At 39.8% G+C, this 144,179-nt stretch overlaps 1 long non-coding RNA gene across 2 annotated transcripts; it reads left to right on the top strand.

The window, feature by feature from the left end:
- The first annotated feature begins 41,610 nt into the window (after positions 1-41,610).
- On the top strand, positions 41,611-135,483 carry LOC139075723 (uncharacterized). 2 transcript variants are annotated; one of them, XR_011526428.1, is made up of 5 exons: positions 41,625-41,737; positions 116,438-116,611; positions 122,065-122,176; positions 134,236-134,404; positions 134,906-135,483. It is a non-coding gene; the product is annotated as an uncharacterized lncRNA (long non-coding RNA). The 2 variants fall into 2 exon arrangements; XR_011526429.1 differs by lacking the exon at positions 116,438-116,611 and having other exon boundaries at positions 41,611-41,737.
- Positions 135,484-144,179: the final 8,696 nt, after the last annotated feature.

Raw genomic sequence — 144,179 nt, 5'->3', positions numbered from 1 at the left:
CTAAATAGGAAAAAAGATTTGCTGGCAACAGACATAATTTAATATTTATTGCTGGTTATTTTTTGGTGGTGGTGACAATATAAGATTTTGCTCTTTATTTCATTTGTTCATTGTTACATTTTTCAAGATTTTTTTCTTCGTCTGTATTCTTCTCGTGATTAGAAAAAAATATAGTAAATGCTATTTAGAAAAGAAGAATTAAATGTAAAAACCAAAACCACAAAAGAACTAGAAGGACACATGGGTGAATATTTATCTCATTTCTATTTAGCAGAAAAGCTTTCAATGAGTAAAAGCAAAGGAGGAATCCGCAATTTTCAGAATTTGAGAATTTGCCGTTATAAAAAATTTTATACAGTAGAAACAATTATTAACTAAATTTAAATTAAAGGGAAAAAACTGGAAAAATATTTGCAAGTGTATCAGTAGGAAAGGACTACGTTATTCTGAAGTAACAAACAGCCCCCAAACATCAGGAACTTAACACAACAGTTTACTTTTTGTTCAGCTAATATGGCCAGTTTGGAGCAATAGGAGGGTCCTATTAGTTGAAGCCACTCAGAGACCCAGGCTGATGGAAGTTCCTATGTGATTAGTAAAATTAAAAAATATATGTTAATATCTAGCATTGGGAAAGAGCGTGGTTCTGCTATTTGAACACCTCATTGGGAGTACAGTATAAATTGCAAATTTTCTAGGGGGAAAACTCTACCAGCATATAACAATTTAACACATAATAATGCCAATTTATTAAATATAAATGGTGTATACAAATGCCATAATAGTAAACAATCACTAAAAATAATATTTTGGAAGATTATTTAGAAATATGGGAATATAGTCCCAATGTCTTATCCAGAGTAATAAGTTGCTTACATGCATCATATACAGCGTGTATGATTCTCAGTAATCAATTTGCATAGAAATATAATCTGTATAGAAAATCATGACAGTGAAACACAACAAAGTATTTTTAATAATAAATATTTCTGGATTGGTGATGCCTAGTAATTTCTATTTTCATCTTGGTTTTTCTATATTTTCAAAGATGTCTCTAATGAGTAGCACTGGGGAGGGAAAGAGTTAGCACAGCCCTGCAGTCATTCTCCACGTGGAGGGAGGACTGGGGAAAGCCTAGTCAGGTCCCTTTGTGAATGTGCTAATGACAGACCTTCTGGAACACAGATTAGTGGTATTTAATAGGGGAGGATCGCTTATCTATGACACACTTTTAGCAAGAGGTGCCTGGTCTGTCTAGAATTGCTTATCATAAACCAACCTGGAATCTATGGGTTTCTGGACCATGAATAACTGGAAGATGTCACATAAGCTATGTATTTATCAGTGTATAAAATAGAGATGTTTCCTGACTAAATTAGCTCCTTTTTGTATAAATGCTACCTGTACCCACCACATAAAGACCTTGTCTGTTTAATCTGGGCCACAGCATGTCCTAATGTAGCAAGAAGGAACCTGGGCCATGTTGTTGGCACTTTAGACTTTTCCGTGCTGTCTGTGCCTTGTGATTACTTGAATTCTCTAAGTTATCATTAAGAGTCACAACTGACAGGAAACAACAAATGCTGGAGAGGGTGTGGAGAGAAGGGAACCCTTGTACACTACTGGTGGGAGTGCAAACTGGTGCAACCACTATGGAAAGCAGTATGGAGTATCCTCAGAAAATTAAGGATAGATCTACTATATGACCCAGCTATCCCACTGCTGGGTATTTATCCAAAGAACTTAAAAAGACAAAGGCATAAAGATACCTGCACCCCTATGTGCATTGCAGCATTATACACAATAGCTAAGACTCGGAAGCAACCTAGGTGCCCATCGAGGGACAAATGGAAAAAGATGTGGTATTTATACATGACAGACTGGTACTCAGCCATAAGAAATGATGAAATCCTGCCATTTGTGACAACATGGATGGACCTTGAGGGTATTATGCTGAGTGAAATAAGTCAGAGGGAGAAAGTCAAATACAATATGATCTCACTCATAAGTAGAAGATAAATACAACGACAAACAAACACATAGCATTGGAGATTGGATTGGGGGAGAGGAGGAGGGCAAAAGGGGTGATTAGGCTCACATGTGAGGGGATGGACTATAATTAGTTTTCGGGTGGTGAACATGATGTAATCTACATAGAATTTGAAATATATTATGATGTACATCCGAAAATAAACAAATAAATAAAAAAAAAAGAGTCACAACTGAATAAGATCTCTGGTTCTTGTGAATCTGATTTGATGATATGATCCTCTGTGTTAGCTCATATTATATTCACTACCAGAAGAAAAAATGTTTAAAAGAACACGAAACAGGTAACAAACTCACAGGAACATGAAGTGTGTGCCAGGTTTGAGAAAATATAATCCCTGTGATGATTTACTTACTTGGCTTCCAAATCTATAAATGGTTTGGAGGGGCAAGATTGAATGCAATACTCATACTAATTCTATGGTATACATTACTACGATTACTAGCAACACCATTGAAATCTGTAAGACTGTCAATCCATTCGAAAACGTACTATTATATCTCAAATACATGGCTTCAGTCAGTTGGCTGGCTGCATGGAACGTTGGTCTCAGTGAGAATAGTTCTTTCCTGCCTTCAGCTGGAATGGCTCACTCTACATCCCAGATGAATAAGTTAACTGAGCCAGGAGTTGGGAGATAAAAATGGTATACTGAGCTCTGAGGTTAAGGTGCCTGGGACAGAAACCTGGGTACAAAATTTACCAGCTATTTGACTTTGAAAATTCAATGGACTTTTTCAAGCCTGAGCTTATTCATTTGCAGATTAGAGATAATTGTGTCCCTTTCCTCCTACAGAGGTTGTAAGAAGTAAAAGTATATGGAGGCTGGTGCTATGCCAAGGCCAGAGGAGGTGTAGCTATTAATTATTTTAATGAATTCAATATTTCCTAAAAGCTTAGCTAATTACTTTCTTGGTCTCACTGAGATAGGGTTATAATCTGTATAGAAACCTTCATAAAACCTTCTAAGTCCCTCCACGTTCCTCCATCCCTTTTGGCACATGGTCTTCCTCAAGACCGGTTGAAAGCCTGTGGGTAAAGCACAAATGAAAAACAAGATAAAACAAACAAACTCCCTTGTGGAGTTTTGAAGAGTAAAGCCAATAGAAGGACAGTCATTTGTGTCAACTGAATTTGGATTCCAAGGATGTGACCCCAGAGAAGTTTGGACCCACAATGAGATAGCAGTTATGGATTTTGAATATTTATTTATTTTCACCTAATCATCATGTCATCATCTTTTCTTGTGTTCAGAAAGCTCTGCAATGTCAAGAAACTTACTGAACTCCCAAGGATCTATTCAAATAGTGTAACGAGGCAAGTACCCACCGTTGCCAAGGAAAATTACTCTATTTCCTTCTTAGCTCCATGACTTTATTTAATACGTGCTTGTCAAAGCTGATGGGATTCCACGGCTGATTCCTGTCTGCTAGTCTAAGACTGACATTTTCCATTTCTACAAATCCTTTCGTAGTAATAGAAATAAGAACTCTTTGTGATTTCCACCTAAATAACTTTCTCCCCACCCTGTGGAGACGCTCATCTTTAGCTAGTTGACAGAATAAGACAAACCTAGTTCTCGTGGGTGCCCAGGACACAGAACTGTGAAGCTGGACTGCTGACTGGGTCCAGCTTTGCTTGACACATGCAGAATAACCCTTTTTCCCACCAGAGCCCTGTGCTTGACTGCAGCCTGGAGCCCATCTTGCATTCTGTGTGGATGTCACGGAACTTTGAGCATTCAACAGTAATGACTCTGAAGTCACATTTCTTTTCAATGGATTCATCTCCTGAAATTCATCTTTCTAATTTCTGCTGTTCCAAATCCCAGTAGAGTTATGATGAGTTTAAGTGTTCATCAATTAATGTCAAAACTCAGTGTAACACCTTCAGAACTGCCTTTGACAACCACTAGAATACAAAATGAATTTGCTAATGATCAGTTCCTGAGCAGGAAGAGTCTTAGGAATTTGTGACGATGGGACATTTAGGCTCAGTTCATAAAATATGCATGGGTTTTAAAAATGGAGATTGAAAAAAATCTGAGCACAGAGTAAAACGAGGGCACAAAGAACAGTCACATGACACAAGGACCCTGGAACTTTCTTTTTTCAAATTTAGAACTTTTCTCTTCTTTTGGTTAGCTATGGTTTATCCTGCTACTTCTTAGAGACAAAAATTCAGAGGCCTCTCTGAAATCTCAACTCTCCCTAAAGTCATATTTTCTTAGTATTTATTTTATTGTCATGATAGAAAACATGGGCATTTCTATTACTATTAAGTGCTTTGAATCAATTCTTTATGATTTTCAATGGAATGGGCTTATTTTCTTCTGGGGACAAAACAGTAATGCACGTGTATTCCCATGCAAATTCTCATGTGCTCCATTCTTGCTTTGTTACACCCACGTCGTGAACTGGTAGGGCCTTAAAACTACCAGTTTGGGACCAACCCGCTCAAGGGAGGTTTCTAGTGCTCCCATAGTGAGTGTTTGGGGCTCAGTTCCAAGCAGGACTGCATGACTCTTTGTCTCCTCTACACAGGGAAGTGCATCATCTTTTATTTTGGTATAAAATTTTTTTTAAGGTATACTTTATTTTTTTGGTGAGGAAGATTGGCCCTGGCTAACATCTGTTACCAATCCTCCCCCCTTTTTTTTCTCCCCAAAGCCCCAGCACATAGCTGCATATCCTCATTGTGCATCATTCCAGTTCTTCCATGTGAGATGCTGCCACAGCATGGCCTGATGAGTGGTGTGTAGGTCTGCACCTGGGATCCTAACTGGTGAACCCCAGGCCACCAAAGCAGAATGCGTGAACCTAACCACTCAGCCACCGGGCAGCCCCTGTATGAAAAATATTTACTTTTTATTTTGATAGCTAGATACATGCATTACTGTCGTGTTATGGAGCATGCATATCTACAAACTTAGTAGATACTGCCAACAGTATTTTACATTGTTTTTCCAACAAATTCTCCACACGGCAGTATATGTACATCCTCACCAACATTATCTTCAGAACCCTTGTCAATTTTTTCACTACGTCTAGCTGGTTCATTGGGACCCCTAAGTGAGTGTGCAATCCCTAGCTTGCTGCAGGAAGCCCATTGGCATCTGACCTCTTCCTGTCTTTACAGTCTCCTCCCATCATGATCTCTAACCTAGATGCTAAGCATGACTTGATGAGCTGTGTGTAGGTACGCACTGGGATCCGAACCCGTGGCCAATGAAGAGGAGAGCACACAAACTTAACCGCTACTCCACCAAGCTGGCCCCTGCACTTCTAATCTTTTTCACACAGTGCTCTTCCTTTCTGGAATGCACTCTATCTCCATGTCATCCTGAAAGACTCCTTCTCAGTGTTAGGCAAAGTCAAGTTCTTTCTCCTCTGTGCGTAACACTTAGCACTTCAGACTCTCTTACAGCCTTTATCATATTTGTTGAAGTTGTTTCCACACCTGGCTCTTGCATCACTTTATCCTCAGCTTCTAGGAACAAAACTAGTGCATAGTGAGAGCTCAGTGCTTGTTTGTGAAGTGAGTGAATGAGCTGATGAATGACTGCGTGACTGAGAACTGCTGTTATACAATCCTTGCCTCCCACCTCCCCCCATTTTATTCCCAGCCTCACCAGGGCAAACTGGTTCTTATGGAGCTAATTCAAATCGACAGTGGGCTATGGCAGGAAGAGAGCTTAGAGTTTCACAGAGTATTTCATGTCTCCAAATCCCAGCAGAGTCTATTTACTCTGCCAGATAGAGCCCGTCATATGTGCTAGAGGAGGTAGGTAGGTGGAATACAATTTGATTTTGGATTAAGTTGAAGATCCTTCTACTCTATCTCCCCTCCCCAATAACAAATGCTAAAATGTCTCCACCTACAGGCAAGCTTAACATACAGAGATATTCACTAATTTCCCAAAGTGTGTTGCATGGAATGTGTCCCATAAGATGCTTCCTGAGAAAGGGACTCCACGGGCTAACTAACTCTGTGGGCTATTCCTGATGGTACCAGCTCAAGTCAGTTCAGGTTTTCCAGGAAGCAGAGGACAAATTGGGAGGAGACACACAAGAGGTTTACTGGAGAAACACCTGAAGGATAAAGGGGAAGAAGCAGGCACAGGCAGAAAAGGAGGGGGAGGAGAAGGAGGATTAGGAAGGAGGCATCTCAGATTGCAGTGCCGTGCTAAGACAGTTTCAACCAGCATGGGAACTCTAGAGGTGAAGTCACCTGTTAGACAAGTCCCATGTTCCACAGGAATGGGCTTGCACTGGTACCCACCCTGTGCACTGCCAGAGCGAAAAATGTGGCCTTAGTACAAATGCAGTGGTGGATCCAGAGGGCTGGCAGCTGGGACTGTCAGCCAACTTTGCTCCCTGCAGTAGGAGCTCTGAGAGCACATTTTCAGGGCTGTCACACAGGCTCTATTCTAAAGGTAATTTGTATGTATCATTTCTGGTAACCTTTACGACATGCCTATGAAAGTGGCAAGTTCTATTGTTATCTCCATTTTACAAGGCATAGGGAGGCCTAAGTAACTTGCCTAAGTCTGTAGTGACAGATCTGGGATTGGAACCTAGTCAGCCTGGCCCCAGAAACTGTGAGCTTAACTACTGCAATATATTGTCTTACAATATCCCCTTTCAGAGAATCATAATGCGTCTTGCCCAAACCTCCCTCCATCCTATTGCCATATCCACTTTTTATTTCACAATGGGCATAACCATAATCAAGGCTCTGAGAAATCCTGCAGTAAGTCTTTAAACATATATTTAAATTTGTCTAGTCCTGTGCTTTCCAAATTTATTTGCCTATGGAACCCATAGTTTATAGTACTAGTGTTCTCTAGAACACGTTTGGGAAAATACTCTCAGTTTTAAATGATTGGCAACAAATTTGTCCCAAAGAGCAAGGATCTATGGGAGCTGAGGGAGACATTGTGAAGGCTGAGCACCTAGGTGGGCAGAGATATGTTCTCATAAAGGCAAAGGGGGCAGAAGATTGAGATTCAGAATGGCAGAGTTCAGGCCTCAGTTTCATTACTTTCTGATGAGGTGGCTTGGTATGTTAACTACTCAGTTAGCCTCAGTGGTTTAGCTGTCAATCATGGATCATAGTGCCGAATTCCCAGAGTTGATTATTCAAATTAAGTATGAACTTATACAAAGGTGCTTATCCCTGTACTTGGCACGTCACAGCTGCCATTAAATATTAATTTCCTTCCTTGGTTTTCCCTCATAGAAGGACTAACTGCACTTAATTTACTCTGTAGCTGAGGGCTGGTCTTCTCAGTGACAACTGTGCCTACTTGACAATGTGCAATCGCTCTTTGCTTTAGGACATTCACTGGGAAAATTAATTGGAAACAATGTTTTCTGTTGAGAAGGGAATTAGGGGAAAATGTTGTTGTGGATTTGAGGGAATATCTATAAAATCTAAAAGCATCTGTCTTTCAACATATTCTTGGAGGACAAGAGAGCTTGAAAGATTAGTTGTATCCCCCCAGCCCCTTGCTTTCCTCTTATTGTAAAGATAAAAGTTGGACACCTAGGAATGAAAGGCGGGAAAAGGTGGAGGCACTTTTGGCTGTGAGGGCAGATGGGCAGAGCCAGGCTGCTGTCTTCCCCTTATTCCCTGGGAAGGAAGTCTTGGGAAGAAGCAGACCCTAGGCTGATTGCTGCTGCTGCTCCTTCCCCTCCTCCCCTGCTCTGGGACTCACCGGGCAGTGCTGACCAATGGGCTCTCACTTCTGTGCTATGGGTGGGGATGGGCAGTTAACAGGCTCTAAGTGTCAGGACTTTCTACACAGGAGAGGATAGCACCAGAGACATGATCACTTACCACTCTCCCACTTTTTCTGTAATCCCAATGGTATAAAATAGTCTCATGCCCTTTTATTTTCCCCATGGATGCTTTGCTCCCTTCTCCCTCTTGGGCTCACAATGGGCTCTCTGTTAAGGGGAAGGCTCCTCCTTCTCTGGCCCTTTCCTTCCTCATTCAACCTTCTACATTTTGCATCTCCTTTTTGTCCCTGGGTTGGCTCCATTCTTCCTTCTGACCCCTCCTCTATGTCCCTTCTCCACTGTCTGCACCAGTTATTCCTATGACAGTCCCACCTTCTTCCTCCTTCTAGGATTTGGCTCTCTCCCAGGTTTCCTCCTGCTACACGTGTGCTGCTGTTTGAGCATCTTCGGTCTTTAAGGGCTGGCCGGGGGCAGAGATACTCTCTGTCAGCAGGCCAGGGCTGATTGACTCTGAACACGCATCAGTCTCTAACTGGCTCTGGTCTTTATGTCTTTTCTGGTACAAAGAGACAGATACAGTGAAGACCAAGAGGTGGGCTGCTAGGGGAATTGAATGACCAATCCCTTCCCTCCAACCCAAAGAGATGAGATTTTATTTTTGAGCCCTGCAGACTGTCTCCATTGATTAAAAATCATTTGTTTTTTCAGAAGTAGAGGTTTATCTTAGTCCTTCTTTTTTATTTTTGAAATCCTACTGATCCTTCTGATGAGGATCAAGCCTGCCCCAGGGAGAGAAGCCCAAGGTGACCTGCCCTACATACTGATCTATATCATCCTCCAGGAAGCATAGGATGTCTTGACTTAATCCGATCTGATTTCTTATCTAAAGTTATAGGACCACCCAATAACCAGACCCCACCTGCACTGATACCATTTTAATGATTTTTTTCATGATCTTTCCTTTGTCTTGTAAAGAAATAACTCACATACATATGCCTTATAAATTTAGCTCTAACCCTCAACACATTGCAACTCTTCACTGCCCATGGGTCCCGTCCCCATGCCTGCAGCTCTTACTGTCCATGGGTCCTGTCCCCGTGCCTGCAGTCCTACTGCCCATGGGTCCCGTCCCCATGCCTGCAGCTCTTACTGTCCATGGGTCCTGTCCCCATGCCTGCAGTCCTACTGCCCATGGGTCCTGTCCCCATGCCTGCAGCTCCTATTGCCCATGGGTCCTGTCCCCATGCCTGCAGCTCCTACTGCCCATAGGTCCTGTCCCCATGCTACTCCATGCTTTTCTCTGAATAAAATAGCACTACTGCCAGACCTTGAGAGTCCAAGAAATCTTTCTTTCAACTCCTTGACTCACTGAGCCCGCATCACTTCAATGTTCAATACAGATGCTGTACCACCTGGGAGCTTTCCAAGATCTCCCTGTCAGAGGGAATTACCCCTCCTCTCTGTTCTCAGGGCACCTTGTTTTGAACTCCCTAATGCCTCTCTGCCTCAGTACAGTTTGCATGGCAGGTTGCTGTCATGCCATTCTCCTCTGCTAAGCTGTCAGCTCCTTAAGGGCACCTTCTTCGAATCTGCAGCATCTGGCTAAGCCAGGTATTTTGGAAAGAGCAATGATGTTCAAGCTTTAGTGGCTGAGAGACAGAATATACAAACTGATAATGGCCAGACCATATGTGACAATAGAACCTGACCCTCAACCTCTGCAGCAACCAACCTGGGAAGCCGGACCACAGCCCAGAATAGCTAGGACTGGGTCAATAACTGCCCATGTTACTGCACAAAATTGGGGTTCACTTCCCTGATGCGCATAAACAAGTCAATTAATTATGGCATCAGCCTTTGGGGAAAGAGATCAGCTTTATTCTGCAAGATCGATCTGCAGAGGACAGGAGTTGTGTGCTCTCAGATCTGTCTCCTCGATTCAGGATTTGGTGCAAAATTTAAGAGGTTAGGGAGAATAGGCTGGCCTGTGGAAATGCTGGTGGGACAAGGTTTGATTGGTGGGCTTCAAGTATTTATGGTAAGGTTTTAACATGACAGGATTCTAAACATTTATAATAGGGTTCTAAATATTTTTGATGAGGTAGGGAAAGAACTTTAATACTGGACCTTCCTGAATGAGGGACCCCTGACTTCTGATAAGAGTCCCATTTTCAATTTCCTGTCGGGTCCTGGTTCTTGGGTTCTGTGGGAAGGAGGATCTTTGGTTCCTTGGTCATTTCAGGTCAAGATTTCTTCTTTTGCACATGCTCTGGCTATGTGACTGTGCAGGTTTTCTGAAAGGCAATTCTTAATCACTCTGTTGATAAGAGATGGAGTCAGTTGAACTCATCCTGGAGGGCCCGCGGTTACATGAGCTTCACTAATTTTTGCTCTCACTTCCAAGTCAGGGCCAACCAGAGGAATGAAATATGTTCCCAAACCAATCACATAGGACACCTCACTTCTAGTTACTCTCCTCCAGCTTCCCACCCCCTGTCAATAACCTCCAATCAGGGCACATCTGAGCCTTCCCCTTTCCCACTCCCCTGCCTGCCTTTGAGTCTCTGTCAAATGTAAGTGATGGTGGCCGATTCCCTTGCCATAGCAAGCTCTGAATAAATAGCCTCCTCTTGTTCACATTTGGATGGTCTTCATTTATTTTTACATGGCATAAGAATCACCCAGAGATCTTGTCAAAATATAGATTGCTGAGTCCCACTGCCAAGATTCTATTTCAGAAAGTATGGGGTGGGGACTGAGATTCTGCGTTTTTAATAAGCCATCAGATAACTTTGAGTAGCACTGAGAAGAGTGGTTGGATGAAGGGACACTATTACAAAATATTAATCTATGTTCTCCTCCCCCCAAATTGCCTTTCTCTTTGCCTTGCCCTGTTCACACAGGGAGGCCGTCCTGAGTTCAGCATCTCAGGGGAGAAATGAGGCAAGCAGGAAGGAAATACTCAGGGACTTTCTTCCTGGTTTTAGTTTCACAAAAATCTAAGCTTTTAGGGCAGTAGTTCCTAAGCTGGGGCTATTTTTCTCCTCTCGGGAACCATTTTACATTTCTGGTTGCCACAACTAGGGGGTATCTAGTGGGTGTGTGTAGGATGCTGGACAGGCTCCCTCAATCTCCAGGACAAGCTTTCCACTTCAAAGAATTATCTGGTCCAGAATGTTAATGGTGCCAAGGTTGAGAAACCCTAGAATAGAAGAGTAGAGAGGCGCAGACAGAAAGTTTGAAAGCAGCAAGGCCTTTCCCCATCTCCTAAGGTTCTCTGGGTCTTGGGAGTTCAAGTAAAGACAGAGGGAAACGTGAGAGCAGAGACACGTGACGGGTATTTCCCTACATAGAAGGGCCTTGTACCGTGTTTCCTGGATAGACCTGTAGGGAGACAGAAGGACTTAGAGAGGGAGAGCTGCAAGTTGAGTCTGGATCAAGAGGGACAGTTGGACAGCCTCAGGGATGACCACACCCAATCCAAAGCTACAGTTATCTCTTAGCCCAAAGCATGGAAGTGAGAGAGAGTTACTGCAGTGTGAACACCTCGTGTGAACTTCTCACATCTTTACCATAAGAGGTAGTTTTGCAACTGGGAGCAAGGCACCCACCAAAGTTAGGCTCCTAACCTCCCGCAGAAATAGGAGTGCTGTCTCCCTTGATGTTTGCATTTCAAAAAGAAGGCTCCCAGGTCCTTGAAAAAGACATTTCTGGGTCATAAGGGTGACAAGAGGCCTATCTTGCTTTCAGAAAGATTCACATAGATTTCAAAGAAAGCAGAAAGTACTTACAATTCTAAGTTTTCTAAAGTCAATTCTCTAAGAAAAAAGAGGAGAGGGGAATCTCTTCCCTCAATTTCAACAGGGGGAATTAAGCTTCTTACTTTAAAGGTTTCTTTATCCTTACATTATGCAGGGATCCAAATGAAATGATCAGTTCTGCCATGATGGTTGTTTGATCTGTGTGGGGAAAATTTGTGCTTCAACAGAAAGCCACGCACTTTCTAGAGCACACCTTCAGGGTCATCTAATTGTAGACTTCCATTGTCTCTGCGCTATGTTGCCACTCTATAGGTTGCAGATAACGGAGAGCAATGCCAAATAATTCCTGTATATAGACATGCAAGTCTGACCTATTCAGTAGAAGTTGACCTGACCCCCTCCTCTACCTGCTGTGGAACAGGCCAGTTTTGCCTCCACTGGCACATTCATTTTAAAATTCCTGATCTACAGATGTGTCTCATCTTTGGCTTCTCATTTGAACCAGTTTTCCCATCTTATTAGTTCCCTCCTTGAGTAATGAGTTGAATAAAATCTTTCATGAGCCTTTGTTTTATATCTGTATGAGAGTCAAGATTTTACCTTTAAACCTGGCACAGATCCAGCCTTATCAGCATGCCCATGTTCCATTCTCTGCTCTAAACTTGGCTGTGTGACTTTGGAGAGACTCTTGTGTTTACTTACTAACATTTTAGGTGCTAATTAGGAAAAAATAGAAATGGACACTGATCAGGAGTGGAACCTGGTCAGATGCCTCTAACAGCTCCACCGATGACTGCTGTGTAAACTAGTTGATCCAGTCAGGAAAGAGGGATTAATCTTATTCGCCTGTTTTTCATCGGTAGTTCTCTGCATCCTTTGCATTTGATGGTCAGCCTTTTATTTATTGAATGCACTTTATTCTGATATTCAGGGGGAAGGTGATATTTGTTCATCTTCTTGCTCTATAATGTTATGGGTTGTTTGCTTTTTACTGTTCTCAAAATGGCATCAGGATTTACGGTACGATTCTGCTGGTTCAGTGAACCTCGTAGCTCCTGTCTTTGGCAGTGTTCCAACCCCTGGAGCTTCTGAGGGAGCCAAATGATAATCATGACAATCATGATTTTCTAGGCATTGTAAGATGCTGTACATGACGTGGGGAGTTTTTTTCGGATACCCTCAGAGGAGAGGCATTTGATCTGAAGCATGACGTGAGGAACTCACCAGTGTGATAATTGAGAATCAATTTTTCCCTTTTTTCCGTGGTCTCCATTATTGGTGCTCTGGTATGACACTTGTATTCGACTCGTAGCTTGTTACTTACTAGCTGCATTGCCTTAGACAAAGTTGGTTAATGTAAGCATCAGTTTACCCCTTTGTCAAATGGGGATACGGATAGTATTTACCCACCAAAGCCTTTGTCCCTGCTCTTATCTGCAATGCTCCTCCTCCCACTAGCTGCCAAATGGAAATCTTTCAGGTTTCAGCTCAAATGACATTTTCTCAGGGAGGGTTTCCCTTCTCTTTCTTCCAGCTATACTCTCCCAGAGCATCTTAATTTTTGTTTGAATCACACTGTTTAAAGTTTGTAATCATATGTGGATGAGAGTATTTATTCCATTTCTGCCTCCCTTCTAGGTTGTATGGTCCACAAGGGGGTAGGAGGAGTAGCATTTCACCACCTCTGCCTAGTACTTCATACTGTGCCAGGCAAGTAGTCAGTGCTTAATAAACTATTTCTTGAGTGAATACATGAAATACTTAAAACAGTACCCCAAACAGAGAAGCACTTAATACATGTTAGCTGCCACTGTTGCTGCAATCAGAGGAAGAAATTCAGGATATTTAAAAAGTGGTAGATTGAAAATGGCCTATTTTGGATGTTCAGATAAACCAGACACCTCTTTTGCCAGAACTTTATTCTACATGATGTGTATTCTCTTTTCCCCACTATCTATTTAAAAATTATATTCCACCCCAGAGAGGTCTGAAATGCTATTAATGTTTTGCCTTAGCTTCTCAGATCACATTCTATATACTGAGCATCTTGTGAGCTGATGGTATCTGGTTGATCATCAAATTAATTTTTATCAAAAACTGCAAAGCCAATTGAAATAGTTTCTTGACTGAGATTTGCAAAGCTCTGTGCCAGAGTGCTATTAATTCTGTAAATGATACTTATTGAAAACAAACAAAAACGATCATTTAAATGGTTCTGCATTCTCTTCTGTTGCATTGCATCCCAGATCATTATAGTGTGATGAGAGAAGCCATACAATGCAAATAGAAACACTGGGAGACCATGGGAGATTTCTTTTGTTCTTTGAGACCATCATTTTGAAAGAGTTAATTCACTAAAAGCAAGGTTTCTAATTCTATTTTCCCCCATAAGGTGCAGTGCAAGTGTTCTCAGGGAGGTAATAAAATTGGGATGTTTTATTCCTTCTAAAGTCAAATTCAGTCTGCTCAAAAGCCAAGCTTTAAATTACAGCCATAGTTTTGCTTTTGTTTCCACACTGGGAGTTTCTGAAGCATAGCCACGGCGCCCAGCATTGACGTGTGCACACAGGTTCCATTAACGTTGGTTGGGGCTCCAAGTGTGTGACAAGCTTAGATCTGCAGGTGGAAGCTCAGCATTGCAATACTGAGGCTTGGCACATGGCTCTCCCATCCAGAGGGACGCAGGCAAAGCCTCCAAATATGCCAGTGTCTTCAATGACCTTCCCAAGTGGTGCTTTCTGTTGTCTTTGCCCACTCAACGCGAAGCTTTCAATCCATTACCGTGTCAGAAAGGCTCAGTGTTAGAACGGAAGAGAGTCAATTTAGAGGTCATTTATTCCAGTTATTCCCTCATTTTGTAGAAATGGAAGGTGTGGCTTGGAGGGATTAAACACCCTGCCAGAGTCATCTTGCTGTGAAGTGACAGTGCTGGCCAGACAATCTAGATGGTCTAGTTGCTGGGCAAAAGTTCTAGTACGCAAAAGTGCCTTTGCAAGTGAAGGCAAAGAGGTTGTCTTTTCCTTTTATTTTTTAAAATATCTTTTCTTTATGCTTGGAGTTTGGAACCTGCAGAGAGGAATGTCTGTGTTTTACAACCCTCTGCAGTTGTTAATTGTACTTGGCAAGTCCGTCTGTTTCCAAAACAGCTCAACAAAGTTTCTTGCAAAACGACTGAGGTCCTTGTAGCCAAGAAGCTGGGGAAAAACTGATTAGACATTCTTTTTAATCAGAATCTGCCCATGTCCACATGCTGGTGGCTTTGATCCTCTTCAAAAGCTTTAACAAAAATTGCCAAAGCATTCCTTCAAGTATTCATATCATTAATACAATTTAAGCGAGGAAGTCTAGTAGAATCATCCAGAATTTCTGCAAAAAGGCTTATCAAGCCTCACGTTTCAGTGAACTGGGTTTTTCAGGAATTATGATTATTTTCCTTTCCTTATTACTGTAATTTCATGTTGTGCTCCTTTTTCTGTCATTATACCTAGTGCTGTGAATGGAATAGCTTCTCCCTCAGACAATAGGATGCCTGCCTTGGGTAAAGCCCTACAATCTCCTTATTCCTATTCATACCATTTATACTAACCCTGTCTCAAGGAAGCAAACCTTTTCGACAAATCATCTGTATCTTAGCCCTTTAAGGCAGAAACGAATCTTCTGTGTTCTTGCAAAACACCCCGCACACAGCGTGTAGAATCCTGGGTTATTTACAACACACCAGAAATATATCGGAGCACTAACAAACCCCTTATCCATGGGTTTCTGAAATAGGCTAGAGGGTTGATTTCTTTGCTCAGAAAATTCATCAGAAGCAGCTAAGCTTGTAGGTAATCCTCCAGGTGAGTTGGGAGACCAACACGTTGAATCCTGTGAAGTGAGCATCTTCCACTGATCCCTTAAATATGGAATTATGTTCACCTTCTTTTCTCGTATCCTTTGATGCTCAGATTTGTCTCATGTGGTATTTTGATGTGTGAAAGGAACCCTAACATTTTCACTTTGCAAAACCAAAGTCTTAGATCAAATAAAAGCCACATATCCCTTAACATTTTAAATTCTTATTCACAGTGGTATTCTGAAAGTCTGGATGAAAGGATGGCGTTCTACTGCCTATGCCTGAAAAATACCAAATAAACATGGCTGCTCTGGAAACATAGATTATTATTATTTTTTGCTTCTGTTCATATCAATGGTCAGGAAAAGAGTTGAACATCTATTTCCTCATCTAGTTTGTCAATATTTATGTGCTAAACTCACTGTCATCTAGAATTTCTTCCTAAATGTGAGCGCCAGGATCCTGGTATCTCTTCCACTCTTTATGTGTCTTTTCTTGCATCACTTTAGGGCCTCTCTTTCTAGCTACCTGAATCCCAAGACTTCTAAGCGTATATGATTATTGCCAAAATGCAAGGTCTGGCAGCTCCCCATGTGCCATATCCCTCCCATCAGACGAGCAAGACGTGCTTATTTGCTCAAAGCAAATGACTCATTGCTTCCTGGGGTTGTTAGATTCCGTTCTTTCCATTTTCGTGGTCACTGCCCTCACTCAATCCACAACAGCCTGTGTCTTAGACAATAAAAGAGTCTCATTTCTGGTCTCTCAACCTCATCTCTTGCCCTTTGCCAATTTATTCATGACTTCTAGATAAATATTTTTCAAAAATAGCTCAGATCAGACTATTATGCTGGTAAAGGCATTTTGATATCTTAACAATAAAAACTCCTCAGTGTGGCCTATAAGAGCCCACAGATCTGTCCCCTTCCTACCTCAACATCGGTAAATTCCTCTTTGTCCCTGCCCACTTCTCTTCAGTCTCTTCTTTCCGAACTTTAAACACAGAAGCCTCCTTCTGTCTGTAGGTTGGCTTTCCCATATCCAGTTCCTTCTGGCTAGACCGGCCCTCCCACAACTCTTCACAGGTCTGACTTCTTGTTATCCTTCAACTCTCTTTTTCAGTGTCTTTTCCTCAGAGAGAAAGGATGGTAGAGATGGCCAACTTTTGTTTTCCCTTTTCGTAGCGTGTAGTTGTCTCCAGGAAGTGGCCGACCAATCAGGAGCTACATCTCCTAGATCCCCTTGCATCTGGACGGGATCTCGTGACCTGTTTTCACCAATGGAATGTGTGCAGAAGTGATGTAACCAATTCTGTGCTGAGGGGCTTAAAAAGTGGCCTGGCTTTTCCATCCTCTCTGTTTCTGTCCATTGGCTGAAAACAAAGGACTCTGAGGTTCTAGGAGATGACAGAGACAGAGGAGATGAAAGGAGTCTGGGTCTCTGAATCACTATGTGGAAGGCTGCCTACTGAAAAGTGATTGGATTGGATGTGAGCAAGAAATAAAAATCTATCATGTTAAACCAGTGACATTTTGTAGTTTATCTATTATATTATAGCAGCTTCTAGCACTGCCTTGAACTAGACTTGAGGCTTTCCCTAAACGCTAAGTAGGCATATCCACTCCCTCCACCCCATTATTCTCTATCACTATACCTTATGCATTTCTTCACAGGACATGTGACAAGTTATACTTATACATTTGTTTACATTAATTCTCCTCTTCTATCTCCCCCCACTAGGCTATATACGCTATGTGTGCAGGAAAAGTATCTATATCCAGGGTCTAACGCAGTGCTTGGAACATTAATAGGTACTCAACAAATATCAGTAGCGTGAATTAATAAATGAGCATATAGAAGAAAAGGTAGAAGTGATGGTAAAGCTAAAACAGGTACAAAGAGAACAGATATCACTCACCAGGCTCAAGAGTGGGAGCTTGAGGCGTTAAGTGGAAGCTGTGGAGGTGTTAATGACCTACCCCTTAGCGTGTATACCACTACAAATTATGTTAACAGCCAGAGGACTAAATCTTATGACAGTGTAAGTGGTTACACAGGATGTAGAAACGACTAAAAATAATCCTGATGCTCTTTGCTTGTATAGTTCTTTACTGTTTAAAAAAGAACTTACATGAACACTAGTCCCTTGAAAATGGACTGTTTGTTCAATTAGATGTTACAATGGTAAATAAAAATATTCTCATAGATTTAATTGTGTCTTTTTTAGGATATATGAAAACTGATGTAATATCTGTATCTATGTGGTGAGCCTAGACACCTTAGTTTGTTAGGGTTGCTATAATAAAATATCACAGATTGGGGGCTTAAAGAACAGAAATTTATTTTCTCACAGTTCTGAAGGTTGGAAGTCCAAGACCAAGGTCTTGGTAGATTTGGTTTCTCCTCAATCCTCTCTCTTTGGCTTGCCTTCTTGTTGTCTCCTCATATGGCCTTTTCTCTCTGTGTGCACATTCCTGTTGTCTCTTCCTCTTCTTACAAGGACACCGGTCATATTGAATTAGGGCCCTCCGCTTATGCCCTCACTTAACCTTTATTACCCCTTTAAAGGCCTTATCTCCAAATATAGTCATATTGCAGGTTTGGGCTCTAACATACTGATTTGGGGGTGGGGGGGGACTTAATTCAGTCCATAACAACAGAGAAACCTCCCAAATGAAAAAGGTTAACTCCAAAGATTTTAAGGTTAGTGCTATCTCCAGAAAATCTAGGGCAAGATTTACCTTGAACTTTTGAGCCTCATCTTTAAAAAAGAACATCAACATATTTTGGTGAGGCCTCCAGATTTTTTATTAAGGCCATGCGAGCTGTGGAAAAAGGGCCCATGGATGGTACCCAATGCCTAGAGATTTATCTAGGCTCCACCTCCAACAACCCTGTGGGTACTTTCTTGTTCTTGTTTGGTATCCTCCTTGCCTTGTTCCTGGATCCCCGTTCTCTGGCCAGGCTTTTTGTATTGATCCTTCAGATAGACTCTGTGGTTGACGTTTAAATTTGCCCTGAATAGAGCCCTTAGTTTCTCGCCCTGCAACCTCAGGCCACTGAAGTTCGCTCATGTCAGCCCAATCTTGTGACCTCAGCTTTGGCTTCTCTGGAAGAGATTGCGCTTTGCTTTGTTTGTCATGGAGAGTAAAATGCAGCTATTTTGTACTTACTATAGGAGAAACCAATTTGAATTAGATTAGTGAAAGACTATAATTATAGATCATTCATAGAAAAACACCATCTTATTAATGTAAGGCTTGCATAATGAATGGCAAAATCAGGGCACAGTCTATCCATTTCTCCGCAGAGTGCTGTCAAGAACTCAAAATGTCGGATTTGTGCTGTCTAGTAACAGCACCAGAGGCCTATTCATACCCAAAGGGTAGTTACATAAATATTTTCTGCTCCTTGAAAATGAAATTGAGTTTTAGCAAATTATGAAATACAAGGACAACCTTGAGGAAATGAAGAAAAGAATTATAAATTTCATGCCATAAACAGTACAGTTTGTCAATTTCATGCTCGTATCACCTATTCCATTGCTTATATATGGCTGAATAAATGGAAGCCTTACCTGTTTCTCATGGAAAGGACATGCAGACATTGCTTCCAGCTATAGGGTACAGAAAACTTGCTAATGTTTGAAATACCCATTGAAGTTTTGTAGAAGCAGATGGTTATGAGTGTGCTATATTTGAACTTTAAAATTGCTTTGAAGAAACATACTTGTCTCAAGTGTCCAGAGACCAGAGATTTGTCCTAAGAAAATTGGTAGGAATGTGACAATTTGAAGTTCAAGAAGTTCTGGACAGATGAGGAATTAACCACAATCTAGTTGCTATTTAACACACCAGCTAAACCACTGTGGCCATCTCTTTAGACAAGCTTCGTAAATTTCCGGTGCTATTAAACTCTGAGATCCTAAATGCCCAAGGCAAAGAAAGTAAAAGAACTAATATAGTTACAAGGTCTTACAGGAAGCTAAGTAGATTATTAACATTCATAAGAAAATTTCCAAATTAATGACCTAGAGAGAATAATATTTGGGTTTAATGATTCTAACAAAAGACATGTCTCTAATAATGAGTAAATAATGTCCATTTGATTTTTACCTTCTGGTCGGGCTGGGCTATGGTGAAGATTTGTAAAATAGTTAACACCTTTTATAACCTTGGAAAAGCACTGTGTGAAGTAGCCTCATTATATCTGGCTTCAATTTCTTAAACTTTATGGAATAAAATTCCAAAAGGCAGCCATGCTGGAATAAATGTATCACTGTGACCTGTGAATCATAAATCAGAATTTTGATAGAACTGAAAAGTGAAAAATTCATTTAACTTACTATGTATTTTTGGAATACAAGAACCAACTGGCTTTATTTTTCTCTCTACACTTCACCAATTAAATAAACCAAAATCATCTTTTTTTTTTCTTTTGGTCCTGTTGGTAACACTATTTGGATGGGATTATTTCTGCTCCTTAGGCATTGTGTGTGACAGGAGCAAGTTGAAAAAAACTACAGATTCTATTTACTTTAATTTCAGACAGTTTGTTTCCAAATGGAAGTTCATCCTCATTTCCTTTACAGGTGATCCTGGTGATTCCTTGTCTTTGAACTGAATTATCCTGTAAAAGCTGAACTTACAACAGATAAAGCCACAGAGACTAAAACATTTCAAGTAATTCATCAGTCCAGACATTAGTATAACTGGCTTATTGAACAGTCTGATCTTGGTGACACATGAGCGTGAAAATATTTTTTCTCCATCCATTGCTTTTAATCCTGCTCCGCTGCATCTTCCATTCCTGCCTCTTAACTACCTCTTGGGCTCTTGTAGATATTAAAATTCAGTCCAGTGCAACTCTAATCTCATCTTCTACATAATTCCCAACAGATGGCTGACCCATGGCTGGACAGATTTGCAGTGGGAAGGTGGTGTGGAGGCTCCTTCCCTTCTCCCAGCTACTCTGGGTTGGGGCAGTGGGGAAGGAATGGGATAAAAGGGCAGACGGCCTTGTACTTACTGGCTTGCCACTGTAATCCTTTCTTGCACACTGCAGCTTCCCCAGTCAACAATGATGGATGGGTGATTCCCTCTCTGTGCCAGCAAGGAGGTGCTGTACTTTCTTGGGACCTATGGATAGGTTCTTCTGAGCCCCTGAAGGAAGGGCTCCAAGCTGCATAGTTGCCTCTATAGGAGATGTGACTGGCTTCTCCTTTTCTACGCCTCTTCCCCAGCTGTCTCCCCACAGTCTCTTGTTTCTGGATTCTACTTGAACTATAATAAGGTAGCTTGGGCCCAGCTACCATGCATAAAGTACATATAGGCCCACGTGACCCAAAGGAACTGACATATCATTGCCACGACTAAGGATGAGACTGCAGTTTTCCTCCTGTCGCTCCATTTTGTCCAGCTTGGGAAGGGTGAATCTTCCTCTCTCCATTCTAAGGGACGAAGAGGAAAAGCTGAAGCTCTCCTCTTTAGATTGACTGATCCCGACTCTGGTGATTTTTTTGCATCCCAACCTAGTCATTTGCTGATAGACACAGGAAATGAGGGTGGCAACTGCAGCACAGATGGAGTCAAAGTGGCTGCCTCTTCGTCTGCCCAAGGATGTGTCCAGCCCCCACTTAACCACTTGTTATGTTAGGAAATGACCAGAATTATGTGGAATAATCCCAGATAAGTATGGGCCATAAATTGGAACGTGTGCAGAACCAGATCAGAAGATTAATGCCAGAAAAATAGGGCTGGGGCTATAGTCCTGTAGACATCACTCTCCCAGCCACTCCTGGCTCAGCGGTCAGTAGAATATCTTCAATGAAGGGCTGTCAGCAAACACCAGAACTCACCGTAATGACGCCTCTGGATGTTTGCTTCTACTGATTTATGACTCATGATTTGATAATCATAAATTGTCCTCTTTGTCTCCCGCCATATGAAATTGACACTTTTTTCTCAATCAAATGTGGTCAAACATGGCAATTTCATAGTGCTAAACCTAATTATAATGTGGATTTAGTCATTCTCAACCAATCTTGTTATTTTGTTTGAGTTAGGAGTTGAAAACCCCCCTGACAGTTTTAGAGAGGAAAAAAGTTGAGAATTTTCAGCCAAAGTCCTTGGCTACTGCTCTAGTTTGATAACCAGACAAAACTGATGGGCTTCCCATGCTTGTCGAAGGGAACTTAAACGGGATCAAAGGGCAAATTTTAGCAAGGAGAGGTTTTTTTTTGCCTTTAAATTTAGAGTAGAATTTATCAATTTAGGTAATGGTCTGGTACATATTTAAAACAGTTCTGGTTTTTTTTTTTTTATTAAAAAGAACAAAAGAATGCCACCTGTTATCTAGAAAATAATAATGCTATAAGAAGTCAGGGAAACCTGATTGTAGTTTTAAAATTTGTCAAAGGTAAAATAGTCTATTCAGTGAATTCAGATGGGTTGTCCCAGGATTACATTGTCTGTTTCCCCCATTATTATTGTTACCAGGCAGCCATGTTAAGGATACTCTGGGTTATGGGACATAGGTATTCTCATGAGATTTTCAGGGAAATAAATTAGTCCCATGAACAAAAGACCCTGTTGTACGAATATGGAAGAGAGAGAGAGAAAATGTAATTTTAATGTTAGGTCATTATCAGACTTACTTGCATATAAGGTAGCACTACACGCAAAAGGTGATTACAAAGTCTGGACAGAATTTTACACAAATTGATACAGAAGAGTAGCAGACGGAACAAGTAAAACTTCTCTTGTCTCTTTGCGAGACCAGGGAACACACTTGTGCTGTATCTGTGAGACGCCCTGAGCTAATTCTGGAGGTGTTTACAGTTTCAAGGTCAGAAGATCAGCAAACATGCACTCTGAAATTAAAAGATTGGGCCTTTTAATAAGGCCTGCTATGCTCAAGGAGACATCCTGACAGGGGAGGGAGGAGTGGGCCATCAGTGGCCTCCTTCCTCAAAGAAAATGTCATCTTTGTACTCTTACAAGGTTCCTGTGAGAGTGTTAATTAACGGTTACATTTCCAGCGATCAGCTTGTTGTTGTGTATCACAAATTTAAACACATTTGTATCCTTTGACCAATTTCCAATAATTATTCACATTTATCTTATTTGTATACAAGGAAATTCATCTCAGAAGTACTTAAATATAACAGCAAAAATTTAGGAACAATCTAACATTTATCGATAAGTATTGAAATATTGGTTAAATTAAACGTGGTACCTTCATGTGATGAGATATTTTGATGTTGTGAATATATTTAATAACGTGGGAAAATGCTCATAATATATTATTAGGTGAGAAAAAAAACCCTTCCTGATAAAACCTTGCATATATATAATCTCAATCTTTATACCCAGATACATACAGGAAATAACCCAAAGGATTTTAATAGGGCTTATGTCCGTAGGATGTATGAGGCATAACTTATATTTGACTTTATGCTTTTGTCTATATTTTCTACAGATAACATTTATATAGATGAGAAAAAACAGATGTTACCAAAAGCAAAGTGAAGTAAATTGTAGTGAGCTAGCATTTAATAGTAGTTGCTGTTCGAGGACGTCTAATCATTTTTAATAAAAATTCCTTTTGAACTCTCCATTTGTGCTGTAGAAGGACATCTGTTCTCACATCTCTCTGGCTGTATTTCATTTGAACATATTTTCGCTGAGTACTGGGGTCTACCTTTACAAGTGCATTTCTGTCACAACTCCTTTTGATCTTGAAGAAGGAGCATCAGACCAGAAGCTGGAAATCTAAGTCATAACTGCAACTCTGTTACGACCTGGCGATAAATCTGTAGACACATTTCTTCACTTCCGCCCACCCTGGCTGGTCTGCCATGGTGCAGAAAATGGACAGAGGAGCCCACGTCCTGTAACACTGAGCCAGACCCACCGAAGGGCAGGTGGTGGGTCAGGAAGGTCCAGGCCTAGGCAGGAGCAGACATGGAAGGCTGACGTGGGTGGAGGAAGAGAGGGGGCTCCATCTTTCCAGGCTCCCCCTCTCCAAGGAAGAGGAGGCAAGCAAAGACTTTTCCGTCTCTCTGTAGAATGAAGTCTCGAGCTGCTGCTCTGCTCTGTAGAGGAAGAAGTGGGTAGAGTTCCCAAAGCAAGAAAACATCAATGAAAGGTAGTCAGAAGGGCTAAGCTACGTTTATGCTTTAAAAATCTGTGTTTCAAATTAAAAATTTATACAGAATGCTCCAATTTGTCTCTAATATACAACGGAAAACCTAATGATAAGGATCTTTTAAATGCTTTTTGTTTGAAAACTTATGAGAGTTTTTAAAAAAGACGCTCAAACTGGTAGGCAGGATTACTTGGAAAAAAGAATTTATAAATTTTGAATGTTGGTAATTCACAGATGGCAGATGTGGTGATTCTCAGGTAAAGAGATTATCCCATCACCTGTAGACCTAAATTAAATTAAACTGTTAAATGAAACTTCATTGCATTATTTTTAACATCGGAAGATTTACCACTAGATGGCACTTAAAATCCACGAGACTCAGAGCGATGCTTCCATGGGGAGGCAAAAGACACAGGAATACAACCTGAGTTCTCAGAACAGTATTATCTCCTTTGCAGGAAAGAAAGAAAAGCAGCCCCAAGACTATTTCGAGACAATTGAAGGGTAGGATTCTTGAAGTGAACCTATAAATGATAGAATGTTCCTCTTTAAATATAATTTCCCTTCACTTAGATTGCTATTGATGAGCAGGGTTTTAGTATTAAGACAACAGGCTGTTGGACTAATGAGGGTTTGGTGTAAATAGCGAAGGGCTGTGTTCTCTCTGAAGAGGTTTGAAGTGCACGGGGAATCTAAATGCGGGCTTTTCATCCCAGCTCGGTGCCTGCTCTGTTTGGCACCGGGCTAGCTGCTCTTTTTGCCTGTGCTTAATTTGGTTTGTGCTTCTCTCATACATCAGGGGAGCAAAACCCAGAAGAAGGACATTGTGATGCACAAAATGGAGCAGCGGAGTGTAACAATTGATTTCAGAGACGTGGCAACAGCCGATCCATCTCACTGGATGTGGCAGTCGGATATGGATGGCGTGGCAGGTGGACTTGGAGTAGCAGTTGGGGTTCAGGTGTAGCCAAGGCATTATGCAACGCCACGAGGGGAAAGCAGAGACAAGTAAACAACAGCAGACCTGCAGTGGAGGCACCAGGCAGTGTGCGCAGCCAGCACGCAGAGAGGGGAAAGATGGCTGGAGCAGGAGTCGGGGTGAGGGATTTGAGGCCGACTTTCGAGCCGATCACCAGTGTGACCTTGGGCAAGTTAAGGTGTATTTGGGCCTCTGTTTCTTCACTTAAACATTGGAGAGTTTAGTTCCATGTTTTCTGAAGTCCTTGTAAAGTTTCCAGTTCATGTCAGGACACAATTTTTTTTTGGAGGAAGATTAGCCATGAGCTAACATCGGCCGCCAATCCTCCTCTTTTTGCTGAGGAAGCCTGGCCCTGAGCTAACATCCGTGCCCATCTTCCTCTGCTTTATATGTGGGATGCCTACCACAGCATGGAGTGCCAAGCGGTGCCATGTCCACATGCGGGATCTGAACCGGTGAACCCCGGGCTGCCAAAGCGGAATATGTGAACTTAACCACTGCCCCACCGGCCGGCCCCAGGACATAATTTTTTTTATTTAGTCATTGAAACAATTTTTTCACATGGGCGTAGCAGAGATTTTATAATCCTCCCTGTTTTCTACAACAGGACCCAGAGGCTGAGAGAGCTGGTAAACATCCTGGCTCCAAGTCTAGACATTGTTTACTCTTGCTGCCCAAAGGGTGACATGGACCTATGGGAAATGCAGCCTCCCAGGCCTCCTGGACCTAGTGAATCAGAATCTGCATTTTTACAAGATCCCCAGCTGATTCGTATGCACATTAATTTGGAAGAACCCTGCCGTCCCCACTGCCTGGAAAAGTCTCAGGCTGCTGACCACAGGAGAGCTAATTTTATAGCAATGACTTCTCCTTCTCTTCCTTTCCTATGTGAGGACATCCTCGAACTGAGGGGTGGGATTTATTCATTCCTTCAACAAATATTTATTAAGTACCAATTACAGCCTCAGTCGCTGTTACTCTCTAAGGTAACAGAGCGGGACAAAAATGAGAAGATCTCGGTCTTCATGCATAAGTAAAGGAATTACCCGTCGAAGTCCTTCTTTCTCTTCCTCTTTTTCAATCTTCTATCCCAGAGGAGAATTTTAGGTGGTAAGATGAGGCTTGCAGTCTCCAGCAGCTTTTAGTGGAGGGTCTTTTGTGAGCTTCTGAAAATCTAAGATAGGGTTCCTCAACAGCACAATCGACATTTGGGGTTGGATAACTCTTTGTGGTTTTGTGTACCACAGACAGCTAGCAGCATCCCTGGCCTGTATCCATGAGATGCCAGTAGCAACCCCCTAGCTGTGACCACCAATAATGTCTCCAGACATTGCTAAATGTCCCTAGAGGCTTTATCGCCACCCGTTGAGAACTACTGATCTAAGAGGAGCTAGGATATAGCCAAGGGGAGAGGCAGCCAGAAGCCAATTAATGAGTCTGATTGGGTACAAGGTTTTCAGAAAAAGAGAGGTGAATGGAAACTTGAGCTTTCTTTCTCTCTGTCAATCCTCTTCTCCATGGTAAGGAAGTAGATACAGGTTTCAGAGCAGAAGATCTATTCAGAATTAAGTAGTGTCCATGTACTTGAAATTTGTTTAGAATTGTCTCTTAGGGACATGAAGAAAAGTAGAAGGGGAGAAATCTCTCTTACAATTTCTACACTCAAAGCACTCTCTAAAATTAATTAGAATTGTTTCTCTGGACAGTCAATAGTCAAGATTACTCGCTCCTTTTTCTTTTTTAGGTGACAAGACAAGTAGAGCGGTGTTGCCTATACACACTGAGCCAACCAGAGAATCTGTAGAAAGGTTTGCTCTTCACTGTAGCTCCCCAAACAACGAGATGCCGTTTCCTCCTTTGGAGCCAGTAGAATTTAAATAATATGCCTGGAAGTCTCCTTAGCCACTAGCTTTGTCAAGTTCCTGGCTAAATTTACAGGTGTGAGAGGATATACTTCTGAAGTGATTTTAGTGCAAATAAATATCACCAGAATGAAATGAGAGCATTTCTCTTGGACAAAAGACAAAGCAGAACAGAGTTGTACAAACCCTCTGCGTTGCTGTATCGCGAGCGGAGGGAAACATAACCTTTCCACAGTTCTGTGTAAATTCCAGAAGGCTAGTCTGTCTGGACTGGATTGTAGCTTGACCTCTGTCCTGTAGGGACTAGAATTGATTTCCTGAAATCCCTCTTCAAACTTAAAATCTGTTCTCTTGACTCATTTGTTTAACCCCTGTGACATATGCTAAAGCTGCAGACTTTAAAATGCTGAAGGAATGCGAAGGTGGGCTTGGGCAGCGGGGGGTTGCGGGGGAAGGTCTCCATCCCACACGCAGCCTTTCTCCCGGCTGGCAATGGGAAGTGTATTATTGAAAAAGGCTGGCAGCTTGAGGCATTGTTTGGCTTTCTTCCTTGGCAGTGGCAAGCAGCAAACTGTAGGGAAGTTTTCCCCTAATCTGCTGGCACCTTCTATCCTGTTGAAATGCAATATGTAGTCTGCAGCACACTGATCACTAAGAAGTGAATAATTCACTTGAAGTAATTTCTCTGCTACCATGTTTTCTGGCGTTTTTGCCTACTGCGGAGAATATCCATTCGATTTTGATAACCATTTGCTCTGGGGGTAATTAAGATAAGGTATTTGGGGGTACCCAGGTGAAGGTGCTAAATTTAAGTACAGTCCTCAGGCAGGCTGCAGTGGCTACTTCCTTGCTGCTCAATGAGTGGACTGAGAACCACGTTGCATCACCTAGGAGCTTGTTAGAAATGTAGAATCTTGGGCCCACCCAAGACCCACTGGATCAGAATTTGCATTTTAACAAGATCCCCAGGTGATTCATATATGTATCTATGTAAGTTTGAAAAACAACATTACCCTAGATCAGCAGTCGTCAACCTTGACTGCACATTGGAATCTCCTGGAAGTCTGGAAACCTCTTGATGCCCAGGCTAAATCTTAGACTGGTGGTTCTCAACTGAGGGTGACTTTGCCCCCAAGTGGACATTTTGGAACATCTGGAGACATTTTTGGTTGTCAAAACTGTAAGGGTGCAGCACCGGCCTGGTGGCATATTGGTTAAGTTCGGGGCTCCACTTCAGCTGCCTGGGGTTAACAAGTTTGGATTCTGGGCACAGACCTGCACACTGCTCATCAAGTCATGCTGTGGCAGCGTCCCACATACAAAATAGAAGAAGATTGGCACAGATGTTAGCTCAGGGACAGTCTTCCTCAAGCAAAAAGAGGAAGATTGGCAACAGATGTTAGTTTAGGGCCAATCTTACACACAAAAAACTGTAAGGGTGCTACTGACATGTAGTGGGTAGAGGCTAGGATACTGCCAAGCGTCCTACAATATAGTGGACTGACCCTTCTGACAAAGAATTATCTGGTCTAAAGTGTCAATAATGCCAGTATAGAGAAACCATGTTCTAGACCAGTTAGATGTGATCTCTGGGGATGGAAACTAGAAACCATATATATTTTTAATACTTCCCAAGTCATTCCAATATGCAGTTAAGAGTGAGAACCATTGGTAGAAGATTTATTGATAGGGAGTCATCAAGACAAGGAGCTGAGGGGCTGGCCCCGTGGCCGAGCGGTTAAGTTCGCGCGCTCCGCTGCAGGCGGCCCAGTGTTTCGTTGGTTCGGATCCTGGGCGCGGACATGACACTGCTCATCAAACCACGCTGAGGCGGCGTCCCACATGCCACAACTAGAAGGACCCACAACAAAGAATATACAACTATGTACCGGGGGCCTTTGGGGAGAAAAAGGAAAAAATAAAATCTTTAAAAAAAAAAAAAAAAAAGACAAGGAGCTGAGATTTAAGAGGTCCAGAAAGATGATTTTGGGTTTAGAATATAGGGTAGGTGGAGCTGTGGTGTGTGTCCAGTGATTTCAGCTGTGGGGGAAGGAGGACCACGGGACAGGGAGGCAGATGGGGGCTAGTTAGAAATCAGAATATTGTCTGGACCATAAATAATCAGATGCAGAGACTTACTCTAGATCCAGCAGCAGGGAACAAAGGGTATACATCAGGACCAAACGTCTGGTCATAGGGACTTTTCCAGCGATCTATTTCTGCACAACAAACCCTTCCAAAACTTAGTGGCTTAAGACAACAATTTCTTGTTATCTATTACAGTTCTGTGGCCTGCCTAGGTTCAACTGGACAGTGTTGTTTAGGGTCTCTCAGGCAGGAGCTGTCAGATACTGTCTGAGGCTGCAGTCTTCTGAAGCTTGTCTGTGCTGGACATCTGAGATGGCTCACTTTCATGGCTGCCAGTGGATGCTGGCTGTTGCTGAGAGTTCAGCTGAAAGCTCATCTAAGGCTACAGATTTGAGCATCTCCCTATGTGCTTTGGGCTTCTGTCATACACCAGCTAGGTTCCCAGAGAGAGCGTCCCAAGAGCGAGTGTTCCAAGAGGCTAAAGCAGGTGTGGACCGTCGTGAATGAAAGTCATGGGGTCTGAAGGTGCTAAAGACTGTTGATGTTTTCTTAGAAATTTTACTTTTCTGAAACTTTTGTGTAATTAAATTTGTATATTGTTAAATCTTGTTGACTTAAGCTCCAGCAATAAGACTCAGAGGTAATTCTATAGGTGTTTGAATAAAATTAATACTGAAATATTTGTGAAATAAAGGACTGCTGAAAAAATATGAAATCTCAATATGTTTTCTGTTTCTGTGGTGATACTAGGGGTAGTGGTCAGGGAGTTTGTTTACTAGGAAAATAAACTTTTAAAAAATTTAAACAAAATTATTGTTAATGCCCAGGAGCACTGCTTATTATAAATCACTCATTCATTCACTAAACCGACCATGCAGAAAGAGATGGTTGGTAGTTCCAATTTGTCTGTAATGTGTTTGAAATAATATAATAGTTAAAACTATTTTGTATTTAGATTTATTGGTAATTCAGAGCCATTTTCCCTAAATGAAATTTTTTATTTTGTAGCTGTAAATCACAGACATCTCTCCGAGATAGTCCACATCCCTTTTGGACAGTAGAAAAGGTTATAAACTTGATGGGAATGCAAATGCGTTGTTTGCATTTTGTGAAAAGAGCCAAAAAAGAAAAAAAAAGCTCATTCAATAAAGTTAAAATCCACCACAGATCTTGGACTATTATTTTTTCTTCTGTTGGTTCTCATAAGATTTTGTGAATACATCAAGTATTTATTTCCATCAAAGCGGCTGACTCTCTGGGTTCTTGCTCTTTCCTATTAACAATGCAAGTTCCAAAATTTTAATTAAATAAATATGTTCATGATCAAGAAGTTGTATTACTCTTTGACTAGAACGAATGAGTAACTCTTTTACAGCAATCCATTGCCTCTGAACTCAGTTTACAGAAAACATTTCACCAGTTCCTTAAGACTGTGTTTCAGTGTTCCCATCATACAAGTGGGAACAATGATAGTTATGAGAATGGATAATTCTGACCCACTTCAGGGCTTTTTTAAGAAAAAAATTTTTTATGTGCTCTTCACAATTATACCACCCTCAAAGAGGTGTCACTCAAAGAAACCTGGCCTATGCAATGACGGGCTACCTTTGACAGAAAGGAAAGCACAAAAGCTTAACATGTGGACCAAAGAGTGTGGGTGAAAAAGGGAAGGAGATTGTGAAAAAAGCAATTGACAAGGATTTAAAAGCTTGAGATTTAGTTCCAACTCTGTCACCGCTTTGTTACAAAGACTGGGACAAGCATTTGACTTCATAGACCACCCCCAATACCTCCTGAACTTGGTGTTGGTCAGGGAGAGGGAAGAATTAGCCCTGATTTGCCCTATCCCAGGTGAGACACTATGCACAGCACTTAGAAGGGGAATGAGTGCTGTGCAACGCAAGTGTCGCATCCCCATTCCCTCTGCTGTGGCGTTTAAACATCCCTCGCTGGAGTTGGCAGGAGCAGCTCTCCCCTTGAAATGGAGTCCTTTGTTTGTGCTGTTCTACCAATAAAGGGCTGCCAAATGAATAAGAGCCCTGAGATGGTCTGCTCCCCAACAGAAACAGAAAGACGCAGAACATCCTCTGAGCTTGGAGAAAGCTAATTAATAATAAGACTTTACTCCAGGCAAAGTTTCTTCTTCTCCTAGACTTCAGGCCATGCATGTGGAAGTTAATGGTCCCATGAGAGAAGTAGACAGTGGTTAGGCATCAGCTAAAAGAAGAAATGACTCTGGGCCCAAATGAATGGTTTCATTTCTGCTCTGTGCTGCAGATGCATCACCCGCATTTGCCATCCACAGGTTTATTCTAATACCGAAAACACAAAGTATTTTCAAGGTGTTTTTGGTGGTTTATGTCAGGAATAATTTACAGTATCCCATTCTCCCTATTCGGCCCAGAACATCTGAAGTTCTGACAATGCTTTCTCATTCTGCATTTACATTGTGGGACAAGAAAGAATGGTAAAGGTATGCTTTACCAGTGAAGTATTAATCATAAAAGAGAGCTAATAAGACACAATCACTAAGTGGTGATAGCTGGCATTTAGCGAGAGCCCTATAAATAAATTAATTTTGTTAATGATTTATTAAATAAATTAATGAAGTAGAACCATGCGAGCTGTTGGAAATAAAGAAGAGGATCAGTTATACCTGGCTGGAGATCTTGTGAATTTCATGGTTTTTGTTTTCCATCTTTAAACACAGAGTCTTGTTGATTGTGTTATGCGTCCATCCTCTCGCTAAATCATGCCACCTTTGAATTAAGATTCAGGGAAAAATTCAGAAACCTGTTAAATGCTAAACACTTTCACCTATGTTGTCTGACTTGATCTTCCCAATAGCCCTGCAAGATCAAAGTTAGCATATTGCTACCTATTCTTATTTTATAGATGAGAAAAATGAAGCTCAATGAGGTTAATTAATTTCCCCAAGGTCATATAACAATAAGCATCAGGGCCAGGACTGAACCCAGAGCTAACTTCAAGACTTTGATTATTTTTGCAATCCCCAATCTATCTTTTCACTATTATCCCACATAGGTTGCATGGCTAGTCCTTCCAAGATCTGTATGAGGAAGAACATGTCAGCATCTTTGCCAAAAAACTTTTGCTCATGCAGTCAGCACATTTACGTCAGTCTCCATCTAAAAGTACATCTGGTCTAACCTTATCACTACTAACAACATCAATGATTTAATTTGTCAATGAGCCTTGTTAAATTATAGCCCTAGAGCCATATAACATGGCAGACCTATAAGATACCTCAAGTTTTGTCTTCCAGTTGGAGGTTGTTTTTGGAAGAATTGCAGTGTAAAGTAAGTAGTTCATAGTCATTCATCCATTCATTTAAAAAATGTGCATTGTGCTTCTAATGTGGAAGGCGCAGGTGTGGGTGCTGGAAATGCAGCAGTGGACCAAAAGACAGAGTTCTTTCTCTCATGGAACTCATGTTTCAGTGGCAGGCAAGTAGTAGGAGACAGCTAATAAACAAATAAATTAGTAAATGTATAATATGTCAGGAGGTAGTAAGGGCTGTGAAGAAAATGGAGCCGGGAAAGGGGACAGAAAATTGGAAGGATTGGAGGGGTGGATGGTGTGGTGCTGTTTTATATTGGTTGGTCAGACAAGACTTCTCTGATGAGGTGACAACTGAAAGAGGTAAAGGAGGGAATCACGTGGATCCCTGAGCATTCCAGGAAGTGGGACCAGTGAGTGTGAAGGCTTTGAAGTGGGAGCATTCACGGTGTGTCATATTGCTGCAGGGAGGCCAGAGTGGTGAGGCTAGGGCAAGTGAAAGGGAGACAGGAAGGAGATGAGGCTGAGGGTAGTAGGGTTGGAGGGCAGATCGTATGCAACAGTAAGGGCTTTGTCCCCTGCCCCATCCAGCATGCCTTCACATTTCTTATTTTCAGAATATTGTCCGCTCTTTGTTGTCTCCAGACATCCAGAGAGACTCCTTACTCATGTGTCACACTCTGGAGACCCTGCAGTGCAACGTGGACATTTACATTCTGTAATTAGGCTATGTGGGCTCAAGTCTTAACTCTTGCATGTGGCTTTGGGCAAGTTACTCAACCTGTCCAAGACTTACTTTAGTCATCTGAAAAATGGAGGTAGTGATGATGATGATGATGATGATGACGACAATGATGATATCATCTACATCCCAGGGCTGTGTCATCTAAATCCCAGGCTGATTTTAAGGATCACATGAACTGGTATATGGAAGGCAGTCAAAATAGTACCTGGCACACAGGAAGCACCACTCAAGAGTGGTCCAGTCTTCTTAACAGAGAGGATCAAGATCTACTAAAGTACATCACAGTGTCCATGATGTCATTCTTCCCAAGGATCTTTTCCTTCTAAGAGGCAAAGTTTCCTGAGAATTTTGTGTGTGTGTGTGAGGAAGATTGGCCCTGAGCTAACATCTATTTGTTGCCAAACTTCATCTTTTTGCTGGAGGAAGATTGTCACTGAGATAACATCCATGCCAATCTTCCTCTACTTTATGTGGGGTGCCGCCACAGCGTGGCTTGACAAGCGGTGCTAGGTACCTGCCTTGGATCCGAACCTGTGAACCACAGGCAGCCAAAGCAGAGTGTGGGAACTTAACTACTACACCACCAGGCCAGCCCCCTGACAATTTTTAATAGTGGAGTCCCAGGCACGAATGTCTCCTATCTAGGGGAGAGATTTTTGATTAGGAAAGACTTCCCAGCATTCTTCCTACCTCATACCTTCATAATTTACTCCTATTTACTGATAGACCAACACTTCCCTCCACCAGAATTCTAAAGGTTGTCCCTATTCCTTAGATTTTTGTCAACCCAATATACTTACGACTTTCAGAATCAAAACCTTCAGTTTTATTTTATGTTATGTTGTAAATGTTATGCATGTAAGGTTCCATGCTTGCATTAAAAAGTAGGTCCATCACTCCACTTTGCACTTGGAAAGGAGAAATTGCTCCAAGCTGCAGGAGAGATGGTTCATCTTGCACATCTGAGAGTCAGAGGCAGTGGAGGATTGAGCTGTAAGGGGAGGGCCATTGTAGCATATGCTCATGAATAATGAATCTGACATTATAGCTATGCAAATGGAACACAGCAAGCTCGAAGCTAAAACTTGGTTTTATCATTTATTCACGGCCTCTTGTGTTCAGCACCTGGATAGTGCTCGGGATGGCGAGGGAACAAAGCAATCTGCTTGCTGTATTTGGAGTGGAGAAGGCCTGCATGAGGAAGCCAGATATCTGAGAAGGTGCGTTTTTCATCACAAGCTCTGAAGGTAAATGGAGGTGAACAAAATCCTAGAGGCAGTGCATCCTCGGTCATCTAAAGAGTGGACAACTGTGAGAGTTTATTAAGGCACAGAGTGTCAATAATTGCTGATGCTCAGGGTAATGGACAAGTTAGAGGCTGAAGGTAATCCAACGCATTTTGTGATCTTTACATTTTCATATTTAAATTTGCATGGAAGAGATATTACAATCAATTTTATCCCTCTGGAGGAAATTCTACATTTTCTGGCAGTCTTGAATTTACCTTTAGAGCAAACAATGTATTTTTTGAATTCAAACATCAATAAAATATTGCAATTATGGAGAGAGGAGAAATTTGGATTACAAAGGCGTCTGGATTTGTTCACCTATGGTACATAGGGATGACTTCTCATTTCTGCCCCTTCACTGAGAAAAGATTGCCCACGGAGAATTTCTAATAATGGAGGGACTCTTGCTTCCACGATTGGTTATGACTGCAGTGTAAATCCACAGCATGAGGGAGGACCTGGCCTAGTAACTGTCCACCTAAACAGCTGCAGAAAATGAGATGACTCTGGCTTGTTTTCACAAGCTCTGCAGAGGAAGATTTCATAGTTCCTTATGATAAACAGTGATTTCCAAACAGTGACGGTCAAAAGATTCTTCCTTATATTGCAGACAAATCTGAATTATCTCAATATAATAACATGAAGAGAACACGTCAGCACTGAAAAATAGGAAACATTGTCATCCACATGCCAAAGGCTATGAGGGATTTCGGCAAGATGAGACTGAAGTGAGACAAAATTGGAATAGCCTGTGAGTTGCCCTGCATGTTAGAATTGCCTGGAGAGTAATGAGAAGCCCAGATGTCTGAGCCTCGCTCTCCAGGTGTTTGGTTGCGATGGGTCCGGGGTGAGGCCCAGGCATTGGTGTGCTTCTGATGTGCAGCCAGGACAGGGATCCAGGGTCCTAATCAAAGCTTGTTGGTGCATTCTAGCTTGGAGCACATGGGGCTGAGCCTGGAGGGAGGGGCAGATTGAGGGACAGACTGTGGCAGGCATTTGCGGGTCAAGGGGTGCACCAAGGGCTCAAGTCACCCTGAGCGGGGACTCTCCAGTGGTGCCCAATCTCAGCAGCTTACACTCGGTATGGACAGCAGCACCTCCCCTCCAACTTTCAGGAACAGAATTAGAGGAAGCTGTTCCTGAAGTGGAAGGCTTGCAGGCACAACTTCTCAAATCAGCAGATTCTTTGGATTCAGGGTAGTGGGGGATTGGAGCTGGTGGGTAGTGTGTCAGCCCTTCTAAGTCAGTGGCAGGGAGCTGGGAGGGTGTCCTGAGGCAGCAGAGACGTTTCTCATCAGGCATGGCACCTGGAGCTGCAGTTGCAACAAATGGAGTGGCATTACCTGAGACCCTGTCCCTCCTGCTCTCTTCGTGATGCTGGATCATGAAAAAGGCGACTGGTGCTCAATCTAAAGATCCAGCAAGAGATCTCTACTCAACAAACAAGCAGAATTTGAAGAAATACATGAGATAGCCACACACCATGTGCATTTAAACAAGCAGAACTTGATGGGATCCAATTATAAAGCAACTCTATGAAAGCCCACCATATTGGTTCCTCCTCTCGGCCTTTGGTGAGCCATCTGGCTGGTCCAGCTACTCTCAGATAAAAACTGCTCTGACGACATAGAGTCACAAGAGCAGTCTCGTTTTAGTACCGGGTAATAGTCAAAACCTCAAAATAAAGCTTTTCTTCTGTCTTCTCTCTGTTCTGCTTGCTCCTAGACCCCATGCCCAGACCAGGAGGCAGAGGCAGGAAAGGGCGTTCACGATCTGGTGTGCTCCAGGCTTGGCAGACATTCAAAACTGATACTCTCTTTCACAGGGACTCTTGTCCACAAAGATTTCTCCCTGGGAACAATCTACTGCATTTCTTTGGATGAGAGTGAGGCTGCTTCCTCACTGCCTGCTTACAACTCCCTCCTATGTAAAGCTCTTCAAGGAATCTCCCTGAAGATACACTCCTTAAGGAGGGCAGTTCTCGCCACACTGATACTTCACTCTAGAGAAATCCTCCAAATTTCAACTCACTCCTCAGCCGCTTCAATTGAACCCTTTAAACCTTTTAGGCTGATGAGGGGCTGTGGTTTTAAAATCCAATTTACAGATGCCTCCTTATAGTCCTTCTTGGTGGTCCAGCACCCTGCTTTGGATGATGAGGGTCGTTCCCTCCCAGGGCTGGCTTCATAGGTGTATGATCTTTGCAGTTACACAGGGATCCTCACTCAGAAGGGCTCTGTGCTTGGATTAACATGGTGCTGTGACCATCTTTAACTTCTTAATAATTTTGGAACAAAGGGTCCTACATTTTCACCTTGAACCAGATCCAGCAAATTACGTAGCTGGTTGTGGATGCCCCGATCAAAGTGGGGGCTTTCTCTGAAACTGAGAAAACATTTAGTTTTTAGCGTCTTTTTACACCTTTTTCTGGAGGAGATTTCAGGCCTGTGTAGAATTCTCATTTTTGAGTATGGGTAAACTGGAGGAAAAATCCACACACGTCAGTTTGAAGCCTATGAAAAGACTTTAAAGCATAAAAGAAGAACAGAGCTCACAGGAGGCAAAGCAAGGACATACTTGAAAAAAGATTTACCGTAGGAAACAAAAGTAATTTAAGGCAGCATCTGCTTGTACTTTCAATAAAATTCAATTAAGCCTGGATTCTATGAAACACGAGATTAAAGATGAGATAAGACAATAAATATCAAAAGGAAGCTTGCTTACAGGAAGGCAAAAATCAAAAAAGAAGCCAGACAGAAACAAGAATGATGGCTTTGAAATAAAAAATGAGTTGGCAGAATCTTGTAATGCATTAGGAGTGGGGGAGTAGACCCCGTGGATAATTGCATCAGTCATACGGAGAACTAGCTTGAGAGTCTCCAAACGCCGGAAAAGGCAATGAGATGGAAATGACTACAGAGAAGAGGAGAGACATCAAAGCGAGGCAATGGAGAGGAAGCACACAGGTCAGTGGAGTTCCTCCAGGAGATAAAGGAACAAATGGGACAGAAGCAATGCTCACAGACAGCCGAAGATTGCCTCGTTACCTCCTCAGGGGATAGGCACATGGTGGACGGAGTGGGGGACCCCCAGGTTTTGTATTAAATCAACCTTTCTCACAAATAAAAATACTCACGGTAATAAAGAGAGATATTAATGGCAAAGTTCACTGAGTTTGAGAGTGTTTTGCTGAAAGCCCTGTGAATTGCCTGTCTCGTTCTTTGACCAAGGACCAGTCACACAGGCAGTTATAAAACATCCTCATCTTTCCCTGTTTAGGGGCTCTATGCTAGGGAAGACAGTAAAAATAATAATAATACTGTTTATGAACATAGTGATCGAGACTTTACAAAATGCATTCATTCATATTTCATTTGAGTCTCCCAACAGTGCTATAGGCAGATAGTACTATCAGAAGATACAGGCCACCAGAGAGAAGTGTCACATGTTAACGGCAGGGTCTGAATCCACTTGAAGGTGTAAATAGAGCTATATTTATGACAGCCAATTACAAGAGAAATATCCTTGAGAGTTTGGGGGTGGTTGAGAGAGGGGGAATCTTTCATTATTGTGCTTCAGAGACCTTGTTGTCATACGGTTCTGTGATTGCAACTGTAGGGCAATGGACCCAGATGGAAGGGACAGGGCATCGGATCCCTCACTTGGGTATTAGAAATGCTGTAAACATGCTCTTTGAATCTAGCAAGGAAGGAATAGTAAATCTGGCCTGAAAATAAGTTCTGTCACAGTCCAAAATATTCTAGACTCTATTTGGAACCTCATATAGTTAGTAAACAATGCAGTGCCAAATATGTAAAGGCAGTTTTTACAATCAATGGTCTATTTCCCTAAATGATATGGCTATTATAGAAGCCTATTAGAAAGATAAACAGAAAAGAATAGGCCTAGTTTCTGAATAGAAGCATGGAGGTGGTGATGTCAGATCCTTTGATGTCCTTAGTAAAAAAAGAATGGGATTTGGATGAAATAAGGGGCAAAAATGGCTACAGAGCATTTTACTAGGCCAAAGTCATAATGTATGACAGGATGATAATGCATTTAATGAATCATGGAATGTTCTAGTTCAGGAATTTAGAAATGGTAAACACTTAGCACTACTATTTTCCTGCTCATGGCAGAAATTGCTTGTCTGTTATAACAGTCTTGCTTGCTAAGCTTAGACACAGCCTCAGAAACCTTTTCAACACAGCGTGCTGAGCAGCCTCTATCAATCCATCAGAGCTGGTATTTAAGATGTCATTCATAATCCAGTTCAGCTCTCTAATTTTTCAGGTAAGGTTACTGAATCTCAGAAGGACAAAGTGATTCAAAGGTCACACGACCATTTGGAACGAGATCCAGGACTATAGCTGGGGTCTTTGATTCTCTAATCAAGTCATCTTGCTGCTATATCCTATTAGAATTCAAAACTGGGATAAATGGAAGCACTTTAAGATGATAGTCCAAAACCGCTTTTGATGTGGGTGTGTTATCGCTATGTGACATAAACTTTGGTGTGCATTACGTGTGTATATCACTATATGACAACTTTGGTTTATGTGTGTGTGTGTGTATGTGTGTGTGCATGTTATCGCTATGTGGTCTGATTGGTGTGTGAATGTTTGTGTTATCACTATTAATCAAAAGTGCTCTCCTAGATGCCAGACCCTAGCCCCAGAATTTACAAATTCTGTCAAACTCAAATTTCTTTCATTTTGAAGTAGAAAATTTTCTCCCCTTTTAAAACAAACAACCAAAAATAAGGAGAAAAAAAGCCTTCAAACCCTCTCATGAACCATGTCTTCCTTGAACCACTATCCTACCTCACCCGTCTTTCTCACCATGCTTCTTTGAAGTGAAAAAATTTACATTCTCTACTTTCTTCATTTTGTGTTATTCTTCAATCTCCTGTAATTTGGTTTTTGACCCCAATACTCTAGTGAAACAGCTACTGAACAGGTCACCAACAACCTCATAGCCAAATCGAATGGACTTTTGCTGTTCTTACTTTACAGACCCCGTATTTGATGATATTGGCGACCACCGGTCTTGAAACCCTTTTTCATTCCTTGCCAATAGATTCTCTTGATTGTGCTTCACTTCATCCCAGGTACCCTCCCTTCTCCTCCTCAGCCTTTGCCTTTGGCTCATAGCTTTCCTCTTCCTATACACTATCCTTGGGCAATAGTCTCTATCCTCATGATTTTAATGTCTACTTGTTTGTGATGGCTCTCACAGCTGTCTCCAGCCATGACTTCTCTCCAGAGTTTCAGATTCATACTTCCAGGAGGTTGCCGCACCTGTACACTTGGTGATTCTTCTCTGGGCACTTGAAAATCATCATGTCCCAAAGTGAACTACTCATCTTTCTCTCCAAGTCCAAGACCAAGAACACTGACTTTGAGGAGTGTGTGTTTACAGTCTCTTTTCATAGCATCATTGCCTATCTTTTAATCTGAGATAAAAACCAGAGAATCAGCCTACATTCCTCTCTCCACGCCTCCCCACTTTCAATCTCCAAGTTGTGTTGATTTCGTTTCTTAAAGGTTTCTTGAAGTCCTTCTAATTCAGATCTACATCCCTTGCTGCCTGAACGATGTAGGAACCTGCTAACTGGTCCTGTGTCACGTCCTGCTTCTCTTAAATCCTCCTCTCACTCTGCATCCAGAGTGGTCCCCCTCAAGTCAATTCTTGCCTTGTTACTTTGTGACTCAAAACTTTACATCAGCTCCCCTTTGCCTTGCTTAGTAAAGTCCATGCTCCTTAATGTGACTTCAACACTTTGGTATTATCTTTTCTTTACTGTTCCCCACATTACTCTCTGCTTTCACCTTACGTGCTTACTGTACCACCAGTGGCCCCCCATCTCACGTACTCCCACTCTCACATCAATCTTCTTCCTGTAGCCTTTCTTTCAAATATGTTTCTGTCTTGTTGTGATGCACTGAGTCCCAACTATGTTATCTGTGGTAATATGAATGTAAGTGCCTGCCTGAGACCATGAACACTCTCCATGGGGACAAGCCCACATAAAACCCTACACTGCCTGGGGTTCTTTCACTACAAGCTTCAGAATCCCCTTACTGATGGGAAAGCAGGAGGTGAGTTGCAAGATCATCTTAGATTGAGCATTGGCTAACCAGACCCTAAATGCCACATTTATTTCCCCCTCAGGGAACTCCAGAGTCCAGAATTGGAGTCTGGAGGAAAGGGGGCAGGGCGTACAAGTGGAGACCGAGACTTTGGACTGAGGTTCTGGCAGTCCAAGTCTCAGACTCAACCTGAGTAATTCCCTGCTTGGCGATGTCTTAGCAAATCATACATCATATGAATTCTCAAGTCAACTTTCTCTGATTTGTTTCCTCCAGGCATCCACGGTAGAAGCAGCAGCCTTGGGCGGTGGGGAATTTTTAAAATGCAGTGTTAGCAGCCAGGAAACCAGATCTGCCCACAATTGGTGGGGAGATGCTGGAACAGCTTTGTGTACGGCTTCCAATGGTCCCAATCCCTAATCCTTCCCGTCCTTCTTTACCTGGCCAACTCTAAACAGACCTTTGAAACTTCTGTACTCAAAGTGTGGTCCACAAAGGCTCAACATTGGCACCACGTGGGATCTTGTAAGAAACATAGAATCCCAGGCTCCACATCAGACCCGTTGTCAGAATCTGCAGGTCAACAATATCCCCGGTGGTTTGGTGCACACTCAATTGAGATGCATTGCTCTAAAACGCTCCTGATACATCAGTTCTTCCCGCAGACTTTGAGCATCCAGATTGTACACACTGGCCCGCATTCGACCTCCCCATATCACCTTGTTGATAATTTAAAAAAAAATTCTTTCTCAACCATACTATTTGGAAATAATCCATTTATTATCTGTCGCTCCCTTTGGACCATCTCTGCCAAATAGAAATATAATTCAAGCTGAAAATACAAAGGAAATGCATAATTAAAAGTTTTCTAGTAGCCACATTTAAGAACGTGAAAAGAAACAGAAGAGATTAATTTTAATTATATATTTTATTTAACTCAATATATCCAAAATATTATCATGCCAAAATATAGTCAGTTTAACAAATTATTGAGGCAATTTACATTATTTTTCATACTAAGTCTTCAAAATCACTTGCATATTTTGTCCTTACTGCACATTTCAGTTAAGATAGTCACCTTTCCGGTTGCTCAATAGCCACCTGTGAGAGTGTAGGCATTTGTAGACATAGATTCTAAGGTCCTTTATCGGTTGAATTCTGTTGTTGAACACAGTTATCTGGTGTGTAACAAGCACTCAGTGAATTCACTCATCAACCATTTAGTCATTAAACAAATGCTGAGTGTCTTCCATATGCCAGGCTCAGTTCTAAACGCTGGGGATACAGCTGTGAATAAAACAAAGTCCTCATCCTCAAGGAACTTACAGTCCAGGGTAAGAAAGGCTATAAACACATACACAAAAGAATGCATCCTGTGTTGGGTGTGGGCTACTTCGAGGAGCAGACACTTGAGCTTAGATTTGAATGCAATAAGGAGTGAGTCTTGGAGATACGTGGGGAGGGGAAGGGAAGCATTCCTGGCAGAAGGGACAACAGAAGCAAAGGTCCTGGAGAGGGCATGTGCTTGGCAAATTTGAGGAAGATAATAGAGGGTAGTGAGCTGGAGTAAAGTGAGTGAGGGGAGGAGGGGCGGGAGAGGAGGTCAACTAAGGACCCAGGGGCTAGATGAGGTTGGGATTTGCTGGTCATGGTAAGAACTTTGGACTTTGTACAAGGTGTGAGGAAAGCCCTTGGAGGGTTTTTGAACAGGGTTGTCACATGAACTGGTATTGGTTGTGAAAGGTTCACTCTGGCCCTTGGTGGAGAACAGACCGTGCGGGAAGCAGGAACACTAGTCGCACTGAACCTGAGTCAGAATGTATGAAGCCGTTCTCTTCACACAGGTACAACTGAAGCTCGTCTCTGGTTTCCCAGGGGAGTCTGCTTCGGGCGAGGTGTACGCCACTTCCAGAGCTGCCTTTTGTCTTCGTCTTCGCTGTGCTGTGTCTCAGCTGCGTACGAGGCAGCCCTCGACAGGTGTTTACCTATTCCTCCATCTTCTTACGTCTCATTGTTGTGCTTGCTGACTGACATGCCACTCTCTGTAATTTATGCCTGACTGAGTCCTACTGCCATGCATTTTTCATCATTTTAAAATTAAACACAAGTATATATACATCTACCCTATGTTATTTTACGATGCTTTCCTGCTCAGCAAAGTGTCAGTTTGACAGCCGCGGTGCTTCTCCCAGTACCAGAAGCCTGGGTGGTGTTGGGAAGACCCCCTCGGGGGCTGATTAAAATCTCTGCCTGGTGTCACCTGCCTGAAACAGAAGCCTAGTGCCTTCTGCCACCAGGCAAAACACTTCCAACGCTCAACATGAGGCATAGAGTTTCATCCTTTGGAATGAAATTTGAAACTGCATCTGCTGTAAGGTGTTTGGAATTTAGCCTAGTTGTCAAATTGAATCTAACTTCAGTTGTGGCAAAATTGTGAAGTCAGGAAAGTTTGCTTTTGGTGCCCCCAGATTACTTCCACTACTGCAGCTACACACATCTACAATAAAAGTTACTGTCGCTGCACCATGACCACAATAACAATACTTAATTTTTATTTATATCAGGTGCTGTCTACTCACGATCTCATTTAATCCTCCCAACAACTTTATGAGACTGGTACTCTTATTATCCCCATTTTACAGAGGGGAAAATAGAAACAGAAATAGTGTGCCCAGGTAGCTGGAATACTTGAGATCTAAACTTAGGTCAGCTTCCCTGAGTCCACTTTCTCAAATGCTATGCTCTACTGCATCCAAGACTGTTCGTTTTTCTTTTCTCCATTTATTCACTCACTCATTCCACTACATCCTTGTTCCTTGTAGTCTTTGTGTTCACAGTCTACAGGAAGTTATTGAAGGATAAGAATGGTCTGTCAGGGGCCAGCCCCGTGACCGAGTGGTTAAGTTGGTGCACTCCACTTTGCTGGCCCAGGGTTTTGCTGGTTTGGATCCTGGGTGTGGACCTAGCACTGTTCATCAGGCCATGCTGAGGCGGCATCCCACATAGCACAACTAGAAGGACCTGCAACTAGAATATACAATTATGTACTAGGGGTCTTTGGGGAGAAGAAAAAAGAAAGGAGATTGACAACAGATGTTGGCTCAGGTGCCAATCTTAAAAAAAAAAAGAATGTTCTGTCAGGGGTTGGCCCAGTGGTGTAGTGATTAAATTCACACACTCTGCTTCGGTGGCCCAGGGTTCAAAGGTTCAGATCCTGGGTGTGGACCTACACACTGCTCATCAAGCTGTGCTGTGGTGGTGTCTCATATACAAAGTAGAGGAAGACTGGCATGGATGTTAGCTCAGGGACCATGTTCCTCAAGCAAACAGGGGAAGATTGGCAACAGATGTTGGCTCAGGGCCAATCTTTCCCACAGCATGTTCTGTCAGGTCATGGTTCTAGACTTCAGAGAGGAATCTCTATTTATCAAGGGACTGCTCTATTGTGATCATAGAGCTTTATCCTTGTTATGCTTATAATTGTCATCTGGTAGATAAGGAAACTGAGGCTCCCTTAGGTTGGGTTCCCCAGAAGCAGACTCTGTGATGAGGATTCCTGTGGAAGGGATATTAGGAAATGTTCGCTAGCTGGGGTGGGGAAATTGGCATGGAGAAGGTTAGGAGGCCAAGCAAAGGTGTTCAGTTTTGACCTTAAATCACAGGAAGCTCTATAGTCACTGTGGGTCTTCAAGAATGTTCTCATAGGGGCAAGGTGACTAGGGTATTTATATTTAAACCTCTGTACCCATCAGTTGCTGGCCAAGGGTTGCCATCTTCAGTACTTGGGGCTCTCTGTCAGCCTGAGGATGTCTCTGACAAAGAAAGGTGGTGCAGGCCTTTAAGAAGGAAAAACATCATAAGTTAGTCTGCACAAAAATGAAAATGGATCAGAGGGGAAATGGGCAGAGTCCTGACAGCATCTTCCAGAGGCCTAATGAGAGGATGTGAGTTTCTCCAAAGTGGCAGAGCTACAGTTAAAACCAGGGTCTAAATTCACTTCAAAGCCTGGGTCATTGTCTTTCTTGCTACAAGTAATGCTGAGTTGCCCTGGGCAGTATTGGCAGGTGACATGGAAACTTTTTCAGAACCCCTGAAGTCATAATCCCATGAAGTTACTTCTACCTATGGGTAAAACCAGTTATGTCAACAAGACAGCAAAAATTCTGCTGTGGTTTCTGGGGAAGTCTGTACTTTTTCTTCCTTTCATTTTTTTTAGTTTATAAATCTTGTTTTTAACAGCTTTATTGAAATATAGTTCACATACCGTGTAATTCAGCCATTTAAAGTGTACAGTTCAATGACTTTTAATATATTCACAGTTGTGCAGTCATCAACAATATTTAATTTTAGAGCATGTTCTTCACCCCTAAAGAACCTTCCTACCTGTTAGCAGTCACTTCATATTCTCTTCTCTTAGACTCTGCAAATAATTATTTATTTTCTGTCTATGCTTGTTCTGGATATTTCATATAAATAGGATATGTAATATGTAGCTTTGGGTCCGGCTTTTTTTCAGTTAGCATAGTATTTTCAAGGTTCATCCATATGTAGCATGTATTAGAATATATAGTTTTTGTGACTGAATGATATTATATTGTAAAGATATACCACATTTTGTTTATACATTTCTTGGTTGATGGACATTTGGGTTGTTTACAGTTTGATTTTGTTTTGTTTTTTGGTGAGGAAGATTGTCCCTGAGCTAACTTCTGTGCCAACCTTCCTCTACGTCGTATGCGGGATGCTGCCACAGCATGGCTTGATGAGTAGTGTGTAGGTCTGTGCCCAGGATCCAAACTCGTGGACCCTGGGCCACCAAAGTGGAGCACGTGAACTCTACCACTATGCCACTGGACTGGCCCCTGTTTACACTTTTTGCTATTATGCTATGAACTTGTGTGCAAGGTTTTCTGTGAACGTTTGTTTTTAATTCTCTTGGGTATATAGCTAGGTGGAATTGCTGGGGCATATGCACACTTTAGGTACAAATTTTTGAGGAGCTGCCAAACAATTTTCCAAAGCAACTGCACCATTTTACATTCCACCCAGAAATGTAGGAGGGTTCTGATTTCTCTGCATCTTTGCCAACCCTTGTTATTGTGTGTCTTTTTTATTGTAGGCACCCTAGTGGGTGTGAAGGGGTATCTCGTTGTGGTTTTGATTTACATTTCCCATTAGGAATGGGATATTGAGTCGTTTCATGTGCTTATTGGCCATTTTTATACCTTCTTTGCATAAATGTCTATTTAGATCCTTTGCCAATTGTTTTAATTGGATTACTTGTTTTTATATCGTTGAGTTGTAATAGTTATATATTCTGGATAATAGAGACTTAGGTAAATGATTTGCAAATGTTTTCTTCCCTTCTGTGTATTGTCTTTTCACTATCTTTATTTTTTCCTTTGAAGCACAAAAGTTTTTAATTTTCATGAAGTCCAATTTGTCTATTTTTTTTGCTTGGGCTTTAGGTGTCATAGCTGGTAAACAATTTCTAATCCAAGGTAACAAAAATTTTTACTTAATGTTTTCGTCTGAGAATTTTATAATTTTAGCCCTTACACTTACGTCTTTGATCCATTTTGAGTTAGTTATTGCATATGGTGTGAGGTAAGGGACCAACTTCATTCTTTTGCATGTGGATATTAAGTTGATAGTTGTACTTTCTGGTTCTAGGCACCATCCCCTCCCTTTTCTCCTTCTTCCTACCTGGATTTCAGAGGAGATGATTGGGGATGCTCATGACTATGAGGGAAAAGCCAGCAGAATTTTGGAAATTCTGGCATTGAATGGTTAACCGGACTTCTTATGAAGTAATCCCCACCCCAGTCCCCCAAAACAAACAATAACCTCCTACCCCCAACCCCCAAACCATAATTATTTAGAGGTTTTCTGTTATCTTGTAGCCCAAAGCACTATTCTTCAATTCATCACTTCTCCGTTCTCTCCTGAAGTAGATGTTTCATGTACCAGTTCATGTTCCACCTCACAGTGACTCCACCTCGACTGAAAATTTTCTCCAAACAGAATAGGATGCCATATTAATCATGGATGGTCTATAAGACCTCCTGTTGGTCAAATGTGAATGACCCCAGGCTGGACTCACATAAGCTGGGCCAGTCAGGTCCTTTTCCTTAGAAATATAGAAATATGGAAGGTTGAACTGAGACAGCTTTTGAGAGAAGGTTCATTGTTTTCTCTAGCTGAGGTCTTTGAAGCCACAGTGACTTCTGTCTTTCTTAGGGCTTCTTGTTTCTTTCTTTCTTTCTGTGCAACAACCCCTCTCCCCTATCCCCCCCCCCACTCCTACCCTACCCCATCCTTCAAAATTTTATTTTTGGCTAATTTGTTTCTTGCTTAAGTGAGACAGAATTGATTTGTTACATGGGACCAAAAGAACCATAGCCACATATTTTTTGCCTGTCATGGTCCCACTCTTTCTCTATTCAGATGGCCATCCATACGGTCACCTGGGTATTTTCTCCACATGGAATTGCTATGTGAGGTACTACATCCAAAACTGCACTCAAGTAGCCCAGGACTTACGATTTTCTTTTTCACAAATATAAAACAAATAATTGTTTTAGAAAGGCTCTGATAATCTTCCCTATTAGATCATAGACAATTTGAGAGCAGTAAAGGTAAAATCCAGGGAAGGTTAGAATAGTCATATGTTTAAACACTCACTATTTACTTTTCTTAGAAAGAGTTTGTAGTGCACCATATTTGTCCTCTGGTAGACCAATATCAGGCAGAACCGCAGAATATCGGGCATCCCTTCACTGAGGAAGACGAATGGATAACTCAGGTCTCAGGTTTGTGGGTTTTGGCTACTGCAGGTTTGTAAACGCCCAGGCATTTTTTCTCAAAGATCTATGGGATGCTGAGAAGAACCCTGGAAACTCTGGTTCCAATGAAGGCAGAACGTCTTTAAGTTCCATTCTGGCCTGGGCTGTCTTGGTTTCGATTGTGACTCTAGTTTTACTTTGATTGGGCTGAACCAAACCTTCGGAGGTCATGATGGGGGTTTTCTGTTACAAAGTTTTGGCATCATGCTGTCATCTTTAAAAAATAGTTTCTTTGTTAAATCACTTAGTGTCCAATGAGTACCAGACATTGTGCTAAGTGCTAGAGATATAAATATGAATAAGATAAGCACTCTGTCTGCAAAGCTTTTGCTACTTCTCTCTATTATATGGCAGAAGGTACTCTTCCACACATTCTGCAGAAACAGTGTCATCTTTTCCAGTTATTCTTTCATCGGTCACGATAGCTTATCTATGTATCTATCTATGCATCTATGTATATATGTATCCATCCAGATAGCTTATCTATGTATCTATCTATGCATCTATGTATATATGTATCCATCCATCTATCAATCCATCCCCATCCATCCATCCATCCACAATAGTATAGGCAAGGTTATGCTGTGGTAACCAATAACCTTAATATCTCAGTGACTTTAAGCAACAGAAATTTATTTTCTGGTCAAAATAAACTTTGGATACTTTCATAGGGGAGGGCTCTGTTCCATGTTGCTCTCACTCAGAGATCTATTCAGGTTGTTGGAGCCTCAACCGCCTGGTCACTGCAGTAGTTGGAAGGGCGCACTTTGGGTTATTGCACTGGCAATTACATGCTCCCATGTAGAAGGGCCACATGTCCCTTTTGCTCACAACCAAATAGGCACATCTAAATTGAAGGGGCAGGGAAGTGCTCTTCTGTGCCCTGAAGAGGGTGAATTGGAAATACTGGTGAGCAGCACAAGTGTCTATCATTCCAGCTCTCACTCTCTCTCTCACTCCCCTCCTCTTTTTTCTCCCCTCCCCCTTTCTCCTTGTCTTCCTCCTTTTTCTTTTTTTCCTTATCTATCTTTACTTATCTTCCTAAACTTAATTTGTCATATAATTTAAAAAAGCACCATAGTTTAAAAAAAACCTTCTTATTGTAAAATCTGTGACAAGGAGGCGAGAGATTTCTCCCTATTATCATATAGCCAAATGTCCATGAACTCAAGGTCTTTTGTATTAACACTCTTAAAGGTAAAGATAAAAAGAGACAAGCAAGACCATGTATCCCACTAGCAGTACAAACCCAGAAAATTTGATAACCAGTTGTATTAGTTTCCTGCGGCTGTTGCAACAAATCACCTGACAGCTGGTGGCTTATACCAACACCCGTTTATTCTCTTTCAGTTCTGGAGGTCGGAGGGAAATTAGCATCCAAGATGTCAGAGGGGCCTGGCTCCCTTGGGACGTTCTAGGGACGAATCCATTTTTTGCCTTTCCTAGTTTCTGGAGCTGCATTCCTTGCCTCATGGTCATTTTCTCCATCTTTAAAGCCAGCAGTATAGCATCTTCAGGTCTCTCTCTGCTTTTTTTGATATTTCACTTTCTCCTCTTCTGTCTCTTAAATCAAGTTTGCCTCTGCCTCTCTCATATAAGGACACTTATGGTTATATTTAGGGCCCACCTGGATGATCGGGATAGTCTCCACATCTCAAAATCCTTAACCTAATCACACTTGTAAAGTCACTTTTGCCATATAGGGTAACATTCACAGGTACTGAGAATTAGTACCTGGATATCTTAAGGGGCTCTTCATCACCTTACCACACCAGTTATATAAAAAAGAGTGAAACTGCATCTCTAATGTTGGAGACAAAGATTAAGGATACTGTTTATTGATCCATCTCTGTACCTATTTTCACAGCGGTTGCCAGAGCACAACTTGCTACAAAAGAAATGGGATCCAAAATCGTACAATAATTACTAATTGTAGGTCATTTTCGATAGCTGCTCTTGAAGATTTTTTTAATGCTGATTTGGAATTTGTTGCACCCAGAGATTACATTTCATATTCAGAATCCAAACGCATTTTGTTTTATAAGTATAGTGACTGGATCTGCTGCATTTAGCAGAAAATTCATTGCTTATACCTCCAAAATGAAACTCGTTGGAAACATTTTGTACATATGGGGCTATGAATTATGATTTTCCCTTTACAAGGGATTTGCAAGTCAGAAAAGCAAAATCATTGCTTTCTCCCTCCCCCGATTCCTTTGGGAACAAGCAGTGAATCTCATCTTCTGGCAAGTCAGAAACTCTCTCTCATACTCAAGCAAGCTTGTGCAGACACCCCAAATGAAAGACCGAAGCTCACAAATGTCACGCACACCGAAAGAAGAGGAGACCTAAATTGAATATTAATGAGTAATGAAAGTTGAAAACAAAATTACCTGTTGGAAATGTGCTCATGAGTTATGAGGACAACTTCCGAGTCTTTTCTTCCCACTGCATTTTGAAAATAGCTGTCCAGGAGGTGTTAAGTGAGCCCTGAGATCCTGATATATTTTTCCAGGATGACTGCAGACTCTTGAGCAAATAATTTGTTCCATATTGCTGAATTCTTAAGAAATAAAATTGCTCACCCTAATAAAAGCCTTTTTAGGACTCAGGGTAATTTCTGCCTGGTGTGTTCAGTGCCTTTTACCCCCATCTTTTGGCCATTAGACTCTTACCGAGCTAATGCAATAATTCCTTGGCACTTTTCTCTTGTAGCTGCTGACAGGGTGAACTTTTCCTTGGGCCTGTGGCGCCCAGCTGTCAGGAGGACTGTAACTACTTTCACATTTTTATTCATTAAAGGAACTAAAGTGGGAATACTTCAGTGTCTCCTGTGGCTTCCGTTGAATCTTTGAGGTTATACGAACCTGATCTCATCAAAATTAATGGCTTATGGTCATTCACGCTATCACTGTTAATGGGATTGAGCAGGCATTATTCCCTGCAGAAACGGTGCTTATTTGGGACTTATAATACAGCACAGTTTGGGAGTAGGGTCGACCGAGACTTTGAACACCCTGTACAGTAGGAATTTGGAGCATTTAGCAAAGATAGTTTGCAAAATGAATATTGCTAGCACTGGCTGCAAATTGCTGCTGTTGCTCAAGCAATCTGTGGTAAAAGAGAGCAATGATGTTTGAGGACAGGTTTAAAAAATGTACCGGTGTTAACAAAACAAAGGCTATACTTTAGACTCTGTAATAATGTAAGAGAAATTATTTTTCTTTTAGTATAGGACCTGGCAAGACTGGCCATTTGGCTGTTTCAACCTGTGACTTCCCCCCACCACACCCCCTTCTAGAAGAGCAGAGGATCAAATACTCTAGACTTACCTTTGTTTAGTTTCATCTCCTTCCATTTGTCCGTTCTTCTCAGATAGCCAGTGAGGTCACAAAGCTTTGTCAAGGCTGGTATGGTTCAGCCTCATTCTGAGACAGGACAAGGCTGGATCCTGGGGCAAGCATAGACAAAGGTCACTATCTAAAGCGAGAAGCAAAAGTGGAACTGGAAGGAAATTAGGGTCACATTCGATATTGACATTGCAGGAAATATCGGTTAAAGTAGGGTCAAGAACAAAGACAATAACAAAAGGACAAAGCATGGGAATTGGTTCAGGTGTAGAGTGGTCCTCATGAATTCAGAAGACTGCTTTATATTGCCTTAGGGATTACTTTAATGGCTCAAGGTGGCATCTCTATAACCAATTGGCACCTAACATCAGGCACTAGTTGGAGTTTATATAACTATTCATCCATCCATTCATTTACAAACATGTTCCAAGTAATGTAGAATTGGCCTTTACTGGGGACTCAAGGCCTCGTGCATCCCTCTCCTCCCAGTCAGCCCTATGCCAAAGTAATAGGGAAAGATGAATGTTAAGGACACTTATTTGGCCTAAGTGTTGGGGAGCCTTGATTTCTCACCAGTCCAGTCCAGTAAAAGGGACTGGAAGCTCTTTACACTTGCACAGAGTCACACACTCGTGGAAAGCCTGGGATCTGACATGGATGCTCCCTTTCTCCTTCTGTTCTGTGTTTTGCTTTTTCTTACTACAAAGCACTGAGAGTTAAGGTTGAGTTAAGGCTACAGGCCTTAGGGGAAAGAGAAAGGCAATCTCATAGGCTGCTCTTCAGCTCAGACAGATGGAATTAGCCATACAATCCTACCCAGCTTACCAGGGGTCTCCCCTTGGTGTGTGGAGTAAACCTCAGAGTAATAACGGGTGTTCATTTGCCTGGCCTTGAGCTCTGTGCATCTGTTTTTCAGAAACTTCTTCACATGTGGCTATGGAAGGGTAGGGTTTTGCTATTCAGTTCCAGGTTTCTAGCTGTAGCTCTGTCAGTTTCTACCTACTACAGAAGTGACAGGCTTGAAAGGAAGGCAGGAGGTGAGGTCCGGGGCTGGAGAATGGTAAGAAGTTTCTGCAGATAGAGGTTGGGTGCTATAGCGAGAATGACAGGGAAGGCTTGTTTGAAGGGACAGAGGGATGAGGAGGCAGCAGGTCACCAGGCCTGGCTCACGGAGAGGGGTACGAAGGGAAGAACTTCTGGCGAAGCAAGGCCCAGCAAGCCAGCAGGTTAGGCATCTGGGACACCTGGTAAAACAAAGAAAGTGCGCTTTGTTTTTTCAAAAGAAACAGGCATATTCGTGAGAAAGGAGCCATAGGGGAAGTGCAATGAGATACAGAGAGGTGTGACATTAACTTGAACTGGACACTGACTTGCGTTATTACTCAAAGGAGAGGTTTTTTTTTTTTAACTTTTTATTAAGATTATGATAGGTTACAACCTCGTGAAATTTCAGTTGTACATTATTGTTAGTCATGTTGTAGGTGCACCACTTCACCCTTTGTGCCCTTCCCCCACCCCCCTTTTTCCTGGTAACCACCAATCTGTTCTCTTTGTCTCTATGTTTAACTTCCACCTATGAGTGGAGTCATACAGAGTTCGTCTTTCTCTGTCTGGCTTATTTAACTTAACATAATACCTTCAAGGTCCATCCATGTTGTTGTGAATGGGACGCCTTTGTCCTTTTTTATGGCTGAGTACTATTCCATTGTATATGTATACCATATCTTCTTCATCCAATCATCAGTTGATGGGCATTTAGGTCGTCAAAGGAGAGTTTTAACCACTTTATTTGCAAACAGTGCATGTTAATAGAATGAAGCAGGAACACCTTTCCTTCCCAGGCATAAATTCAGAATCCAGGACTTTTCCTGACCGGGATGATGAAATTAACATTGTATAGTAGTTTGTCGTAGTTTTTAATGGTCAAAAGAGTACCTTCATGGTAGTTATTGGTGAGACATATGGTAACTGAAATTTAAGATCCTGAAAATTCAGACTCAGTAATCTCACAATGCATGGCTGCCATCTTAAAATATGTCCAGTAGCCTTCTTATCCAGTTATAAAAGGATACATACTCATCATGATTTTTTTTAAAATACAGAGAGGTACAAAAGGTAAAATTAAAATCACCTGCCTACAGATAATCACTATTCATAATTTAGAGTATATTCTTTCAATCTTTAACTGTGCATTAATACACACACACAAATTTTAGGAAAACACGATTATACTATGTTTATTCTTTCTGTAATCTTCTCTTTTCACTAATACATAGAAAATTTTTCCAAAGCCATTAAGCATTTTTTCAATATCATTAATACTCCATTTATCTAAGTAATTGATTTAATTAATCCCCTATTGTTAAGGGATTAACCCCCTCTCCCAAATTCTTCACTATTATTAACAGTGCTGTAATGCGTGTCATTTGATCAATCTCCAAATGTTGACTGAGTACTTAGTATATGTCAAGACTTGTACATGGCTGAATATAAATATACAAAACAGCCTTAGTTCCTACCCTCATGCAGGTTAGTCTAGTAAGAGATACAGATAATAAACAAATAAACCAACAGGCATAAATGTTTTGTGGTTGCCCCACGGAGGACGGATCAACTCACACCTAAAATTGGTTTGGATATCAAAACTGATGATGCCTCAAGCACGAAGAGGGTATGAGAAGGTTTATTACTCACATAATGGGACATTCTAGAAAGAGCAGGGCAGCGGCAAGCTGACCCAGAAGGCATGAGCCAAGTAGGAACAGTGGACTGGGCCTTTCTAGTGGCCAGGAGGTGGGGACTGGTGCGGTCTGAACTTCCTGCTGCCACAGAACGGGAAGGATTTGAGGTTCTGTCATGCAGGCAGGGGAGAGAGGCGGGGATCTAAAAGTTGTCCAAGGTCAAACCTCAAAAACGGTGTCTTTCACAATAGGTAAAAAAGCAGGTTCTTTCACAATAGGTAACTGCAAATTGAGGAAACGACGTGAAGACAAACAATAATTTGGAGCAGGATTATTGAGTCATTAGAATGAGGTGGTCGGGGAGGGCTGTTCTGAGGGGTGACTTATAAATTGAGAAGTGAAGAGTCAGAAGAAATGAGTCAGGTGAAAAACTGGGAGTGGAGGGGTGGGAGCCTGTGGAGGGAACAGCATATGCAAAGTGCAAAAGAGATTTTTACGTCCAAGGAAGGTCATGAGTAAGAGGGAGGGGGCACTAAGATGAGACTGTTGAAGTAGGAAAGGGCTAGCTCCTGCAGGGCCTAGTATTAAGAAGTTTGTATTGTATTCTGAGTGCAAGAGGAAGCCATCGATGTATTTAAAGCAGAGGATTGATGTTATCTGACTACTTCGGCTGTCATGTAAAGACTGTATCGTGGGGGCCAAACATGGCAGGAGGGAGAATATTTAGAAAGTTATTGCGGTAGTCCAGCGGAGATATGATGGTGGTTTGGCAGTGAAGACAGAGCAAAGTGAATAATTTAAAAAGATATTCAGGAGGTAAATAATCAGGACATTGTGGCCAAATGGAGGAAATGAGTCGATCTTTCCCAAATAATCTCAAACCTCCTGGCTTGAACAATTAGGTAGATATTGGTGCCATTTATTGTGATGCAGTCAGTAGTGGAGGCAAGAGATTTACCGGGGGAGTGGGTGGCAGGGTTTGGGCGTGGGATGGATTCAGGAGTTCTGTTTTTGACAAGTTAGCTTTGATAGGTTTGTGAGATATCCAGGTAGAGATGCTGCATTAGTTAGAGTTCTCCAGAGAAACAGGACCTGTAGAATGTATACAGATATGTAAGAGGAGATTTATTATAGGAATTGGCTCATGTGGTTATGGAGGCTGAGAAGTCCCATGACCCGCCATCTGCAAGCTGGAGACGCAGGAAAGCCAGTGGTACAATTCAGTCTGGCTCCGAAGGCCTGAGGATGGAGGTGGGGGCCGTTGGTATAAGTCTCAATCAGAGTCCGAAAGCCCAGGAACTAGGACTTCTTATGTCCAAGGGCAGGAGAAGATGGATGTCTCAGTTTAAGAAGAAAGAGTGAGGGGCCACCCGGTGGCGCAGTGATTAAGTCTGCATGTTCCGCTTCGGCGGCCCAGGGTTCACCGGTTCTGATCCCGGGTGCGGACATGGCACCGCATGGCGAGCCATGCTGTGGCAGGCGTCCCACGTATAAAGTAGAGGAAGATGGGTATGGATGTTACCTCAGGGCCAGTCTTCTTCAGCAAAAAGAGGAAGATTGGCAGCAGATGTTAGCTCAGGGCTGTTCATCCTCAAAAAAAAAGAGAGAGTGAATTCACTCTCCTCTACCTTTTTGTGCTATTGCAGCCCTCAAAGGACTGGGGGATGCCCACCACATTGGGGAAGGCCGTCTATTTTACTCAGTTCACCAATTCAAACGCTAATCTCTTCCAGAAATACCCTCACAGACATACCCAGAAATAATGTTTTACCAGCTATCTGGGCATCTCTCAGTCCAATCAAACTTACATAAAGTTAATCACAGATGCCAAACATTTAGTTGGACAAGTGAGTCTGGAGCTCAGATGAGAGTTTTGAGATGGAGAATAAATTTGGGAGTGGTTAGCACATAGACGACACTTAAAGCAAGAGACTGGTTAAAATCATCAAAGGAGACAAAGGTGGGGTAAAGGAGAAGGTGCTAGTAAGCAACATGATAAGGAAGTTGCTGGAATAGTAGGAAGAAAATGAGGCGGACATAGTGTCATGAAAGCTGAAGAGAAAGTACAGCAAGGAGGATGGAGAGGTCAACTTTGTTGAATGTCACGGAGACGTCAAATAAGGTAAAATGTCAAAGTGTCTGGTGGATTTTGCAGTGGGGGTCACTGGTGAGTTTGAAGAACACCTTTTCAGTAAATTAGTGGGTGTGACAGATGTCGGATTGGAGTGGGCTGAGCAAAAGATGGGAAGTGAAGAAGAGGACACAGTACATGTCGACAGCTTTTTCGAGAAGCTGTCCTGTGAGGGAGCAGAGAAATGTGGTATTCGCTGAAGGGGAATATTGGGAAGAAGGCATTATAAAGATAGTTTGAGCGCTGACGGGCTGATTCTGTGGGACAACTTTTGAGAATATTTATTTCGCGTTCCATAGATCACATGAGAGGCTGTAGAGCACAGAGTTTAGAAGCTTGGGCTGTGGAGCAGGTGCCTGGGTTTGAATCCTGGCTCTACCCCTTAGCGACTGTGTGACAACCTTGAGTGAGTTACTTTACCTCACTGTGCCTTACTTACCTCATTCGTAAAGTGGGGATATGGTACCGGTACCTACCTCATCAGGCTGTTGTGAGGATTAAATGGGTCAATATTTGCAAAGTCCTTAGGACAGAGCCTGGCATGTAGAACATATTACATAAGTGTTTGCTAAATAAATAAATATAAAATTCTACATGTAGAACATATTACATAAGTGTTTGCTAAATAAATAATTATAAAATTCTACAAATGATCATGAGTAGAATTAGTAAGACCTGGAGTAGCACATTTTGAAGCCTTTGCCAAAACCAAATTGCTTTTCCCAGAATATCATCAGCTTGTACGTTCCTGGTGGTGAATAAGCAGGTTAGTTTCTGGATGTCTTTACCAACATATTTTAAAATTATTGCATTTTGCAAGGCAAAAAAAAAAAAAGATAGCTCATTGTTATTTGACTAATTGCATTAGTTTGATTAATAGTTAGACTGAACATTTTCAAAACTTGTTGGCATTTAAATTTTTTCTTAAGTAAATTGTCTGTTTGTTTCCATTATTTGTTTTTTCCATTGGAGGGTTTTGCTTTTCCATATTGTCTTTAAAGAACCTTGGGGCTGGCCCCGTGGCTGAGTGGTTAAGTTTGCGCGCTCCGCTGCAGGCGGCCCAGTGTTTCCTCGGTTCGAATCCTGGGCGCGGACATGGCACTGCTCGTCAGACCACGCTGAGGCAGCGTCCCACATGCCACAACTAGAGGAACCCACAACGAAGAATACACAACTATGTACCGGGGGGCTTTGGGGAGAAAAAGGAAAAAATAAAATCTTTAAAAAAAAAAAAAAAAAAAGACTTTAAGGCATCTCTCATGAAACTTGCAATTTTTTCTCCTTTTGTTTTTTGCCTGTTAAGTGGTGTTTTTGGGCCAAAAATGTCTTTATTTGTGGTCAAACATATGTACTTTTCTGTATGTTTTCTCTTCTTCACTCAGAAATGAGATATTTACCTATTTTCCTTCTTATATTTTTACAGTTTTATTTTCTGAATTATATTTATCACCCAGCTGGAATTTATTTTAGTGTGTAGTATGAAGTAGCTACATAATTTTATTTTTACACAAATATTTAAGCAGTTTTACCAACATCGTTTATTGAATAATCCATTCTTCTCTAACCAACTAGACAAAAACCCTTTATCATATGTAACCATCTATAAATATTTGGATCTATTTCCACTTTTTCTAGTCTTTCCATAGTTTTTTCCCTTTGTTCCAATAATTTGTTCTATTTCTTGCTTTTTTTTTTGAGGAAGATTAGCCCTGAGCTAACATCTGCTGCCAATCCTCCTCTTTTTTGCCGAGGAAGACTGGCCCTGAGCTAACATCCATGCCCATCTTCCTCTGCTTTACTTGTGGGACGCCTACCACAGCATGGCTTGCCAAGTGGGATCTGAACCAGCAAACTCTGGGCTACCGAAGTGGAACGTGCAAACTTAACCGCTGCACCACCAGGCTGGCCCCTGTTCTATTTATTTCTGTTTCAGTGCAGCATGCTCAGTTATAATGACTTTCAAATGCAAAATTTAAATAAAATATATAAATACAACCATAATATAATTTTACATCTGCTTCTGCAAGATCCATTATATTTTTTCTTTTTCTTTCTTTTTATTTTTTTTGGTGAGGAAGATTGCCTCTGAGATAACATCTGTTGCCAATCTTCCCTTTTTTTTTCCCCTTTTTGCTCCCCAAAGCCCCAGTACATAGTTGAATACCCTAATTGTAAGTCTTTCTAGTTCTTCTATGTGGGATGTCTCCATAGCAAGGCTTGATGGGCGGTATGCAGGTCCACACTCAGGATCTGAACCAGTGAACCCTGGGCCACCGAAGCAGAACGCATGAACTTCACCACTATGCCATCAGGCCAGCCCCCAGTTTTTCCTTTTTCAAAGTTGATTGGTTTTGCTTGCTTTTTTTTTTTTAATTTGAAAATTAGTGTGTTTTAAAGTTCCCCCTGAACCTTCTGGTAAGATTTTGATAAAATTTGCATCATCTTTATGAAATAATTTAGGGTTATTCAGGTTCCCACTGTTTGGTTTCTCTGTTAGGCAGGGCCTTGCATCTGAGCAGGACCTGTGAATATTATGGGCTATCACTCTCATGATTAGGTCACTAATCAGTTGACTTTTGGGTTAATCAAAGGGGAGATTATCCAGATGGGCTGGGCCTAACCAGGTGGGCCCTTAAAAGGGACTATACCTTTCCTGAAAGAGAGACTTAAAGTTCAAAGGGGGTTCCAGATGAGGGACATTCTCCGTTGCTGCTTTGAAGATGGAGGGGGACCATGTGGCACGGACCAGGGAGTGGCCTCTTGGAGCTGAGAGCACCCCTGATGGACAGCCAGCAAAGAACTGGATTCTGGGATCATCCTAAATGAGCCTTGAAGAGGACTCCAAGACGCAGATGAGAATACATCCTTTAACACCTTGATTCTGGCCTTGTGAGATCCTGAGCTGGGAACCCAGTCATGTCATGTCTGGACTTCAGACCTATAGAACTGTGAGCTACCAAATGGGTACCATTTTTAGCTGCTAAGTTTGTGGTAAGTTGTTACACAGCAAAAGAAATCTAATGCAGTTTTCATTTATTAGTCTCCATTTTTGTAAAACTCAGAAGAGTATTATAGTATGGATCCTATATATTTCTTGGTAAATATATTCCTGAGTGTTTTGGTCAGGGTTCTTATTTACAGAAAATATAATCCTCAGAAAGAGGGTTGTTTACTGAAAAGAAAGACTGAGTAGTGTATAGAACCTCTGAGAAAGTTGGACAACCAGGCTTAGGTGACAGACATCCAGGAACAAAACAGCCGGGTGGACAGTGCCTGACCACACCATGGGGCCATTCTAGAAGAAACATGCTCCTGACGTGTCACTGCCGTCAGGACCTCTGGCACATTCTGGATGCCCAAAACCCTGCCACAGATGCTCTGAGGAATAAAGTTCCTCAGCTCAGCCACCAAACTCGCCAGAAGATCTGATTTCCCCCACTGCGGCTGCTGCCTCGTGTTGCTTACTTTCTCCCCTGAGTTTCATGCAAGTCCTTCTGCTCAGTGGAAACCAAACCACATATCCAACCTTACTTGCAAGAGAGATTGGAACTTATAGTTTTAAGGATTACAGCCTCTGTAGTATGGGAAAGCAAGCTAGAAGGGAGTAGAAATGGGTGCTGAATGAACCGGTTTCCAGTATCTGTCATTCTACGCATTTCATATTTTTTTGCTATTGTGAAAATGATCATTAACTCTTACATTTTAAAAGTGATTGTTACAATATAGACTACTATTAATTTTTGTAAAATTCTTTTGTGATCTTGCACCTTGCTAAACTTTCTAATAGTTCTTGTACATTTTCAGTGCATACTCTTCTGATTTTGAATCCTAATATTGGGAAATAGTCAGACTTAAAAAAAAAATCCCAATATACGGGCAGATCTTGCTTTGCATGGATTTGATATCCAGGAGTTTCAGTTACCATGGTTTAGTTAAATAACACCAGTCCCCAAACAACACATTCAAATTGCAGTTACCGTGAGATATTAACTGTGAGAAATTGCTTCCAGTACAAATTTTCCGCCAGCTCTTCAGTCCAAATCACTACCTGATAACAAATGCACATCATGATCAGTGACCAATCACGTCACTTCTTTCAGTCTGTTGGTGATTTGTCCCTGTACGTCTGTTATTCAGTCCATGCACAGACAGCAAAGTGTATAGTTGTGCTGTCTCCTTGTCTCCCAGTGATAAACCCACATGACATTTGACAAGAGTGAATAATTGAAAGAGAGAATTACCCAATAAAGATGAAGGTGAAGCAAAGAAACAAAAAGTGATAACACTGGAAGTAAAATTTGAATGGAACAAAAGTGGAATTATAGAAAAAATAACCGACCATGGGGATATAGAAACTGCTGCCCTTCCAGCAATTCTAGATGTGCAACCAGAGCAAGTTAGTGAAGGCCAACCTGCTGACATAAATGAGGAAAGTAGTTGTCATGAAAAGGATGAAGATGTCATAGAGAAAGTGACACCAAGAAAAAAACTTCACTTTAAAAGAGCACTCAGAGATTTCTCATGACATTAAAAGTGCAAAGGATAAAATGTTGGAAGGTGATCCAGATTTAGAAAGGACCCTAACTTACCAAAGGGTAGAGAAGATGCGTGCTCCATATAGTAAGTTATCCCATGAGAAGAAGGCGAGCACTGTTGAAACTATTCCTGATGAACTTTTTACAAAGAAGTAAAACACTTAATTCTCAATGCTTCTGATGTTTTAAATTACAGTGCATCAAATAAATATTAGTTTATCGTCTTTATTCCAATATATGTTTATAGCTGACAGTAAGTGGGTTTTTAATGTCTTGACAAAAATTTTTGAAGGTCATGAAACAAAGACTACTTTGCACGGTTTCAGCTTGTATGGTCATTTTTATGGTTCTGCCCTACTGTGCAAAACGAAGACTGCCTAGACCCCTTACATTCTCATATCAACTGAAACTTTCAGAACAGAGAGAAATGACATTGGTGAGAGGATGCATCCCTTAAAGGATGGCTAGGCTAGACAAAGAATCTTGGGACAATAATGTTTTCTAAAAAATTTGCACCGTTATATTCTGGAGTTTAGTGTTGGGGAGGATGTGTTCAAGGCTTATTTTATGTTCTTTCCTTTTACAGGTTTTTTAAAAATTTTGTATTTACATATGTTTTGTAGGAGTGTGTGTGAGCTTCAAGAAGATTGCTGCTGGTTTATCCCACAGCCTGTCCTTACCCTCAAGTTTGATTGTTAAAATTAAGAAGGTTCGTGGTAGTGTGCTGCTGGGATCTTTTCTGTCTTCCTGTGAAACATGGATGCTGGATCAGGAAGGACTCTTGTAGGTTGCTCTCACCTTAGATTGAATCCTCTCTTGTATAACAACACTCATTTAAGGATACTCCAATTAAAAATATATATATATTTGTGTACATATAACATTTCAGTAGGCTTCTTAAAAGGAATTAGAGTCAAGATACTGCATTTAAACTACCGTTTTCCCCAGCAATTCAAAACACCTTTTTAAAATTCTTTTTCTTGCTATACTGAAGTGTTTAATCTTTACAGCAAACGTAAGAGGAATTTCTTGTTCATGATATTTTTTATTCAACATTTTAGTGAGTGATTTGACCATAAGGAGAAAGAGTTCAAATTAGACAGTTCAGCATCTGATAGATTTACGGGCTGAGTTATCTGTATAATGTCCTCAGTTGTTGACTTTACTTGATCTAGGCTGTTTTCACATATTGAAGAAAACAGACAGGAGGAAAAAGGGAAGCAAAAATATGAGAAATTATATTTCATCTTGGTTGACAGTTTTATGCAGCCCAGTGGTTAAACTGTTATCATAAGTTGTAGGAATCCCATATCCAGAGCATCTAGACGTGATAAGAAATGGTTCATTAGAGCAATAATGGCTGCTGAAAAATTAATAGTGTTGGCTTTGAAGGAAAATAATCCTTTCCCAGCATAGATCACTGGATTCTTGCATTATTAAAACTGGCTAAACTAGCATACAGGTCCTTAAAGTGTCTGATAAAGAGTGGGAATATGAATTGATTTGGACTTCTAACCTAGAGGAATACTTTACATAATTTAGATCCTGTCAGAGGCTACACAGAGTTTTATCAAATATTGACTTTTGGCAAAGATCAAAGTGAAAACCCACACTTCTTTACTTTCGTCTCCTTCAGACCTGCTTTCCTCCACTGCTCAGTGCAATTTTTCATTTTTATCTTTCCTCTGCCATGGTTTTGTTTATTTTAATATCGTTTTCTCCCCAAAATGATTTGGATAAATTGTCTTCATGAAAATACAATGAAGCTCACCCTGTGATTGTTTCTTGAGAAAATGATTTTAATTTGTGATTTGAAAGTATGGCACAGCAAATCCATCTCAGATACTGTCCATGGTTGCTGCCGTAATTATATTCGTCTTGATAACAGACCGGGACTCCTTTGTCTCTTTCTTCATGTAGTCGTGCCACTCAATATAGATTTATAGACATTTCAGTTCTGTGGAGATGGTGCTTCAACGTATAAATTGTTAAATATGTAGTGCTCCAAGGTTTGAAATAATTTATGGCAGTCTGTTTTGTTTTAAAAGCACAGATTTTCCCTAGGAAACAGTCTTACAGGTAAACTAAAGCTATATTGGAAGAGAAAGAATCTCACCACATGCTAATTATGAATGTTATGGCTCACTATGATGCCTATTTTTATTTTTTAATTACATAAGTAATGTAAACTAACTTTAGAAAAATAAGAGCATACAAAACAAAACAAACAAAAGCCTCCCATTCCTATACTCCTGAGATAACTATTTTTACCCTTTTGGAATGTACCAGAAGAAGATTTCCTCCTTTCCTCACAAAAGGGGGATGATACAAAATTTTCTATTTGGAAACTGTATTTTTCCCTTCATAACATGTCAGACATCTACCCACAATAGTATAGCCACTTTACTCCATTTTAATGATTCCATAGCAATCTCATAAATAGATGTATTATATCGTTTACATATTAAATCTATTTTTGTTAGACGTATATGTGGTTTCTTAATTTTATATTGTAACAAATCTGTGGTAAATATCATTATACCTAAAAATTTTTACAGATTCATAGTTATTCCTTTAGTATAAATACTTAAAAGTAGCTTTTCATGGTTAAAGATTATAGAAAATCGCCAAAGTATACTCCAGAAGAGCTGTACCAATTTGTATTCCCACCGGTAGAAATGAGAGCATCAGTGCCTCCAGATATTTGCCACAGAATTGTGTCATTTTATTTTCATATTTGGTAACTTGGTAGGCAAAAGAATAGTATGCTGTTTTAATTTACTTTTTTTTTGCTAACCTGCACATGTGAACATTTTCTCATTTGGTTTATGAACATTCTTTTGTATTTTTTTTCCTGAAAATGGTCTGTTTGTGACGTTCTTGCATTTATCCACCAGACAAAAGCAGACTGAAAAAGCAGTGTCTTAGTAAAAAGAGACATAAAAAATCAAGTGGATTAGATATATTAAATACTACTCAAAATAGTGGAAACGATGGAGTTACATCCACAGAGTATGGCAGGCATGGGGAAGATTGTAAACTAAAAAATTATTGCTGAATCAGGTGACCTTCATGTGGAAAAGCTATAAGAAAGTGATTTCCAGACATCAAAATGCTTAGGAAATGGAATATCCATCAACATGTAAAAAAATTAGTCAAAATTTTAATCCCTCTGAAAGATGGAGGAAGATGTGTGTCTAATGCATAGCGCCTGGTATGTTTGAGCCATTAAGTGCTTCACACTGATTAACTCTTTAACAGTCACAACCTTCTGGAAGGAATAATAATTAACAAAGAGGTACTTACCCTAAGAAAATTATCACTTTCTGTAGGCAGAAATGTAGCAGTAAGGGTCATCATAATAGTGTTTTATTTAATAAAAAAAGATGTAAACAAACTAAATATCCAACAGTAGATGTCTTGGTTTACAGTGGGGTGGGGTACTTACTATACAGGTATTGTAAATAACGTTGAAAAATATTTAATGATACCTGCCAGGCACTATGATAATTGTTTTACATTCGTTATTTTTTGTAGTTACAACAACTTTGTGAGGTAGGGACGTTTATTGACCCTATTGTACAGATAGTGTAACTGAGGCTTCGAGAAGTTAATCTACTCAAGGCCATATAGCCAAGGGTCAAACTGACATCTGTGTGACTCCAGCGTCCTCATTTATATCCACTGTGACCTGCTCCAGACACAAACCTAAATAGATGGCTCCTAGGTGTGTCATTATAGAAATCTTTATGGCTATTAATATTGAGGGTTTTTTTCCCCTTTTTGTCATTCCTACAATTAATACTTATCACTTTTGAATTTAGGAATAAAAGATTAGTGAAAAATGAAGTACATTCAAGGAAATGGGAAAATAGAAGTTTTTGAAATAAAAAAGAATTGAAAGTTCAGAAGGAGGAATTCTGGGCACAGTTGAAATAGACAATATTACTTTCTCACAGGGAAAGAGCTGGGGGATAAATAGCCTAATCTTCTTTGGCATTTTCCACAAGTCTAGAACCTCAAAACCCAAGATCAGGTCACCTGTAAAAAGTGCCATATATAACTTTTAATGTTTAAAGAGTCACCCAAGAGGGCTGGCCAGTTGCCAGCAGCCACAGCAGCGTATCAGTCAGAGTTTAATCAGGAAAACAGAAGCCTCTCTAGGTATTTCAAAGAGAGGGAATTTAATAGAGAGAATTTATACATATGGGTTAGAGTAACTGGAAGAGCAAAACAAAGGAAAAAAGGAACTGGAGCAGAAAACACAAATCAAGATGATACCCAGAGATTAGAAGCAGCTAGTGTTACTGGCTGGAATGCACGTCTCTACACGTACCGCCTTAAGTCACTCTATAGCCGTTAGTTCCAAATTTGCTGAAGGTTTATAGAAACCCTGATTTTCTCAACAAGGGTTGGAACCTTCATGCTGTCATCACTGCTGTGCTGTAGATGCTCCTCTTGCTGCAAAGATGTTGCTAATAAGTGGAAACAGATCCACTTCTCCCCTCTTTCTCCTTCCATTATCTCGTGATGCCTCCCATTGGGAGAATCCAACTGGAGGCCAGTTGACAAATGAGACAAGAAAATGTAGTTTTTAGCTTCCAAGCTTTCCTAGCAGAGCAAAGAAGGGTGGGAATAGGGGCTGAGAGCAAAGACACAAATGACTGACACTGTCTACCCTTTTGGCTAGGCAGCATCCATTCTCATTCTTTACCCAAGTTTAATTTCCATACAACATTCTGCTTCTATCTGATATAATGCACACTTCTCTTTTATAAACAATAATGCTATTTCCTCTCCTGATTCATTGAATAATTCCTCCTGAATATTCCGTATTTTACAAGCTAAATTATAAAGTTACCTCTCACCCTCTTTGAATAAAAAAACAGGGGAGAAGTAAAGTTGGTCAATATATACAAATATATTGTCCTAAAAAAGGCAGAAAAATATTTATAGTTGTTATAGTCCTCATTTCTGTAACTTGTCACAGGGCTGTGTGTATATTTATAAATTTCTGTTTTCACTAACGTCTCTTTTTTTCTTTGCTCTCAGCCAGCCTCTCTTCTGGTCAAAGTTCTAAACTTCCATTCCTGAAGTGTCTGAACTACTAATAATTTTCTTTCTTGGGTTGCTATTGTCTTCTTTTAGCCTTTATTATTGGAATGAAAGTAATAAGATAAGCATTAGGAACTCCCAAGTGTTCCAAACAGTCTTTGTTATTCTTGCTGTGTGACTGCAGTATAATCTCTTTTTGATAATTAACCACATTTTTTTCCATTTGATTTTGTGGCGTGAGAGGCCCGAAATATCTGGGTGGCACTCTCAACTTTCAGTTCAATTGAACCATTGTTGTATCCCTTATCAGAACCATGCCTTTCCTGGGAACGAGTCTGTAAGATAGCGGAGCCCAATATTACCGGGGCATGGCAAAAATTCCGTGAGTGGGTTATTAGGTGTAATAGAGGAGCCACTACCGATTCCACCACTTGGCTTCATAATCCACCTTTTCCAGTCATGACAGAAATAGCATCATATATTGGTTATCAGTTCAAAGCACATATCACACCTGGTGGGACAGCACTCCCCCTTGCAGGTCATATAACTGAGTCATCGTTAGGTCACTCTGGTATTATTTCGCATCAACTGTTTCTGGGTGCAGGGACACTGTGGTAAGGATAGTGGATTCTCTGGATATATGTCCATTGTTGCACTTTTTTATGTAAAATGAGCCCTTTGGTAAGAAGTAATGTTGTATGGGATGCCATGATAGTGAATAAAGTACTGTATTAATTTCCTATGGCTACTGCAACAAAACCACACATGGGGTGGCCTAAAATGACAGAAATTTATTTTCTCACAGCTCTGGAGGCTAGAAGTCTGAAATCAAGGTGTCATCAGGACCATGCATCTTCCAAAGGCTCTAGAGAAGGATCTTTCCTGGTTTCTTGCAGCTTTTGGTGGCCCCAGGCATTCCTTTGTCTGTGGCAGTATAATTCCAATCTTCAAGCTCCAATAGCTGTATCTTTACATTTGCATCTTCTCCATGTATCTCTCTCCTATAAGGAGACCAGTCATTTAATTTAGGCCCTGCTCTAAATCCAGGATAATTTCATCTAGAGATGCTTAACTAATTATATCTGCAAAGACCCTATTTCCAAATAAGGTCACATTATGAGATTCTGGGTAGATGTGAATTTTGGGGGGACACTGTTCAATCCATTACAGGTACCACTGTGAATGAGCCATGATGAAAAGTATCCATTGCCATCAATCTGCCACTAGTATCTGGCTGAGCCCATTTTGAAGGATCCACATTGTTCTCTGCTATTATTAGGTGAGCATTCAGCAATATTGGCAACTTGAACAGCCTTGGTGACAGGAAGTCCATATTGTTGGGCCCTCCTTCCTTGTTACTGTGGTCACTTTATTAAACAAGCACTGTGGTGGCTGGGAAAAGGGCTAGTTGACATCTACAGAATGTGAAATCTTGTCCTTCTGATTATCGAGAGCCTTCTCTTTAGTGGACCTCCTTTAGTGAGTATTAACATGAGACTCAAATTTCCTTCTAATCTGTTTCCATTCTAAGCCATAAATCCACATGCCTCTTCCTAAGACCTCCTTGTCACCAATCAGGCTATCTTGAACCTTCCAAATCTCTGACCGTCTTGTTAAACCAAGACATTCACTGCCTATGAGTAAAATGAAGATCCAAACATCAGACTTCTTCCATGTCCCTGTGTATCGGACAACCAGATAGACTTTAAGTTCTACCCATCAGGATGATGTGCCTTCCCCATTGCCTTTCAGGACTGTAATGCTATAGCAGTCCTCTTACAGCATGTGGCAGCATGTCATGTCACTCCATCTATAAACCTGACCCAAGATTTTTCTTCCTTAGCCAACGCGTAATATAGAACACTCTATAATGCAGTATTTGTGGGTTGAGAGAGAAGAAAGAAAAAGGGGCTGAGAGAATTTTTTTTGTGCTTGAGGACTTGCTCAACTTCAGTCTCATTTCCATTTGATGATGGGATATTGCTGTGCGTGTCTGACTTCGTGATTTTGTGGGAAAGATAGCACTCAATTCATTATGTGTGGGTTAGATCCCTGATCATGTAGTTTCCTCTGGTCAGACACTCAGTGTGTAACACGGCTCACTAGCAAGCCAGGAGGTGTTCTTTCAAAGGGTAGTTATATGCATAAGAGAACATGACTTTACTCGAAAATCTTAGGAATCTCTGCTCTGATTCTTTCATTGGGGCCTTCCAGAGTCTTCATAAAACATTCCTAATTTGCCACAGAATCTCAAGCGTTGTTGAATCTCCTGGGTCATAAGGTCCGGTGGCAGGCAGAATAATTGCCTCCCAAAGATGTTCACATCCTCATCCCCAGAACGTGCGAATACGTTACCATCCATCGCAAAAAGGAGTTAAGATAGCAGATGGAATAAAGGTTGCTAATCAGCTGACCTTAAAATAAAGGATTATCCTGGATCATCTGGGTAGATCCAATGTAATCGCAAGGGTTCTTAAATGCAGAAGAGGGAGGGAGGAGAGTCAGCATCAGGGTCGTGTGAAACGTGAAAGACTCAGTCGAGCATTGCTCATTTGTGTGGTGTTCTGTGGGATGTCAAAACGATTGAGGTCCCTGAATCCTAGATTATGATAAAAAGCTGCAAAGTTAACACAACCAAGAGGCAAGCCAGGGAAGGTGTGCTGTTGTTTCTGCCATGCAAACCAAACTACTGCCAGTGGACTTTGCTAACTGGCATAGGTAACAAAGCATTGCTGTGTTGAGGTTTTTTTTTTTTCCAGAAAATAGATGCATATCTTTAGTAGCTAAAATTGGAATCACCACTTCATTACATTATGTCATTCTTCAAAGTTCATCGACCTTCTGCACTGGTCAAATAGGGGAGTTAAATAAGGAGGTAGTAACAACCACAAAACTCAGTCTTTCAAATCTTTGATGGTGGCGCTTCTCCCTGTGATTCACCCACGGATGCAGAATTGCTTTTCGTTTACTGTTCTGATAGGTATGGCCAGATGCAGGGCTCACCATTGGCTCTTCTTATGACAGTAGCCATCATTCCATTGATCAGGAAGCCAGTGGAAGATTTTTGTCATTTTTTGATTGTTACTGTTGCAGTTACACAATCAAGAACTACGAAAATAAACAAGGGTGATCTACAAATCCATTGGGCCCACTGTGAGACAGGCTAGGACCACACCTCCTTATTACTTGACCTTCATAAGCACCCATTAGGTCGGGTCGACAATAGAAATGCTTTGGGTTGCTGATCCAGAGATCAGCCTCAACTCAGAGCCTGTGTCTAGTTCCAGATGATCAGGTTATTTCCACTTCTCCAGGGCATAGCCACCATGGTAAATTGCTACAAACCCCTTTGGTGGAATATTTAGAGGAAAAGTCACAGAATATACTTTGTAACAGTGTAGCAAGGCCATTTCTCACTAGTGCCTGTCTTCCACTTTAATTAGGGGGCTCTGGGTCTTTGAATTCGTGTAAGACTGAGAAAGACTAAGAGGCCACAACATCTCAGGGTTTCTACTCATCAGACCTAGAGTTATACATTTATATAAATATATATATATATATAAAAAAATAAAATCTTCAGGTAGACTTCTCATCTATCTAATTCCTAGAAACATAATGATCATTAGCCATCCCCCAAAATCCCTGTGTGACAAAGCATTCTTATTGCTATTCTGTCCTTGCTGCCCATTAGGGTAATTGTACCTACCTTATCTATGCCAGTTAAGCACTCCCACCTAGCTCCACTGAAACTAGGGAGGTCCAGTACAATGGCAGCATCATCCACTGTCATTCTTGACGTAGCAAAGAGAGTTGTCACAGACCTTTTCAAGGTTACCAGAGCTCCCCTGACCAACGCAAAACTCTAGGTTACTAATACGTTAGTCAATACCCTAGAGAAGGGAGTATCCTATGGACCCAGTTGGGTAATATGAGTATGGAATCTTTTCTGTAAATTATGTCAAGGAAGATATAGCATCTCAACAGTATTGACTCTGGGCCATCATTGAGTTCAGATTTGGGTCAATTGTCCAAAAAAATTATTAGGACTGTTCTTGATATTTCAAACAAGATATTGGATGCACAGATGTTGGAAAGACTGGAAGAACAAAAGGGAAGAGAATGAGGATAGGAAGAGGGAAAAAAGAAGGAGAAACACTCAGAAATCAGAAGCAGCTCTTGTCTCTGGGTGGAAGCCCGTGCTCCTGTGCCTGCTGCTGCACTGCTGGAGACTGGCAGCTGGTTCTGGACCCATCTAGGAAGCATCTCATTGATCATAGATGAAGCATGCCGCTGATAGAATCACTGCTCTTGCTGGAACATGGAGAGATTGTGTAGGAAAATCAGGGGAAACTTTGCTAAAGAAGTGATACTTGGACTGGTCTTGAAGGGTGAATAGGACTTTTCAGATACTTTTTCCAGGAAGGAAAACATTTTCAGGAGCCAATTTTCCTTCATAAGTTATAAATATCTTTAGAAATAAGGGGGAAATATCTAGGAGGATGTTTATTAAATTATAGTCCATGGACCACAAGTTTCAGTGTTGGGGCACCCCAGAAGAGACAAAAGAAATTAGAATTTTCCCAGCAGGACCTGGCAATCTATCTGTTTTAACACTCACACTCGGTAATTTTTGTATGTAATAAAGTTTGAGTCAACTAAAATTTTAGGAACTTTAGCAATTATTCAGGCAACTAATTATGACTCAAGAGGAGTAGGAAACTGCAAGAAGTTTTTCCACCCACGTATGCATTTGGTTTTGGCTTTATATATCTCTGTATGTGTGTAGATAGCATGGCGTGCAGCAGCAGAGGATACACGGTGAACTTTCTGTGTGTATTTGTTCCTTGAGTGTGCTTATGCATATGCAAGTATGTGGGCCACTTTCTGTTGAATTTTAAAAATAATGATAAAATTCTCTCTATGATTTTGGAAGATAAAATCATCAAGGAGTTCTGTGAAACATAGAGAAGGCTCTTCTTGAAAAACACTCGAAACATTTTTCCATACTACTTTATTCTATGTGTGAAGGGAAAATGTCCAGAATAAGGAACATAAATGGTTCATCATTAAAGAGAAAGTACATCTAATTATATCATCTTCTGGAACTTTTCTTTCTAAATCTCATTTCAAAGTTGAAATAAAGAGAAATGATCAGTAGCTTTTTATTCCAATCAGAAGTTTGGAAATTTTTCTTTGAGGTCTCAGGACAAAAAGAAATGTAATTTCATGAACATTATTATATTTAAGATATTGAAGAAGAAATTGCAGAGAAGGAGAATGTTTGTACATGGGTGATTTTAATTGACCAACAAAGTTAAATGCTGAATCAGAAAGACCTAGTGATAATCTACTAATAGTAAAAAGATAGCAAATCTCAAGTGTGCTGATTTTTCATTGGACTGAGCGAAATAAAATTTCATGCCATATCTTGACCTCCCATATGACTCTTATAGGTGAATGGAGTCTAAGTCTTTAAAGGTCAAGCCTTTAGAAAGCAAAAGTTTCCAACGGTATTTTCATCTTATTGAGAGTGGTAGCATCCTTTTCCCCTTTGATCTATTTATTTAAATTTGAATTTCCATTAAGCACAAGATTTTAAGTGAGAAATTTCTAGTAGGGTTTTCAGTTTAATTATCAGTTCACAGAGTTTCCACTAGAGTTAAATATTTGTCCTTAGGTCAGGTCCATTGAATATGTTGAACTAAAGTTTGCTGTTTAAGAGGGAGAGGAATTAAATTGCCAAAAAAAAAAAAAAAAAAAAAATCGCAATTTGTTCCACCTGTAAAGTGCACTGATTTACTGAATCTCACTCTATCAGTTTTTAAAAGCACGATTATAACCGCAAATTCTAAGGCATCAGTTGTCCAAATGATGAGATTGTTGTTAAAGATGAAGGGAGAGAAAGCCCAAGACATTTAGGAAAAAAAGAATCTATTTACTGTTTTGCCTATTTTACTTTCTTCACAGGCACTGGGAAATTTTGTACAGATCAAAGGAAATTAAAAATACGTAAGCTGGCCGAAAATATCAGAAGATCAAAAGTTTCAGAAAGAAAAAAAGACGGTTGTAAATTACTCAAATGAAAGAATTGGAATAAAGCCAAAATACCTGTTAAAAAGAGTAAGAAAGAAGCAGGTAACCTAAGCAGTTCTCACTCTTCGTTTGATGGGAAGCTTAAGATGACTTTGCTAAGGTCAACCTTATTGGTGAGACACAAGTTTAGCAACTGGTCCTTAGGGAGCATAATACCTTGACATTTTGGGGGACTGGAGTTGGTTTCTTACATAACGTACCGGCACATACCATTTGTGTGATGCTAGATAAATCACTGGGAAGCACATCAAAAATGTACTTGGAATTGGCATTTCTTTTGGATTCCTCAGTCAGATTTCCACCATGCACTACAAATAGAATGCTTTCGCCTGTGAAGTCTTTTTAGTGGGAGGGAAAGGTAAGGCTGCCTGTTACATAGTTTCTTGGTCAAATCTAGGAAAGTTTTGGATTTTTTGTGATTTTGAGGAGGAGACCCCTTCTACTCTAAACCAATTTACAGTAGAAGATTGGGGATTCCATGAGAACTTGGAATATTAAACTAAAGCATTCGTCTGTTCCGATTTGTTGCCAATTGAGATAAAATAGTAAAAGAGTTCACAAATATGGTATGTGGACAGAAGTTACTACCACAATTAAATGACTTAGAGCCTACGTATAAAGACACTAGATCCAGATTGGCAAATAGTAAGCATTTGCTATTATTGTTAAATATACAATTAGTTAAATCGATTTGTACAGATCAGAGAACCCAATCATGATATATAGCATAATTTCAGTGGAGAAAATTCTGACAAATGGCTCTTAATATAACATTTTAGTGCATGGTGAAATCATAACTAGGGCCACCGGATCAGCTCTGAAGTATTATCATTTTTCATAATTGTGGAGAAAAGCCTTCAGCAGAGCATAGCTTTCCTTCTGGGAGATAGCGTGCTTCAGCAGAAAGAGCCCTGTCTTTAGTATCAGAGAGATGTGAGTGAAAAAAATCTCAGTTCTGCCACTTCTTAGCTGGGTGAGCTTGGCCAAGTTGCTTAGATTCCCTCAGTCTCAGTTTTTCAGTTTGCAAAATATAGATTGTGATGAACATGAATTGAGCAAACTTTGCCTGATTCCAGGTACACAGTAGATGCTTCACATATGTGCATGTCCTCTCGTTCTTACGCTCTTGATATTATTTATTACTTAAGAATATTTAGGGTTTGCGCAGGAAAAAAAATTGCTTACCAACTTATATAGCAATGCAGACTAACTTCATGCTAAGGAGAGATTTTATTTTCCAAGTATAGTTTCTTTCATACCCTTGTTATCATCTCTTTTTTTCGAGATGAGCCTTAATTGTTATTATGCTTTAGAATTCCTTAAAATCAGCCTTTGTTTAACAGTCATAGATTTTTGGCTTTGTCTAGTATTCTTGGTTTTCAAAATGTATTTCTTGTTCACAGATAATAAATGATCAAATCTGAGACCAATAAAACATTCCTTTTTCTTTGGTTAGAAAAAAGTTGAAAGAAGAACTCTAATTATTTTGTTTTAATGAGGAAAGTAGTGCGTGTGCTCCTGTATTTCTGATTTTAGTAGGCCTTCTGCTGGATAAACTTCCCCATGTTCTCTCTGCTTTTGAAAGATTAACCACAGACAGAGGTCTAGACAGGCCAACTCTCTCTCTATCCTTTGTTAAATTAACTAAACAAGGAGGCCATTAGACTAAGGTGGTTTTAATGCCTTTCCAGTCTATGTAAGCAAACCAAAACAGAAGCCTGTAAAGCCTCAAGGTTAAAAAATTGAAAACTAAGGACAACTAATCATAAACAGTCAACCAGTCTTTCCTAAATAAGGTCCGCTCGTAAGCTATAGCCAATCAAATAACTTCCTTGCTCTGCTTCCATGTCTTCTCTATAGAAGTCTTGCCCCAGCTCCTGTCGATGGAGTGTTCCTAGCCACTTCTGGTTTAAGGGCTGCTCAATTGGAACTGATTTTTGCTCAAACTATTAAAATTTTTAATATGCATCGAGTTTATCTTTTAATACCTTTTACCTTCTAGAGTTGTGGTACAAAAACTTTTAGGTCGTGCACCCTGCCAATAAAAAAGTAAAATTTGAGCATTCACCTTTTTGTGTACATTTATTTATTTATACATTCTGTATGGCACATCAGCGTGCACTGCACTGCATATTATAAAATGTGCCGAAAGACGAAATAAAAAATATTGACAGAAAGATTAAACAAAGTACCTTTAAAAAATATTTTGTTAAGCACGATAGTTTCAGACTATTGTAATTTTCTAATTTTTCATGGCACAATATACATATAGGATGACTTTTATGTGGAATGACTGGGGATGTAAATTTGTATTTCAAATAGTCTTCTTAAGACTGTTGACTGATCTGAACTGACTTTTTGTCAAATCTGTTTAGATTGCCATTGTTTTACTTAGTATCATAGTTGACGAAAAGTTCGTACTTGAAGAAGGAGGTGTCAACTCTGTTATTTCCTTGCTAGTCACTTGTGCTTCCATGACTAGAATCTTGTTTGATTTCTTCACAGGAAGCTTTTAAAGTGATCTGTCCATTTTGTGAGGGTTGATTTGTATAGACAAGATTCTTAAATCCGCTGAATTAGTCACACATAAAATGTACCATGTCACCGTGAGTTGGAAGTGAACAAGTGAGAGAGGATGTTGGTCTGACCCTTCCTGTCTGTGGAAGCTCTTTCCTTAGGACACTTCATCTATAGCACATAAATGTGACCATCTGATCCGTGGACAAGCAGGGGGTATTTGGTCAATCCATGCATTGAATAATTGTAAAGTGTAATTGCTTATTTGTTTAGAGGGGAAAAGATAAGTAGAAATAGCACTGTCAATATTTTATTTCACATTCCAATGGGTCACCTCTTCAGCCTTTGGATTGAATTTGAGCGATCTCCTGTCAAGAGCAAGGGACAGTAACCTTTTTCTGTGAAGGGCCAGACAGTAAGTATTTTCAGCTTTGTGAGCCACACATTTTGTGTTGCCACTACTCAACTCTGCCATTGTCCTGTGAAAACAGCCACAGATGATACATAAACAAATGAGTGCAGCTGTGTTTCAATAAAACTTTATTTACCAAAACAGTCATTTGGTAAGATTTGGAAAGGAGACCATAGTTTGCCAACCTACGATCTAGAGAATTGTAAGCCTGTTCAACACTAATGAAATAATGAATCTCATGTTTAGGAAGAAATTACTTGGGGGGAAAAGTCTCTCTTTAAAGTGAATGGCTTACTTTAACTCCAAAGTCCTTTACAAATCACATCGGACCGCTGGTAATTGATGAATTGATATAGCCTCTCTGTCTCTCATTCTGTCTCTCAATCACCTACCCCCTCCCCCACACTCAGTCATGAGGTAGCTGTCAAGTTTTAGAATTAATGGGAAGATATAAAGGGAGATTCAGATGCGCTCTGATTGGTGCGGTTGCAACTTTGAGGCATGAGGAATAAAAGAACTTTCTCAAACTGGCAGTGTCTTTTCTTTCAGCATCTATGAAAAGCTTAAACAAATCATGAGAGCTTCAAGGCAATATGGACAGAATTGAATGAGGACAAACAAACATCTGAGGTAACAAGTTGCAATCAAGGGGATTAACAGAAATGGTTCTTTCGCATGGTGGTGCAGAAGGGGACCTGTGCGTTCTGTCGATCCCTTGCTTTCACCTTCACTCCATCACGCCTCCTTCCGCCCTTCGGGTGACCTTCTCACCTTCTTCCACAATTGCCGAGAGTCTTCAACACATCGAGAATTCCCTACAAAGGGACCCAACCTTAGCCAGTTTTGCCTCCAAATTGCCCCTTCTCCTCACTGTCCTGTTCGCATAATACGATAGTATTATGCATAGGTGTATTAAGCATAGGTGACAGCAACCATTTTCATTAGTGAGACCTCATAATTATAGAATGATAGTTGCAAGACTTGGCTAACAAAAATATCAAGAGAAACCAAAGGTCCAGAGATTTTTGGTCTATAAAGCAGAAGTTATTGCATGTGCAGTCTTTCACACTCACTCAACTTTCCAATTGGTGTTAGGCGACAATGATACAATGGGCCAAATCACTTCATCACCTTGGACTTTGGGCTCAATTAACAATTTTATATAAATCTTTCTCCTAATACCAATAGTACCTTGTTCATGTAGCATTTTACTTGAATAAGTAAATGAATTTCCCAGATAAGTAAAACTGACCCTTTTAAGGGAAATGAAGAAAATTTACATTATTGTGTACTGCTTTCCAGGCATGGTATGAGATGTGTAATAAACCTTGACTCATTTCATCCGTCAATAACTGCAAGAACTAATTAGTTATTTAAAATATTTTAAGTATTCAAATATTTAATGTATTAAATTTAAAATTTTACGGAGAGGAAACTGGAGCTGTGAGAAGTTATCTTGTCTAAGACGACAGGGGAAGAGGGGCTGGACCTTCGCCCAGACCTGAGCCAGTTCCCATTTTCTGATGCAGCCCTTCTTAATTTTTGCAATTTTGCATGTTCCTATTTATAGGCATTGTCATAAACTGTTTTAACAAAGGATATTAAATATTTTTCAAGCCGTTCTTGATAACCCAGTGTTGTCACAGGAATCATAGCCCCTTAGGGACTTTTGAAGTATGAAGGATATTTGTCCTGGAGCCCCATCTGTAGTGTTTCTTGAGCTCTTGTGTCTATTTTTCTTCGTGCTCATCAACGGGCTCTTAGCTGTCACTTTGTATTCCTCTCTCTGTGACTGTCTCAAGCTAGCTACTACCACCTATTTCCAATTTCAAAGTCTAATGTCCTGATGACTACAAAACCCGACAACCAAGTCTACCAGAACTATGTCTCAAAGCGGCGTTCTTGGGATCTGAGGAGGACACACTGTGAGGTACTTATTTCAACTGATCATGGACATTTTTGCTTCCTCTCTATTTTCTTAACTGTATTCTGTAGAATTGAGACCTTGGATCAGTGAATTGCAGAAAATTGAGACTTTTTCACTTTTATTGTAGGTATAATTTAGAAAAAAATACTCATAACCTAAATTTTCCTTATTTTCTTTCCTTCCAGCTTGCTAAACTCATCTCTCTTCCTACTCCCTTTGTCCACTTATTTCATGTACAAAGATTAAGAGTTGAAGAAATGACATCCTTCAATCTCTGAGAAATACAGAAAAATACAAGTTGAGTAGAATGTTGACTGTGAGGGAAATAAGAAGATTTCTAGCCTTGGGAGGAATTTGGCCTCATCTTTGCTGCTGTTAATGTCAGAGTAGAATGTGTGACCTAATATTGCTTCAGAGACTGGAGTTAAAAGAGATGCCCATACCTACCTCATGGATCTTTGTGACAATTAAATGAAATTACTTGAGAAACTTGCTAGCACATTGTAAGATTTTAACAAATGTTACTGAATAGTATTGCATGTCATTTAGGAAAATACTATGAACTTGATTTGAAATTAAAACTGTCTCAGTGGAGGATGGGGGAGCGTTTCTCCCTGAAAGTTTCTTACATCCACAGACAGTTGTGCATAGGAGAAAGAGGCTGTATATTTGAAAGGCTGTGGAATGTGACTATAATGTGACTGTAACAGAGCTATTAGATGGTTTATGTGTCTGTACGCCCCTCCCCCGCAACAGATCTTTAGCTCCTTGAAGGCTGATAATGTCTGATTTCTTTCTGTATCTCCAGGTTCCAGCACAGCACTCACTACATATTTGATACACAATAGGCGTTTTTTTTAATGAATGAATGAATGAATGATTGGACGAATGGAAGTGGGAAGAAATTTGCTGTTGCCGGAAGCCAAATGTGCTCATGAGGACCAGTCTCTTATCTAACAAGCTCTCCTGTGAGTAAGACGTGGCGAGAATGGTGAATTCTAATGTGTTTCAATGAGATGCTTAGTGCCACAATGATGTACTCCGCTTTGCTTTAGGAATCATAATGGGATCTGTTTTCTTGACTTCATTTTTGAAATTTATTTCTATTTCTTTCAAGGCATTACTTGAAAATAAAAATGAAGTACAACATTGTTGTAAAGCAGACTTATTACATAGATTGAGATACAGGGCTGCCTAGTTCCCACTCCTGAAATATAACAACTACACGCAATAGAAGCCCGATAGAACTGCCCTAAAGGCTGCTGTTCTGTCCCTCACCCTTAGAATTACTAAAAATATTTTCTAAAATTCTCTTGTCTGCAACAGAGGATTTAAGCACCAGTAAAAAGAACTAATGCTAGCAAGGAGTTTTATTTCATTGCTGTTATTCTCATTATAAATAAGAAATATTTTATTGCTTCTTCTAGACACAACATTTTACTATATGCCACCTTTGTCTCATGGTACAACAGTTATAAATTCAATAAACGAATACAAAGTTGAAGTCATTAAAACTACTTAATAATTCCTGAGATGTATATATATCTACAGTGTTTACAGTATGCATGATGAGATTTAGAAACATCATGGAAGTTCAAGATAATGGTAAACTTTTTTATTTGGAGGAAAAAAACTCTGTGATGTTGAGTGATTTCTAAGTTGCTTGCAGTTTATTTTCTCTCTGCTATTTTCTCTAAATCTTGCAGAGTTTTAGGAATAATATCCTTTTATTAGAGCTAAAGGAGGTCCTAGAACTTTTGCAAACTATGCTGAGTTAGGCAAGTACAGCAGACACTGGTAGTTACCTACTCCATATCCATTTCCGTCCTCTTACTTCCTGGCTAGGATAGTCCTAGTATTGTTTAAGGTAAAAATATGCTCCATTAAACATTCGCCTCTCTGCCCTTGTGCTAAGGTCCATGTGAACCAATGAGTTCTTGCCGATGAGACTAAGTAGAGGTCTGCTGAGCATTCCCGGGCAAGCTTTTGACTTCCTGACTGTCCTGGGCTGAATGTTTTTGTCCCCCTCAAATTCATATTTGAAGCCCTAGCCCCCAGTGTGATATCATTCGAGATGGGGTCTCTGGGAAACAATTAGGTTTAAATCAGGTCATGAGGGTGGGACCCTCATGGTAGGATTAGTGCCCTTATAAGAAGAAGAAGAGACTCCCCACCAGCACGCATGAAGGAAAGGCCATGTGAGCACACAGAGAGAAGGCGGCTGTCTTCAAGCTAGGAAGAGAGCTCTCACCAGAAACTGAATCTGCTGGCATGGTGACCTTGGACTTCTCAACCTCCAGAACTGTGAGGAAATACATTTCTGTTGTTTAAGCAATCCAGTCTATCGTATTTTGTTATAGCAGCCAAGACAGTCTAAGACACTGATAAAAAAGCATAGATGAAGCTATTGCTATTCCCCTCCCACCCACTTCTTTCTGCTTCAAATATGGATGTGATGTCCAAAGCTAAAGCAGACATCTGGTAATCATAGAATGACAGATGTAGAACAAAAACCAATATACTAGGCATGGAAGAGCAGAAAGATGAGAGAACTTGGGTCCTTGATGGCATCTTTGAGAAGCTATATTGTAATCATCTACTTTCAGACTTCTTACTGGGAAAAGGAAACTCTTATTTATTTAAACTACTGCAAGTTGAGTTTCCTGCTATTTGAAGCTTTACGTTCATAAAAGTGAGAAATGGCTATAGTTCATTAATACTCAACTTTTCTGTGTCGACATAGATTATTCAATTCTTGTTTCTTACCAATTTCACAAAGCAGCTGGATGTAATATCAAATGAGTATCTATTAAGTCAATCTTCTCAACAAATAAATTTTTGAAGGTGTAACCAGGTAAACTCTCACTAAGGAGAAATTATTTAAACGCCAAATATTCTTTGCTAAATTTTCTAAAGAACTCCTATTATCTGGAGAGATCCCTGAATTTAGTAACAACCTTTGCATGAGCATTTTTTTAGGCTTTTTGTTCTTTGGGCTTCTCCTTTGCAGTTGATACTAGCATGAAAAATATTCTTTTATTAGCACCTGGGAGGCTATTTTCAGGCGATCTTCAACCACTCTGAAGAGTCAGTCTCTGTAATGAACCGAGAGGATTAGATTGATTTTGTTAGTTGCTTTAAAGAAGCAGATATTAAGGTGTCTGAAAATGCAATTTAAATATCTGGATTTACTTATAAATTATTTTAGTAGTCACTGAGGAACCACATTTCACCAACTTCTTACCTAGACCTTCGCCTGTCTGTGCGTTTATGACACTGACTGTCTTCCTCTAGACATTTGCATGGCTATTTGCTCATGAAGGACTTTCATTTTCATAACCTGGAATGCTCTTGATATATGCTGTTCATTCTTAATATCGTCACAGCGTTTTCCCTGGCTTAGCTCTAAGCATCTCGCATTTCCCAAATCCCCATCTTGTCCTGGATGCCCCTGGGGCAAGGACTGAGGTAACTAGACTTGGGGCTAAGGAACAACTATGCTCCTTGAGAATTTTGCTTTTCTCTCTTTAGATCACACTGGAGGTATTTTTTTTTTTTTTTAAGTTGTAACAACTCAAATTCTTGGCTTTTAGATCAGACACTCCAAATACTTTGTACAGAGGTTTAGGCTGTAGAGAACCAACCAACAAAACAAATAAAACCCTTTGGCTTATATAGAGAATCAGCCCCAGGGAAAGCTACGAAATAGGGCAAATTTCTTGTCACTATCTTTTCCATTAACCTCTTCTGTTTCTCGCTTTCCTTCCATAAAACTACAGAGTCCAGTTGCTCAGTTTCTTCATGTTGTCTGTGGCCTTATATTTTAAATATTTCTACACATTCTATTCCCACCCAAGCAAATATGTCTTATATCCTATTCTTTCAACATTCGTCTCTTGACTAGGTGTCATGTTGAAAGGGAACTGGACATGCCATTTCAATAATGCCTTGATATATTTATCTTCCAAAACTATTTGAATTATAAAAGATTGTGAGTCCTTATTCAAAATAGTTTATACCTATTGGAGTACTAATGAAGGTATTAATAGATACCCATAACTTGTGGAAGTATTTGGGGAATGAGGTACCATTCTTGTTTTCTCACAAATATTTGATAGATGGGTGTTGTCTGAATCACCTTAAAAAAATGGCTGACTTTACCTTAATGATTTCACATAGCTCCTGACCAATGGGAGAAATAAAATTATAAAAACTATTTTTTAAGATGATCTATCTAGCCGTAGAGCAATTGAGCTACTCACTTCGTTTTTTTCAACGTCACACAATGACTTGTTGGTATGGATAGAACTGAATTTACCCCATTTTCAATTTAGCATGTTCTCTGTAAATTACTGCAGACATTATGGTTCTGTTTCCTTGCCACGACCAATATTTATTATGAAATAGTCAAGGTCAGGCTTTCAATTCAATCAGTGAGCAATTGCATGGAAACCAACTGGATTGGCTAAGAGGTGAGCAATCAGAGTCAGCCCCAAACAGCCACATGGACCATGCAATGATTTCCTCTTAAAATGTGATCATCCGTAGACTAACTCCTGATAAATGTGAATCAGTATTATTTAAGTAGCATGCTGAAAGAATGCTGGACCACCTTCTAAAAGCATTTGTCTTCAGCTGGATTGATAACTAAACAATCATATACTCTGAGTAATAAGACCATTGGAGGAATTGCTATAGATTTTGCTGTGCAAATAGTAAACATTTGAATTCACATAACATGTATACTTTTTTTAAAAAAAAGCCTTTCTTTTAACTGAAATCCAGATAGAAAGAAAATAGTTCTAAGTTATAGTCCCAGGAGAGCAGTAGGCGAGTGGGTGGACAGAGTAAGAGGGCCACGTGAAACTTGAGTAGGTGGCCTGATGCCAACGCTCTGATACAGATGTTTCCACTTCTGTCGCTATAAAGAAGAAAACCAAATGTGACCATTTGTCAACAGGTGGAGAAAACTTTAAAGAAGTGACTGTGCATCATATGAAAGGATTTTCTAAGCAACAGTCTGTCAAAGGAAAAATTACTCAATTTAAGAAAGGGAAACATTAAACGGACATACAGAATTGCATCGAAGGTTAAAAAAATCCAGTTGGTTAAATCTTTGCAATGTATAAAACTCCATAATTCCTCTCTTTGAATATTTTTCCTTTTGAGGTGGATTTATTGGGAAAATCCATAGGTTATTAAGGCTATTGTCCACAATGGTAAAATGCCTTAGAATGGCTGAATCATTCTTCCGAACTCTGTGATATTATTTTGAAGCTGGGATTCACGTACAGAAGAAAGGATCTCAGGATCTCTGTATTTAACTTTTACTCCCCATGATTGAAAACGTGGAGAAAACAGAGGTCTAAATTAGTGCTGTACTGATCTCTGTTCTTCTCGACTTAGAAGATCGTGTAGGGGATCCATTTTCCCCACTTTGTGGCTTTCAAATTTCGGAAATAAGCAGCAAGTGGTCTTTATTTTCTCTTCCCATTGCTGTAAAAAGTGGAAGATCTTTGAAGAACATTTTATCGAAGCAGGATTTTTTGTATTCCGGATGTTGTTTGTCTTACACAATAGGGTTTGAGTATGCTATATGTTTCCTGATTAGTATTTTTGATTAGGACATAGATAATCATCTAAAGTAAGTGCTGCTGGATATTTTTGGACTTCACATAAATATACATGAATGTGGATGGCAGGAAAATAGTAAATAACAATGCAACAATGAGTGATTAGAGTCTAATGTGCTATGTTGTCAGGGAAGAAATGTGGGTTCAATTTCCAGTGGTAGCCTTTTATAACTCACCCAGATCTTAGTGCAATAGGGACTGACCCTGTATAAATGTGTGTTTGGTATTTTGCTACCAGCCCAGAAAAAGAGTCAGATTTCTGATTCCAGAATTATTCTTCCCTTTCAATGTTCGTTTGTGTTTTTAAGTATGTGATCAATTACACGGATGTATTTTTGCAGAGTTGGATGTTTTTAAAGCTCTTCCTAAGAAAGGAAGGAAGATAGAAAAATAATACACAAATATGTACAAATGTATCGGGTTCATTAGACTGAGACATTAATCACGTCATAACTTTGAAAATAGCAAACATTTAAAAATTTTCACTTCTTTCCAATCCATCTGTATGCCAGTTGGAAAACAATCTCCTGTGCCCTCATGATTTTGTCTATGACTCTGCGTGCCCATGTTGCCTTTGCCCGCCTAAGTGTCCACGTGAATTCACAGACTGCCCCTTCCTCTCCCCGTCCACAGCTATTTCCCTGAAGGTGGTATTAGGGACTGCATTGTGCATTCCTCTGTTTACTTTATAGGTGGTGAAGTTGAGATGCAGAGATGAAGACATTGGCTTTGAGTTATGGCCTGATTCAATGCCAAAGACAAGAACTCAGGGCTTTCTAATTCCCAGTCCTGTGAAATACCAGCTTTTATTTTCTCTTCATCTCAGCTTCATAGTCTCTTCTGTAAATCAGGCCCAGTGGCCTTACCGCAATGCTGACTGCCAAACACCTGCACTTAACACCCTGTAAATGGGCTGTCAGGACTCGCAGGACAGAAGTCTAAAATAAATGGTCCGAAGCCCGCTTCAAGAAGACAAACTGACCCCATGATTTTAATTCCTGTTCCCTTCCCAAATTCCGCTGACATGGCCAAAGGAATATAAAAGCACGGGAAAATCTGTATGCATTACAAAACCAGGAGAAGTACCCTCCACATGCCAGAGGAATCTCAGTAAGATACACTGCAAGTGACAACAAGCTCCAGAATGGGTTTTGACCAAACTGTGAATCACTGTGTAGGAGCTAAAGCTGGCTTGGGGAGTAAGTGGATGCAGTTCTAAGTAGACCACTGTGCTGAGAGCTGTGTAGGGTGAAGGCAAGGGCAAGCCCTTGAGAAGTTAGGGTGGAGAGCAAATCTCTATTCTTCCAGAAACTGTGAAGATGCGCAAGTGTGAACAAATAGTGGCAGATATCTGCATGCAGGCTCAGCTAACATTTGATGAGGAAGGATGAGCTTTAGGGAGCTACTAACAGTGGGATTGTTCCCCTCTCAGGGTTAGGCTATATACCTAATATTTTTTATAGAATAGAGAGCAAAATTTCAGGGTTTCAAAATCAGAGCTTGTCTAACAGTTTTCACATACACTTGTATCTCTTACTAAATGCGGTGCCTACAAATATTAGACCATTTCTTCTCCTTTTAGCCCTTAGCTTAAAGGAGGGAATCTTTACTTGTCTGAAGGTTCTTCGCCCCAGAGCTGCTAGAAGGGAGATGAGAACAATGACAGTGAAGGAGTGTCCAGGCCTTGCGGCTGAGTTGCAGTGGGCTGGGCTGGGCTTCTCTTCCAGCAAGTTGGAAGCATTGATCTGAACTTAAACTCCTTCACTCAGGGCAGAGGGCAGAGATTTTGGCTGATGTTGAAATCTGTTCTCTGCCTTCCAGTGCAAAGTACCAAAAAGCCTCTTTTCAGGTAAATATCTATTAAACCTGCCTGGTTGGATCCCATGTGATTTCCAAAAACTTCAGCTTCTCTTTTGATCCATGAGGAAGTTGTCAACATCTACAAACTTCCTAATCAAGGACACAGCATGCATAGGAAAAGCACACATGCTTTATTCTTTCTCAGTACATCCATGCAGCCCTCTTATAGGAGCTTTATCATAACTTGTTTAGGAACAACGGTTTTTATGTGAAACAGAAAAACATTTCACATAAAACAATTCTTAAAATATTGTTCCATAAAGTGGAAAAACCCTTCCATTGATGATGCCATGGGAACTTACACATGGCTCCTTTTGGTGTTTTTGTGATGATCCCCAATAAGAATGAGTTAAGCACAGCAGATGCTCCTGCCTGTGTCTTGCTTCTCATAAGAAAATTCACGTCTGTGAGAAAAGGGAAGGCGGTGCTGGCCTGGTAGCGCAGTGGTTAAGTTCGCACGTTCTGTTTCTCTGCGGCCCTGGGTTCGCTGGTTTGGATCCTGGGTGTGGACATGGCACTGCTTGGCAAAAGCCATGCTGTGGTAGGCGTCCCACATATAAAGCAGAGGATGATGGGCACGGATGTTAGCTCAGGGCCAGTCTTCCTCAGCAAAAAGAGGAGGATTGGCAGCAGTTAGCTCAGGGCTGATCTTCCTCAAAAAAAAAGAAAGGAAAGGGAAGGCAATACTCTTGCTCATTTAGAGACTCAAGGGCAAACTGAAAAGGAACTCTTTACGTCTGTTGTAGAGATGCTGACCTGAGGCCACCTCTGCCCACCCCCACCTCTGTCTCCTCACACACAATCCCATTCTGATCTGCAGAAACAGACACAGCAAAGCTGAAAGCTGCCTTCTTCCCCCATGTGGACCACAAAGAGTTTAAAAAGAGAACAAGACAATCTTTTTAAGAAGTCTTTTTTCCTAATTCTGGACAATAGACTGTTCTTCCCTCCCTTCCAACCGCCGACAGTCTCCTATACTTTAAGGACGAAAAAAGTAGAGAAAAATCAACAGACACAAGAAAAAGTCTCAGCCATTCATCAGAAAGGAATTTAAAGAGTCAGAAAAAAAATCTCCCTACAAAGCAAACTTACCATAGGGCACTGGAGATAACTTCAGAAACTTTATTTTGTATTTTTGAAAAGGTTTAAAAGCATATTACATCTATGGAAAGGGAACACTTTAAGGGGAAGAATGATTAAAACAAAACAAAACAGCGTAATGTTTTGTAATATAAAAATATCAAAACGGATTGTTTCTATGCTTTTAAATTTTATCAAAATAAAAATTTTCCCCTCCCCAGCATACAATACAGAACAGAGATAGCAACTGCATACTATGGAAGAAAGGTAAATGTGAGCATCAGAACACAGAGGAGGAAGTTACCAATGATATAGACGTGTTTGCCATGAATTTACTATAGGCTGTCATGAACTTATTCAAATGTAATGTAATGAAAGTTCCAGAGGGAGAAAGAGAGCTGGTACTAGAGAAACAATAAAGACAAAATTACAAAATTTCCTGAGGTTCAAGGGAAACTTGTATCTTCAGAGCAATTATATAATTGGGCAAAATTAATTAAAATGATCCATATTTAGAAAATCTTATTGAAATTTCTCTATCCGGGCAGAAAATTCTGCTGCCTGGCAATCAAACTTTTCCTTGAAAATGTTCAATTCTAGAAGACAATGAAAAACCACTGCCAGGGTTTTACAGCAAAAATCACTGTGACCCAAGTATTGTATATCTATCCAAAGATTATTCATGTGCAAGAGCAATAGAGAAAGGGCTTCTGAGAGATGGAAGAAAGCAGAAAGCAATTTACCAATGTGCTGTTCTTGAAAATATAAATCAATAAAATATTTGTAACTTACTGAAAAATGCATTGAAATGAAGAACTCATAAATGAGAAATACATAGAAAAAATTAATGGCAGGGAAAAACAAAGCCTGTAAAACACAGAGGTAAAACTAAATAATCATTGTTAGTATGATTGTAGGATTATTGAAAAAATAGAAATGTAATGGAAAGAATAGTAAGTAATATCTTCAAATTATTCCAGATTATTCCTACGAAAAATAGGAGGGAGCAGTGGTAGGATGAAGACTGTTAATTGCTCACTAAAATCTATTCAGCCCTCCTGCCACAGAAATGGAGATGGACTGGGTACACGGTGTCCTACATGGTTAGACTATACTTCACTCTTGTGGATATGTGTGGTGTGGGGGGTTGCAATTGGCCACCCCAAGATATGTCTCTTTGGCATGAGGATTATTTTGGGCTGGTTACTTTTAAAAAAACTGCAGACAGGAAAGGAGCTCTGAAAAGTTACCCTTTGTTAAGAGACATTTACATTTGTAAAGGAAATCTCCATCTGTAAAGGTGTCTCCCTCTCTGTACCAGGAAGAAGGGGATATGAGCTTATCTCTAGAAACTCTCATCAATGTAGAAGGCAAGGACTTAAATCTGCATAATAACCTAACTCTTGTTTACTGTATCTGTCTGGTAATCTCCCGTAACTGACTCCCCCCACCCCCAACACCCTCCTTTGTCTTTAGCTGAAGATGATATTTAAGGTGGTGGCTTCAGCTATTTTGGTGAGTTGCTCAGTTTGCCTGAGCCTCTCCCATGTATACATGGTATAAAACTTTGTTTAATTTTCTCCTGTTATTCTGTCTCATGTGAATTTAATTCATTTTCTGGCCAGAAGGACCCAGAGCAGGTAGAGGAAATGTCTTCCTCCCCTACAGTGGCCATGTGATTATCTTTTTGTAAGAGAATGAGAGCAGCAGTGATGGATTCCACTTCCAGGTCTGGAACTTAAGCCATCGAGCATGCTATTTCAGACATGGAAGTGACCCAGCTTTAGCTGTGAAGATATCAACAATGCCCAAGAGTATGGGGGGCAATGCCTTGGAAGAAACTTAGGTTCCTTGTTAAATGGGGAGCACAGCTGTTGTGCTGACCTGGAAGATTTACATGTGGATTGTTACGTGAGTGAGAAATAAGCTTCTTTCTTCAGCCACTGTGCCATGGAGTCTTTGTTACAATAGATTAATTTTACCCTGACTTATATAGGTCATGTGAGAAAAAGAAAAAGTAGGCATAAAGAAATGCACAAAGCTATTCACGTGGATAAAATGTACAATCTAGGCTACCATATTTCTAATCTTGACTATTGTAAATAATGCTGTAATGAACACAGGGTACATATAGCTCTTCAAGTTAGTATTTTTGTTTTCTTTGGATAAATTTCCAGAAGAGAAATTGCTGGATAGTTTGCTACTTCTCTTTTTAATTTTTTGAGGAGTCTCCATACTGTTTTTCATAGTGGCTGTATCAGTTTACATTCCCACCAACAGCTTACCAGGGTCTCCTTTTCCTTACATCCTCACCAACACTTGTTATTTTGTGTCTTTTTGATAATACCCATTCTGACAGGTGTGAGGTAGTATCTCACTGTAGTTTTGATTTGCATTTCTCTGATGATTAATGATGTTGAGCATCTTTTCAGATTCCTGTGGCCATCTGTGTGTCTTGTAGGGGAGGAAGAAGTATCCCTCTACTCTCTAGGTTCTTCTGGCTGGACTAAGCATTAAATTGACTTGAGACAGAAATAACAGGAGAAAACCAAACCAATTTCAACAACATGTATACATGAGAGAAACCCGGGAAAATTGCGCAACTTGCCAAAATGGCTGAGGCCATCACCTAAAATACCAACTTTAGTTAAAGACAAAGGAGGATTTTGGGGGTAGTGGTTTGGGACTTCAAAGGGGAGGAAAGGCAATTCACATGGAGATGGAAAAGCAAATGTTTGGTAAACAAATGTTTGTTGGGTCATCTACAAACAGTGGGACCTGAGAAAGGATTTTGATAAAATGGGCCTTGCTAGGTGCCTTCCTATCTATCACACCAAGAGTTATCTATGGTGATAGTGCCTTCCTGGGACAGATCTTCTAAATTAAATTCTTTTAAGCAGTTAGGGAAAAGGTCAAAGTTTCTTTATGACTCTTTTGTTCTTGAAAATAATCAAGCCTAAGAGACACATTTTGGGGTGGCAAATTCTGATCCCCCACAGTCTTTGGAAAAATGCCTGTTCAAGTCCTCAGCCTATTTTTCAATCGAGTTGTTTATTTATTTATTTTGAGGAAGATTAGCCCTGAGCTAACATCTGCCACCAATCCTCCTCTTTTTGTTGAGGAAGCCTGGCCCTGAGCTAGCATCTGTGCCCACCTTCCTTTACTTTTTATGTGGGATGCCTGCCACAGCATGGCTTGACAAGTGGTGCATTGGTCTGCACCTGGGATCCGAACTGGCGAACCCTGGACCCCTGAAGCGGAACGTGTGAACCTAACCACTGCATCACTGGGCTGGCCCCAAGTTGTTTATTGTTTTGATATTAAGTTGTGTGGATTCTTCATTTATTTTAGATATTAACACTTTTTGAATGTATGATTTGCAAATATCTTCTCCCATTTAATAGGTTGTCTTTTCATTTTGTTGACGGTTTCCTTTCCTGTGACAAAGCTTTTCAGTTTGATGTAATCCTACTTGTTTATTTTTGCTTTTATTGCCCCTTTCTGGGGTGATGGGTCCAAAAAAATATTGCTAAGGCTGATCTCAAAGAGCTGACTGCTTATGCTTCATTCTAGGAGTTTTATGGTTTCAGGTCTTATGTGTGTCCATCCATAGATGTATAGCTAAAGAGGATGTGTATATATAGCCAATTGAATGTTATTCAGCCATAAAAAAGAAAGAAATTTTGCCATTTGCAACAACATGGATGGACCTAGAGAGTATTATGCTAAGTAAAATAAGTCAGACAGAGACAAATACCATATGATTTCACTTACATGTGGAATATAAGAAACAAAATTAATGAGTACACAAAACAACAGAAGCAGACTCATAGATACAGGAAACAAACGTGGTTACTAGAGAGGTGAAGGCTTTGGGGGGTGGGCAAAACAGATGACGGAAATTAAGAGGTATAAGCTGCTAGATATAGACTGAATGAGTCATTGGGATGTAATATACAGTATAGGCAGTTTAGTCAATAATATTGCAGCAACTTTGTATGGTGACAGATGGCAACTAGACTTACTGTGGTGATCATTTTGGAATGTATATTAATATCAAATCACTATGATGTATGCCTGAAACTAATAGGGTATTATGCATCAACTGTACTTCAATTAAAAATAAATGAACAAATAAATTTTTAAAAGGTACAATCTAAACGTAAAATTTTTTATAACAATCAAATCATCTTATACATACAGTTATGCAACCTGATTTTTACAACAAACAGTATGTTTTGGTCATTGATCTATGACAATACACATATTTTTTGTAACACGTTATTTGTAACTTTCGAATAGTACTCTATGGTGTAGTGATTCCATGATATATTTAATTCTACTTTCCTCTATTTGGGTATTGCATTTTTTCCTACTATTTGCTATTACAAATAATTCCATAGTGACATTTCTTAAGCACATGTGCAAGAATTTCTGTAGATTAGATGTTCTAGGAGAGGAGTTTCTGGTTTAAGGGCATGCACATATGGGATTGTAAAATTGGACTCTGGAGACTAGAAGATTCAGATGCAAGCATTCTAAGGAGCCCTCCTTGCAGCTGCTTGCCCTGCTGATATTTATGGCTGACTGGAGTCTACAGCTGGTGTAATTCAAGATTATTCTCTCCTGTCTTGATTCAAGCCCAGTGGGATCCCTGGGTGACTCATTGCTACTTCAGATTGTTACCAAACCAGGCCTCTTTTGCCTGCTGTGCGGTATGCCAATCACTGAGACGATGAGTTTCGTAGCAGAGAAAGGATTTATTCACAAGGCAGCCAAACAAGGAGACAGGAGAACAAGCCTCAAATCTGCCTCCTCAAAAACGGGGATTAGGGATATTTATGGGATAAAGGGAAAAGGTGGTCTAAAGTGTGGTGATAGATGATTGGAGGTAAGGAAAAGTAAGGTAATTGATGATCTGCACAAAAATAGTCAAGCTTCATGGCTCGTCACAGGACAGGTGTTTACAAAGTGGCAGCATTAGTATGATCTGAGGGTGGAGTTTTCAGCCCTCCTCTCCCCTACTCCAAAGGGTCACTTATCGGACATTTGTGCAGTCCCAGTTGATGGGTCAGTGGTTTCAACCAGCCTGAACTGGACAAGATGTCAACTCTCAGTTCCTGAAAAACAACTTAAGCAACCATTACCATGGTGACCCAGGCATCACAGATGTTTTCTATAAGGAACCTGGGGAGAGTCTAACAATTGCTTATCTACATGACTTTTACGTATAATCATGAACGGCTATCTGGCCACCAGTTCCAAGATCCCATTGGCTGCAGGCACCTGAGTGAATGCTGTACCCTCCATCAGTCTACTGGGCAGATTTCCTCCTGGCTTCTGTGGCAGGGCACTTCATCTTGCTATGGTGGCTTCCCTGGCCAGTATGGTAGTTATTAACCTAGTGTCCACACCAGCTGAGACTTGAGATTGGATTGAGAAGGCTAAGCCACCTACTGAATAATGCTGCACCAGATAGCACAGTGACACTCTAGGGAGGGTTGGGAAGCAGACTGGGAGGTTGTCTCTGGGTTTCTAAACAGTCATGGGGCAATAGCTCCCCTTTAGCCTTTGTTTTTCCCCAAATTACAGAATATACTTCCCCCTCTCTGAGTTAGAGCCAAGAAATGGCAAAGCAGGGCACTCATCTGACCCTTTTAAACCATGCCTCTTCCTCTTCCTCTGTCTCTCTCTCCCAAACATTCCTGCCTGGAGGGGGCAAGTTCCCTTTCATTTTCCCTGTGTAATATCTTCCCTCTTCCTGACTCCTGCTCAGCCTTACCAGATTAGAAAAGAACTTTATGTATAAAGTTCTCCAACCTTAGTTGTTATTACACTAAAGAGGGAGATGAAGGAATTTGGGAAATACTTAGCAAGACAATATCCTGATTTGCCTGTCTTATGTATTTCTATTTTGGCAAGCTTTACATGTCCTCAGTCTTTCTTTTTTAAAAAAATGTGAATGTGCTCCCAGGCAGATAGATGCTTAGGGAGGAAAAAGACAAAAGTCTTGTATTTGGAAAGTCGAAAGGTAAAAGCTCATTAAAAATTTTATACTTACGTGTGTGTTTATCTCTGATTTCATTTTGAGATTTCTTGCCAATGTGCTCCAAAATTGTTTTTCTACTTTAGAATGCCTTTAGTAGTATGTAAGTGTGTCTCTTTTTCCATTCCCTGGTCAAATTATGGCCATTTTTAATATTTTACTTTGCTTTTTGTTAATCTGATAGAGAAAAATTATCTAATTTGTTTTGGTTTTCATTTCTTATCAATAAAAAGACTGGATATCTTTTTATATTTGTCATTTATATTTCTTTCTTCTGTTATTTGCATGTGAATATCCTTTCCTAATTTGTTGTTTCACTTTTCTTATTGATTTAAATTTCTTATTGACTATATGAGGATGTTAAACTTGTAAACACTTAGGGCAGTGCCTAACACATAGCAAGCACAGTGCTGGGGAAATATAATTAAAAACAAAATCTTCTCACAACCCAGAAAACCTTTGCACAAGCGTGGTAGAGAAAGAAAGCAGTTTTATTATTGAGGAAGCATTAAACCAAAATGGAAGACACATCACAGGTAATCTGCTAAGAGGTTGCGGAGACAGAAGGAAATCTGACCCCCTGATATACCTGTGGAGATACCATCCATTCCATACCTATTCTCAAGATAAGCAATAACCAGTCCTCAAGAGGACTGAACAGCATCATTTGTCACACATAGTTCATCCTAGATTCACCTGGTGATTGTGGTGACCATCTGAATTAGCTCATTGGCTTTATCCAGAGGAAAAACAAACTTTTCACATTCTTAAGACAATAAGTAATTTTGCAACTTGGAGCAAGGTGCCCATCAGGGAGGCCCTCAGGCTCTCAGGAAATTGGCAGATAGAGGTGCTCTCTCCCCTGATGATTGCATTTCAAAGAGATGACTCCCAGGTCCTTGAGAAAGACAGTCCTGGATCATAAAGCTGCCAAAAGCCCTATCTAGTTTTCAAAAGGATTTATATATATTCCAAAGAGATGAGAAAGTACCTTACAATTACAAGAGTTTTAAAATAAACGCTCTGTGAAAATGGAGTGGAGGAAAATCTCCTCTCTTATTTTCAATGGGTGGAATTAAGCCTTTTTGTTTTAACTTATATTTGTCCTTACTGTTGCTGATAATATTATTGTTGTTATTATTTATATGTTCTTTATATATTAGGAATATTACATTTCAGTTTGCTGGATACTCAGTAAAAACGAAACAAAACAAAAAAATCCTAACACTGGCCTTCAAGGCCCTTCCGAATCTGGTCGGTTACCTCTCAGACCTCACCTGGGATGACTCTCCCCTATGTACTTTCTTCCAGCCATGGGAGAATATGCACCAGGACTTTGTTCTGGATCTTGTCTCTGCCTGGACCACTGTCCCCAGGTGCACAATTTTCTTCCTGAGTTTTTTCTTAAATGCCCTACTTTGATATTGAAGGTTACCTTGATCACTCTGTTTAGGATGATAGACTCACCCTGGCCCCACCACTCCCTAGAACTCCCATTTCCTCCTTACTTTATTTTTATCTATAGCACTTAACACCTCTTAATAGACTAGATACTTCACTATTTATTTAGTTTGTTTGTCCTCTCTCTCTCATTAAGAGGCAGTTTGGCTATCTTGGCCACTGCTCTGTCTCCAGGACTGAGTAAGCTCTCGATGATTTCTTTTTTTGAGGAAGATTAGCTCTGAGCTAACAACTGCCGCCAATCCTCCTCATTTTGCTGAGGACGACTGGCCATGAGCTAACATCCGTGCCCATCTTCCTCTACTTTATATGTGAGACGCCTGCCACAGGATAGCTTGCCAAGCAATGCGTAGGTCCTCGCCCAGGATCTGAACTGGTGAACTCTGGGCCCCTGAAGTGGGATGTGCGAACTTAACTGCTGCACCACCAGGCTGGCCCCTCAAAAATATTTTTCAAATAACTAAAAATATTAAAAAATATACTTTTGACATTTTCATTGCCTTTCATTATGGACTCAGGGTTTTTCATATATAAACATTTTGGTTACTACATAGCCAAATCAGTCTTTTCGTGTGTGGTGTCTGAGTTTCACGGTTTCCTTAGAAAAGTTTTTCCAACATCATAAGATTTTCCATGATATGAAACAAAAAGGGCAATAGTGGAAAAACTCTGAAAAGCTGCATGAAGTCTGGTAATTAGTTAATAGTGATGAGCCAATGTTTTCTTAATTAGTTTTGACAAGTGTATCATGGTAATATAAGATGTTAGCAACAGGGGAAATTGGGTAAGGAGGTTATGGTGTACAGGAGTTTTCTGTATTACACTTGCAACTTTTCTGTAAATTCAAAATTATTCTAAAATAAGAAATTCATTTAAAAATTTATCTTTTCTTTATCTTTATATCTAATCATGTTCAAAATTTTGATTTTAGGTTAGATTTTAAGACCATACCGGAATGACTTTTTGTTGTCGTTAGTGTATGGTGTAAAGTAGAAGAACTTTTTTCTTTTTCCCTTATGGATAGTCAGTTGTTCTGGCTTAAAATGCTGCCAAATAATATATATTCAGTAGTGGAAATGCACTTTTGTTTTCAAAAACGTTTCAATTCTTCTCATCTATTTATTCTTCCAGATTAATTGTATAATCAGGTCATCAAGTTCCACAGAAATTCTCATTGTGATTTTGATTGAGATTGTGTATGTAAAGGATAGATATTTTTGTAAAATTTTACTGTATTAAATTAATGTATTTAATATTCCTTATGTATGCAAAGCTATTATAATCAGTAACAGAAAGAAAGAAAATATGCAAAGTACATGAATCGGCAAGTTAGCTAATGAGAAATCAAATGACCAATGGCATACAAAACTTAAATAAAGGATTTCAAGCGAAAGAATAATCAATAAAATACAAATTAAAGTAAAAGGAGTCACCATTGTTCTTTTTTCCCAGTGGCAAAGATTAAAATGAGCAATAATGCCTGACTCGCAAGGATGTGGTGTAATAAGTTCTCATATAATGTTGGCAGAAAAGTAAATTTGGTAGAATCTTTCTGGAAAACAAACTGGTAATTTCTTTCAAATTTCCAGCATTTTGAATACTCATTTTTCAAGGATATCCACTTCTAAAGATTCCTCAAAGGAAATAATCATGGAAAATATAAATTGTAAAAATATCTCTCATAATATTGCTTCATAATAGCGTCAACCTGCAAAAACAGAAACCAATTTAAGGGGCAAAGCATTTATTTGGGATCAAAGAATTGTAATTTGGAGAGGACAGATTCAGGTTGAAACCCAAAGAGTGTCCCTCCAGGGAGAAAAGGTCAGACTCTCTTAAAGGTACAGAAGGGAGATTGTGTTACAAAGAATTTTTAACTAGAGTTGGAGGCAGGGAGCTAGTTCTGGCAAAACATTGATTGACTATTGATTCCATCTTCAGAAAGTCTGCAATCCTCAGTCTTTGTGATCAGGATGTCTGTTCTCCTGCTGCCTTCTCAAACAATTGCTTGTAAAGCAATTGTTGCTTTGCCCCAGCCAAAGTTTCGGCCCAGTCCGAGGTTCAAGACAGTAAAGCAGTTTCTCTGGAAAGACAGCTCCATTTTTAAAATGACTCCACTAAAGACAATTTTGACAATACAGCAAGTAACCTAATTTTACATTAGGGTGTGGTTGAATAAAATTTGTTATATATATGTATATATGTATGCTATATAACATATATACTTATCCTATATATATATACACACACACACACACATATACATATCCTATATATATATATATACTTACATATATCCTATATATACACACATATATGTATCATATATATATCTTAATATCATGATAAGTTGACCATAATATACTTAGTTAGAATGCCATGAGGTTTACTCTTATATGAGGGAGAAATATGATATATAGAGTTTTCACGGACTGAAATAAGGATAAATTTAAAAACTCAAATTTGCCTATGGTCTCTGGAACAGAATCTTTTTCTCGCCTTGGGTGAGCTGAATGACTGAAAGCCGTCAGACTGGGCTGTTTGTCCTTGAGTAAACTGATAGAGTTATGAGGAAAGGCAATTTCAATTATTTGTGGCTTTTCCAAGAAATCTTGTGATTCACATATGGAGTATAAATGATGTATTTGTATATTTTGGCTATGAATGTCCTCCTGTTGACACCATCACCTCAGTTAGTTCAGCCAGATCTACACACACTCTCTGCGTTATGATTTCTCAGTCTCCCCTTCTAGTCAACCTCTATTCCCAGTAACACTGAGTTGACTGAGAACTTCAGTCCTGTTTCAATGCACCATTATTAGGAGGATGTCATGTTGGGATAATAGTTATCTAGTAACATTTAAGCACTCAGGTATTAGAAAGTAGAGAAGCAAGAAGTAAAGAGATAACAACAGAGATGTTGGAACCCACTTCATATCCAATACTCTATTTGGACTAGGCCTAACTAGAAATTGGTTTCCAGGAGTAGTTGGGCCAATCTTAAATAGCTAAGTGGCTCTTTTAGTTGGCTGATTGAATTCCTTTCCTTGAAGTGTTCACCCAGGCACAACAGCATTTGTTATTAATTGTGCAGATTCTGCATTGACTGGCCAGTAAGTAGTGAAGAACACATGCATTATGGAGGACTCTTAATCAATGAGTTTATGCTGGTCTAGCCTCTAACGTTTGAGCCATTTCTTTTGCTATCTGGATGGTAATCAGGGATATACTTCAGCTCATACATTTTTTTTTTCATGAATTCCTATCCATGGTAGAAATCCCTTTATAACCTGGGGGAAATTAAAAATCTCAGACCCTTCCTATTGAATTAATATGTTGGGCTATTAATGAAAGATGAGCGACAGGAGTAGGAGGTGGGTGGCTGGTAGTGGTAGTTCAATTGTGTATGCTAAGCTTGAAAGGTTCACCTGATTACCCAAGAAGAATATTCCTGGGGGTACACATTGAAGGGACATAAATGTATCGTTTATGATAACAGGTCAGTGCCGATTACTCTCTGGACTTAATTAGTCTCATTGTGGAGGACAAATACCTTTGATGAAATTAAATAGATCACGTACTGATTTCTAAATAGATTCTTGATAAAATAATTGGACTATAACCATTCTTATCCATGATGTTTCTTAAGTTCCTTTGAGGCTCTGGGAGATATCAGTACCAGTGGTTAACTGTAGGGGACTAAGGTCCAATTAAGATATGACAGGGTTAATAGTATTCCTGTGCTGAATATATGAGGGAACATGACCATTAGTTTGGGGGTGAAGTGCAGTGCCATTTGGACTTCTGGGTCGGGCTCTAAGATTCTTACTAGAGAGACCTGGAGCTGGATGACAAATCTAGCAGTTGGAAAGGTTGGCAGCCACTCTCATTGAGAAAGGTACATTAGGGAGTTCAGAGGCCTTACAGGAACAAAGACAATCAAGAGAGAAGCAGAAAAAACTGGAGGAAGGGAATCATAAAAACTCTGTCTTGAACCCACATAAAAGAAAGAGGCAGGCAGTAAGAGAAGAAGACAAATGAAATGTTAAGTCCTTTGTTCTAAGCATGTGTTTTGATTTAAAAGTCATTGGATGAAACTATCTACAATCCACTCTTGTGGCAACTCTCTATTTCTTCTTCTTTTAATGAGTTTGACCTCCAGAGGGAATAGACACCCAGGTTGTAGGATCCTGAGCAGTGTTTACTTCAGGAAACAAGAATCCACAGTAGTATGATCCACAGTTGTAGTTTAAGAGCAAGATTTGTGGATAAAAGTACTTGAAATGGTCCCTTTAAGGCAGACTTTTATTTCTCTTTCAATATATCCTCCCTCCTTATTTGGTATAGTGCAGGGGTACGTCTGGGGATGCTTGGAATTGTAGCTTATACCTCTTGGGCATATAACTGTGATATTAACTTTTGTTAGAATCTTGAAAGGTCAGAATTGAGCATGGTAGAATCTGTCAGAGATTGAATCAATCTGAGTCTCATAGGTATTTTTCTTAATAATTACATATGGTGGGAATTTAAGGGAATTTTGTGGTGTAAATCACAGTTTCTTTAGGGTAGGGTTAGAACTTTGGGCAAAGAAAGATTAAGTGCTTTTGAAAATTTTGACAGTTTTATTTATTTATTTGAGGAAGATTGGCCCTGAGCTAACATCTGTACACATCTTCCTCTATTCTGTATGTGGGATGCCTGCCACAGCATGGCTTGATCAGTGGTGCAAGGTCTGTGCCTGGGATCTCAACCAGCAAACCCAGGTTACCTCCAAAGCAGAGCGGGCAAGCTTAACTGCTAAGCCACCGGGCTGGTCCCTATTTTATTTTAAAAATTATCATTCAGTAAAATTGATTTCTTTTCCTATTGTGTATAGTTCTATGAATTTCAACGTATGTATAGATTCCTGTAACCGCGACCACAATCAGGATGTGGAAAATTTCCACCACTCCAAAACATTCTCTGTGGTGTCCCTTTATTGTCACATCCTTAACCTACCCAACCCCTGGCAACCACCATAGTTCTGTCTTTTTGAGAATGTCATATAAATGGAATCATACAATATGTAACCTTTAAAACTGTCTTGTTTAACTCAGCATAATGCCTTTGAAACTCATTGAAGATGTGTGTCAATAGTCCATTCCTTTTTATTGCTGAATAGCATTCCATGGTATGGATGTTTCAAAGTTTGTTCATCCATTCACCTGTTGAAGGATATTTGGATTGTGTTCAATTTGGGGCAGTTATGAATAGAGTTGGAATAAAGACTTATGTACAGATGTCTGTGTTGTTGGAAACTGGAGGAAAGGCTACCCTTCTTATAAGGTGGCAGAAGATCTTGACCAGATTGTATTTTTATGTTTTGTGGAAAGCAGAATGTGTAAATGATGAACTTGGATATTTCACTGAGGATATGTCTAAGCAAAGTGTTGAAGGCATGGCCTGGTTTCTCCTTGCTGCCGGTAGCAAAATACAAGAGGACAGAGATAAATTAAAGAAGAATTGTTAAGCAAAAGGGAACCAGAACTTGAAGATTTGGAAAATTCTCAGCTTATCCATATTGCAAAATATAAAAAAGTGTGTTCTGGAGAGAACATCAAGGGTGTGGTAGACAGCTATTTATTAAAGAGATTACAGGTGTGACTCGTGGATTCAATCAAACATCATAGCAGAAGACATGAATAGAGTTGTAGTTATCCAGGAAAGATCCATGGAGGACCTTCTTTTATGATGGCTTGAACCCCTGTGAATGGCATTGGAGACCAACAAGAGTTTTGAGAATTTTATACCAGTAGATATGCTGCCAGTTTAGACTGAAGGAGACAGAGACAGGATGAAATGAAGGAACGCTGCTGGATTTCTGGGGTTCTACAAGACAGGCCAATAGAGCTATTTGGCTGTGAACATGTATTATCCTTCAAAAAAGGGAAGAACACCCTGAAGGTGTTTTATATGTCAGGAGAGTGGACACTACTACCATGGGTGCAGAGGGTGCAGGCCTAGGGGGCTGCAGCTGTCTCCTCCTCAGTTCCCGAGGGTAGGGCCACCTTCTAGGTTTCAGAGTTGAGGTCATCTCCTGGGTTTCAGTAGACTAGGCTGCCACTGCCCAGGGATGAGGAGGCAGGGCTGCCACTTTTGTGCTCCAAGGAGTCAGGGCCACCCCAGTAGGCCTGAAGGACAGAGAATTGGGCCAAAGAGAATTATTCGCAAACCTTAAACTCTTAGGGGATTTCAGACTTGCTTGGGACTTGTGATCTCTTTCTTTTCTCTGATTTCTCTCTTCTGGAATGGGAGTGTCTATCCTATGCTTGTTCCACCATTGTGTATTAGGAGATAACTTGTTGTCTGGTTTTATAAGCTTAAAGCTGGAGAGAAATTTTGCCTCAGAATGAATTATACTTCAAGTCTCATTCACAACTGATTTAGGTAAACTTTTTGACTTAGAGTTGATACTGGAACGGGGTGAGACTTTTGGGTCTGTTGAGATGAGGTGAATGCATATTGCATGTGAGGAGGATATGAATTTTGAGAGGCCAGAAGGTGAAGTGCTACGGGCTGAATTATGTCCCGGTCAAATTCACCTATTGAAGTTCTAATGCCCCTACCTCAGAATGTGATTGTATTTGGAGATAGTCTTTAAAGAGTTTTTTAAGTCAAAATGAGATCATTAGGGTGGGCCCTAATCCAATTTGATTGGTGTCCTTTTAAGAAGAGGAAATTTGGACATAGACAGGTACAAAAGGAAGGCCACATGAAAAGATTGCCATCTACAAGCCAAGGAGAGAGGCTTCAGAAGAAACTAACCCTGTTAACACCTTGATCTGAGACTTCTAGCCTCCAAAATTGTGAGAAAATAAATTTCTGTTGTTTAAGCCACCCAGTCTGTTGTATTTGGTTATGGCAATTGCACCAAACCAATACAATAAGTTTTCATAACTCTAGGGTAAATACCCAAGGGTGGGATAGGTGGGTCACAAGTTAGAAGTATGCTTTACTGTATAAGAAGTAACAAAATGTATTCCAGAATAATTGTTCTATTTTTCTTTCCCAACAGCAGTGTTTGAAAGTTCTGGTAGCTCTGTTTTCTCGTCAGCATTTTGTATTGTCAGTATTTTTAAAAATTTAGCCATTCTTGTAGATGGATTGTGGTGTCTCATCATGGTTTTAATTTGCGTTTCCCTAATGGCTAATGATGTTGGACATCTTTTGGAGTGTTTATTGTTGTATCTGTCTTGGTAGAGTATCTGTTCAGGTGTTTTGCCAATTTTTAAGTGAGTTTGTTTTTGTATTGTTGGGTTTTCAGAGGTGTTCATATGCTCTGGATACAAGTCCTTTGTCAGAGATATGATTTGCAAATATTTTCTCCCAGTCTGTAGCTTGTTTTCATCCTTTTAATAGGATCTTTTGAAGTACACAAGTTTTAAATTTTTATGAAGTCAAATTTATCAACTTTGTCTTTTATGAATTATGCTTTTAGAGTCATGGAAGAATGCTTTTCCTACCCCTAGGTCATGAAGGTTTTTCCCTATATTTTCTTCTAAATGTTTTACCGCTTTTCATTTAACTTTTAGATCTATGACTCATTTTGAGTAAATTCTTTTTTTTTTTGAGGAAAATTAGCCCTGAGCTAACATCCACCACCAGTTCTCTTTTTTTTTTTTTTTTAAAGATTTTATTTTTTCCTTTTTCTCCCCAAAGCCCCCCGGTACATAGTTGTGTATTCTTCGTTGTGGGTTCCTCTAGTTGTGGCATGTGGGACGCTGCCTCAGCATGGTCTGACGAGCAGTGCCATGTCCGCGCCCAGGATTCGAACCGACGAAACACTGGGCCGCCTGCAGCGGAGCGCGTGAACTTAACCACTCAGCCACGGGGCCTGCCCCACCACCAGTTCTCTTTTTGCTGAGCTAATATCTGTGCCCATGTTACTCTATTTTATATGTGGGATGCCTGCCACAGCATGGCTTGATAAGCAGCGCATAGGTCTGCACCCAGGATCTGAACCAGTGAACCCTGGGCAACCAAATCAGAGCCCGTGAACTTAACTGCTAAGCCACTGGGCCGACCCCATCATTTTGAGTAAATTTTGTACAAAGTGTGAGCATACACAGACCTTCTCCTAGTTATTAAATCAAAGACTAATCTAGGTGCAGCTGTGAAAAGATTTTGGTGATGTAATTAAAGTCCCTAATAGTTGATTTCAAGTTAATCAAAAGGGAAACTATCTTAGGGGCTTGACTTAATCAACTGGAAGCCTTTGAAAGAGGGACTAAGGCCCTCCACAGGAGATTCAGAGACTCCAGAGTGCAGAGAGAAGAGAAAACTGTAGAATATTTCTGCATCCTGGGACCCTCACGATCATCTTGTGTTGCCAGTCTGCTGATTTAGCTTGTTGGTGTGAAGCAGCACCTGGGTCTGCAATTGCTGTCCTTTCCTCCTGGCTCTTTCTTAAGTTTCTCTGACTCCTGGGTCAGGTATGTGTGCTCAGCTCCATGATGAAGGGCTCTGGGTTTTGCAGGATACTTATGACCAACGTCAGAGGCAACAAGAATGGATATCCAGAGAACTCTAATACAGATCCCTTTTCCGTTAAATTGCTTTGCATTTTTGTCAAAAATTAGAATTACAGACAGTCTGCGGACAAAAGCTTTTTCCTCCTCGGGTAAAATGAGTGGCTAAAAGCCATCAAAGAGGTCAGTTTGCCCTTGAGCAGATTGACAGTCATCAAAGGAGGCAATTTCAACCAGTGGTGGGTTTTCTAAGAAACTTCACGATTTCAGCTTGGAGTGCATGATGTGCTAAAATCCGTGTAATTGCTGCTGGTTTCCTTGCATTGGCCTCTTCCCCTTAGGCCATGACTCTACTACTTCCCTTGTTAAAATTTCTTAGTATTAGTAAATGAAATAAGGATTCAGAGAATATCATCTTCAGTATAATGCTATAAAAAATGTTTTTACATGTATATAGGTTAAAAAGAAATCTGAACATAAATATACTAGAATGTTCATAGTGGGTATCACTGGGTACTGGGATCATGGTTAAGCATTTTTGTCTTTTTGCTTATTGGAGCTTTCTAAATTTTCTTCAATGAGCACGGTGCTGTGGACTCAATGTTTGTACCTGCCCCCCTATTCTTATGTTGAAGCCCTAACTTCCAATGTAACTGCATTGGAGATGGGGCTTCCAAGGAAGTAATTAAGGTTAAATGAGGTCATGGGGGTGCAGCCCTGACCTGATAAGATTAGTGTCCTGAGAAGAAGAGACAGCAGGGAGCTTGCTTTCCCTCTTTCTGTCGTGGGAGGACACAGTTAGAAGGGCCATCTGCAAGACAGGAAGAGAGCTCTCACCAGAAACGCAATCCTACTGGAACCTGAATCTTGGACTTCCCAGCCTCTAAAACTGTGAGTAAATGAGTTCTTGTTGTTTAAACCACTGAGTCCATAGTTTTGTCATGGTAGCCCAAGCAGACAAAGACGTGTGGATTATTTTTGTAATGAGTATATAAAACAATAATAGGACTTTAAGAAAAAAAAAAAAAGCCTGACTTAAAAGGTACTAAAAACAAAAGTGCAAGATCTTTTGATAATTATGTAAGTTTCCAGGCATTGCTAATTATATCTTGAATTCCTCAAAAGAAATATATACGATAAATGCTAAGTAGAGATGCTGAGAAATATGTTATTTGGAGAGAGCTTGTGTTTCCTGGAGAGAGCTGTTACAATTTCTTTTTGGAATTAGCCAGGAGTAAAACTTAGGGCAACTAATTTTACATTTGGTGAGAGAGTTCAGCTACAAGAGTTTTGCTTGCTCATGCAATCTCTGCCTTCTCCCTAGTACACACACACACACACATAGACACACACACACAGTTCTTTAATCTTCCACACTAGGTTGGTGCTTCAACATAACATATTGTAAGACTAAAACTCTATCTCCTGGATAATGTACATTAAATTGCAATAAAATTTAATCAATAATATCACAGCTTTTCCATCCGTTTGGCTTCAGATCTGATTACTTTCCAAATGACTTCTTTGACAACAGGTGATGTCAATTTGGCACCCTTCTCTTTCCTCAGCTACCATGATCTTTTTTATTTTCTAGTGCTGGTGTTCGTTTGATTTCGAGGGTGAAAAGCCCTAAAGGGATGTTGACGTACTCTAAAGCAAAGCAGATGATTAGTGGTGTGCTTGTGGAAGGTGTGTGCTCTCATGTCATCTTTCCACGTATAATCTTTTCCTTTTTGCCTCTGAATTTCCATTTAATATGTTTCTGTGGGTCTCCATTCCAATATGTCTCACACGTGGCAAACACGTCTTCTAGAATGAATTCGTATTCGTATTCTCTCTCTCTGTCTCTTTTCTTGCTGTTCTTGTTTCTCCTCCGTTAAACTCGTTTAGATATTGTGATGAGCAGTGACTAACATCTTTTTTTACTGTGAGAAAATATGAAAATTAACATGAGGTGAAATCACATTTTTTGATCCAAAGTGCTATTTATTATACAGCATAGGAAGCATCTTTCTAGGAGATGTATTAAAATAATTCACTTACTTGTGTAGCATATAGATGATCACTGTATCATTGACACAGAATTTCATGCTGTTCTATCCAGAACACATTCTAGGATTTGCTATATTTCCCGTGAGCATTGAACTAGAGGCTATTATTGAGATCAAATGCTGCTAATGTGGCATTTGGTGCATACAGAAGTTGAATTGTAATGCTGTATGCCTGAAACATATAATAATTTAAAAAGAGAGTGTATGGCAAAAAGGGAGAACAAACGACTATATACTATATACTTATTGCCAAAATGGGATCTTATACAAAGGACACTGAAGATTGAAAAGCCTATGTCTACCTGCCTAAAAGGAATCAGAGGAGGCTGCTTGTGGGAGATGACACTGCTGTTAATATGCTGCCTCGGAGGTTTGTCATTGGTAACAAGAGGATGAGAGAGTGTTGTAGATCCATTCAAACTTATTCCTTAACAGTAGTAATGACTGAACAGTAGACAAAAATAGTTTACATTATATAACACTCTACCAGCAACATAGTACAAAAGTGGTTTGCACCACACAACGATCAGATCTTACTGATTTGTAGGACTACACATTTTCTCTAGGTCAGGGTCATCATAAAACTATGTTATTGCATAACTATTTCTTGAGTGCCTACTATGTGCTAATATGGCAGATACAAAATGAAGAAGAAAGACAAAGTCCCTTCTCAGTGAGCTTGAGTTCTAGAGGGGGAAGTGGTAAACGCATCACTGCGAAAGATACATCCAGATATTGATCCGTGCCACGAAGCAAGTGAAACAGGACAGTGAGCCACATTGTGATGGGGGTAGAGAGAGGTGACTATAATTTAAATTTGATTTCAATAATAACAAAATGATTGGAACCTAATTGCGTCATGTTTTTAAAAAATATGTACGGGGTGGAAAGAGTGAAATCAAGAAGGCTAGAGAATGTTTTTTCCAAGGGAAATGTTCACTTTCTGAGATTAGCACTTATCTGGAAGCTCTCAGGTATCTATTTTTGACAGATTCTAGGAAAACCCACTGGCAACGTTAGTAGAACAATAGCGTGAATCTCTGGTTTTTGTAATGATGGGAGCATTTCCTCATGGGAAAGGGCAACTCTATAGCTGCTCCTTGTCCCTGTTGGGAAATTTCTTCCCATGATGCTGACTCCAAGGGGAGGCTTATTTCCCTTTCCCCATCCTGGAAAGTGTGGGCATAAATACTTCCCTTAATTCCTTTTTGAACAGCTGAGAAGACCATGATTTAATGTTTAATGAAGTCTTTACTTAAGGTCAGAGAAAGATGAAACAAGAGATTCGATGTAAAAATTAATATGCAATAAAAAATTCTGGCTGTCTGATGTACCTGGATCCTGACTTATTCTCACCATACCCCTGAAAGGGCTGCTTTTTTTTTTATTGTCTTATATGGTTTCAAAAAAAGATCATATGTGAATTACCACAATTCAACATGTTCACAAGATACAAAAAGAGTGGTAAGATTGGATTATAGGATTTGCCTGTGACCATGCCTGAAAAATATTGTGGACACTCAGTTAATTCTCATTTTATTTTTTAACTAAGATATAGTTAATATACCATAAAATCCACTCTTTTAAAGTGTATAATACAGTATTTTTTTAGTATATTCAAATTGTTGTGCAACTGATACTGAACCTCTTCATCTCAAATTCATGTGCCTGATGCATAGCGAGCCAAACACTGAGACCTCCGTGTTTAGAGATGGAGAAAGGCCCCATTCGAGTTGGCCAAGATGAGAAGGCGGGAGCATGAGTTTGCTCAACTCAAATCCACCTTAACCGGAGCAAGAAGTGTGTGTGTGTGGTGGTGGTGGTGGTAGGGGGGGGCGGGGATGTGGTTTGTAGACCTAAGTGTCTTGGCAGGAGGAGCTTCAGAGAAACAAAGGGGTCACTCCTGATAAGGCCCTGGGCAATCTTCAAAGGCCGCTGGGGGCCGGCCATCTGGTGATCCCAATCTTCCCAAAGGCATTCTCTTTCTTCTGCAAAACAAACTCACAAATCCTGGTGACCCGAGTCACTCTTCAAGTTAAACGAGAGAACAGCAAATTGACAAGATTCATAACAAGGTCAAAAGGCAATCATGTTCTTTTTTTTTTTTTTTGAGGAAGATTAGCCCTGAGCTAACTACTGCCAGTCCTCCTCTCCTTGCTGAGGAAGCCTGGCCCTGAGCCAACATCATGCCCATCTTCCTCTACCTTGTATGTGGGATGCCCACCACAGCATGGCCTGCCAAGCGGTGCCATGTCCGCACCTGGGATCCGGGCCGGCGAACCCCGGGCTGCCGACAAGCGGAACGTGCGAACTTAACCGCTGCACCACCAGGCTGGCCCCGGCAATTATGTTCTTATTGAAAATCTATAGTAACCCTCAGGTACCCGGCTTCACAAACAACACTGCTGTCTAATTCCAGAGAATTTTCTTCATGCCAAAAAGAAATTCCATATCCATTAGCAGTCACTCTCTATTCTCCATTTCCCCCAAACACTGGCAACCACTAGTCTACTTTCTGTCTCCATGGATTTACCTATCCTGCACATTTCATATAAATTTATGTTGGAGGAGGTCATGGAGAGGACATGACCGCAGGTTGACCCCAGGGCCATACCCAGGCAATCGGAGGCTCCTCAGCAGCTCCCCTGTCCTTGGAATATGCCTTCTGCTTCCTTCCTCCCACTAGAAGCTGCCCCAAGGACACAGCCTTAAGAATGTATTATTGAGATCATCTGGATGGTATGCATGACTGAATGCATGTAAGGCCTCTATATAAACTGTTAAAATTCTGGTGGGCAGGTGCAGAGATCAACTCATCTAGCGGCCGCTCAAGACAAGCCTCGTATGTAAGTTCCCTTGCTTATTAAACCTGCCGCCTGTCCATCTGGAGTGATCTGCCTCTTCCTTCGGTCTCTCCTTGCCCTCTGTATACTGGGAAGCTCTGGAGGTTAGAAACCAACAATGAAATCATACAATTCGTCCTTTTATGTCTAGCTTCTTTCACTTAGCATAATGTTTTCAAGTTTATCTATGGTGCAGCATGCTTCAGTGGCTTTTCATGGCTGAATAATACTCCATTGTATGGGTTTATACTTGTTTATCCATTCTTTAAAATTCATTCATCAACCATTGGACATTTGGGTTATTTACACTTGTTTTCTGTTGTGAATAATGTTGCTATGAACATTCAGGTACATGTTTTTGTGTATACACTTGTTTTCAATTTTCTTGGGTATATATCTATACCTATGAGTGGAATTCCTGGGTCATGTGCTAACTTTATGTTCATCTTTTTGAGGAACTGCCAAACTGTTTTCCAAAGTGGCTACACCATTTCATAGTCTTAACAGCCGTGTATGAGGGTTCCGATTTCTCCATCATCTTGCCAACACTTGTTACTGTCCATCATTTTGATTACAGGCATCCTGCTGGGAATAAGTGATATCTCATTGTGGTTTTGATTTGCATTTCCCATTAGGAATGGGATGTTGAGTTTTTCACATGCTTATTGGCCCTTTTTATATCATCTTTGGAGAAATGTCTATTCAGATCCTTTGCCAATTTTTTAATTGGGTTATTTGTCTTTACATTGTTGAGTTGTACTCATACTTTATATATTCTGATTACTAGGTCCTTATCAGATGTATGATTTGCAAATGTTTTTCTCATTCTGTGGGTTTCTTTTCACTTTCTTGATAGTGTCCTTTGAAGCACAAAAGGCCTTAATTTTGATAAAATCCCATTTATCTATCTTTTTCTTTGGTTGCTTGTGCTTTAGGTGTCTAAGAAACCATTATCTAATCCCAGGTCACAAAGGCTTACACTCATATTTTCTTTTAAGAGTTTTTAAAGGATAAGGAGTGGCTTCTTGGACTAAGAAAATGAAGGAGAAATTGTCAAACAGAAGGAATGGCAGGTGAAAAGTCCCAGGGTTGTGAGAGGTTTTGGTGATTTTTATAAGACAGAGGTGGCTGGGGCATAGCATATAATTTTCTCATGTAGCGTTTCATTTTTGTACAAATTGGCATTTTTACTTTCTACCAGCAAAATGTGTATATTTTATTTTATAATGTGCTTTAAAAGGCCTAGACTGACTGCTTTTTCTGAACGCAAAGTATTATACATCAGCTTAAGGTTACCTCTGTGCTGGATAGTTCTACCATACATGTTGCTAACAATAATGAAGGAGGAAAAAAATCCTAGAGGAAGAGTTCATTTAATTTTTATTGATCAACTGATATCTTAAGAATTTCAAGTGACAACATCAAGTCAAGTAACAACATGCATAGAACCTGTGCTAAAAGCCTTAGCTGAGTGAACAAGAATGAACCAACACAGTAAATAAAACATTGTTTCTGTTTTCTTGGCTTGCCACCTCAAGGTCATTGTTAAAAAGCATGAATATTCTAGAGGAGGTTGTTAAACCTCCCTGCACATTAGAAACATCTGGAGAGATTCTTGAAAATGCAGATCCTTAGGCCCCATTCCAGACCTAGTGAATCAGAATGTCAAGGTTTTTTGTTTGTTTGTTTTAACACATCCAGTGATTCTCATAATCAGGTTTGGGGATCAGTACCCAAGAGGGCTTTGCCTTGCTCCACAGCTGTCCAGCTATATCGATGGTTTCAAGTCAAGTTAATCAATACAAATAAGAATGAATGAATATTATTTTCTAGAAAAATACTATACTGTGTCAGAAGTATTTTCTTAATCAATTAGCAAATGTACAGGAGAAAGAAATTCAGAGAGTTAATGAAGCAAGTGTGTTTCATTCACTTGACTGGAAAGAGAAAAAGCCATGACCACAATATTGTCTACAGAAATCAGTCTCTCAGAAGTCCATAAGTTTATGATGATTGCATTTAATGATCATAACTCAATAATGAAATCAGCCATAACACTGAGACTATCTACAAGATTAACAAAACATGCGTTTGTTTTGACTCTGAGCATGTTACCATTTTACTGAATAGGCTGAAGTCAATGGAGGAATAATCAGGAATCAGTTTTATTTTTCTCCCTTCAAACTTTGTCTGATAAATTTCCCTTCTCTACCACTGGACAAAAACTCTGGTTGAGGTCTTAGCTTTTCAGTCACTATTATAGGCATGAAAAATTCCAAGTCCCCTCCGGTTCAAAGTGTCTCTCTTCCCAGCTTGGCCTACTGTGGCCTGGGGACTTGAGGTTGTGCGGGGAGGGGAGAGGGTAGAAGGGAAATTGGATCAGTTTTATCCTTAACTACCAGTTGTTCCTGCTTCTAGCTTCTGCAAGGTGAGGGTAGAGGGTCCGGGAACTCTAGGTAAACTGGCAAATATTTTTGTCTTTTAGCCATTTCTTATAAAATATTTCAGAAATAAGGTATAAAGAAAATTTCAACACCTATGTACCAACTACCCAGCTTTAAAAACATAGCATTACCAATATAGACCCACAGCCCTTATTTGAAACCCTTGGGGGAAGATGTGTTTAAAATTCAGAATATTTTAAATTTTGGAAAGGCTATACTGTGAATACCCCATATACTATATAATACTCTCAGTGAGATCTGGGGCCGTGCTTCTTTATTTCTACAGCCTAAATGTATGGCTATTTAGCCTAAGTGGGATAACTTTGGATTGTAAATTCTCATGTCAGGTCAGGTTTTTTCCTTCTCCAGACGAGTTTTGGGATTTTGCATGACGTATGGCCTATATAATGAAAGCGCTCTGTGTATCCCTCCCTGATGGCCCCTCCCTTCACTGCTACCAAAGAGGTCTATCACCCTGCATTGGGAGTTTATAATTCTCAGGCTTCCTCTGCAACTTTACCATACGTGTGTGTGTTCTATATATTGTTTTGTGTCTTAATAATTTGAGAGGCAAATTTTCACACGACAAGTGTTGCTGGAATCTGGAAATCGCTGTCCACTTTCATGTCCAGTGTCTAACTGCAAGCTGTTTAGTTTGTGTTTTGCCTTCCCCCCCTCAGTTTTATTGAACTATAATTGATAAATAACATCATATAGGTTTGAGGTGTACAACATAATGATTTGATATATGTATATATTGTGAAATGATTATCACCGTGCGTTTACTTAACAACTATCACCTCAAGAAGCTACAATTTTTTTTTCTTGTGATGAGAACTTTTTAGATCTATCCTCTTAGCAACGTTCAAATATACAATGTTGTTTACTATAGTTGTCATATCGTACGTTACATCCCCAGAGCTTAGTTATCTTACAACTGAAAGTTTGTGTCTTTTTTTTTTTAAGATTTTATTTTTTTCCTTTTTCTCCCCAAAGCCCCCCAGTACATAGTTATATATCCTTCGTTGTGGGTCCCTCTAGCCGTGGCATGTGGGACGCTGCCTCAGCGTGGCTTGATGAGCAGTGCCATGTCCGTGCCCAGGACTCGAACCAACGAAACACTAGGCCGCCTGCAGCGGAGCGTGCGAACCCAACCACTCGACCACTGGGCCAGCCCCAGAAAGTTTGTGTCTTTTGTCCACCTTCACCCATTTTGCCCACTCCCCATCCCCCACCTCTGGCAACCACCAGTCTGTTCTCTGTTTCTATGAGTTCGGTTTTTATAGATTCCACATATATGTGAGATCATACAATATTTGTCTTTCTTTGTCTGACTTATTTTACTTAGCATAATGCCCTTGAGGTTCTTTAATTTTGGGAGCATGTGGGGATTCTTCTGATAACCTCCGTGGGGAACTTCCCCATGCATTCTCTTTCAAGGGTGATGTGTTCTCTGGCCTTATGCACTCACATCTCCTTACCTCTGATCTGGATCATTCTAGATATATGATGTGGTTTTCTTATTTTTAAAGATTCCCAGGTGTTAAAATGACAACATTATTCCTCAGCTAGTACTGGTAGTGGCATATTTACTCGTAATATTTATTGAGTCTGTCTGATAAGTCAGCTGTTTCCTGTTTGGATGACTGAAGAAGAGAATAGATATTTTTTGGTTAAAGTTAAAATTATCCAGATAAAAAACATTCCCTTTCTTCACATAATTTTTATATCATATTTATTAAGGTATAGTTCACATATAGTAAAATTTATCCTTTTAAAAATGTATAGTTCTATGAATCTTGGCAAATAAATATCAGTAACCACCATAATCAAGAAATAGAAATGTCCACCATCTTAAAAAATTTCCCTCACGTCCATGAATAGTGAATGCACTTCCCGCATGCTCAGGCTCTGCCAAGCACTGATTTTATTTCTGTCCTTATAGTTTTGCCTTTTCTAGAACGTCATATGAAGAGAATCATACACTACGTAGCCTCTTGTGTCTATCTTCTTTCATTTAGCATAATGTTTTTGAAATTCGTCCATGTTGATGATGTATCGTAGTTTCTTTTTATTGCTGGGTAGTAGAGTTGTGCTATATTTTTCCATTTAGCAGTTGATAGACATTTGGGTTATATCTGGTTTTGGGCAATTATGAACAAATATTCTATAAATAGTGGTGTTTAGGTCTTTGAGCATACATTTTCATTTTTCTGGAGTAGTACTTAGTAGTATTAGAGTTCTAATTCATTCACATCTTGGTCAGTACTTGGTATTGTGAATTGAAAAATGTTTCGCCACTGTAGTAGATTCATAGTGCTATTTCATTGAATTTTAATTTGCATTTCTCAAATGACTAATGATGTTTAACATTTTCTTTGGTGAAATGTCTGTTCAAATTTTTTGTGCATTTTTAAAAATGGAAATTTTTATATTCATATTTTTGGCAGTCCCCTCTTTTTCCCATCCTTCGCCCAAAGTGAAATGGCTGTTACGTAGCATCTCTCCTCGGAAGGCCTCTTTGGAATTTAGTTGACTTGGTTGCCTTACAACTTCACTTTTCTAATAGGCTCAGGAAGAGTTATGATTTTGTAGACTATCTGGGATTTTCTCATTGTGAAGCTAGAGGTAATGTACTATTGTGTCTTTCTACATCCAAAATAGAAGTGACACCCTCTCATATAATATTTGTTTTTAAGAACCAGATTCGTTTTAAAACCTAACATTCGCTATATTGAGATAATCCAAAATACATAAGAAGATATTTTTATTTAGCAGATGTCTTCAGACTGTCAGTTGGTATGTTTTAACAATCAAAAATGGTACCTGTGACATAATGCTTACACAAGTAATTACTGATTATATCAATTAGAAAATTTAAGCATACCTCCATGTGTCCAATTCTATTTTTAAATAAGTTTTCAGGGCCACAAACTCGAACATCATCAATATAAATTAATAAAATGGCAAGTTGTAAGAGGTTAGGGAGTATTGAAAAGCATGTCAGGTTATAAAGTTCATTCTCCAAGTTAAAGTATTTAAATCATTTTTAAAAATATTGTAGGGCAACAAAATGTGTATGTTGGTCAATTTGGCTTAGTGGCCATCAGTTTTCTACTTCTGATCTAGATAATATATTTTACAAGGAATTCAAAATACTTTTGCTTCTTTCAATTCATTGAACCATTTGTTTTTGGTTTCTTCTATTAATACAGCACAGAGGTATTTCCATATTCTACTAATGAGAAGCAATCTCTTTTATCATTAATGCAGTCATTTAATACATGTTGAGGACCTGCTCTCTACAATACTAAACCTTAGAAATTAAACTATAAATGTAGGAAAATAATCGATATGGAAAAAGCTGTTGCAGAACTTTTCTTAAGGAGATTGGAGAAAATATCTTGATGGGTCAGATATGAAAGAAGAAATATTCTTTTTCCTGCTCTGAGCATATCTATGTTTTAATCTTGAGCTTCTAGACATGCAGTGTTGTAGTTTTCTTCTATCTTTCAGTAAATAGGACCTCTGAGAGAGTTCTAATAGGCCAGTTTAGGTCTTCTGATGAGTAAGCCAATCTCTTTTCTGTATCTTGTCCCCATTAAGGATTACCTAGGAGACTAGAGCCAGGAAGGTGGCAAATATGTCATAGAGAAAGTCTAAGACTAACTCATTCCGCCTTGGAAGAGAGGGAAATTGGAGGGAGAGAGGCAGATGTAGAATGAAGGTTGCTTTCCTATTTCCTCTTTAGGGGCTTAAAATTTGGCAGGAGACAACTCCTCTGGTGATACCATGCTATGCGATCAGATTCAACAGCAGAAACCAAAAGAACATAACAGAAACCAGGTGCAAATCATCCACCCGTACATTTTCTATACGAAACATTGGCAAGCTGTTACAGACTTCTCTCTTGTATATTTTGGAAAACTACATTAGCACAAAACTACATTAATCTCTAGTTATTCTATTCTATTCTATCCTATCCTGTTCACTTGATTCTATTCCATTCTACTCTGATTTGGCCAAGGATAAGTAGAATGGCTCCAATTGGGAGTTACAATGGACACATAGTGAGTTAATGTTTTTCATTAGGTTTGGAAAGTTCTGAATCACTGTCTCTTCACATATTGCTTATTGCTCATTTAATCTCTTCTCCTTTCTGAGACTCCAATTCTGTATGTTAGACCTTTTTACTATGTTCCGTATAGTATGGTTTTTTCTGTATTTTTCACTCTCTATAGTTTAGCTTGGAGATTATATATATACATATATATGTATACAAGTGACTACTTTCTAATTCACATGTCCTTTTATTTTCTCTTCTGGTGGGTCTTAACTGCTGTCATACCCATCTATTAAGTTCTCAATTTCATTTTTTACTTACAGAATTTTAATTTGATTTTCCATTTAAACTTTTGACGTTAGTTTTTTCCATTACCGAACTTAATCATGGTTACTTTTAAATGTCTGTTGTGCCAATAATTGAGTCATCTATGAATTTGTTTCTATTGTTTACTTTTTCTTTCTGTTCTTGTAGTTTTTGTTTGAATGCCACGCATTGCATATGAAAAATTATAGAGGCTCTGAGTGATAATACCTTCCTCCAGAGAGGGTTTGCCTTTTCCTCTCAAAGGCGAATAGAGAGGGGATAGATTACATTGGTCTAATCGGGGATTGAACTGACTCAAGGCAGAGTGGCGGCTTTTGCAAGTCTTCAGTCATTGCCAGTTTGCTTCTGTTTTTAGTGTCTAATCCTCCAGAAATTTCAGTTGGACTCCTTCTCCTTGATGGGATCTGAAGTCCAATTTTTATCTCCTCTCATCTGTCATGTAAGTTCTAAAAAGTTTTTCTGTTCTTCAACAGCTTTCTTCTTAGCCTCTTTCCATGCTTGTCTTACAATTTCTGCTAATGTTGGAAGAGAAAGCCACCAAGTTGACTGCTCAGAGATTGCTTTTTCACCAGGATCTTGGCGTCTGAAGTCTTGGCTGTCTTGTCAGCCATGACTCATATTTTGCTCTTCAGTTCTGTGCAATCGACTAAAGTTCTGAAATATTCCATGCCTTGTAGCCACAGCCCTATTCCTAGATTTTCCTCTGTTTTTGCTACCAGGAATCTGCAGAAGCCTAAAGGGCTGGGTGGGTGCGTGGAGGGCTCATACAGTGCTCCCACACTCTCTATGGTCCCCTTTTCTTTATGATTTTGGCTTGTTATGACCTGATTATCTGAATGGCTCCCTGAAAACTTCAAACAGATTTTTTTTTCTTTTTACTTTTTAGAATTTTATCCAGCTTTTCTCAAGAGGAACATAGATTTGCCTCAAGGAACTCTATCACAGTCAGAAGCAGAAATCTGTTCAATGCTTTCTTTAAGTTTTCTCTCATTTACCAGCAAGAGGTTGGAATTTGGGTGGGATAAATAGGGAAATTCCTAGATTGAACTCAGACTAAATAAATAAATTCCAGGGGGCTGGCCCCAAGGCTGAGTGGTTAGGTTTGTGTGCTCTGCTTCCGTGGCCTGGGGTTTGCTGGTTCAGATCCTGGGCACGGACGTATGCACCTCTCATCAAGCCATGCTATGGTAGCATCCCACATAGAAGAACTAGAAGGACTTACAACGAGGATACACAACCATGTACTAAGGCTTTGGGGAGGAAAAAAAATAGAGGAAGATTGGCACAGATCTTAACTCAGGGTGAATCTTCCTCACCAAAAAAAAAAAAAGACAAAATCTCTTTGCTCAAAAACCAAAATCTATCTATATCTTCCTCACAGAAGAGAATATATTTAAAACAAAATGACACAGACTATTTACAATAAATGCTTGCCAAAAGTAATTTTGGTAAATGCAAGCAAAAATCAACATATAAGATAAATTTTGCAGGAAAAAGTGTTAAACAGGATGGTGAATATTATTTTATAATAAAGAGTAAAAATCATAATAAATGAAGCATCATGAGCTTTCGTTCCCCACACAAGATCACACTGAAATAGAGAAAGAAAAAATGTGCATACAAGAATAATTTGACAGAAAAGCAATAACTGAGGATGCTCTAAAACCTCCCCCTGAGTCATTGCCAAGTAACGTAGACAAAAATAAATCTGGATGTAGAGTATATAAATGACACTGGATACTAGAACACAATGGAGCAGTGCCTTCCAATTATTTTTAATATATAATTGTCTATCCAGCCAAACTACAAATCAGTGGCAAAATAAGGTCATTTTCCGATACTCTACACTCAACACATTTCTCTTTCAGGCTTTTTCTCTCAGGAGGCTACTGATGTATGTGCTTCAGCAAAATGACAGGGAAACCCGAAAGAGTTGACTTAATATGTACTTCTAACTGTGGACTCTGCAAAGAGAGGACATATTTTGTTGAGCTCCTATGGCATACTTAGAAAAAACAATAATTATTTTTGAGTCATAAAGAAAGTCTTAAAAAGATTCCCAAATCAGAAATCATAAAAACCACATTATCTGACCATATATAGTAAAACTACAAGTAATTAAAAAAGTGTCAACTAAAGAATTTTAACACTTTTGAAATTTAAAATACAAACACAACTTTTTGTAAATAATTCTCAGGTCAAAGGAAAAATCAAAACTTCACGTGCAGACTGTTTAGAAATAAATGAAACAAATAATACAGGTAGCCTTAAATTGCCTTTGTTGTTAGATAAGAGAGAATGAAAATAAATAAACCAGACATTTTACTAAAGAAGTTATAAAGATGGCAGTAAAATAACCTTAGGAAAAGTAAGAAAAATAACTTGAGTTAAGCAAAAGTTAACTAGAAAATGAAAAAAGATTTATATATATTTAATCTAAGACTAGTTATTTAAAACATCCAATAAAAATATAGGCCTCTGCAGCCCAAGGGCATAGTGGTTAAGTTCTTGTGCTTTGCTTCGATGGCCTAGGGTTTGCAGGTTTGGATCCTTGGTGCTGTCACACACACAGCTCTTCAAGCCATGCTACGGTGGTGTCCCACATACAAAACAGAGGAAGACTGGCAGAGATATTAGCTCAGGGACAATCTTCCTTAAGCAAAAAGAGGAAGATGGGCAGTAGATGTTAGCTCAGGGCCAATCTTCTTCACCAAAAAAAAAAAAAAAGGAAAAGTAAAGAAAAAGAAATAGGCCTCTGACAGAGCTAATTAAAAATGAGGGATAAATGTACACTAGAAATATAAAAGAGGAATATAATACACAAGAATAGAGGAGTTTCAAAAACTATAGCACAAGATTGTATATAGTGCTATAATAAGATATTCAAAATTGTTGAAGAAATGGAAGATTTTCTCAGCAAATATTAATGAACAAAATTGAATCAAAAGCATAAAATCTAAATATATAAATGGAATAGAGTGAAAAAATTGTCAATGTATCTAGCCCCATAAAAGGCATTGGCCTACATGATGTTATGGCCAATTTCTGACAAACATTCAAAGAAAAGTTATTTCTCATAATATGTATAAGTGTTCCAGGAGGTTTCAGGTTAATTTGAAAAGGATGCCTTTGTATCTGCTCCTTTCCAGATTCCAACACAATGGTATTAGGAATAATAATAAAAATAAGAAGCTAGAAAACCTGCGAGGAGAAGGAGAACTTGTATTTAGAGGATGGAGCGCGGCCAGAGGGGAAGCTGTCGTGGCAGAGCAGAGGAAGCCTCAAACCTTAAGGCTTGGCAAAAGAAGAAAGTGAAGCAATGCTTAGCGAATTGCCCAGCACTGTGAAAAGGCTCCGCATCCTGCAAAGCAGTAGAAAGTTTAGTGCTGAATACCTTTGGATCGACAGAAAGCCCGTAGAGTAGTTGCAGTGGTTTCACGCCCATGTAACGGCCAGTAGCTACTCGCTTACTACCTGATGACTACCTCAAGGCAACAAATCTTGTTCTAGGGAGAAATAGAACCTGAGATGCTCTGGACTCAAGAAGACTGGGAATAGTGAAGAACTGGAGACAGAAACTACGTTAAAAACAGGACCCATGTGCTTTGGTGAATTCTCCTGCCTTCCCCTCTTCTGCTGCCACCTTTCCCTCCTCACCCCAGTCTCCAGAATATACACAGTTAGGGTCCAAGCTACTCTTTGCTCCTCAAGCAGGGGAATGGAGGATTATCCTCGGGGAAAGTGAGCAGCACCAGAGAAAGAGCCTGAGAGTCTCTGAATAAATCATCTGGAATGTTGCCTCATCGCATTATAGTGAGCACCACTCCATCAGCCTGCCCATGCCCACAGCACTTCCAATAGATGAAAAGACAGCCGAAGAACACCAGATATTGGAGGAATGCTTTTAACATTAAAGACAGAGAGCAAAACAAACAAAAAAGTAAATAGAGAGAATGACCTTGGAGGAAACAAAAAGCAAATCAGGGAGCAGAAGAAAACTATTCTGCCTTATCAAAATATAAAACTGTCATTAATGTGTTCAGAGAGATAAGAGAAAAAATTACTTGATAAAACGTTGCGATAATATACAAAAGGGGCCATGAGAACATAGGGAGCTCTTGGAAATTTCAAATAGAACGCCACCACCAATTTAATTGAATGGTTGAAGGATAAAGCTAAGGACTCCCTTAGAAATTAGAAGACGAAGACAAAGAAGTTGACAACAAGGTGGGAAAGGTAAAATTTGTGAATTGATGCATAAAGTCAAACATCCAAACAACAGGCAGTTTAAGAGGCAGCTGAGAAAACAGAGAAGAAATAATATATGGAAAAATCCCCAGGAGTGAAGGCTGCAAGTCTTCAGTGAGGACCCACGTGTCCAACGCGTGAATGAAAAAAGCTCACCCTAAGCCATGCCATCGTGGCACTTTAGAGGGCCACTGGTAAAGAGCAAAATCTTAGGCTTCTCCTGAAAAGAGAAAAAAATCCCCTATAAATAAATAGTAGTCAGAGGTCACTGGAAGTTTCAAAAATATAAGTGGATGCGAGAAGACTGTGGAGCAAAGGCTTCACATTTGAGTGAAAACTATTTTTAGTGGATGATTGTGTGCCCAGACAGTGCACTGATACAGGGGCAAAACACGAGAATACTAAAGAATGTCTCTTTCATGTACTCTTTTTCAGACGCTGTTGAATTGTGCTTTAGCAAAATGATGGGGGAAAAACAAGACAGAAGAAGACAGAAGATAAGAAACAGGCATTAATCACAGAGGAGTAAGGGGGGATATCCACAGATGACAACTGTGCACCAGGCGTACAAAGAAACACACTGTGGCAAAACTATTGGCAGACCAATGGGTACGTGAAAACCAAAAATTAGCGAAAACTGTACAAATGGAAAAAAAAAAACCAAAAACACAACTAGTTATTGCTACCAGGCAAAATTGCATTGGAAAATAAGTGCAATCATGGACCACTCCGTCTCAGCTATAAATAACATACAATCGTAAACTATTTATTAACCAACTAATTTTGCTAAAATTATGTTGAGAGTGTAGAGGAAGAGAAAGTTGGAGGGTGTGTAAAGTATAATCCTCATAAACAGTTGTTTATAAATAATGTCTTCATTTGGTAAATCAAGAAGCAACAGTATAAACAACGGTATAGAAATGTGGAGGTAAATAGCAGAAAAAATAGCTAAGAAAATAGAAAGTAGGCATGAGACTAAGCAAAAGCGTTGGTCAGAGGGCTGCTTTATTTCATTAGAAGTGTTTTAGTAATTTTTTTCTATATTTTAATTACACACACACATTGTTTGATAGAGATAAAAATAATTTGAAAGGGGAAAATGGATAAAAAATGTTTTAGAGCATCGAAGAGGTAGAAACTTCTTAATTCATTTTATCAAGCTAACCTCTCAGTTAAAAACTTGAAGATGATAAGATAAAATAGAAAACTGCACACAAAACTCAGCTATCAACGTGAAAGTCCTAAGATATTAACAAATAAAATTGATAAAGTAATAATAAACAATGACCAAGCTGAGTTTAGTCTAAGAAGCAAGGAAGGATTAACATTATGAAAAAGAAAAAAACTACACAGGCTCTCCTTAATCGATACTGGATAAAATTAAATAGCATTGTTGATTAAAAGGAAAATGTTGGCATACCAGGAAAGACTATTTCATCGATATGACAAGAACATCTGAAATAATCGCTCAACACCATCCTTAACTATGACAGACTAGAAAAGTGTCTAAAATTAGGCAAAGATAACTACAATTATCTGTGTTGTTCTGGACGTTTTGAGCAAAAGAATAAGGCAAAGAAAGACATAAATGGTGTAAATATTGAGAAGATAGCAACTTATTTTATCTGCAAACGTTACGTTTGTCTACCTGGAAAACACCTGAGAATAAATTGGAAAGCTAGCAGAATTTCTAATAGAGTTTATTAAGATGGTTTGTTATTAAATAAATATACAAGAGTTAACAACTTTTTATACCAGAGGAATTATTTAAAGAGATCTACCAAGTTTTTCTAGAGGGTTGAGTCTGTCTGTATATGACGACAAAAACAAAACAAAATAACGGTGACTTGAAACAGCAGTTCTCAAACTTTTTGGCTTCAGCGCCCTTTTGTCAGATATCATATGAAAATTCTGGAATAGATAAAGTTGAAACATACTGTCTTCCTTTTCTAGGACTACTGTAACATCACCGAGAGAAGGTGGCGTAAAGCATCAGATACTTATTCTCTCACAGTCCTGGAGGCTCAAAGTCCAATCAGGGCGTCCGCGGGGCCTCCCTCCCTTTGAAGGCTGTAGCGGGGATTTTCTTGTCTCTTCCAGATTCTGTTGGCTGCAGGTCTTCTTTGGCTTGTGGCCTCCTGCCTCGGATGTCTGCCTTCGTGGTCACATTTCCTCCCTAATCTGTGTGTCGAGCTTTGTCTCTCATCACTACACCTGTGAGGGCATTGAGCGCCACCTAGATAATTGAAGGTAATGTCCTCACCTCAAGATTCTTAACCTAATTGTATATGCAAAGATCCTTTTCCCAAATAAGTAACGTTTAGAAAATTTGGGGATTCAGACTTGATATCTTTGGGTGGCAACTACAAACAAACCTATTCTACAAACTGCTACACGAACCTACTGTGGAAAAACTGGGAATACACAAAATTTTTAAGAAAATATAATTCATCCGGAATATATCACAACTCAGATACCCACTGTTAAAATGTGTATTTAGAGATATAGATATCTCTAGATATATAGTTATACGCATTTGCTTTGCACTTTTTTTTTTACCTAGTTGAATACTTGAATAGATGGAGAGAGAAATCACGTTTCAAAAATTCTCACTATCCTAATGTATACATTTTATTTGATCAAAATTAAAATAGCAACGATATATGTTTTGGAGAGAAGCCCATCCCATGGGAACTTTGCAAAATTTTTCTAAATTTAGTCTAAAAAAATCAGACAAATGCAAATATCCAAAGCAATCTGAAGAGATAATAAGAGGGTTCTTTCTCTACTAGATATTAAAATGTGTCCTAAAAGCAAAATAGTTAACAAAATGTCATACTGCCGCAGGAATGGATGGGTTAATCCTAATGAAACTAGACAGCAGATCCAGAAACAGGTTATACACACACGTAAAAACACACCTCTGTCCTTCCTCCCCCTACTTCTCTCTCTGTCTCTCTCTCTCTCTCACACATACACACACACACTCCTACATCCATGTGTTTATATTAGTTTCTTATTGCTGCTCTTACAAACTATCACAAATTTGGTGGTTTAAAACAACACAAATTTATTATCTTAGAGTTCTCAGGACCAGAAGTTTAAGATGAGTCAGGAGGGCTGCATTCTTTCTGGAGATTCTAGGAGAGAAGGTGTTTCCCTGCCTTGTTCGCCTCTTAGAGACCAACAGCGTTCGTTGGCTCATGGTCAAGGAATCTCCATCTCCTCCCTGCGTCTTCACAGCCAACAGCATAGTGTCATCAAATCTCTCTTTCTGTGACCTCTGCTTCCGTTGTCACATCTCCTTCTCTCACTCTGCTTCTGTCATCACATCACCTTCTCTGACCCTAACCATCCTTCCTCCCTCTTCCAGAATCTGTGATTACATTGTGCTCTCCAGATTGTGATCGTTATTTTTATGTGTCAACTTGGCTAGGCTATAGTTCCCAGTTATTCAGTCAAACACTAATCTAGGTGTTGCTCTCAAGGCATTTTGTAGATGTGATTAAAGTTCATGATAAGTTGACTGTAAGTAAGGGAGATTATCCCAGATGATCTGCATGAGCCTGATTCAATCAGTTGAAAGGCTTTGGAAGCAGAACTGAGACTTCCCTGATGAAGAGAAATTGCGCCTTTGGACAGAAGCTTCGCTCTATGTGCTGAGTTCCAGCCTGGACTTTCTGACGGCTTTTGCCCCATGAATTTTGGATTCTTTGTGCCAGCTCCCACTATCACATAAGCCAATTCTTTGCAATAAATTTTTTAATATATTTCACCTATTACCTCTGTTCTTTGGCTGAACCCTGATGGATACATGCATAATTCAGAAGAATCTTCCCATCTCAGGATCCTTCAAGTCAGAAAGCAGGCTCTCACTCAACACCACATCTTCCAGCCCCTTGATCTTGGACTTCCCAGCCTCCAGAACTATGAGAAATAAAATGATTGCTGTTTATGCCACCAAGTCTATGGTATATTTGTTATAGAAGCTCAAACTGACTAACACAGGTGTCTGACAAGCACTTCACACTTACACGTCCAAACTGTACTTCTGATATTCCATCCACTAAACCTGTCCTACTTGCATTTCCTTCCAATTCAGTATGTGGCGACTCCAGTTTTCAGGCTAAAAGTGTTGGAGACATTCTTCACTACTCTTTTATCTTTTTCTCATCCTTTATCCAATCTGTAGGCAAGTCTTGTAGGCTATACATTCCAAATAAAACAAGAATCTGATCCATTCTCATCCTCTCCTCTGGTACCATCTGAGTCCAAGCCATCATCACCTCTAGGCTGGCTTAATGCAATTGCATCTTACTGGATTTTCTTGCTTTCATACTTCTCTCTTCATTTATTCTCAGCCCAGAAAACAGAGTGATCTCATACGACATAAGTAAGATGTCACTCTTTTGCTCAAAATGGCTTTCTGTTTAACTAAAAAAGTCAAAGACCTTACAGTGGCCTACAAGAAAGGCAGCTCTGTAATGTACCTGAGCTCCATCTGAGAAATGTTTAAGAATGAAAGTGGAGCACTATCAATAATCATGCCAGGAAAACAGGTGCAAACTCTCATTTCAACCAGAGAAGCTTCCCCTTTCCCAATTTGAGTTACTAAATTCGCCTTTACCCTGATCCCCCTCTGACTTCATCTTCTACCACTCCCTCTTTCGTTCATTCAGTGCTAGCCACTTTCGCCCTCTCAACCTGTCAGATTTGTTCTGCCTCAGGGCCTTTCCACTTGCTTTCCAATTTCTAGAATGCTCTTTCCTTAAATATTGGCAGATTGCTTTTTTATTTCCTTCAGGCCTTTTATAAATGTCACTGTCTCAGTGAGACCTTCTTTGGCCTCCCTTTCTGTACTCAAGTTTATTTCTTCCCTCTCTTCCTTGCCTCTTTCATTGTTCTTCTCATCGCTATCTAACATATCATATATTTTGTTCATTTATCTTATTTTGTGGTTACCTTATATTAATTGTGGTTACTACATGGTGTGAGATTAAAGGTAATTTGTATTTCCTTGTTTTTGTGTATCTGAACATTCCACTTTGACTTCAATGTGCAGGAAGGATTTGCCTAATAAAAAAAAGAAAGTTATGAATATTGATATCATTATTGGTGAAAGTCTAAAGTTTCCTGTTTATTCTTTGTATCATTTTGGATATGATCTCTCATGCTTTGGGCCATGGTTTCATGAAAAAAAATGAGTTTTAAAAATTTTAAAGTCCTGGAAACTTACCTTCAAAAGAAATTCTAGTAACTAAAATTGATAAAGGGGGAGCTTCTCTGGTTGAAATGAGAGATGGGTACACAGGCTCAGGACTCTGAGGAACTCACTTTGAAAAGCTCAGGAACAGATGATCTCTTAGATCCTGTGGCAGAGATGGCTGGCTGTGATTTGAGTTCCCCTTCTATATTGTAGAGTTGTTGCTGGGGTGCAGCCCCCCAGCCATGGATTCCTTTCCTCAGCTCCTTTTACATGTAGGTATCGCCATGTGACTGGGCTCTGGCCAATGCATTGCAGTGTGGGATGGTTGAGTACCACTCCCAAGCCTGGCCCATAACCAACACCCCTCACCCTGAAACCCCCTACAGTCTCTTCTCCCATCTGTTGGCCAGATGTTGATGGCCAGAGTGCCTTTAGAAGCCAAGCATTGATGATGGCAGATGTCAGCCTGGGGCTCTGAATGCAACATGGGGCACCCCTGAGTACTCCCCTTGGCCTTATGACTTATATTGCATATGAAATTTTGGGACTTATCTATTATATCAGCTAAACTTTTCCTAACACTCAAATACCGCACGGTTCTATATTTATTCACAAGTGGTAGTAGAAATTAAGCAAAAATTATATTTATATTGTCTAGGTACATTTTTCATCGTGGGGTATAATTTAAAGAGAAGAATTGAAAGAAATTTAATAATTCACATCCTGGACACTTTAAAATATTCAGGTATTGTAAACTTGAGGTTTTTTATAGTGCCATCTTGATTTTTTCTTTGAATGGCTATCTCAATGCAAGTTTTTGATCTCTCTAGTTCAACGTTTTATTATGACTTTTTAGGTATCAACCAAGTTGCATTGATGCCCTCCTGAGAAGAAAGACCCCTTTTGTCAGTCAAGTCCAGGGAAAGTGTGAAGTCCAAGATCTTCCCAGAGGAAAGCATGGAATGAGGGTAATTAGACTTTGTGCCTGTCCTTTCACTTTTTAAGCCTAAATACTTTGAAAGGGTCCTCCATTCACCATTTATCCTCTTCAAAGTTGTGTTTGTTCTTACCTGGGTTCTACTGCATATAAACATGCAGGTGTAGGAGGAGGGCAGGGCAGGGGCCAGAGAAAGAGAACCTAGGTTGCTTAGGAAGGCCCTGTCTCCACTCTTTGGTGCTTGGTGTGCTCCAAAATACACTCCTTCAAGGCAGAGTTAACACGTAAAAGACGATTCTTCTTGATCTTCTCAGGTAACAGAGGTTAGTGCAGCTTCTGGACTAGTTATAAGATATGCAAATAAGCTTCATATTGTCTCCTGTATCAGGTCTCAGAACTAAACTTCTCCCCATCTTCGCCTCCCCGGGTGACTGTCCAGCTGCCTGATTCTTGAAGCCACTTGACTTTGGCAGGAATGCGTGACTACCCCTCAAGCCACTCCCTTTCCAAGAAATAAAAATACCACGGTACTTGGGCTGTCACCAGTTCACCGTACCCCAGGGAAGCTCCTGTCTGTGATGTCGCATTCATTTCTGAACACTGGCATTGTACTTTGAAAATGCACAGAGAAACACTTGATGAATAACAATGAAACCAGCAGCGTTTACTTCTGTGCATGGCAGTCTCAGTTACATTTTTTTTTAAAGACCTCTTTGCCAAAATTGGTTTAGGTTTCAAGACACGTTTTACTCTTAGTCAGATATAAAGGTCACTCTGTGAACAAAGGGGAGATTGCGTGTTTTTGGTGATCACAGATGAAGCTGGAAAGGCAGCCTCTTTCAAACAAAATGAGGTAGTAAGTGGAAAATGAAGGTGGCAGAATTCTATAGAGCAGTGCTCAGCAGCAAGGGATGCTGGCATTTTTTTCTTGACATAAACACAATAACACGTAGAGAAAAGCCTATCAGATGAGAGAGACCCAGGTACTGTACACACAGATTTTCAGACAGGCAGTTGGAGCCCCTTGGTATCTTTAGTTTCTCCCACTCCCTGCTACTTTATCCTTTGTCAGATTCAATGCAGCCTTCAAGGGCACTGGAGGCAGACGAAAGAGAAAAATGTCGAGGGAAGGACAAGGGGGAGGGGGAGAAAACAGTTTCCTCTCCTAGCCTTTGTTAAGGAATGAAAGCACACATCACGTGAAAATCATTTCCTCTCTATCCAACAGCGCCAACACGTTTGACACTGGTTTGCTGAGAGCTTATAGAGAAACTGTGTTGACATTTTATTCACATAAGGGTTTTGAATTATCTAAGGTTTCTTTGAGATGCGCTGTTGGATATGATCTGAATAGTCAAGCTTGGAGGAAAAAAAAAACAACCCCCAGTAACTCTTAAATGTTCATATGAATCCCAAGGTGGAAAGCAAAGATGAAATGGTAAGAACAAAAATATTTGCTTACTCCTAGACAGCAACATGATACATCTATGTCAAAAAGAAAATAAAAAGTTGCTCTTCGAAAAGGACCCACAAATGTCCAACTTTGCCCCGCTACCCTTTAGGCTAAGGGAAGTAGGATCTGACAATAATGACCAAACACAGCAGGATGCTAGAGATTCTGTCCTTCTACAGAGGACATATTTTGAAATATTTTCACATGGAAAATACACACATATGTTTTAGTGAACAAATACATATTTTCATTGCAGTGAAATTAGAAAATACAGATGAAAGCAAAAAGAAATACAAGCACATCCAGCCCTACTTCTCAGAGATAAGGATGCTAAAAATGTTCCATATTTTTATCTTATTCTAAGCACATATGTATGCATAATACATATATACAAATACCATAAAATGAAAATAATTTATTTATGCTGTTTTGCAATCTGTTTTGTAAAATACGTTGTAAACTCATTTTTATGTCACTTATCTGCTACATCATTTTTAATGATTACACTATATTCCTTTGTATGAATGGACCATAACATGTATAAGAAATCTACTTTTGGATGTTTAATTGGTTTCTAATTTTTTGTTGTTGTTAATAATGTTGCAGCAAATACCTTTATTTTCTTATGATAGATTTCCTAGAATTGAATTGCTGGGTGAAACATCGTATCTAATTGCTGATGACTTGTTTACCTATATATTCATAAAATTTATAAATTTATTTTTGATATCTAAAGTTTTATCAGAGTATACCTTTCTTTTTGACCTCATTCTCTTCTTTTGGAAATCCTAATGTATACACATGTGCATTCAAACGTAAATTAACACATATGAGGTCAGGAGAAAGAAGCAATAATTACGTAACCATATAATTATATCTATAAGATATACACGCACATACACACTGGATGTCTATTTATCTATCTATCTAGAGAGATATATTTTTTCTGTGTGTTTATCTCTGATCTGTTTCTGTCTCTATTTCTAACTCAATCTCCAATAGAAGAAAAACAATAACCAAGCTGTAAGAAAGATCCAGTCTGATAAAAATTCAATTTCAAGGATATATTGAAAAATCCTATGAATGTATAAGCAAAACAGGTCACAAGTGATCAAATATTATTTTTTACCCATCAAATTAACAGAAATTATTAGTGTTGAGGATGCAGAGAGACAAGTACATATGTATGTATGTGTGTGTATATATGTATGTATATTTATACCTATATATCTATGTACTCTTTCTGGATATTTTATCATTTCCCCCATTGTTTTCAATCTCTAAAATATAATAGCACTTTTTTCCCCAATTCTCAGAAAATTTCTTGCACTTATAATTTGCTGAGCCAATTCCTGTAATATTCAATCTTTTTGTTCACCGACTTTTCTGAAATATTAATTGTGCATTTATGTTATTTATTCCCAAACAATCCTAATCAATATCCAATTTTCCTGGCTCCATGAGTGCCTGCTTTTGTCCATAGATAGAAAATTCTTTGGAATGTGTACAAGAATATGAATTAGACATTTTCCATAATTTTCTCCTGTTTCTTGGAGCAGCTCTATTTATGAGGAAAAGTGTTCTAATTTCTAAAACTGGTCCTTTTCTTTGGAACTTTTCCTTTGGAACTTTTGTTCTTTTACTTTGGAACTGTTGAATCTTATCGTAAATCCAATAATTTTTTCCTTGTTGCTTTTCATTTTGCTCATTCTGACACAGTTTAGTATTTGGTTTTCGGTTAGATTACATCAACAATTGTGCGGGTTGCACTTTGAGTATTGCAGGGCCAGACAAAGCGAGACAGGAAATGCTTAGATATGGCTCAGTTATCCTCGGCCAGATCAGATGATTGGATTAATGAAGAGGAGAGAGGGAGATTGAACTGCAGATGGAGGCTGCGGCGACAGAGAGCATCACCTCTGTGTTGAATGATTACATTTTTGTGATTGTTGTGGCTGCCTAAAGTAAGTTAGCTGATCCAGGGCTCAGGATTCTCTAGCTGGAATGGCACTCAGTGCTTGTTAGGAGTCAGCATCAGTGGAGCCTCTGCGTTACTGACCTCTGCTTTCTGGGAAAGTTATAGTCAGGAGTAAATATCAAGGATGGATCCGGACCTCATGTTATTTTGGGTTTCTGTAACTTCCTCTTCTCGGATGTGCTCATATGATTTAGGATTTAAAAAATATATACTTTTAATCTTGGAATATCTTTGAATCTACAAAATTTATAAAAATAGTCCGGAGTTCCTCTATACTCTTCATCTAGCTTCCTTTAACGTTAGCATTTTACATAACCAAGGTACATTTGTCACAGCCAAGAAATTGATATTGACATAATGTTATTAACTAAACTACTGATTTTCTTTGGATTGTGTCAGTTTTCCCACAAATGTCCTTTTTCTTTTCCAGGATCAAATCTAGAATATCACATTGCATTTATGCATAACTGAGTTTGACCGTCTAGCAAAAGCCACCAAAACTTTTCTCCCTTTCACTCCCTTATGGAAGGTCACTTGAACTTGATTTCCACACAGATGTCTTCTCCTGAAGTTACTTGCAGTTTGACCATCCTTTCTATCATTTTAATGCCTACTTCTTTATTTTTATAGAAAATTTTCAGTTTCTTGAGAATGTACGGGCCTTTCTCTAGTTTCCAAGGATAATACAGGTTATTTTCTAGTTTGATTTCTCATTTTCTCTATTTTGTTTTTTGGGGGATGTTAAACTCAAGGCCCTCATCATCAACTTAAGCCGGAGACACCAAACATGTCTCTCAAATTTCATTTTCATTTGTGAGCACAGAGTTAGCAAATTTGTGACACAGTATATAAAATACGTCATGTGCGCTAGAATCTGGAATGGAATCACTGGGTAACTTATTTCCTTTCATATCCAAATGCACTCAGCTCAGATGAAAAGTCATTCCATCAGAGAGCCTCCACTACTGCAAAGTCCATTCTGAAGCAAGAATTCTGAGGCTTCAAATCAAAGTCCGCTTTTGTTTGCCCAAATCTTCCAAGACCCTGTCTTTGAAGGTACACAGAGAATTCCTAATATCTGATCTCCATTCATCTTTTCATTGATTATGTTGCAATATTCATGGATTCTTCAACTCTGATACCAAATATCTTTCTCCAACACTCATGCAGCTCAGTCACAGTGATAAATCTCTCATGGTTGTGATTCATGGAATTGGAGTATTTGTATGCTCCACCATATGTTGCTTTTCATTATGCTTTTAGATGGGCACCTAGTGTGGTCATTGATTTCCTCACACACCCTCAGTGGATGGAATGGCCATCTTTAAGGTTGGCATGCGTATTCCATCACATCCATCTGAACAGAAGCCTAGCAGAAACGCACGCAAGCACAGAATTGCTATGTTTCTTAGGGTTAGTCCACTCTAGGTGAGTACAGCTTTGATCCCCCTCCTACTCTGCTGTGGTTACGGGGCTGGATTTAGAGTCAGCATTATCCTAATTTCCTGTTTCTTCCTCTTCTCTGGGAAGGTGCGCTCTGACTTGCTATAACCCTTCAGACAATTTCTTTTTATATTAAGTTCCATTAAATTATAAACACATTAGATTCCTCAATCTATTTTTGCCTGCAGGAAGGACTAATGTGGTTTACAAATGAGAATTAATGTACAAATGAATCCCAGGGTATATCCTGAACAGGGGGCACTGTCAGGCCATTACGAATTAATTTTTAATAAATCTTGAAAAGTGTCTCAGGATTGATTCATTTGGTGTTCATGTTCATGCAGCATCCTGCAAACGTAATGGCACAAAATGTCATCCACAAAAAATAAAACAAGAAAGCCCAGCCTTTCCCCAAGGAACACATAAAGTTTTTAAGGACATGAAGAACCTCCCAAAATATTGACTTTGGGAATTGCCAAAATCCTGCTCTTACTTTTTTTTCAGAGATGGGCTGGGAGTTTTACAATCTAAGCCCCTCCTGATGGAGCTTTGCATCTGCATTGTACTGTTTATTTCTCTTCACTCGTGGCATTTCTCACTCCTCTGTCATAAGACATTCTGTTGCTGACCCCATTTCTCCTTTGGAAATCTTCTTAGAGACTCTTTGAGCATTTCTCATTCAGTTCTTTTTTTAAACAAACTGCATTCAGTGGAGCTAAGCTATTCCTGGACATAGTATTTTTTCCCCTTGTGTTTTGGGATTAAGTATTATTTTTTTCCTCGGGTCTCTCATCCTTTGAAGAAAGGAATCTTGTAAAGGTTAAAATCCATATCTCGGAAACATAAAAACCAGTTTCCTCTGTAGAAGTTTTCAGGAATCAGAACGGGCTGCAAAGGGTAATAGGCAGAGACCACCCTGAGGATTCCTTGAAATCTTTCCTCTTTGGAATTAACCAACAGTGCAGAGCAAACAAAAAACGGAGGAAGTTGTTGTGGATATTAAGTGTTCATAGATAACTTTCTACCACAACTCCAGTTTCTTAGAGAGCTCTGGGAAGAATACCCTTATCTCAATTTAGCACTCCTGTAAATATTTTGAAAGATAAAATGATAACTATTATAAGATCTAACTTTGGTACATTGAAGATGGCTGTGAATTCTTTGCTTCTCCTTCCATTTGAGAGGTGGACTCAAATTCTCTTCCCTTCGAATATGGGCTGGCCTTGGTGACTTGTTTGACCAATAGGACCTGACACAAATGCTATTCTGGGATTTCTGAGGCTGGGTCTTAGGAAGACCTGTAGTTCTGCCCAGGTATCCTGGAAGCCTGTAGTAAATGTCACTATCCTGACATCGCCAGGCTGTGAGAAGCCGGTGCCAAATGGAGAAGCCCTAGAAAGATGGGACACCATGTGGAGACAGAGTGGCTGAGGAGCTCTGAGACCCCAGATGTGTGAGTGAAAAAAACAGATTGGAAGTGCAGCCTGCAGCCCCGGTGGCCCCAATTAATGCCACATGCATTAGAGATGAGATGCCCAGCTGAGTCATTCCTGAATTCCTGAACTGCAAAATTGTGACCAAAATAAGATGGGTGTGTTAAACCATTACAAGTGTTGTAGTAGTTTTCTATAGGCAATAAACTGAAATAGTAACTAAACCAAATGTTAAACAAACAAGAGTAGATATTTATGGCACTGAATCAAGCAGAGTAAGTTGGACAGTTTGTACAAACCCATGTAATTTTTTTTTAATGCTATCACCCAGATCACTAAGGATCAAGGCACAAAGTTTAGTTAAAACCTAGCCTGGAAATCTTGTCCTTCAGAGAAGATCACAGATTCAGCCGCGATCCAGACCTGAGGCAGTGTGTTGAGCCAGCATATCTGCCTCCTGATCACCCAAGACCGCAGTGAATAATTTCTAGTCAAGCTTGGAGTAATCCCAGAAATATTGGCCAACCAAAATCAAACACCAAAATTGCAGCCCAGCCATTATTTAGCATTTCTAAATCAAGTCCATTGCAGTTTATGTGCACATGGTCGTAGGGTTAACATGCTGTGCTGACATCCAAGCCTTAGATTCTAAGGTAATGCACACCTTCCCTTGAGAACATAAATTCATCAATAAAAAAATCTTCCACTTATGGGGGCCTGCCCTGTGGCGCAGTGGTTAAGTTCGCACACTCTGCTTCAGGGGCCCAGTGTTTGTGGGTTCAGATCCTGGCATAGACATAAGCACTGCTCATCAAGCCATGCTGTGGTGGCATCTCCTATAAATAATAGGGAACGATTGGCATAGATGTTAGCTCAGTGACAATCTTCCTCAAGGAAAAGCAGGAAGATTGGCAACAGTTGCTAGCTAAGGGCCAATCTTCCTCACCAAAAAAAAAAATCCTCTACTTCTTCTTTTTTTTTTATTTAAAGATTTTTTTATTTTTTCCTTTTTCTCCCCAAAGCCCCCCGGTACATAGTTGTGTATTCTTTGTTGTGGGTTCTTTTAGTTGTGGTATGTGGGACGCTGCCTCAGCGTGGTCTGACGAGCAGTGCCATGTCCGCGCCCAGGATTCGAACCAACGAAACACTGGGCCGCCTGCAGCGGAGCGCGTGAACTTAACCACTCGGCCACGGGGCCAGCCCCAAAATCCTCTACTTCTTAATGAACACCAACAAGGAAAATCCCTAAAAAGGACACACACACACAAAGAAATTATTTAAATGTTACTCAATTTAAAGCTCCCAATTTAATTGCACTATTCCTTTTACGGTTTCCCACATTTTTCTACAAAATAGAGCAGTGCCAATTTTAAACACTCAGAAAGTATATAACAATTAGTTTTCAATTTCCAATACGCAATTTCAGCTTTTTCTATACTTTAAAGGAGCATTCTTCTCCTTGTGACTTTTTGATAGCATTTAGCTACTGCCTTGACCCGCGAGGGAAGAAACACCCACTTATTGGTCAAACAGGTCAAAGAAAGTAGATTATTTTTCTGCTCTTTGCTAAGCACAGGAAAAATCCCAGGAAATAGCTAGGTCTCAAACCACCTCTTATATTCTGACCATTTACTTTAGTTATAGCTTTGGGAAATTTAGGTTCCTTTTCCCCCCAATTTAGATCTCTGCTAATAGAGGTTCCAGCCATGCTGCAGCCTCCATCTCAGCCTTCACACTCTTACAGTTGAAGGATTTACATCAGTTGGGGATTCATTCTGATGCTCTTTTGGCATTTGTAGGAAGGCTTTTTCTGTCCTTACAGGGGGTGGTGAGGGAAAGATTGCTTACACCAAAAGATAATTACGGATAAAATTGTAGACATTTGAAAATCTACTGATGTCACACTATTTTTTGGAGGGAATGTGTTGGGACTAACAGAAGAACAAGGGGTGTTCTGAATGATTGTCATGGACATACCTTGGGAAATGGCTCTGTGTGTGTGTGTATGTGTGTGTGTGTATGTGTATTTGTTCCACTTATTTATTGCTGCAAAACAAACCACTCCTAAAACTTAGAGGAGTAAAAACACAGCCATTTTATTATGCTTATTAATTTATGGGTCAGTAACTTGGACAGTTCATGAGGGAGATGGCTCATCTCTCTGGATGGCTTAACGAGCTGGGAAGATTCAAGCAGCTGGAGGTGGCTGAGACAGCTCCATGGGGCCATAAGATTGGGCCTCAGTTCTTCTGTACTTCATATCTATTGAGACTGGAATGCCCAAGATGGCTTCCTTACCCACATATCTGACACCTGTGCTGGGACAGCTGGACATCACTCTTTCTCCCTGTGGCTTCTCCATGTAGCTATTTGGACTTCCTTGCAGCATGACGACTTTAGGGTGGTTGGCCTTCTTGTATGGCTGCTGGCTTCCCCAAGAACAAGCATTCGAAGACCCAAATGGAAGCTGCAAAGCTTTTAGTGACCTTGGCTTAGAAGTCTCAGAGATCACTTCTGTAGCATTCTTTTGGTTCACTAAGTAACTAAGGCCATTCAGATTTAACAGGAGGAGAATTAGATTCTGCCTCTATGGGAAAAGTAGCAAACAGCTACTTTTAAAATCTCTCATGATGGGTATGTTGAAGAGGCAGGTACCAGTTGCATTGGGAACCCAGCCATGACCACATGGGACAACTGTAGAAGAGGGTGACAATGGAGATGGCTTCCTCTTCCTCCCTTTGGCCGCTAGACCAGAGTGGGAGACATTCCTCAGACACTGAAACAAGGGGACATGGAAGGTGTTACACTCAGTGGTACAACATCAACCTGATGAGGCAGCAACATGAACAGCGGAGAATAAGAACTGCTGGACAGAGCTGGTATTTTAGCTACTCTGGACTTACCAGACTTACCTCTGGGGGAAGAAAGAAAAAATTCACATTTTAGCAAGCTTAAGTCTGGAGATTAACAAAAAATATTTTTAAAAAACATGTAAAGAAATTTGATAAACTAAGTCGGATTGTCATCACCATCTTCCAATCAGAATCCCTTTGCCTGTGTCATTTCGTCATACATCTGTATTACCAGTCAGGCAGCACATTAAATAAACATATCTTTATTCTCATGAAGATGGAACCCTTAATAGCATTTTATATCCAAATAGTCACCAGGGTTTCTTTTTTGCTGGATATTTAGCAAAACATTGTGGACCTGGAAAAGCACATAGAAAGGAGCACATCAAACACTATATATATATATTCGAATGTGTGTGTGTGTGTGTTACAGTAACACATATTTCTGTAAAACATTAACATCAATACCAGTGTGGGTATTGGTGTTCTTACAAGAAGTTCTTACAAACACTTGTTTTTCTTTAACGTTTTTTCACAAGTAATATGTTTTTGTAAAAATTTAAATAATGTAGAAGGATATACATACAAATAATGTAGGATATAGAATAACTGATTTCCTATTATGACTCTTCTGCCCCCAAATCTCTCCAGACATTTTCAGATCATTTTGCTCAATCACATGCTTCCATTGTCTGTCTAAGGAGACATCAAAATCCTTACCATTGAAATAACCCTTGGCCCAGATTTTTATATTCAGCCAAACATAATCATAAAATTTCATTTGTGTTCCTCTTTCAAATGACAGATTTCTTCACTTGAAATCATCTAACACTATTTTTAAATAGAAAATAAAATTATATGGACATTTGGAGAAAAATTTATATTTGCGTAGTCCCTGCTATAATCGTTCTTTGGAAATTTAGTTTTCACTCTGCCTGCCTTTCACGTGAATAATGTACAAGTTTTTGTAGTTTTATTCCTCCTTTAAGTCCAAGGATAGCTTCCTTCCTAAATTGGGGGTAATCCTTATACCAGTCACAAGCAAAGTCAGGATTCTACAGGGAAGTAAAGAGTACATGGGTCTGGTAGGATTTTTTTGGCTGCTTGATTTTGTAAATTGCATGAGTCAAATCAGACTTTTAAACTAGATACTGCCTTTTCTATTGTGGTGTCATTCAATTCCACAGTAGCTGACAACATCATTTCTCTGTGGTTAATCCCTTATGTTAAACCACCATCTTTACGAGGCAATAGGACTCAATGGTAACTCACAAGCTCCCATTGTGGGAGCAGCATCGCTCTCACTTATTATGACCAGAGGGATCACTTCTTTCCACTTGGCTTCAGAAAATTTCCTTGTACCATTCTCTTTACCCTATAGTCTGTGAAGATTCTCCCTGTCACCCTGAGCCTCTTATCCTGGGCCCTTCACTGGACTCACCTTTCCCTTCTCTAAAGAGATAAAGAAAAGCATTACTCAGTCTGAGAGCAGTTTCAAAGTGTTTTCTACCTCTGTTCTTGTTTCTGGATTTGAAATCTGTGCTCTTCTCTCACCAGCTCTGGGTCAAATGGATTTGATGACATTCTCAGGCATCACTTTCCTTGGGGAGGAATTTCAGGATACTCCCATTCTGATGCTAAGTTGTTAGTTCTGATGTAGAAGTAGCTACTGGACTCAGAGTTAGTAAACCATAGCTGATAATAATTAGAGTAGAAAAGTGTATAGGTAGAGTCCAGAGGAGAAAACATCTCCCCCAACTCTAAGTCTACATTTATCCTGATGCTGCCCTAAGACTCCAGTTCCCATGATGCTCGCAGACTTCCTTGCCTTTATCACATTCCATTGCACATTAGTTGTTCAACAAGCATGGTGGCTCATCTTAAGGCTGTTACATAATATCTTAGTAGAGAATTTCCCTGTCTTAAATATATGGTCTCTGGAGCAAAGACGCAACCACTCTTTCACTACCTATAGTTGGGGTTAGCAGTTACCTGTGCAGTGCCAATTTCAATCTATGAACTCAAGCTCATATAATAATCTTGGTAAACAGAACTGACCTATTCTATAATAATTTTCCCATTGGCTTAATGGGTATCAGAAAATATTATAGAGTTTGTTGGGTTGCTTAAGAATACTGTCAGAAAGCTGTATCCCTATGGGACAGTTAGGGAGTTTTTAAGGAGTTAATACATGTAATGAGCAAAGAAGAAAGCTTGGAACATCATAACTCAAGAAAGACTATTATTAATATTACTACTACTATCATATCTGATTGGCACCAACAGTGAATGCTAATTATTTTCCTCCTTCCATATATCCGCTCATTTTGAGTTTTCGTATGCAAATACTGAAATACAGTTCTCAACAGGAGCAAACCAGACAGACTCAGAGTCAAATTTGCACTCTATTCCCTGTTAGCACAAGCTGTAGGAGAATACATCACAATTCTGGCAGAATACATAATGATCTGGCTAAATGATTAATTATCAAACAATATTTCTGTGTGGAAATGGTACACAGGAAATACTAGAGAAAAAAATTAAATGTCAGTCTGTACTCAGTGACCTTAAGAACTTCCTACTCTGAATATCCTTATGCATTTGACAAAAACAAAAATTGAGTATTCACTGAATTAAAGAAAAATATTAGAGCCGCCAAGAGAAATTTCATGAACTAATTGTGAATACATTTATGTTAGAAAACCTTGATTCAAAAATGTTTTATGGCTATGCTATTAAGAGGACTTTGAGGGTCAGAAGTTTAAAATTTACTTAAAATTTAGATAACTGGATATGGATAGTTATTGACCCTTTAATAGTGTATTAAACTATTTATATAGTGTTCTACAAAAAAATAACATGTACATGAATAAAGTATGTGCATAACATCTAATTTCCTTCCTTGAAGTCTTTTATAAATCTGTTTATCAGGCAAAACCATGGAAATGTTACCTAAGAATGCCTGGACAAGCTCTCATCTGTGTGTAGCAGTAAACACTTCGATAAATGACATCTCTAAAGCGATTCTGAATCCTGTGGCTCAAAGGGCAGAGAGCCCTGGAACATTTTCCAAACTTGAAGCTGAGTATTGCTTCACAAGGTATGCCTCCTTAATGACAGTGTTCAACCTAAGCTTTTATGAAAATTGTTCCAATTAATAGTCTTTATATGATGGATATGGGATTGTGGTTATGAATTTCCATTCCAGTTCACTTTGTGCAAGAGCAATCATCCTTAAAGGTTCATAATTTCTTTTAATTGGATATTTCATTACCAGGCAAGGGTACAGAGAGCAAAACTAATTTTCCTTGCCTTTTATTTAGCCCACTTGATTCGGGAGTAAGTGCTTATGATGTAGGCCTAAAAAGCAATCATTGTTCTTGCTTCTAAAATTAATTTGCTGAACCATGGAGAGCAAATTATTTTGTGTTCTGTGCCTCAGTTTCCCTTTTGGCAAAATGGATTGTTGACAATTAAATTTAAAAAATGAAAAATGAGACATTAAAGTGGACAGGCTCTTCCCCACCTGAAGTCTAAATGTATTGTTATTCCCATTAAGAAAATCTGTACACATTTCACTTCATCTCCCTTTCTTGTCTAGGGCTGGCTGCACTTCATCCCATAAAGTTTAACACGGTGGAAGAAACCAGCAGATTAGGATTAAATAACTTTCAAATTGGTCCTGATGCCATCCTTTACTTGGCCATGCAACCCTGGCCCAGTCATGGAGCTGCTCCAAGACTTCCTTATCTGCTCTTCTGTCCTGTTGGCCCCCGTCGGCCTTCAGGGAGTTGCTGTTTATTATCTGCTGCAACAGTAAAGAAGTATTCCATCCCTGGTGATACATCTGCTTATGAGGTTCCTTAGAGAGAAATGAGGACTGGCCCTGCCATGCATGGTATCTGTACTTACCTCGATCAGTCACTACCAAGGCCCGGGTCTCCTGTGTCGTCCATCATCATTCTGACTCTCATTCCTGGGCTACTCTTTACCTTGCCCAATCTGCCCACTTTGTGCTCCCAAATCTCCCCCTCTCTTTCCTTTATGATTTGCAAGATCTCCAATCCTTTCCTCAAATCATTTTTCACTATCTACCCATACTCTCCTGGATTCATTTTTCTCCTTGCTCAGGCTAAATTCCACTGTGCCATTAAAGTCATTTCCTTGTGAATAATCATACTTCTTTTGTCTCTTTTTTCCTTTATTTTATTTTTTTGAGAAAAACTAAAACCTTGGATAAATATTACCGTATATTCTTCATGTCTGCACCTATGCAGGTTGAACATAGCTGGGGAAAAATCACACTATTAACGCCTCACTCTAAATTAATTATCTCAATTCTCAAATTGACATCCAATAGAGCTCCCAGATCCCACTGTGTTTCTTTAATAGGTTCATTTTTCTACTCCCTAAAGAGTGTCTATTGGCTCAAACCCCAAAACCTATTTTTTAAGTTTTTCTCACATTCAGCTGGAAACCTCTGCTCAAACTTTGTGGAGAAAGCAGGAGTCATAAGAAACAAACTCTCATATTTTCCCACCAGGAACCCTATAAATCTTCCTAAATTTACTTCCATCTTTTCTTTGTCGCCTTCTCCTATTGCAAGCAAATTCCCCCTCTTTTTCTCTACTAAATCATTTAATTTACAACTTCCACATTGCTAAATTCAATTGACATGTTTCTGTCCTCATCTTGCTCCATCTCTCTCAAGATTCCACATGGGTAACCATGCTCTTCTTCTTGATACACTCTCTTCTCTTGGCTTCTTTTACACCTCCGACTTCTGGTTTCTCTCTACCTCACTGTCCATCCCTTCTCAGGCTCCTTTGTTAGTTTTCTCCAGCTGACCAATGTAGGAATGGGTTGAAGTTCCACCCCAGTCCTTCTTCTTTACTTAGATTTTTCTCATCAGGTGATCTTTTTCTCTTCTTTGCATGTATCAACGATATTTAGGTTGAGAAATTCAAAATCATCAGCAGGGTTTCTGGGTTTACATAGTTGACTTCCTGCTTTTCCTTTCAACTTGGTTGTCTTAGAGATACCTGTCAGTTAACAGGAACATTAAACTCTAAATATTAACCAGGAAAATTAAACTTTTGCCAACGATCTCAACAATCCTATAACTGTAACTTCCCTTTCTAGCGGATGACAATATCATCTTCCTGGTTCCGCAAACCAAAACCCAGGTATCATATTTGAATGTGAGCCTTCAGTAAATCCATGCCTCTCTCTTGCTGAAAAACTTTTGTTGACTTCCATTGCACCTACATTAAAGCCAAACTCTTTAACATGGCCTACAAGGATCAACATGATTAGCTTTTCACTGAATTTCACACCACTTTCTTCCCAGCCCTAGTCATGCTCCAGGCATGCTGACAGATTTCCACTTCCTGGATCATGCCAAATCTTTCCTTCTTCAGGACCCTGGCCTGCCCTGTTCTGTTGGTTTAGAATCCCCTCCATCCTTCACTGGGTAACTAGTGTTTTCTCTTCCTTTACATCTCAGCTTGAACAAATCTCCTCAAAAGGGTGTTTCTAGCCACCACGTCTGAAATACTCCTAGTCCCCACTCCATTATTCTCCATCTCAGCATTTCCTCTTTTCTTCATGGGAGTTATGATGATTGTTTTATAATTATTTATTGGCCCCTTAACCCCTTTTGCTTGTCATTTTCCCTCTAGTATCTATGCTTCCAGAGGCAGGAACATATTTTTCTACTTAGTCTTTCCTCCTGAATGCCTGGCTCATTTCCTGAGCACGGCAGTCACTATTATAAATAGTCATTAATGAATGAATTAAATAGTGAACGAGGAAAAGGCCTATATATAGTTAATGTAAGGATCAAATGAAATTATGTGGGTCAGATCACCTTTGACAATATTCAAGTGTTAAAGCAAGGCATTTTTATTCCATTTTTTCTGTAGTGAGTGATAGGCCTAGGACTGTTTCCATCCTCCTATCTTTTGAGCCACCTTTCTGCCCTCATTCATAAATCTTCACAAATTCCATCTTCTGCAGGAAGCCTGTGCAGATCAGGTGGGTTGGGAGAAAATTCTCACCTCCCTCACATATTTATGCTTAGCAACTGTCTTTCCCATATGTCCAATTATGTCTACAAGATAAGAAAAGTGAAAATTATGTGGAAAAAAACCAAGAACCTTAATTAACTTTAAAGGATGAATGTTAATTTTTCAATTTGTGTATAGATGCCAGTGCAAGTGTGCTGTATGTTGGTTTGCAGCGTGGGTTCGGGCTGAGGCTGAGCTCGATGATTTTCAAGGCTCCATCTACCCTACGATCTTGGGTCTTTCAGCATTGTGCAGGATGCAGGCTAGCCACAAGTCAGCCTTAAATGTTTAATAAGGGAGGGCTTTTCCTCCTTGTTTAATAGGTTAATTTAAACTAAGGTATTCTTCTTTGGGGTTCTGCAGTTCACATTTTGGTTAAAATCCTTTCATCACTGTTCCTTGTTGCTAAAGGATAACGTTTGTACTCTTGACGTATCATGCACAAGGTCCCTTGTGAACTAGAACCTGAATTTCTGCTATCTATTTGTTTTTAACCTCTATTCCCCCTATCCCAAACTCCTCTGGATACTTTGAAAAGCTTCTGGTTTACTGGCTATAAGCCCCAGGTTGTCTCATGCCTCTACCATTTTGTTTATTCCACGTCTTCTTCCTGAGACCTCTTAGCCCTTTTGTTTGTTTATTTTTTACTCTACAAAACGTCTATCCATTCTCAAGAATTAGTTCAGGGCCAGCCCAGTGGCACAGTGATTAAGTTCGCATGTTCCGCTTCTTGGCGGCCCGGGGTTCGCCGGTTCGGATCCCGGGTGCGGACATGACACCGCTTGGCAAGCCATGCTGTGGTAGGCATCCCACATATAAAGTAGAGGAAGATGGGCACGGATGTTAGCTCAGGGCCAGTCTTCCTCAGCAAAAAGAGGAGGACTGGCAGTAGTTAGCTCAGGGCTAATCTTCCTCAAAAAAAAAAAAAAAAAAAGAATTAGTTCAAATTTTACCTCCTCCACGAAGCTTTATTTAACCTCCCTGGAAAGAGGTACTTCTTCTTCTGAGGTGTCATATCTTCAAGATATTCTTTTGGAATATCTATATCCATATTCACACTCATAACTCCAAGGGTACCGCTCACATCCTATTTCATGTGGATTGCACTCCTTGGAGTACACAGTGCACAGTCTTCTCTGTCAGAAGTGATGACTCTCTATATCATATTTTTATGATCTTCTATACATGTTACATGTATCTCTTCGCATCGCAGCCTTAATCCTAAACCTTATTTTGGTCTTTTCAGCACTTACTTGATTATCTCTGTTGTTTTTATTGCATCTTCTATATTTACCAGTTATTTTTATCATTCTAAGAAGAAGAACCATTTTCCCAGCCTCATGTTTAAGTATGATAGAATTTCTGGGACAATGTACCTGACCTCTCTACCTTTTCCTGCTTCTACCTCTTAATTGGCTATAAATTTGGAGACAGAAGCCAACTGTTACTTATAGGTCCCCTCAAACCTCAACACTAATCCACATCTTAGTTTTGCTCTCAAATGCAAACACTGCTTTAATGGGTAGAGTGTCATGGATAAGATTCAAGGCAGTCAGAGTTAAAATGTGGCACTTTTGCTAATAAAAATGTTTCATTTTTACATATTGTAAACTTGTTCAGCTTAGTCTGCAGTGGTCCAATTCTGTCTCTTTTTCTCACTGTGATGTTATCTATAATTTAAAGCAGTGAGCCAAGATTTAAAATAGAGTAAAGCAAGTTTAGGTCTTATGATCAAGATTTGTAGAGCATTTGTATTTTATTGGAAATCATGTCAATTCTATTAAAAAGCAGAGTCCCCTTATAAATTCAGAAATCAATAGTTTTTTTGTGTCTGCTTATTTAAAAATCCTATCTAATAACAGTTGTTCTTCTGCTGGGTTTTGAATATTAAAAAGCTAAAGAGGACAAATACTTCTCTCACATAATTTGTCTGAGTTTAGCACTGCCAGTTGGCTAGAGGGCAATGTTAATGAAGCCAAAAATCACAGGTTTGATGTGAATATCTGCCAGCAACTTTGCTCTGGTAAATGGCCTCAATTACACTTTTGACCCAGGAGAGTTGACCTAAGATTGTGAACCAATTATCTCAATAAACACTCAGAGGGGATAAGAATATATGGACACAAAATCCACTACCACAAGTAAAAAGACAACTCATGGCTTAACTTAATGGAATTTACTCCATCTATCAACAAATTAGGTGAACTCTACAATTCTATGGCATTAAGTGTGATTTTTATGTTGATAGTACTCCAATTTATGTCTCCTCTCTTGACTCCAATTCCAATTCCTATATCTGTTGATGTCTTTATTTGGTATCTCTTTAGCATTTCAAATTTGTCATGACCAACAAATCAAAACAAATGAAGCCATCAGAACAAAACCACCCTACTGCTTTCACTTTCTGCCCAACCTATTTTTTTTCTCAAGTCTTCTCGATCTCAGTTAACGTCACCTTATCTCAATTAATGTCATCACCAACTATCGAGTTGCTTAAGTTCTAAACCTAAAAGTCATTCCCAATTTCTCTTCTACTGTCATCTCTCAAATTCATCCATCAGCTAGTTCTGTTGTCCTACCCCTATAATTATACTTAACCCACTTCTGCATCTCCATTGCTATGACCATAGCCTGAGTCACGTAGATTATTGCTACAGACTTCCAGCTAGCTGTCTACTTCCACTTTTGTCTCCATTCAATCTGTTCTCTGTGGAGCAGTCATTTACTTTTAAAAATGGAAAGCTAATCACACAAGTTTGTGGTATAAAACTCTCCAGTGACTCCTCTTTGCACTTAGGATAAAATTCAAACTCCTATGCGTTGCCTGTGTTGGGGCCCAGGGCAAACTACCCCCAAATATACCACAATGGTATACTGATTATTTTGAATTAAAGTTACTTGAGAAGCAAAAAGGGCTTTTGATCCTCCTGTCTCTGTTCCCGTTGAAAGCAGGAAATGAACCTCCCATGTGAAAGGTGCTCTCCCAGCATCCTTATCACCAGAGCCAGGGGACTCAGGGCTAAGAACCCTGTATAAATAAACCTTGTTAATTTACTACCTCAAGCCTAAACTCTGCATAAATTCCTCACTAATTATGTGCCTCAAACCTAAGTTTCTTTGTCCTGTCATTCCTCACAAATTTATTGTTTCTTTGTTTAAAAGATGAGTATGCTGCCTACTTTGTTCACTCTGAGCATCATTTCTCTATGATCTCCAATACATGCATATTAAACTGGGTTTTCCTCCTGTTGATCTAGTCTTGTGTCAATTTTATTATGAGTCAATGGTAAGAACACAAGACTGGTAGAAGCGGGGGAATTTCCACCTCCCTGACACCTACAAAGCACTGAGCTGATCTTTGCCTACTTTTGGGCTCTCACTTCGGCTTATCATTCTCTCTCCCTTGCTCAACCCATTCTAGACACACTGAGCTCTTTCTGTTCCTCAGACCCACCAACTCCTTTCCATTACAGGCCTTTCATCTACTGCATCTTTTGCTTTGACCACTCTGTCCCCAAATTTTATTTCCTCATGCCTATTTTCTCATCATTCAGGGCTAAGTTCAATGTCACCTCCTAAGTGAGATGTTCCTTTGAAGGTGTGATCTATATTAACTCTCCTATTTCTCAGTCACTTTCTTTTATATCACTCTATGTTATGGCCCTCTTTAGGTTTTACTCTTATCTGAGATTATTTTGTTTATTTATTTATTTACTTGTTGATTTCCTGACTCTTTTAATGAGAAGGTGAGCTCTATAAGAGCAGAGACCATATCAGACTTGGTCATGCTTCTGCCATATATCTAGTATTCGGAGTAGTGTCTTAAATCTAATGGGCCTTCAGTAAATATTTCTTGAATAAGTGAATATTGGTTTATTGCAGGAAGATTATGGATCATCAGTGACAAATATTGTTCCCCATTGGACAACTTGGTACATTGCTTAATTAATAGTTCTCTTTACATCTTCAACTGTTTAATTTAAAATGTTGAGGTCCCAGGTTGAGTCTTCTGAATAGAAATGATGAAAAAATTAATATTTTTTGAGAAAGTAGATGGCCCAAAGTGAGCTAAATATAGCTCATGATGAATTCCATGAGAAATATCAGCTGAAGCAATTATAATTGGAAGTCAGTAATAATAAATATTGTCATAAAATTGTAAGAGACATGCAGAAGATATGAGATGCGGAAAAAATTGGAAAAGCTTAAAAAGAGATACTGTGGGATTGAGTTAAGTGAGATTGAGATAGGAAAATGATTAGTTATTTGAAGATTATGGGCATTTGTCAGTTTTGAATGGTGGAGAGAAAAATTTGTGGTTAATCTTCTTTGCAGAGGGATAAAAAGAGTCACTTTCTCTAGGAAGCCACTACCTTTAGTGGTGTTTTCTTTCTCTAATTTCTTGCAGAGTGTTTGCATAAAAGATATATTTTCTTATTCTCATTATCTGTTCAGTGCTTGGCAACCCCAAGAGCACCCCAGGGGCAAAAACTATAACTTATACTTGTCCTTTTCATCCATTTATCAGCTAGTTCAACGTTAGGCACATGGTAGGTGCTCAAGCCATCTTTCTCATGGGGAAGCATAAAACTTTTCTGTGGTGGTGCAAGCGTAGGCTTGCTATCAGGACATCTGTGTTCTACTCCTGATTCTGCCCCAATCAGCACTGTAACCCATCTAAGCTTCCTCTTTGCCCCAATTTTTATGTTCAAGTTTGGACTGTCTGGTAGCTACAGAATCCCCCTTTTATCCAGGGAACTTGTAAGCAGAGTCTTGCATCTAAAACACAATTGGCTGAGTTTGGCTGCAGAAGCTCCTAACGTGCTAAGGAGCACTCTGAAATTAAAGTTCTTCACATTTATCCAGAGTCTGACAGTAAGAATTTTATGCATAGCAGGACTTTAAGCGAATGTTTCCTATTGTCTGAAAGTTGCAGCTAAGGCATTATGCAGTAAAGGATTAACCTTGACGGTAGAAAGATTTGGCCTTCCCCTACTAGCTCCTTGGAGGTAATCTCTAAGCCCTTGGAATATTCTGCTTGATAAAAGTGTCTTTACTCCCCTGAGGACCATGGGCCATGCCAGATAGTCTATGCTAACAATCCGATTTATGGCCAAAGCCTTGGGCCACAGGATATTAGCTTGACCTCTGGAAGGGTTGGAGACTAAGGCCAGCCATGTTTATGTGACCACTCCTAATAAAAACTTTGGACACCAAGGCTCAAGTGAGCTTCCCTGGCTGGCAATACACTGTGCATGTTGCCACACATCTTTGCTGGGAGAAGTAAGCCCCGTCTACACAGCTCTATGGGAGAGGACAACCGGAAGCTCATGCCTGGAACTCCCTAGACCCTGCCCTCTGAGCCTTTTCCCATTGCTGTTTTTAATCTATATCCTTTTGCTGTAATAAACCATAACCATGAGTGTAACAGCTTTGTTCAGTCCTGTGCGTCTTTCTAGTGAATTATTGACCCTGAAGCTCTTGGGGACCTTCTCTACTGCAGGCATAAAGCCCCCAACAAAAGGCACTCGCATTGCCTTGCCAAACTGCCACATGCTTCCTTTGTAGGACTTACTGAGAGGTGAAATGTAAGTCCTGTACCATTAACCACCATCCAGCCACCCGACCCCAGTTCACATAAGAAACACCTGAGAAGCAGGTGGTCTGGGGGCATGTGGGAGTGGGGAGACATTGGCTTGTGTAGAGTTCAGTGCTGTGGTTAGACACCTCTCCAGTCCTTGAAGCAAGCGAAGGAGGTTCCAAGAAAATCAGTCACAAAGGTTGAGGGTGCTGCCCGATGTAAAGATTGGCAACTACCCCAACCAAATTCTTTTGTATGGATGCTGTACTACCCCCTTGGTGCTGTCTTGATCCTAGTAGGGTAGGTGGGATGATTCCTGAAAGAGCCTGACATGAGTCCCCTTAAAGTTTGGGGATAAATGTGATTGTATAGATTGATGCTACTATCTACTTATGACCTAAATGGCCCTGAAGGAAAGATTTGTGCTGAGTAGCTCAGAAAGAAGGATTTAAAAAGATGGTTGTGTATTGTGCCCAACCCCTATGGCTCTCAGAGGGTGGTGCAGAGGGTTCTAGCGTTTCCGATGGGTCCATGTGAAGGAAACTAGAGCTTAGAGAAGGGGCTTGAGACCTGGGACAGTCTGGCTGTCCCAGGGAAGCAGGGGTATTCTCAATCCCAGAAAAGATTTTTGAGTGTATACCTCTGGCAGGACTGATGGAAGATGTAGTTGCCCTTCTCTAAAAACATCCCCAGAGAAGGAGGAAGCTGGGATGATACTGGATATCATCCTAAGAAAAGCATCCACATCCACACAGAGGCTACCATACCACCTTGGGCCACCAGCAGTAGACGGAACTAGATATACTGTAGGGAGGCCAGCACCACCCTGCACTCACATGTTACACAAGGCCACCCTGTTCTGTCCTCTTTCCTCTCGCTGCCTTTCCAACAACAGATGGGCACAGTTTATGCAGGGGAGTAGAAGTGGGCCACGAACAGTCATGTCCTCTTCCCACCTCAGGCTTTACCAGCCATATGCCTACTCTGCATTGGAGGATAGGAAGCACAGCACTTTGGAACAAATAGGAGACTAAAGTTTTAAACTGAATTGGACACATTCAATAACTGGATATAACTGAAAATGTATGTAATCTAAGAAGTCATTAAAAAAATGGAAAAAGAATCTAGCAGAGAGTCAATGAAATTTGTGACTTAAATAAAATTTATATTTACATTTCTATTCCCCAAATTGGAGACTTCTAAACAAATCAAATTGCTTCCCTCCC

This window comes from Equus przewalskii, chromosome 14 (assembly GCF_037783145.1).
Source record: "Equus przewalskii isolate Varuska chromosome 14, EquPr2, whole genome shotgun sequence".
Classification (NCBI taxonomy): domain Eukaryota; kingdom Metazoa; phylum Chordata; class Mammalia; order Perissodactyla; family Equidae; genus Equus; species Equus przewalskii.
The sequence above is the reverse complement of the archived record's forward strand: the minus strand, read 5'-3'. Positions and strand labels throughout refer to the sequence as shown.